The sequence below is a fragment of the Tachypleus tridentatus genome, chromosome 5 (assembly GCF_004210375.1).
Source record: "Tachypleus tridentatus isolate NWPU-2018 chromosome 5, ASM421037v1, whole genome shotgun sequence".
Taxonomy (NCBI): Eukaryota; Metazoa; Arthropoda; class Merostomata; order Xiphosura; family Limulidae; genus Tachypleus; species Tachypleus tridentatus.
The window spans coordinates 6,974,577-7,118,755 of record NC_134829.1 but is presented as its reverse complement, the minus strand read 5'-3'; the positions used below and the strand labels follow the sequence as shown (position 1 = coordinate 7,118,755).

At 35.6% G+C, this 144,179-nt stretch overlaps 3 protein-coding genes across 7 annotated transcripts; 2 read left to right on the top strand and 1 right to left on the bottom strand.

Moving 5' to 3' along the window:
• The first annotated feature begins 75,910 nt into the window (after positions 1-75,910).
• Positions 75,911-111,778, top strand: LOC143250430 (low density lipoprotein receptor adapter protein 1-B-like). Its single transcript, XM_076500908.1, has 7 exons — positions 75,911-76,004; positions 83,886-84,031; positions 96,192-96,304; positions 96,877-97,090; positions 103,320-103,460; positions 107,681-107,721; positions 109,854-111,778. The coding sequence occupies exons 1-7, from the start codon at positions 75,938-75,940 to the stop codon at positions 110,002-110,004; spliced, it is 873 nt and encodes a 290-aa protein (XP_076357023.1). The 5' UTR covers positions 75,911-75,937; the 3' UTR covers positions 110,005-111,778.
• LOC143250431 (brevican core protein-like) lies at positions 110,271-115,699 on the bottom strand. Of its 2 annotated transcripts, none has more exons than XM_076500909.1 (3): positions 115,395-115,699; positions 112,620-112,758; positions 110,271-112,293 (listed from the first exon to the last, which is right to left on the bottom strand). In XM_076500909.1, the coding sequence occupies exons 1-3, from the start codon at positions 115,683-115,685 to the stop codon at positions 111,938-111,940; spliced, it is 786 nt and encodes a 261-aa protein (XP_076357024.1). In that variant the 5' UTR covers positions 115,686-115,699; the 3' UTR covers positions 110,271-111,937. The 2 variants fall into 2 exon arrangements, with proteins under 2 accessions (XP_076357024.1, XP_076357025.1); XM_076500910.1 differs by having other exon boundaries at positions 112,620-112,731.
• A 14,543-nt stretch (positions 115,700-130,242) lies between these two features.
• LOC143250429 (akirin-2-like) lies at positions 130,243-141,037 on the top strand. Of its 4 annotated transcripts, none has more exons than XM_076500905.1 (5): positions 130,243-130,359; positions 133,860-134,093; positions 137,210-137,467; positions 138,264-138,369; positions 140,584-141,037. In XM_076500905.1, exons 1-4 carry the CDS (start codon positions 130,290-130,292, stop codon positions 138,341-138,343), a joined length of 642 nt encoding a protein of 213 aa, XP_076357020.1. In that variant the 5' UTR covers positions 130,243-130,289; the 3' UTR covers positions 138,344-138,369; positions 140,584-141,037. The 4 variants fall into 4 exon arrangements, with proteins under 4 accessions (XP_076357020.1, XP_076357019.1, XP_076357021.1 ...); XM_076500904.1 differs by having other exon boundaries at positions 130,250-130,359; positions 138,264-138,335; XM_076500906.1 differs by having other exon boundaries at positions 130,275-130,347; positions 138,264-138,335.
• Positions 141,038-144,179: the final 3,142 nt, after the last annotated feature.

Sequence of the window (144,179 nt, the reverse complement as noted above, 5' to 3'; positions counted from 1 at the left end):
ACTAATTCTACTTAGTCTGTTGTACGTACAGTGATCTCTGATTTCTGTGTCAAGATAATTGTTAATTAAAAAGCTTCCTATCAACGTTTTGAAACCTTAATTAGCGGTTAGTTCATTGTTAGTAAAAATAACAAAGAATTGAATCACTCATTTCGTTCAAATCTTCACAAGTCTTATTAATAAGATGTAGCATGATATAATTTAAACAAATTAATATATATACAACGTAAAGAACAATAGTAGCATGATACCATAATAACAAAATAAATTAATATATACACAACGTAAAGAACAATAGTAGCATGATACCATAATAACAAAATAAATTAATATATACACAACGTAAAGAACAATAGTAGCATGATACCATAATAACAAAATAAATTAATATATACACAACGTAAAGAACAATAGAAGAATGATACTATAATAACAAAATAAATTAATATATACACAACGTAAAGAACAATAGTAGCATGATACCATAATAACAAAATAAATTAATATATACACAACGTAAAGAACAATAGTAGCATGATACCATAATAACAAAATAAATTAATATATACACAACGTAAAGAACAATAGTAGCATGATACCATAATAACAAAATAAATTAATATATACACAACGTAAAGAACAATAGTAGCATGATACCATAATAACAAAATAAATTAATATATACACAACCTAAAGAACAATAGTAGCATGATACCATAATAACAAAATAAATTAATATATACACAACGTAAAGAACAATAGTAGCATGATACCATAATAACAAAATAAATTAATATATACACAACGTAAAGAACAATAGAAGAATGATACCATAATAACAAAATAAATTAATATATACACAACGTAAAGAACAATAGTAGCATGATACCATAATAACAAAATAAATTAATATATACACAACGTAAAGAACAATAGTAGCATGATACCATAATAACAAAATAAATTAATATATACACAACGTAAAGAACAATAGTAGCATGATACCATAATAACAAAATAAATTAATATATACACAACGTAAAGAACAATAGCAGCATGATACCATAATAACAAAATAATTTAATATATACACAACGTAAAGAACAATAGTAGCATGATACTATGTAAACTAAATACATTAATATATACACAACGTAAAGAACAACAGTAGCATGATACTATGTAAACTAAATACATTAATATATACACAACGTAAAGAACAACAGTAGCATGATACTATAATAACAAAATTAATTAATATATACACAACGTAAAGAACAATAGTAGCATGATACCATAATAACAAAATAAATTAATATACACAACGTAAAGAACAATAGTAGCATGATACCATAATAACAAAATAAATTAATATATACACAACGTAAAGAACAATAGCATAATGATACAATGTAAACAAAATAAATTAATATGCACAACGTAAAGAACAATAGCATAATAATACAATGTAAACAAAATAAATTAATATGCACAATGAAAGAACAATACAATTAAATAAATAATCTAGTCTTTACCAAATGAGTGATAAGGTGATGTTTTATTAAATGTGAAAATACAAATATATAAGTACTGGCATTGGAAAAACATGTGAACAAATAAATACTCTGGGTATCTTGGCAAAAAAAAAAAAAAAAAAAAGATTTATTTAGCACTGGTGTGTATTAAACATTTTCTCTTCAAAGCTTGATAAAATCCAAAGGGAGGAAAATTACATAGGTAGGAACAGGATATAAAAGACGTCGAGGATCCAAATGGGACAACAAATAACAGACAGAGACACGATCCACAAAGGACAGAATCGAAATGGAAGAAGGACCCAGATAGTGGTCTATATCCAGAAAGACAACGGATCTAAATTGCCAAACAGCCCATAGTAGGCCTAACATAGAAAGGATGAAAAAGTAGAGAGGACCAAGTTTGGGACAAGATATTTAGAATAAAATGGTCTAGAGAGGTAATCAATGAAACTGGAACAATTCCTTTGTAAAATTTAGTTGTTATTGATGCATTTCTTTTTTTCCAGGATTTGAGACCAGTTGTATCCTACTGAGAAGTAAGTTTTTAACAGAAGTTTTGCTTCCGAAAAGTTTTTTTAGAATCAAACGTATTGAGTATCGTCATTGAGTCATTTCAGAAAGCAATAAGTGTAATGTTGTAACTCTAACATATTTTCCTTTACTGGCTTTAATAGGAAGAGCAAATAATATTACTTCAGGTGAATTTTTTTATTTATTTGTATATGACTGCAAACAAGGTCGCTAAAACGTTTAACGCCAAAAATGACAAAACTTAAGAACTAATTTAGTCTGTACATAAGTACCATTTTCCTGTTTGAAAACTTAACGTTCACGTTTTCATTGTACATGAACAAATACTTCGTTCGCGATCAAGCTGGAATCCAATTTACTTTCGAAATGTATCCAAGTTTTAGGCCCGGAATAAACGTCTATCAGGAGACCCTGCTATGCTTGACTGAGTTAATCGACATTTTTCGAGTTGTGGCAAGACCTACAGTCTTAAGTTAATACACAGTATACTTTGTCAAATGAATTGCTAAATCTGAGTTAATTTACAATATGCTTTGTCACAAAAACTACCAAGCCTAACTGAGTTGATCGACAGCACCTCTTTCAGTCGTTGCATAATGCCAAATTACTTAGATTAATGCGCATGCCTCTTACGGGTTCTCGTAACGGCTAATTCATACAGTATCAATTACTTTACCCTGTAAAGTTTACAGGGTTCGTATAACAGTTAATTCATAAACTGGCAGTTACTTTACAGGATTCGAGTAACGGTTAATTTACAGAGTGCCAATTAGTTTACAGGGTTCACGTAACGGTTTATTCATGGAGTCGGTTACTTTACATAATAACTATTGTTTTACAAGGTTACTGAGACAGTTAACTTAGCGAGTGGCAGTTAGGTACCTTGAGAAGAACTGAAACTTTAAAAATTAATTACTTTATAGAGTAACATTTATATTGCAGTGATAGCTATCTAACAGAATGACAGTTGTTTTGCAAAGTGACAGTTACCTTGTAGGGAGTGTTACGTATTATAATTTATATCGGACAAGTCTTCGACTTTGTGTTACGTACTACTATTTCAAGTAACTGAGAATTTTAACTTAGAAGTTAATATGTATCAAACTTATGATATTTACCAACAAGATTGAGACACACAATTTTCGTTTTTAACATAAATATATTTTAATATACAAACAGAAAACACTACAATTTATGATAACGATTATTATTAATAGTTATTATAAACGATGGTATATATACAAGAGCTTTACAAACTATACTAAGTTTTATATCTGGTCTAGAACAGAATATTTTATCGATGGTCGAGGTTCACGACGAGCAAATTAATTCTAAGTTGATAATTTTAACGCTGCCCTTTCTTGGCCTAATACTGTGAGCGTGATATAGTTCGATTACACTATGTAACACAAATTTTGTTCCAGGATAGTATGTGTTATTTCTTATTTGCTTATGTTGTAAAAGTACAAAAAATGGCCATTGTTCCCTTCAAACTTTGCTTTTGTGACCTGGATAATGAAATTTACAGATTACCCTATTTTCTATGTCAATACGGGCAAATTTGCACATTTTTATTTACACAAGGTCTGGATGAAATAACATATGCATCAAGATTTACATGCATTTATACTAAAGTTATGCAAAAATGAACAAAAATGTTTAGAAGTGAGTAGTTTTCCGAGATTTGCGACTGTAATGTAAATCACTTTCACGTATCAGCCCCCAAATGTAGTCTCCCATCATGTTTTCGTTATACGCTCCTTAGTAGCGGCGTTCGAAGTCCAGTATATCTTGGTGGAAGCGCTCGCCTTGCTCCTCTGAGTATGCTCCCATGTTCCCCTTGAATTTATCAAGATGAGCGTCAAGGATATTGCCGTAGTTCTTCACCAGATCCTCAACCAGTCCACATAATTTTTGGCCTTGTGATTGCCCAAGAAGCCCCAAACAACTGCGACAAAGCTGCCCCAAGTTTTTTTTTTCCTACTAAGCTTCTTGGGGAATTCTGTGCAGTCCAGGATCTTTATTTGTGTGTCCAACGAAGACACTAGCTTTGACCTTTACCTTAGACAGCTTAGGGAAGAAGTCTCAAAGGTACTCGAAGGCTGTAGACTCCTTATCAAGAGCTGTGACAAATTGTTCCATAAGACCCAATTTTATGTGCAATGGTGGGAACAACACCTTCTGGAGGTCCACACTTGGCACTGTGCCTCCCCACAGAGAACTCGGTCCGTTGTGGCCAGTGCTTCCTGTTGTAGTGCACTGCGGTGTCCCTGCTGTCCCAAAGGCAAAGATAACAGAGAAACTTGGTAAACCCTCCTTGGAGACCCATCAGGAATGCCACCATTTTGAAGTATCCGATAACCTCCCAGCCATACTCATCATACTTCAAGGTTTCTAGCAAGGTCTTGATGCTGGTGTATTTCTCTTTGAGGTGAACCGAATTTTAAAAAGTCTAAAATTTGTATAATATAAAATCTTACTATTCAAGCAAGCAAAAATTATCCGACTTACCTTCTGGAGTTTTTAAATTATCCGACTTACCTTCTAAAGTTTTTAAGTTATCCGACTTACCTTCTAAAGTTTTTAAATTATTCGACTTACCTTCTAGAGTTTTTTGCAGATAAAATGAGGTTTGTCTTGATCCCCGACATATGCCTTGTAGGCTTCACACATTTTAGCAGATGCTGTCACAGAGTACTTTTTCGCTTTTGTCTTGATAAATTGACCACATACATAGCAGAATGTGTCTGGAGAATGCTTGAAGCTTCTTGATGCCATCTCTGATAAAATCAGATATGTCTCTGTGCTCACTTATAGGCAGCTAGAACTAATTTGAAGTGGTGAATGGTGAGCCCCTGTATACATATTACTATTGAAAGATTTAGAAAATTCTAAAAGGTTCTTGAAAATTCTCGCAAGTTCGAGAAAAGTCTCTATCAGCTACTTAGCACTGAACCTTCCTGGAATGTTCTGTAAAATGGGTAAATTTCAAAATTTTATTACCCAGATCACAAAAGCAAAATTTAAAGAGAAAAATAGGTCTTTTCCATTTACTTTAGGGATAAGCAATTGGCAAATAACATTTCCTGCCAAGGAACAAGAAAAAGTAAAAATTTTGTTACATAGTGCTGTTTGGACTTCAGTTGGTTAGGGCACAGCACCTCATTTACAACAGATTTTAAAGTTATTTTTTATGTGGTTATCTTAATAGACCTCGTTAAACTGACGAAATTTCGCTAGATATTCACAAAATGAATCATTTTCAAGTGTTGAAACTAGTCATTAATCAATAATTTAAATAGATAAAAACGAGAGTCCCTTATCTATGAAATCCTGGTTGCAACACGTGCACCAAAGAAGTTTTATGAATGTTGTTGTTTACATTAACTAGGACTGTATCTGAATAACCCTGAAAGTGTTTTATTTATTTAACAACTATTCTATATTACACGAACTTTATTTATTACTTGCTTATAACTGAGAACTATGCTGTTTTATAGCATCAAACAGATAGTGAACCAATATATTAAGAAGACTCAGTTGTTTATTTTAGTAAGTTCTACATGTTTGAAATGGGGTTTGAATATTAATACGATTTGTCTGGCTGTCTATCCAGTTTTCTATTTATTCACCCAAATTCAATTATTTATTACCTTACACCAGTGGTTCTCAACCTTTTCTGACTTGCGGCACACTTGGAAATCCTTAACGATTTTTTCAGGTACACGTTATAAGGTAAGCGTTAAAAGCCTTAGAACGAAAATCACGGTCAAAGCAAGCGATAATAATGTCATTGTGCATCACGTTTAGATACACATAACACAAAAGAGTTAACTTAAAAAGCTTTAGAAGAAAATCACGACCAAAGCTTTGTTTACTTGTTTTGAATTTCGCGCAAAGCTACTCGAGGGCTATCTGCGCTAGCCGTCCCTAATTTAGCAGTGTAAGATTAGAGGGAAGGCAGCTAGTCATCACCACCCACCGCCAACTCTTGGGCTACTCTTTTACCAACGAATAGTGGGATTGACCGTAACATTATAACGCCTCTACGGCTGAAAGGTTGAGGATGTTTGGTGCGACCGGGATTCGAACTCGCGACCCTCGGATTACGAGTCGAACGCCTTAACACACTTGGCCATGCCGGGTCCGGCCAAAGCCAGCGATATTAATTAGACTTGCTTTGGCCGTGAGTGTAGTTCTAAGGCTTTTTAACGATTTTGTGGTACAGCAGAAAAATCAAAACTTTTTATTTTTACATATGTTTTCAATGTGACGCTTGTGCCTGCTTCCGAGAGCAAATCAAATTGAAGCGAGGCTCTAACGTAGACAAACAAGTTCGCATTTCATCGTCGACTGTAAGAAGCCTCTCTCTGGCTTTAGTTTCAGTCAATGCTGAAAATTCAATTTCGCAAAACCACGAAGATGCAAATAAAAGCAGAACTTTAAATGCTCTTGAACTGATTGCAGGATATGAATTTTTAATGGAGATCCAAAACTCATCCAAGCTCTTTTCGGGAAACAATGACTGATAAAATTTGTCGTTTCGTAAATCAATGAGCTGTTCTTCCTCCTCAGTTGTAAGATTTGTTGTCTCGTTGATTCCGAATGGATAGATCACCCAGTTATATTCGTCGACAACAAGTGACGGGAAGTAATGTTTTAGTGCGGACTGTAGATCGCTTAATGTATTCAAAATTTGAGGACATTTGTTCACAGAAGGAAAACAATCAAGGACTCCTTTCGAGATCTTATTCTTCCACAGCGTCAACTTTTCATCGAAGGCCTTCAGTTTGGACGTTGCAGTAATAATATTTTCAGATGGTCCATAAGTTCACAGAATTTGTCAAACAAGTCGGAGAGAAATTGAACCTTCAGCCACCTGATCTTATCATGAAAAGAAAATTCAAAACCTGCCACCTCAACCTCCAAGAAAGAAATTACTTTAGTTTTTAGTTGGACAAGACGCTTTAACACCTTTTCCTTCGAAAGCTGAAGTTTGATACCGTAGCTTTTTGTAGTCTGAATCCATCGCCTCACAGAGGAGAGAGAAAAGTCGAGATTGAAGTGGTCGAGACTTGATGAAATTCACCACTTGAATAACTTGATTCATAACAGACTGAAATATTTCGGCAAAGATTTGGAGGCGAGCGCCCCCTGTGAATCATGCAGTGAACAATCCTAATGTTTGGATTTTGTTGGTGCACCAGAGTGACGAATCCCTTCTTTTTTCCTTACATTGAAGGACAGCCATCGGTGCAAACGCTGACACAGTTATTCCAATGTAATTTGAAGAGCAAAATGTTTTCATTCACTAACTCGAAAATGTCTTGGCCTTTTACTGTACTTTTTAAATCTTTGCAAAATAAGTATTCGTTTAAGATATGTTTATCTTTCATGAATCGAGCAAAAGCCAGAATTTGAGCTTTTCCACTAACGTCAGTGGATTCATCAACTTGAAGAAACCATAGCAGAGACAATTCATCTTCAAACGCTTCGAAGTGTTCGCAAACTTGATCCTTCAAATCTGAAGGCAAGTCTACAATTCTGTGCGAAATTGTGTCATTGGACAGTGGAACTTGCTTAATCTTTTTAGCGGCATACGTTCCAAGCATAGTTTCAACGATGATTGCTAACGCTGGCGCAATGACTGATTCGGCCTTCGTATGCGCTTTCTTGCGTTTTGCCAACAATTGAGCAACCTTATAACTTGCAATCAATCCTTTTTCGGGCAGCTTCATGTAGTTTACAAGCTTCCTTGATTGTTCATGTTGTTGAGCCGCGAGATTCTTGAAGTATTCTTTTGGTTTATCCTTCACAGCTGAATGTTTTGTTTCCAAGTGTCTCTTCAGTTTGCTAGGAACATGCGCCTCGTTCGATAAAGCTGCATTGCAGAGTAGGTAGAATGGTAACTGAGAATGTTTCGAATCCAAAGCGATAAAATCGTATTTGATGTATTCGTTTTTGTACTTTCGTTTGATTCCTTGCTTTTAATTCAACACATTCTCCTTTGCAGCACCAGACTTACTTAAATATTTTTCCATAGATAAATGATAAAGCTAATTCATACACGACAAGCACGAAGTTCTGCAGTTGATATAAAATTCCTAACTACAACGTAGTAGCTGTAGCTTACCGCAGAATGAGAATGTATTCCAGAAAGCAGTTTGATTGTTTGATGCATCATTTATGACGGGGCCCGGCATGGCCTAGCGCGTAAGGCGTGCGACTCGTAATCCGAGGGTCGCGGGTTTGCGCCCGCGTCGCGCTAAACATGCTCGCCCCCCAGCCGTGGGGGTGTATAATGTTACGGTCAATCCTACTATTCGTTGGTAAAGAGTAGCCCAAGAGTTGGCGGTGGGTGGTGATGACTAGCTGCCTTCCCTCTAGTCTTACACTGCTAAATTAGGGACGGCTAGCACAGATAGCCCTCGAGTAGCTTTGTGCGAAATTCCCAAACAAACAAACAAACAAAAAATCATTTATGACGTACGAAGCGCTTGTTGCACTACAATTAAACTAACAGTCGAACCGTTGCAGTCGAGAATGAAATTTAAGTATGAACTTCTCACTGCTCGAGTTCAATAAAAAATCATCGAATGTTTTGAAAGGTTTCAGAGAGTTTCTATAGTAGCGTTTATTAACTGATGTGTTCAACTTGCTTGTAAAATCCCAAGAAAGTTGAATGTGTTTCCAAAACACTTCGGCACACCTGCCAATCTCTCGCGGCACACAGGTTGAGAATCACTGCCTTACACATTTCTGGACTCATTACGCACGAGATCACATGTATTGATCAGCAGCTAATGACTGTTGTTTTGTTAAGAAGGGACTAGCTTAATGTTTATTTACGTACAGGTTTAACGTGGCAGGAAACACAAAACCGAAAAAATTATCATTCTTTTATGTTTTAAAACTCACAACTTCTATTTGTTGAATATTTAAATTCAAATATATTTTTTTCAATTATATATAAATCGTGATTCGCGAAATGTCAAAATATGAATGCGACGAGTCTTATCACATAAGCCCTGCGACAAGAAATGATAAATACCGACACTATTAGTGTTACCACATGATTTCCATATCAGTGGTTAGTGTGAAACTAAAAAGTGTAGGCCTAACACATAATATCTACATCATATCAATAACTAGCCGGAACCCAAAAATACAACACTTTTAAGAGGATTAGGCCTAAAATGTAATACTTCAGAAACTAGTCTGTAACTACAACTGTAACATTATAAACAAGACAAGGCCAAAGACAGATGCATAAATTCTAGATTGATAGCTAATTCGCAACTAGAAATGTCGGATTTTGAACAAAAATAAGCGTAGGACATAAGTTTTACAACAAATTCAAGCCTCCGACAGTAAAATATTAAGCACGTTATTTTATAAAGATTGTAAATGTGTAAAGGTTACGTGACAACCACAGGTGAAATAAAGTCGCAGATAGCTTTAGACGTTTTGTTGGTTTCTGATGCTAGTGAAAAGTTATTGCTTTGTTACGATATGTAGAAGCGTTTTCAAATACAAAATATCTATAAACTGAGATTATAAAGATGAGTTCAAGTTGAGGATTTAAGATTTCTAAGAGGTGATATCCCATGTACTTTATGATGTTTCAAAACAAAGAAATATGAATCAGTTTGAGTCCCAGAACTATCGAAAAAGAGACGTGCACTAAATCCTAACCGAGTGACTTAATAAATGCTCTTTCATTTTATCTTCAATACGTTCTAATCAATATATTGATCTCTCTATGTATATTTTATATACCACACTCAGTTTCCTGTCTTCCCCTATCCTTCCACTTGCAAATACATAAATATCTGTGGACAAGCACAAGGTTGATAAAGAATGTGATTCCAGCTCTCTATCACTTTATCTTTTCCTTCTAAGTTATCTATCTTTATTCGCACCGATAAGACAAGGTAGTAACTTTAAATACAGTGTGTCCTCACACCATACGTGAAACATCAGATAAACATGAGAAAAACACGCGGCTGTCTGTCGTTCTCCCATTCTAAATATTCTTTAGTGATACTGAAAACCATCTTACGCTCAAAACCACTTCTCATACAACCATTGTACTGAGAATTTTATTTTTAACGAGACAGTAATTTTAGCTTATATAATACAAACACACAGTTTGTTTGTTTGGAATTAAGCACAAAGCTACATAATGGGATGTCTGTCCTCTGCCAACCATGGGTATCAAAACCCGGTTTCTAGCAGCGTAATGGCGCAGACTACCGCTCTGCCACTTTGGAACCAAACACATAGTTAGTTGACGGACACGCGCACAAACTTTGTAAACCTGGATAGCTTTGGTTATTGATAAATATAATGACAATGCTAAGGTTGTTCTTAGGATATTTATTGTGTTGATATTATTACTCTACAGTTCTAGTCATGCTATGGTTGTTCTTAGGATATTTACTGTGCTGATATTATTACTATACAGTTCTAACAATGCTATGGTTGTTCTTAGGATATTTACTGTGCTGATATTATTACTATACAGTTCTAACAATGCTAAGGTTGTTCTTAGGATATTTACTGTGTTGATATTATTACTCTACAGTTCTAACAATGCTAATGTTGTTCTTAGGATATTTACTGTGTTGATATTATTACTCTACAGTTCTAGTCATGCTAAAGTTGTTCTTAGGATATTTACTGTGCTGATATTATTACTCTACAGTTCTAACAATGTTAAGGTTGTTCTTAGGATATTTACTGTGTTGATATTATTACTCTACAGTTCTAACAATGCTAAGGTTGTTCTTAGGATATTTACTGTGTTGATATTATTACTCTACAGTTCTAGTCATGCTAAAGTTGTTCTTAGGATATTTACTGTGCTGATATTATTACTCTACAGTTCTAGCAATGCTAAGGTTGTTCTTAGGATATTTACAGTGTTGATATTATTACTCTACAGTTCTAACAAGGCTAAGGTTGTTCTTAGGATATTTACTGTGTTTATATTATTACTCTACAGTTCTAGTCATGCTAAGGTTGTTCTTAGGATATTTACTGTGCTGATATTATTACTATACAGTTCTAACAATGCTAAGGTTGTTCTTAGGATATTTACTGTGTTGATATTATTACTCTACAGTTCTAGTCATGCTAAGGTTGTTCTTAGGATATTTACTGTGCTGATATTATTACTATACAGTTCTAACAATGCTGAAATTGTTCTTAGGATATTTTCTGTGTTGATATTATTACTCTACAGTTCCAACAATGCTAAGGTTTTTCTTAGGATATTTACTGTGCTGATATTATTACTCTACAGTTCTAGCAATGCTAAGGTTGTTCTTAGGATATTTACAGTGTTGATATTATTACTCTACAGTTCTAACAAGGCTAAGGTTGTTCTTAGGATATTTACTGTGTTTATATTATTACTCTACAGTTCTAGTCATGCTAAGGTTGTTCTTAGGATATTTACTGTGCTGATATTATTACTCTTCAGTTCTAACAATGCTAAGGTTGTTCTTAGGATATTTACTGTGCTGATATTATTACTATACAGTTCTAACAATGCTAAAGTTGTTCTTAGGATATTTACTGTGCTGATATTATTACTCTACAGTTCTAACAATGCTAAGGTTGTTCTTAGAATATTTACTGTGTTGATATTATTACTCTACAGTTCTAACAATGCTAAGGTTGTTCTTAGGATATTTACTGTGTTTATATTATTACTCTACAGTTCTAGTCATGCTAAGGTTGTTCTTAGGATATTTATTGTGTTGATATTATTACTCTACAGTTCTAATCATGCTATGGTTGTTCTTAGGATATTTACTGTGCTGATATTATTACTATACAGTTCTAACAATGCTATGGTTGTTCTTAGGATATTTACTGTGCTGATATCATTACTATACAGTTCTAACAATGCTAAGGTTGTTCTTAGGATATTTACTGTGTTGATATTATTACTCTACAGTTCTAACAATGCTAAGGTTGTTCTTAGGATATTTACTGTGTTGATATTATTACTCTACAGTTCTAGTCATGCTAAGGTTGTTCTTAGGATATTTACTGTGCTGATATTATTACTCTACAGTTCTAACAATGCTAAGGTTGTTCTTAGGATATTTACTGTGTTGATATTATTACTCTACAGTTCTAGTCATGCTAAGGTTGTTCTTAGGATATTTACTGTGCTGATATTATTACTATACAGTTCTAACAATGCTGAGGTTGTTCTTAGGATATTTTCTGTGTTGATATTATTACTCTACAGTTCTAACAATGCTAAGGTTTTTCTTAGGATATTTACTGTGCTGATATTATTACTCTACAGTTCTAACAATGCTGAGGTTGTTCTTAGGATATTTACTGTGTTGATATTATTACTCTACAGTTCTAACAATGCTAAGGTTGTTCTTAGGATATTTACTGTGTTGATATTATTACTCTACAGTTCTAGTCATGCTAAAGTTGTTCTTAGGATATTTACTGTGCTGATATTATTACTCTACAGTTCTAGCAATGCTAAGGTTGTTCTTAGGATATTTACAGTGTTGATATTATTACTCTACAGTTCTAACAAGGCTAAGGTTGTTCTTAGGATATTTACTGTGTTTATATTATTACTCTACAGTTCTAGTCATGCTAAGGTTGTTCTTAGGATATTTACTGTGCTGATATTATTACTATACAGTTCTAACAATGCTAAGGTTGTTCTTAGGATATTTACTGTGTTGATATTATTACTCTACAGTTCTAGTCATGCTAAGGTTGTTCTTAGGATATTTACTGTGCTGATATTATTACTATACAGTTCTAACAATGCTGAGGTTGTTCTTAGGATATTTTCTGTGTTGATATTATTACTCTACAGTTCTAACAATGCTAAGGTTTTTCTTAGGATATTTACTGTGCTGATATTATTACTCTACAGTTCTAGCAATGCTAAGGTTATTCTTAGGATATTTACAGTGTTGATATTATTACTCTACAGTTCTAACAAGGCTAAGGTTGTTCTTAGGATATTTACTGTGTTTATATTATTACTCTACAGTTCTAGTCATGCTAAGGTTGTTCTTAGGATATTTACTGTGCTGATATTATTACTCTTCAGTTCTAACAATGCTAAGGTTGTTCTTAGGATATTTACTGTGCTGATATTATTACTATACAGTTCTAACAATGCTAAAGTTGTTCTTAGGATATTTACTGTGCTGATATTATTACTCTACAGTTCTAACAATGCTAAGGTTGTTCTTAGAATATTTACTGTGTTGATATTATTACTCTACAGTTCTAACAATGCTAAGGTTGTTCTTAGGATATTTACTGTGTTTATATTATTACTCTACAGTTCTAGTCATGCTAAGGTTGTTCTTAGGATATTGATTGTGTTGATATTATTACTCTACAGTTCTAGTCATGCTATGGTTGTTCTTAGGATATTTACTGTGCTGATATTATTACTATACAGTTCTAACAATGCTATGGTTGTTCTTAGGATATTTACTGTGCTGATATTATTACTATACAGTTCTAACAATGCTAAGGTTGTTCTTAGGATATTTACTGTGTTGATATTATTACTCTACAGTTCTAACAATGCTAAGGTTGTTCTTAGGATATTTACTGTGTTGATATTATTACTCTACAGTTCTAGTCATGCTAAAGTTGTTCTTAGGATATTTACTGTGCTGATATTATTACTCTACAGTTCTAACAATGTTAAGGTTGTTATTAGGATATTTACTGTGTTGATATTATTACTCTACAGTTCTAACAATGCTAAGGTTGTTCTTAGGATATTTACTGTGTTGATATTATTACTCTACAGTTCTAGTTATGCTAAAGTGGTTCTTAGGATATTTACTGTGCTGATATTATTACTCTACAGTTCTAGCAATGCTAAGGTTGTTCTTAGGATATTTACAGTGTTGATATTATTACTCTACAGTTCTAACAAGGCTAAGGTTGTTCTTAGGATATTTACTGTGTTTATATTATTACTCTACAGTTCTAGTCATGCTAAGGTTGTTCTTAGGATATTTACTGTGCTGATATTACTACTCTACAGTTCTAACAATGCTAAGGTTGTTCTTAGAATATTTTCTGTGTTGATATTATTACTCTACAGTTCTAACAATGCTAAGGTTGTTCTTAGGATATTTACTGTGTTTATATTATTACTCTACAGTTCTAGTCATGCTAAGGTTGTTCTTAGGATATTTATTGTGTTGATATTATTACTCTACAGTTCTAGTCATGCTATGGTTGTTCTTAGGATATTTACTGTGCTGATATTATTACTATACAGTTCTAACAATGCTATGGTTGTTCTTAGGATATTTACTGTGCTGATATTATTACTATACAGTTCTAACAATGCTAAGGTTGTTCTTAGGATATTTACTGTGTTGATATTATTACTCTACAGTTCTAACAATGCTAAGGTTGTTCTTAGGATATTTACTGTGTTGATATTATTACTCTACAGTTCTAGTCATGCTAAGGTTGATCTTAGGATATTTACTGTGCTGATATTATTACTATACAGTTCTAACAATGCTGAGGTTGTTCTTAGGATATTTTCTGTGTTGATATTATTACTCTACAGTTCTAACAATGCTAAGGTTTTTCTTAGGATATTTTCTGTGCTGATATTATTACTCTTCAGTTCTAGTCATGCTAAGGTTGTTCTTAGGATATTTACTGTGCTGATATTATTACTATACAGTTCTAACAATGCTAAAGTTGTTCTTAGGATATTTACTGTGCTGATATTATTACTCTACAGTTCTAACAATGCTAAGGTTGTTCTTAGAATATTTACTGTGTTGATATTATTACTCTACAGTTCTAACAATGCTAAGGTTGTTCTTAGGATATTTACTGTGTTTATATTATTACTCTACAGTTCTAGTCATGCTAAGGTTGTTCTTAGGATATTTACTGTGCTGATATTATTACTATACAGTTCTAACAATGCTAAGGTTGTTCTTAGGATATTTACTGTGTTGATATTATTACTCTACAGTTCTAGTCAATATAAGGTTGTTCTTAGGATATTTACTGTGTTGATATTATTACCGTAAAGTTCTAATCATGCTAAGGTTGTTCTTAAGATATTTACTGTGTTGATATAGTTGCGGTATATTAATATAGTATATCTCTCTTCATTATAATATTGTTTTTGTGATATTTACTTTATTGTATTAACATTATTAGGTTAGAGTTCTAGTCATGCTAAGGTTGTTTTTAGGATATTTATTTTATCGTTTTTATATTATTAGGGTATAATTCTAGTCATGCTAAAGTGTTTGTAGAAGATTTATCGTATTAATATTATTAAGATACAATTTCAGTCATGTAAAGGTTGTGTTTAGGATATTTACTTTATTGTATTGATATTATTAGAGTAAACTTCTAGTCATAATAAGATTTAAGTTTTATTTTATGAAAATGAAATAATTATCCCTAATGATTATATTTTAGACTAGATTTAAGAGATTGACAGTTAAATTGAGATTAAATTATATACAACAATACTACAAACTCAATACTTACCTTTTTTAAAAATTATTCTTTGATTTGTAATTGAATTTTAAAGTAATTTTATTTGTCTCTACTGTTTGGGGTTAATATACTAAAATGTTTTTAATATGTTTCACTCATGAAAAATATTTATAAAAAGTTTCTTTTCTGATATAAATATCGCTAAAATTATAAAAAAACAGAAGTAACCATTTATCTATGAAACACCATCTGTTGTCTATTTTGACAAATAAAAATCGGTTTTCAGGATTTTAGTTTGTTATTATGGCGAGTAGAGTGTATAGTTTCACCCCACAATCAGAACAAAGTGTTAACAACTGTCGTGATCTATTGTCGAGAGCTCCTCACCTTCATCCGTTCGCTCAGCGGCAATGCTGAAGTTCCATAACGCTAAACTTCGGGTTTCGAAAGCCGTGGTGAGCACACTACATACCGTCTGGCTTTGTTATGTTATAAATATTATACAATGTAAGATGTAACCTCTGCCATGTTTCCTAACAATAAATATTTCCATATCCGAAAATGTTTGATTAACTTAGTGTATTATCTCACAGAATGTATTTATCTCTGAATAGGATATCTTATCGACATGTACAAAAACAACAGGAGGTAACACAACTAAAAAAAAAAAATCACTAACCACCAACACCACTAGATGGCACAAGGAGTTTTGTTTGTTTTTTTATATTTCGCGCAAAGCTACACGAAGGCTATCTGTGTTAGCCCTCTATAATTTAGCAGTGTAAGACTAGTGAGAAGTCACCACCCACCGCCAAATTTTAGGCTACTCCTTTACCAACGAATAGTGGGATTGACCGTCACATTATAACGCCTCCAAGGCTGAAAGGGAGAGCATGTTTGGTGCGATAGGAATTCGAACCCGCGACCTTCAGGTTACGAGTCGAACGCCTTAACCCACCTGGGTATGCCGGGACATAGGCACAAATACAAAGTGTGAAAACCAGTGACGATTTATATAAGTATCATGATAAACAATCAACCGTGCCAAACTGTACTGGTAAAACAACCACAGGAATCAGTTTGGACGGTTGTTTGGCGTTCTGTGGCACAAAGCAGCCAAACAACCGGTAAACAAATTAATATTAAAGTAAAATTATTAAACATGAATCATATTAAAACAAAGAACATTTTTGATTTAAAAACTTAGATAGCGTCAAAAAGGCCAATGTGGTCCTTAAAAAACTAAAAACATTTGTAAGCTGAACAGTGTTTTATTCTCCAGTGCACCTTTTCAGCGTCAGGAGTAAACCTACAGACAAAACATGTTTAAAATGGTGCCGTCGTTGAGAGTCGTAACAACGGCATGACACTATGACGTGGCTTATTTTGATCTGAATGTTACACAAACAACACATTGGTGCATCAGTTCCAGATACAAACTACACACTGGTACATCAGTTCCAGATACAAACTATACACTGGTGCATCAGTTCCAGATACAAACTACACATTGGTGCATCAGTTCCAGATACAAACTACACACTGGTACATCAGTTCCAGATACAAACTACACACTGGTGCATCAGTTTCAGATAAAATAAAATGATGAGTTAAAAAACTGTGACCAATGCGTAGTCTAGTTAGAACAACTTCCTCCTTCAGATCCTTACGGAAACAAGACGGTCAAAGTTCAATACATGGTTTTATTTGGAAAAGCTTGTTTTCATTGCTCACTCCAGGTCGACTGCCAGCTGGCACGGAGCCGAGCCTTGAACACAGAATCATAGTCCATGTATGGGACAGGCACAGCGGTGATAGTGCCAGAGCAGATAGATTTAGCTGCCGTGTCGGCGAGCTCGTTCCCTTGAATACCAACGTGGCCCGGTATCCAGAAGAACTAGATAGAAGTAGATGTTAAAGAGAAATGGGACAGTCTGTTTTGAATATCACCAAGAACAGGGTGTGAACTAACGTGATGCGAGTCAGTATAAATAGTGCAATTTAAGTACTGCTTAGCTTCTATGTGATCCAGGGCAGGAAAAATGGCGTACAGTTCAGCAGTGAACACAAAAGCTGTAGGAGGGATTCTGTGCACAACCACTGAACCACATCAAACCATAGCAGAGCCCACAGAGTTACCTGATTTCGAACTATCTGTATAAATAGGAATGGAAGGATGGTTCGAAAGATGTTCAGCAAATAACAGACAGTATTTCCAATCAGGAGTATCTGCTTTTCTCAGATGATTCAAAGTAAGGTCATAGATGGTAATAAGCTACGGTGCAACGGGCTGACCAGTGGACAGAGCAATGTCAACCAAGGACAGACCCAATTTATCCAAATGTGCGTGGTGACAACGGCCAAAAGGAGCAATGGAAGATCGTCTGTTCTGAAAAAGCGTGGCCAACTGAGGAAGGAAAACACAACCCCGGGTTGTTATGGTGTAAGGAAGGAAGTTTCGAAGCATATAGTAAAGACGGATGTTGTAGTGTAAGGAAGGAAGTTTCGAAGCATATAGTAAAGACGGATGTTGTGGTGTAAGGAAGGAAGTTTCGAAGCATATAGTAAAGACGGATGTTGTGGTGTAAGGAAGGAAGTTTCGAAGCATATAGTAAAGACGGAGGAGATGTACAGAAGGTTCATGAGACTCTGTGTATTAGCTCTGAACTGGAGATGTGCAGAAAGACCCAGTGTAGAGCCGAAATCCTTGATGATGAATGAAGTCCAGCATCTTCAAGGCCAAGGTCCTGGGAGAGCCATAGAACAGAGGCCCATAGTCCAGTTTAGAACGAATGAGAGCACAACATGCCTTCAGCTTAGAGGTGGAAGAGAGGACACGAAGGATGTTCAGTGCTCTAGTGCACCTGATTTGTAGCTGCATGAAGATCAGCTTACAATCAAAGATAGACCCCAAGAACTTTGACTTGGAAGAACCACAGGAAGAACAACTTCACTGACATGAAATTCAGGATCAAAGTGAATACCCCATTGGCGGTAAACGTGCATGCAAACAGTTTTAGAGGGAGAAAAGGTAAAACGACTGACACGAGATGTGGAAGTCGTCGGCAGAGAGCCAGTTTGCAACAGCAAGAGGGAGTTGTACTGAAAAGTGTAACACTCAAGACACAGCCCTAAGGGACTCCATGTTCCTGTAGGAAAGAATGGGAAAGTGTTGAACCTACATAAACTTGGAATCGCTTGCCCATTAAAAACAATTTAATAAAAATGGGCAAATGAACACATAACCCATATAAGTGGAGGTCTTGCAAAATGCCATACCTCCACGTAGCATCATAAGCCTTTTCAAGGTCAAATAATACTGACACAAAATGTTGTCGCTTGAGAATGGCTTCTGTGATCGATGTTTAAAGTCGAATCATGTGGTACATAGTGGAGCGATATCAACAGAACCCACACTGGGTGGGCGAGAAGAGGTTGTCTGATTCGAGGAACCAAACAAGACGAGCATTAACCATCCTCTATAAGGTCTTACAGAGACAGCTCGTCAAAGCATTTGGACGGCAGTTTGAAAGAATCTTGGGATCCTTTTCAAGCTTAGAGAAAGGTAGGACAATACTCTGGTGTCATGCATTAGGTAAAACATTCTCTTGCCAGACCCGGTTAAAAACAACCAGAAGAACAGCAAGACAGAGATGGCGCAGCATTTCATAGAGTATATCATTGGGTCCAACCGCTGTACTGCTAGACCGATGAAGAGCCAGCTTGAGTTTCATTTGTGTGAACAGAAATTAGAAGTACATCTGTGTAAAATAACATAATAGTCTACACCAACAAACAGTATAAATAAAAACATTACAGAATAGCCTATAACGGCCAATGGTGGAAATTGTACAGAATAATCTACAACACTGTTTGTTTGTTTGTAGTTAAGCTGTCTCTGTTCTTCCTACCACTAGCATTGAACCCCAATTTTTAGTGTTGTAAGTCCAAAGACATACCGTTGTGCCAGTAGAGGGCCTAAAACACCAAATGGTAAAATAGTAACTGCAAAATAACCTGGAACACCCAACGGTACAAGTAAAAACCAATATCGTAAAGATAATTGAAAAATGTAAGAAAAGGCGGTGACAAGTGACGAATGTGAGAAATTACATAAACCAGCATTAGCTAAAAACAATAATACGATTCTATTCAAAAATTAGTGATAAAAAACTACACCAACATTAATCATGATATTTATACTATCTTATTAGAGTCAATGTGATACATTCAGTGACTGACGAATCCGAAGTTATTGAACAATGACTAATTATTTAGTGAGTGTATGAATTCATTTTCAGAAAAGTTCTTCATAGTTCAGCGTAAAAAAGTGTGAGATTTATTGTATCATCTCTGTTGCTGAAGCGATTAATTAGGAAATTATGTAAGTAAGTTAATTTATGGGTTAGGAGTTTTACTAGTCTCGAAATACAGTGAAACCCCTCAGAACGGTCACCCCTTGAAAGCGGTCATTCAATCACAGTCCCTCTTTTTGTTTACGTAATCCCTAATTACGTACAGTGGAACTCCTCTCATCAGGCCAGTTTGTCTCAGTCCTGAAGGTGGCTGCTTTAGAGGGGTTCCATTGAATTTGTTCAAACGTTATTTATGAAGTTAGCCCTACAAGTTAACATAGCTTGTAGCAAACGTAATTAATTCTAGTTACGCTAACACGACAGATCACGTTTGTCTGTTGTTATATTTTGTGTTCTTAAGCACAAAGCTATACAATGGACTATTTGTACTGTGTCCACCATGTATTTCTGCAGCCAGTGAGTTAAGTACAAGATAATTTGCTTTTATTTATATGTGAACGATACATCAAGAAAAGTGATTTTTGGTTCTAATACCGTTTGTGTAATTTTGGAATTAAATAATGTTACAGTCTAATGTCTGTTTTATATCGTATACTGTATACGCTAAGATTAAATACATCTGAGAAACAAGGGCTTACAGAATAAAATCCGTTACTGAGCAGAAGGGATACACATTTGTCAGTTGTGTTTCTGAACAATTTTTTTCAATTATCGAACATGATTGTGTACAGCCCGTCGATGCAACAGCTTAAACGAATGTAACTATTTTGACCAAATTCTGCATCTCAGCACACAGAATACCACGTAAATTAATTACGTCCTTCATATAATAATATTGTTCTAACCATACTGTCACAGTTATAAGATTGAAAAACCACATGGTACTTGGTTAGTTGATAAAATAATTCACGAGCAAAATCACTTAAAAAAACCAACTACACTGCTAAAACAAGTTCAGAAAGAACGACCAGCCTCAATAATAAAATATTAAGAAGGAAAAAATTGAAACCTATGACAATACCCAGTTCAAGCCAAGTTCTGTCAATAATACAGCACTTTGATTTTCTAATAGCTACTGTGAGCTACTTAATAAGAAGTAGTAATTATCTGAACTTGAGGGTGGTATATTTATATTAGTTTACACGTTTGGTTTAAACAAAGTTTTATAAATAACATTAATTTGTGGTTTCTTTACTTTATTAATGCGTCTCTAATGGAAATGTTCTTCCTTCGCAGAATTCCGTGTTTCTAAATATAGTATCGTTGTTCATCCTGCCATTCAAGAGAAGATTTAGCAACAGACGTCACACGTGCCTACGTGCTTGTAGAATGTTCAGTCTCTCGCGCACATCCGCATCCTCCGCCCCCGCGTATCTTTACGGCTATAACCACTGATGCTATCAATCAATATTTTTGGTATAAAAATATCTGCACTTCGTCCTCCGTAGGGACTCGAATCTCAGATTTTTATCAATGAGAAAAAAAAAACATTTATCAAAATATTCTACTGGGTTTCCTATATTTTCTTTTTACAGCCAACTTTCTTTGAATATCTCAAACTATAGTGATGACTCTTATCTTTCTCTATGAATAAATCACTGTAGTGATTACTGTTATCTTTTTCTATGAATAAATCAACTGTCATTTACGAACGTAGAATACTTACTGTTATTCTTTATGAACGTGGAATACTTACATACTGTTATTCTTTATGAATGTAGAATACTTACTGTTATTCTTTATTAATGTATGTAATAACGTATGTGAGTGTTTTTTATCAATGTTTCTCTATGTGTGTGTTGTTTTTTTTTTCTTATAGCAAAGCCACATAGGGCTATCTGCTCAGACCACCGAGGGGAATCGAACCCCTGATTTTAGCGTTGTAAATCCGGAGACATACCGCTGTACTAGCGGGGGGCGTTTCTCTATGAATAATTGTAACTGTCGTTACTAATGTAAACTGTTTAAGTGCTGTTTTAACAATGTGGAATACTAGCCATATAAACGATTTATATTGAATAGGAGTTTTGATATAAATTCAATTGGAAATAAATATTAATTATACTAAAATATTTTTTTCTAGTGTGAAAATCTATACTCGTTTTATAATCAGAATAACATATTCTATCTATCCCACATCTCTGCTGTAGTCTACTGTGGCGACATCTCTTATTTTACAAAATACATTTCCACAAAAAGGTTTGAAGAAACAATTTTGTTATTGGTTAGGGACTTTCACACATGCCTTTATAGAAACCTTGTTTAATGGATCGTTTTGGGTTGACCTTGTTTATTACAACGTGTCACTTTTGTGTGAATGGCCTAAATAACTACTGAAGACAGATATATTATTTATTGTGCTGTTTCAACTTCCTTCGGTACTCTCTGGAACGTAATCCATCCTATTCCGTTATAAAAATATGTATAATACTTCAAGACATACTGTATATACTTCTTATGCACGTACAACAGAATGTTTTTATGACAGTAGGTGTGATGTCATTGTTAATAACTTCCATAACACCACTTTTTTCTGGCCGTCCAACACATGTTGCGGAGGCCACTGTTACCATAATTTCCAAATCCTGATAGTTCTAAACTCTCCAGAAGTTTTAAGCTCTCCCTATTAATCCATTTTAGTAAAAGATATTTGCACCACCTGGACACAAGGTGTACCAACAGAAATGGTTCTTAAACTCTACTGTTTCCAGTTGAGTAATCCTTAATTTAATTATCTGTTCAGTACTTTTTCGAACACACTGAAAGATGATTTATAAAAGTGACAAGTAGTAGTTTAAGTCTCTCAAGTCGTCGTTACTTTAAAAGTGTGATGTTTTTATGTAATCAACTATTCAAATGAAAGCCTTTTCGGAAGAATTTGTCACCTTATATATCGTAATCGGCCTTTAGTGTGAAACAACAAACAATGGGTTATAAATCTGTTGCTAATAGGTGTGGCCACTGCTCGCGGTTTGTCTGTCTTCTGTCTGCTTTTCTCACACAGTTTGATAAAAAAATTGGATTAACGTGGAAGAGTGTTTTAGAGCGATTAGCAGTTTGTCCTGTGGTACAACGTATGTTTTTATGTAAACACTAAGCCTAACTTCATGTCACAAGGAAACAATGTATGTTCTCATTTAAGTCCTAGGAACTTACTGTGTAATACCGCTATTAAACGTTTAACCACTGATATATTTTTATAGATGATACAACAACAACGAGGATTGGGAGGTCACAACTAGAAACACATCAACAGAAAACAGAGATTCAATGACTTCGGAAACATAAGATAGGTTTAAAAGGATCGAAACAACATTGTATATTACCTTGAGGAAGTACCAAAGGCAAAACGTTGTTCAATTTCTGTTTAATTATATGTATATGTCTACAGTGTAAAGGTAATTTTTTCTAAACTTTTCTAGCTTTGTTAATACGTGTTAGTCCACAACAAGTGTAATCAAGAACATTCTAACTGTATTAATACTTAGTTAGTATTCAAATTCACACCAAATGTACGTAAACGAAAACTTTTCACCTCTGTGACAGTTTGTATAAGCATGAGAAAATTAATAATTCAACGGTGAGGCACGACTTTACCTCGGGGTATGACAATCCATAGTTTCTATTGTAACAAACCTTCTTGTTAGTTACTATTCTAACATACTACCTTGTTAGCTTCTATTGTAACAAACTATGTTACTGTGTTGTGTAACAACAAATGTCCCTATTTCAACATTAATATTACTGTTTTGTGTAACAACAAATGTCTTTATTACAATATAAATATTAATGTCTTGTGTAACAACAAATGTCTTTATTACAATATAAATATTAATGTCTTGTGTAACAACAAATGTCCTTATTTCAATATTAATATTATTGTCTTTTGTAACAGCAAATATCCTTATTTCAATATTAATATAACTGTCTTGTGCCACAACAAATGTCCTTATTTCAACATTAATATTACTGTTTTGTGTAACAACAAAATGTCCTTATTTCAACATTAATATTACTGTCTTGTATAACGATAAATATCCTTATTTCAATATTAATATTACTGTCTTGTGTAACGACAAATGTCCTTATTTCAATATTAATATTACTGTCTTGTATAACAACGAATGTCCTTATTTCAACATTAATATTAATGTCTTGTGTAACAACAGATGTTTATATTTCAATATTAATATTACTGTCTTGTATAACAACAAATATCCTTATTTCAACATTAATATTACTGTCTTGTGTAACGACAAATGTCCTTATTTCAATATTAATATTACTGTCTTGTGTAATGAAAATGTCCTTATTTCAATATTAATATTACTGTCTTGTATAACAATAAATATCCTTATTTCAACATTAATATTACTGTCTTGTATAACAACGAATGTCCTTATTTCAACATTAATATTAATGTCTTGTGTAACAACAGATCTTTATATTTCAATATTAATATTACTGTCTTGTATAACAACAAATATCCTTATTTCAACATTAATATTACTGTCTTGTGTAACGACAAATGTCCTTATTTCAATATTAATATTACTGTCTTGTGTAATGAAAATGTCCTTATTTCAATATTAATATTATTGTTTTGTGTAACAACAAATATCCTTATTTCAATATTAATATTATTGTTTTTGTAACAGCAAATATCCTTATTTCAATATTAATATTACTGTCTGTATAACAACAAATGTCCTTATTTCAACTTTAATATCAATGTCTTGTGTAACAACAGATGTTTATATTTCAATATTAATATTACTGTCTTGTATAACAACAAATATCCTTATTTCAACATTAATATTACTGTCTTGTGTAACGACAAATGTCCTTATTTCAACATTAATATCAATGTCTTGTGTAACAACAGATGTTTATATTTCAATATTAATATTACTGTCTTGTATAACAACAAATATCCTTATTTCAACATTAATATTACTGTCTTGTGTAACGACAAATGTCCTTATTTCAATATTAATATTACTGTCTTGTATAACAACAAATGTCCTTATTTCAACATTAATATTAATGTCTTGTATAACAACAAATATCCTTATTTCAACATTAATATTACTGTCTTGTGTAACGACAAATGTCCTTATTTCAATATTAATATTACTGTCTTGTATAACAACAAATGTCCTTATTTCAACATTAATATTAATGTCTTGTGTAACAACAGATGTTTATATTTCAATATTAATATTACTGTCTTGTATAACAACAAATGTCCTTATTTCAACATTAATATTAATGTCTTGTGTAACAACAGATGTTTATATTTCAATATTAATATTACTGTCTTGTATAACAACAAATATCCTTATTTCAACATTAATATTACTGTCTTGTGTAACGACAAATGTCCTTATTTCAACATTAATATCAATGTCTTGTGTAACAACAGATGTTTATATTTCAATATTAATATTACTGTCTTGTATAACAACAAATATCCTTATTTCAACATTAATATTACTGTCTTGTGTAACGACAAATGTCCTTATTTCAATATTAATATTATTGTTTTTGTAACAACAAATATCCTTATTTCAATATTAATATAACTGTCTTGCGTGACAACAAATGTTTATATTTCAGTATTAATATTATTGTCTTTTGTAACAGCAAATATCCTTATTTCAATATTAATATTACTGTTTTATATAACAACAAATGTCCTTATTTCAATATTAATATTACTGTCTTGTGTAACAACATATGTCCTTATTTCAATATTAATATTACTGTTTTATATAACAACAAATGTCCTTATTTCAATATTAATATTACTGTCTTGTTTAACAATAATTGTCCTTAATTTGTATTTCGTACTGTGAAATATTCTGTATATGTTATCTTATCAGAAACGCCTTAAGTGTGAAGAAAATTGGGACCTGAAGTAATGAAATCTGCCAATGTGATAGTTACTGTTATAACAAGGCAAGCAGTTTTACAGAAATATGCACACATTAGTTATGTATGCAGCATTTTGTGGGTAACTAAGGGCCTAACGTGGTGTAAATAAAATACTGGTTCGGCTATATGATCAGCGAACGTTTGTCAATGTTATAGGTGTAACTATCAGGTTGGCCGCCAGTTTTGATTTTATTCCTTAAGTCTCGAACTGGATCATTATTTTTTGTAGTTGTTTTCACCAAGTAATATGTTAAACAATATTATAACAGTTTTTCTTCGTATGAAGGTCGCAGTGTCTTTTTTGTTTCTTTGTTTCTTATGATGTAAGTAAATACTGCTAGGAAAATCAAAACACACTTCCTAAAGAAGTAGTGTAACAAGTCATAAAGACATCCGATGAGCCACAGATGTGTTCTTGTGATAAATAGAAGACCAATATTATGAGAAACAGCAACATATTTTTAAAAAGAAAAATATTAAATAATGTATAACGAATGTGCTATATATTCATGAAATAGTTTTGACATTTTGTACTGGTTTAATGTTTTAAATATATTTCTGAAATGTTGGATTTCTAACTGACTATATGACCTAATGTCTTTACCAAGAAACGTCCAACAAATGTTGACTGTTTACTTTTACAGAAAAAAGAAATAACATAACAATTGGCAATCGAAGTAATGATTGGTTACCCCAAGAAACAATGACATTGTCCTTCGTTGATTTGATAAGTAATAATTTGTTACCCCGTGAAACAATGAGATTGTCCTATATTGATTTGATAAGTAATGATTGGATACCCCGTGAATCAATGACACTTTTTTCTGGTGATTTCATAAGTAATTATTGGTTAACCCGTGAAACAATGACATTCTTCTCTATTCCTTTGATAAGTAATAATTTGTTACCATGTGAAACAATGAGATTGTCCTATATTGATTTGATAAGTAATGATTGGATACCCCGTGAAACAATAACATTGTCCTCTGTTGCTTTGATAAGTAATGATTGGTTACCCCTGAAACAATGACATTGTTCTTTGTTGCTTTGATAATTATTGATTGGTTACCCCTGAAACAATGACATTGTTCTCTGTTGATTTGATAAGTAATGATTGGTTACCCTGTAAAACAATGACATTGTTTTCTCTTCCTTTGATAAGTAATGATTGGTTACCCCGTGAACAATGACATTGTCCTTTCTTGATTTGACAAGTAATGATTGGTTACCCCTGAAAGAATGACGATGTCCTCTGTTGATTTGATAAGTAATGATTGGTTACCTCTGAAACAATGACATTGTTCTCTGTTGATTTGATGATTAATGATACGTCACCCCTGAAACAATGACATTGTCCTCTGTTGCTTTGATAAGTAATGATTGGTTATTCTGTGAGCAATGACATTCTCCTCTGTTTCTTTGATAAGTAATGATTGATTACCCGTAAAACAATGACATTGATCTCTGTTGCTTTGATAAGTAATGATTGGTTACCCCGTGAAACAATGACTTTGACCTCTGTTGATTTGATAACCAATGATTGGATGCCCCTGAAACAATGACATTCTCCTCTGTTGCTTTGATAAGTAATGATTGGTTACCCCGTGAAACAATGACATTATCCTATATTGATTTGATAAGTAATGATTGGTTACCCCGTGAAACAATGACAATGTCCTCTGTTGCTTTGATAAGTAATGATTCATTACACCGTAAAACAATGACATTGTTCTCTGTTGCTTTGATAAGTAATGATTGGTTACCCCGTGAAACAATGACATTGTCCTATATTGATTTGATAAGTAATAATTGGTTACCCTGTGAAACAATGACATTGCCCTCTGTTGCTTTCTTAAGTAATGATTAGTTACCCCGTGAATCAGTGACATTGTCCTCTGCTGATTTGATAAATAATGATGGGTTACCCCGTGAAACAATAACATTTTTCTCTATTCCTTTGATATGTAATAATTTGTTATCCCGTTAAACAATGACATTGATCTCTGTTGCTTTGATAAGTTATGATTGGTTACCCCGTGAAACAATGACTTTGATCTCTGTTGATTTGATAAGTAATGATTGGTTACCCCGTGAAACAATGACATTGTCCTCTGTTGATTTGATAAGTAATGATTGGTTACCCCGTGAAACAATGACATTGTCCTCTGTTGCTTTGATAAGTAATGATTGGTTACCCTGTGAAACAATGACATTGTCCTCTGTTGCTTTGATAAGTAATGATTGGTTACCCCGTGAAACAATGACATTGTCCTCTGTTGCTTTGATAAGTAATGATTGGTTACCCCGTGAAACAATGACATTGTTCTCTGTTCCTTTGATAAGTAATGATTGGTTACCCCGTGAAACAATGACATTGATATCTGTTGCTTTGATAAGTAATGATTGGTTACCCCGTGAAACAATGACATTGTCCTCTCTTGATTTGATAAGTAATGATTGGTTACCCCGTGAAACAATGACATTGTCCTCTGTTGCTATGATAAGTAATGATTGATTAACCCGTAAAACAATTACAATAATCTCTGTTGCTTTGATAAGTAATGATTGGTTACCCCGTGAAACAATGACATTGACCTCTGTTGATTTGATATGCAATGATTGGATACCACTGAAACAATGACAATGTCCTCTGTTGCTTTGATAAGTAATGACTGGTTACCCAAAAACAATGACATTGTCCTCTGTTCCTTTGATAAGTAATGATTGGTTACCCGTGAACAATGACATTGTCCTCTGTTGCTTTGATAAGTAATGATTGGTTACCCCGTGAAACAATGACATTGTTCTCTGTTGCTTTGATAAGTAATGATTGATTACCCCGTGAAAAAATGACATTGTCCCATATTGATTTGATAAGTAATGATTGGTTACCCCGTGAAACAATGACATTGTTTTCTGTTGCTTTAATAAATAATGATTGGTTACCCCGTGAACAATGACATTGTTCTCTGTTGCTTTGATAAGTAATGATTGGTTACCCCGTGAAACAATGACATTGTTTTATATTGATTTGATAAGTAATGATTGGTTACCCCGTGAAACAATGACATTGTCCTCTGTTGCTTTGATAAGTAATGATTGGATACCCCTGAAACAATGACATTGTCTCTGTTCCTTTGATAAGTAATGATTGGTTACCCCGTGAACAAAGACATTGTCCTCTGTTGCTTTGATAGTAATGATTGGTTACCCCGTGAAACAATGACATTGTCCTATATTGATTTGATAAGTAATGATTGGTTACCCCGTGAAACAATGACATTGTCCTCTATTGCTTTGATAATTAATGATTGATTTCTCCATAAAACAATGACATTGTTCTCTGTTGCTTTGATAAGTAATATCTGGTTACCACGTAAAACAATGACATTGTCCTCTGTTGCTTTGATAACTAATGATTGGTTATTCTGTGAACAATGACATTGTCCTCTGTTGCTTTGATAAGTAATGATTGATTACCCGTAAGTAAACAATGACATTGTCCTCTGTTGCTTTGATAAGTAATGACTGGTTACCACGTAAAACAATGACATTGTCCTCTGTTGATTTGATAAGTAATGATTTATTACCCCTGAAACAATGACATTGTTTTCTGTTGCTTTGATAAGTAATGATTGGTTACCCCGTGAAACAATGACATTGTCCTCTGTTGCTTTGATAAGTAATGATTGGTTACCCCGTGAAACAATGACATTGTCCTCTGTTGATTTGATAAGTAATGATTGGTTACCCGTGAAACAATGACATTGTCCTCTGTTGCTTTGATAAGTAATGATTGGTTACCCCGTGAAACAATGACATTGTCCTCTGTTGCTTTGATAAGTAATGATTGGTTACCCGTGAAACAATGACATTGTCCTCTGTTGCTTTGATAAGTAATATCTGGTTACCACGTAAAACAATGACATTGTCCTCTGTTGCTTTGATAAGTAATATCTGGTTACCACGTAAAACAATGACATTCTCCTCTGTTGCTTTGATAAGTAATGGTTACCCCGTGAAACAATGACTTTGACCTCTGTTGCTTTAATAAGTAATGATTGGTTACCCCGTAAACAATGACATTGTCCTCTGTTGTTTGATAAGTAATGATTGGTTACCCCGTGAAACAATGACATTGTCCTCTGTTGCTTTGATAAGTAATGATTGGTTACCCGTGAAACAATGACATTGTCCTCTGTTGATTTGATAAGTAATGATTGGTTACCCCGTGAAACAATGACATTGTCCTCTGTTGCTTTGATAAGTAATGATTGGTTACCATGTGAAACAATGACATTGTTTTGTATTGATTTGATAAGTAATGATTGGTTACCCCGTGAAACAATGACATTGTCTCTGTTCCTTTGATAAGTAATGATTGGTTACCCCGTGAAACAATGACATTGTCCTCTGTTGCTTTGATAAGTAATGATTGGTTACCCCGTGAAACAATGACATTGTCCTCTGTTGATTTGATAAGTAATGATTGGTTACCCATTGTCCTCTGTGAAACAATGACATTGTCCTCTGTTGCTTTGATAAGTAATGATTGGTTACCCCGTGAAACAATGACATTGTCCTCTGTTGCTTTGATAAGTAATGATTGGTTACCCCGTGAAACAATGACATTGTCCTCTGTTGATTTGATAAGTAATGATTGGTTACCCCAATGACATTGTCCTCTGTTGAATAAGTAATGATTGGTTACCCCGTGAAACAATGACATTGTCCTCTGTTGCTTTGATAAGTAATGATTGGTTACCCCGTGAAACAATGACATTGTCCTCTGTTGCTTTGATAAGTAATGATTGGTTACCCCGTGAAACAATGACATTGTCCTCTGTTGCTTTGATAAGTAATGATTGGTTACCCCGTGAAACAATGACATTGTCCTCTGTTGCTTTGATAAGTAATGATTGGTTACCCGTGAAACAATGACATTGTCCTCTGTTGCTTTGATAAGTAATGATTGGTTACCCCGTGAAACAATGACATTGTCCTCTGTTGCTTTGATAAGTAATGATTGGTTACCCCGTGAAACAATGACATTGTCCTCTGTTGCTTTGATAAGTAATGATTGGTTACCCCGTGAAACAATGACATTGTCCTCTGTTGCTTTGATAAGTAATGATTGGTTACCCCGTGAAACAATGACATTGTCCTCTTGTTGATTTGATAAGTAATGATTGGTTACCCCGTGAAACAATGACATTGTCCTCTGTTGCTTTGATAAGTAATGATTGGTTACCCCGTGAAACAATGACATTGTCCTCTGTTGATTTGATAAGTAATGATTGGTTACCCCGTGAAACAATGACATTGTTGCTTTGATAAGTAATGATTGGTTACCCCGTCAATGACATTGCTTTGATAAGTAATGATTGGTTACCCCGTGAACAATGACATTGTCCTCTGTTGATTTGATAAGTAATGATTGGTTACCCCCGTGAAACAATGACATTGTCCTCTGTTGCTTTGATAAGTAATGATTGGTTACCCGTGAAACAATGACAATGACATTGTTACCTCAATGACATTGTTCTGTTGCTTTGATAAGTAATGATTGGTTACCCCGTGAAACAATGACATTGTCCTCTGTTGATTTGATAAGTAATGATTGGTTACCCCGTGAAACAATGACATTGTCCTCTGTTGCTTTGATAAGTAATGATTGGTTACCCGTGAAACAATGACATTGTCCTCTGTTGCTTTGATAAGTAATGATTGGTTACCCCGTGAAAAATGACATTGTCCTCTGTTGCTTTGATAAGTAATGATTGGTTACCCCGTGAACAATGACATTGTCCTCTGTTGATTTGATAAGTAATGATTGGTTACCCCGTGAAACAATGACATTGTCCTCTGTTGCTTTGATAAGTAATGATTGGTTACCCGTGAAACAATGACATTGTCCTCTGTTGCTTTGATAAGTAATGATTGGTTACCCCGTGAAACAATGACATTGTCCTCTGTTGATTTGATAAGTAATGATTGGTTACCCCGTGAAACAATGACATTGTCCTCTGTTGATTTGATAAGTAATGATTGGTTACCCCGTGAAACAATGACATTGTCCTCTGTTGCTTTGATAAGTAATGATTGGTTACCCCGTGAACAATGACATTGTCCTCTGTTGCTTTTGATAAGTAATGATTGGTTACCCCGTGAAACAATGACATTGTCCTCTGTTGCTTTGATAAGTAATGATTGGTTACCCGTGAAACAATGACATTGTCCTCTGTTGCTTTGATAAGTAATGATTGGTTACCCCGTGAAACAATGACATTGTCCTCTGTTGCTTTGATAAGTAATGATTGGTTACCCGTGAAACAATGACATTGTCCTCTGTTGATTTGATAAGTAATGATTGGTTACCCGTGAAACAATGACATTGTCCTTTGATGTTGATTTGATAAGTAATGATTGGTTACCCCGTGAAACAATGACATTGTCCTCTGTTGCTTTGATAAGTAATGATTGGTTACCCCGTGAAACAATGACATTGTCCTCTGTTGCTTTGATAAGTAATGATTGGTTACCCCGTGAAACAATGACATTGTCCTCTGTTGCTTTGATAAGTAATGATTGGTTACCCTGTTGCGTGAAACAATGACATTGTCCTCTGTTGATTTGATAAGTAATGATTGGTTACCCCGTGAAACAATGACATTGTCCTCTGTTGCTTTGATAAGTAATGATTGGTTACCCCGTGAAACAATGACATTGTCCTCTGTTGCTTTGATAAGTAATGATTGGTTACCCGTGAAACAATGACATTGTCCTCTGTTGCTTTGATAAGTAATGATTGGTTACCCCGTGAAACAATGACATTGTCCTCTGTTGCTTTGATAAGTAATGATTGGTTACCCCGTGAAACAATGACATTGTCCTCTGTTGCTTTGATAAGTAATGATTGGTTACCCCGTGAAACAATGACATTGTCCTCTGTTGCTTTGATAAGTAATGATTGGTTACCCCGTGAAACAATGACATTGTCCTCTGTTGCTTTGATAAGTAATGATTGGTTACCCCGTGAAACAATGACATTGTCCTCTGTTGCTTTGATAAGTAATGATTGGTTACCCCGTGAAACAATGACATTGTCCTCTGTTGCTTTGATAAGTAATGATTGGTTACCCCGTGAAACAATGACATTGTCCTCTGTTGCTTTGATAAGTAATGATTGGTTACCCCGTGAAACAATGACATTGTCCTCTGTTGCTTTGATAAGTAATGATTGGTTACCCCGTGAAACAATGACATTGTCCTCTGTTGCTTTGATAAGTAATGATTGGTTACCCCGTGATAAGTTTGGATTGGTTACCCCGTGAAACAATGACATTGTCCTCTGTTGCTTTGATAAGTAATATCTGGTTACCACGTAAAACAATGACATTCTCCTCTGTTGCTTTGATAAGTAATGGTTACCCCGTGAAACAATGACTTTGACCTCTGTTGCTTTAATAAGTAATGATTGGTTACCCCGTGAACAATGACATTGTCCTCTGTTGCTTTGATAAGTTGGTTACCCCTGAAACAATGACATTGTCCTCTGATTAATGATTACCCCGTGAAACAATGACATTGTCCTCTGTTGCTTTGATAAGTAATGATTGGTTACCCCGTGAAACAATGACATTGTCCTCTGTTGCTTTGATAAGTAATGATTGGTTACCCCAATGTGAAACAATGACATTGTCCTCTGTTGCTTTGATAAGTAATGATTGGTTACCCCGTGAAACAATGACATTGTCCTCTGTTGCTTTGATAAGTAATGATTGGTTACCCCGTGAAACAATGACATTGTCCTCTGTTGATTTGATAAGTAATGATTGGTTACCCCGTGAAACAATGACATTGTCCTCTGTTGCTTTGATAAGTAATGATTGGTTACCCCGTGAAACAATGACATTGTCCTCTGTTGTCCTTTGATAAGTAATGATTGGTTACCCCGTGAAACAATGACATTGTCCTCTGTTGCTTTGATAAGTAATGATTGGTTACCCCGTGAAACAATGACATTGTCCTCTGTTGCTTTGATAAGTAATGATTGGTTACCCGTGAAACAATGACATTGTCCTCTGTTGATTTGATAAGTAATGATTGGTTACCCGTGAAACAATGACATTGTCCTCTGTTGCTTTGATAAGTAATGATTGGTTACCCCGTGAAACAATGACATTGTCCTCTGTTGCTTTGATAAGTAATGATTGGTTACCCCGTGAAACAATGACATTGTCCTCTGTTGCTTTGATAAGTAATGATTGGTTACCCCGTGAAACAATGACATTGTCCTCTGTTGCTTTGATAAGTAATGATTGGTTACCCCGTGAAACAATGACATTGTCCTCTGTTGCTTTGATAAGTAATGATTGGTTACCCGTGAAACAATGACATTGTCCTCTGTTGATTTGATAAGTAATGATTGGTTACCCCGTGAAACAATGACATTGTCCTCTGTTGCTTTGATAAGTAATGATTGGTTACCCCGTGAAACAATGACATTGTCCTCTGTTGCTTTGATAAGTAATGATTGGTTACCCCGTGAAACAATGACATTGTCCTCTGTTGCTTTGATAAGTAATGATTGGTTACCCGTGAAACAATGACATTGTCCTCTGTTGCTTTGATAAGTAATGATTGGTTACCCCGTGAAACAATGACATTGTCCTCTGTTGATTTGATAAGTAATGATTGGTTACCCCGTGAAACAATGACATTGTCCTCTGTTGCTTTGATAAGTAATGATTGGTTACCCCGTGAAACAATGACATTGTCCTCTGTTGCTTTGATAAGTAATGATTGGTTACCCCGTGAAACAATGACATTGTCCTCTGTTGCTTTGATAAGTAATGATTGGTTACCCCGTGAAACAATGACATTGTCCTCTGTTGCTTTGATAAGTAATGATTGGTTACCCCGTGAAACAATGACATTGTCCTCTGTTGCTTTGATAAGTAATGATTGGTTACCCGTGAAACAATGACATTGTCCTCTGTTGCTTTGATAAGTAATGATTGGTTACCCCGTGAAACAATGACATTGTCCTCTGTTGCTTTGATAAGTAATGATTGGTTACCCCGTGAAACAATGACATTGTCCTCTGTTGCTTTGATAAGTAATGATTGGTTACCCCGTGAAACAATGACATTGTCCTCTGTTGCTTTGATAAGTAATGATTGGTTACCCGTGAAACAATGACATTGTCCTCTGTTGCTTTGATAAGTAATGATTGGTTACCCCGTGAAACAATGACATTGTCCTCTGTTGCTTTGATAAGTAATGATTGGTTACCCCGTGAAACAATGACATTGTCCTCTGTTGCTTTGATAAGTAATGATTGGTTACCCCGTGAAACAATGACATTGTCCTCTGTTGCTTTGATAAGTAATGATTGGTTACCCCGTGAAACAATGACATTGTCCTCTGTTGCTTTGATAAGTAATGATTGGTTACCCCGTGAAACAATGACATTGTCCTCTGTTGCTTTGATAAGTAATGATTGGTTACCCCGTGAAACAATGACATTGTCCTCTGTTGCTTTGATAAGTAATGATTGGTTACCCCGTGAAACAATGACATTGTCCTCTGTTGCTTTGATAAGTAATGATTGGTTACCTCTGTTGACTTTGATAAGTAATGATTGGTTACCCCGTGAAACAATGACATTGTCCTCTGTTGCTTTGATAAGTAATGATTGGTTACCCCGTGAAACAATGACATTGTCCTCTGTTGCTTTGATAAGTAATGATTGGTTACCCCGTGAAACAATGACATTGTCCTCTGTTGCTTTGATAAGTAATGATTGGTTACCCCGTGAAACAATGACATTGTCCTCTGTTGCTTTGATAAGTAATGATTGGTTACCCCGTGAAACAATGACATTGTCCTCTGTTGCTTTGATAAGTAATGATTGGTTACCCCGTGAAACAATGACATTGTCCTCTGTTGCTTTGATAAGTAATGATTGGTTACCCCGTGAAACAATGACATTGTTCTCTGTTGCTTTGATAAGTAATGATTGATTACCGCGTAAAACAATGACATTGTCCCATATTGATTTGATAAGTAATGATTGGGTACCCCCTGAAACAATGACATTGTTCTCTGTTGCTTTGATAAGTAATGATTGGTTACCCCGTGAAACAATGACATTGTCCTCTGTTGCTTTGATAAGTAATGATTGGTTACCCCGTGAAACAATGACATTGTCCTCTGTTGCTTTGATAAGTAATGATTGGTTACCCCGTGAAACAATGACATTGTCCTCTGTTGCTTTGATAAGTAATGATTGGTTACCCCGTGAAACAATGACATTGTCCTCTGTTGCTTTAATAAGTTATGATTTATTACCCCTGAAACAATGATATTGTCCTCTGTTGCTTTGATAAGTAATATCTGGTTACCACGTAAAACAATGACATTCTCCTCTGTTGCTTTGATAAGTGATGGTTACCCCGTGAAACAATGACTTTGACCTCTGTTGCTTTAATAAGTAATGATTGGTTACCCCGTGAAACAATGACATTGTCCTCTGTTGCTTTGATAAGTAATGATTGGTTACCCGTGAAACAATGACATTGTCCTCTGTTGATTTGATAAGTAATGATTGGTTACCCCGTGAAACAATGACATTGTCTCTGTTCCTTTGATAAGTAATGTTTGGTTACCCCGTGAACAAAGACATTGTCCTCTGTTGCTTTGATAGTAATGATTGGTTACCCCGTGAAACAATGACATTGTCCTCTGTTGCTTTGATAAGTAATGATTGGTTACCCGTGAAACAATGACATTGTCCTCTGTTGCTTTGATAAGTAATGATTGGTTACCCCGTGAAACAATGACATTGTCCTCTGTTGCTTTGATAAGTAATGATTGGTTACCCCGTGAAACAATGACATTGTCCTCTGTTGCTTTGATAAGTAATGATTGGTTACCCGTGAAACAATGACATTGTCCTCTGTTGCTTTGATAAGTAATGATTGGTTACCCCGTGAAACAATGACATTGTCCTCTGTTGCTTTGATAAGTAATGATTGGTTACCCCGTGAAACAATGACATTGTCCTCTGTTGCTTTGATAAGTAATGATTGGTTACCCCGTGAAACAATGACATTGTCCTCTGTTGCTTTGATAAGTAATGATTGGTTACCCCGTGAAACAATGACATTGTCCTCTGTTGCTTTGATAAGTAATGATTGGTTACCCCGTGAAACAATGACATTGTCCTCTGTTGCTTTGATAAGTAATGATTGGTTACCCCGTGAAACAATGACATTGTCCTCTGTTGATTTGATAAGTAATGATTGGTTACCCCAATGTTGAAACAATGACATTGTCCTCTGTTGCTTTGATAAGTAATGATTGGTTACCCCGTGAAACAATGACATTGTCCTCTGTTGATTTGATAAGTAATGATTGGTTACCCCGTGAAACAATGACATTGTCCTCTGTTGATTTGATAAGTAATGATTGGTTACCCCGTGAAACAATGACATTGTCCTCTGTTGCTTTGATAAGTAATGATTGGTTACCCCGTGAAACAATGACATTGTCCTCTGTTGCTTTGATAAGTAATGATTGGTTACCCCGTGAAACAATGACATTGTCCTCTGTTGCTTTGATAAGTAATGATTGGTTACCCCGTGAAACAATGACATTGTCCTCTGTTGCTTTGATAAGTAATGATTGGTTACCCCGTGAAACAATGACATTGTCCTCTGTTGCTTTGATAAGTAATGATTGGTTACCCCGTGAAACAATGACATTGTCCTCTGTTGCTTTGATAAGTAATGATTGGTTACCCCGTGAAACAATGACATTGTCCTCTGTTGATTTGATAAGTAATGATTGGTTACCCGTGAAACAATGACATTGTCCTCTGTTGCTTTGATAAGTAATGATTGGTTACCCCGTGAAACAATGACATTGTCCTCTGTTGCTTTGATAAGTAATGATTGGTTACCCCGTGAAACAATGACATTGTCCTCTGTTGCTTTGATAAGTAATGATTGGTTACCCCGTGAAACAATGACATTGTCCTCTGTTGCTTTGATAAGTAATGATTGGTTACCCGTGAAACAATGACATTGTCCTCTGTTGCTTTGATAAGTAATGATTGGTTACCCGTGAAACAATGACATTGTCCTCTGTTGCTTTGATAAGTAATGATTGGTTACCCCGTGAAACCATTGTCCTCTGTGAACCCCGTGAAACAATGACATTGTCCTCTGTTGCTTTGATAAGTAATGATTGGTTACCCCGTGAAACAATGACATTGTCCTCTGTTGCTTTGATAAGTAATGATTGGTTACCCCGTGAAACAATGACATTGTCCTCTGTTGCTTTGATAAGTAATGATTGGTTACCCCGTGAAACAATGACATTGTCCTCGTTGAAAGTAATGATTGGTTACCAAACAATGACATTGTCCTCTGTTGCTTTGATAAGTAATGATTGGTTACCCCGTGAAACAATGACATTGTCCTCTGTTGCTTTGATAAGTAATGTTGGTTACCCCGTGAAACAATGACATTGTCCTCTGTTTTGATAAGTAATGATTGGTTACCCCGTGAAACAATGACATTGTCCTCTGTTGATTTGATAAGTAATGATTGGTTACCCCGTGAAACAATGACATTGTCCTCTGTTGATTTGATAAGTAATGATTGGTTACCCCGTGAAACAATGACATTGTCCTCTGTTGCTTTGATAAGTAATGATTGGTTACCCCGTGAAACAATGACATTGTCCTCTGTTGCTTTGATAAGTAATGATTGGTTACCCCGTGAAACAATGACATTGTCCTCTGTTGCTTTGATAAGTAATGATTGGTTACCCCGTGAAACAATGACATTGTCCTCTGTTGCTTTGATAAGTAATGATTGGTTACCCCGTGAAACAATGACATTGTCCTCTGTTGCTTTGATAAGTAATGATTGGTTACCCCGTGAAACAATGACATTGTCCTCTGTTGCTTTGATAAGTAATGATTGGTTACCCCAATGTGAAACAATGACATTGTCCTCTGTTGCTTTGATAAGTAATGATTGGTTACCCCGTGAAACAATGACATTGTCCTCTGTTGATTTGATAAGTAATGATTGGTTACCCCGTGAAACAATGACATTGTCCTCTGTTGCTTTGATAAGTAATGATTGGTTACCCCGTGAAACAATGACATTGTCCTCTGTTGATTTGATAAGTAATGATTGGTTACCCCGTGAAACAATGACATTGTCCTCTGTTGCTTTGATAAGTAATGATTGGTTACCCCGTGAAACAATGACATTGTCCTCTGTTGCTTTGATAAGTAATGATTGGTTACCCCGTGAAACAATGACATTGTCCTCTGTTGCTTTGATAAGTAATGATTGGTTACCCCGTGAAACAATGACATTGTCCTCTGTTGCTTTGATAAGTAATGATTGGTTACCCCGTGAAACAATGACATTGTCCTCTGTTGCTTTGATAAGTAATGATTGGTTACCCGTTGACATTGTCCTCTGTTGCTTTGATAAGTAATGATTGGTTACCCCGTGAAACAATGACATTGTCCTCTGTTGATTTGATAAGTAATGATTGGTTACCCCGTGAAACAATGACATTGTCCTCTGTTGCTTTGATAAGTAATGATTGGTTACCCCGTGAAACAATGACATTGTCCTCTGTTGCTTTGATAAGTAATGATTGGTTACCCCGTGAAACAATGACATTGTCCTCTGTTGCTTTGATAAGTAATGATTGGTTACCCCGTGAAACAATGACATTGTCCTCTGTTGCTTTGATAAGTAATGATTGGTTACCCCGTGAAACAATGACATTGTCCTCTGTTGATTTGATAAGTAATGATTGGTTACCCGTGAAACAATGACATTGTCCTCTGTTGCTTTGATAAGTAATGATTGGTTACCCCGTGAAACAATGACATTGTCCTCTGTTGCTTTGATAAGTAATGATTGGTTACCCCGTGAAACAATGACATTGTCCTCTGTTGATTTGATAAGTAATGATTGGTTACCCCGTGAAACAATGACATTGTCCTCTGTTGCTTTGATAAGTAATGATTGGTTACCCCGTGAAACAATGACATTGTCCTCTGTTGCTTTGATAAGTAATGATTGGTTACCCCGTGAAACAATGACATTGTCCTCTGTTGCTTTGATAAGTAATGATTGGTTACCCCGTGAAACAATGACATTGTCCTCTGTTGCTTTGATAAGTAATGATTGGTTACCCCGTGAAACAATGACATTGTCCTCTGTTGCTTTGATAAGTAATGATTGGTTACCCCGTGAAACAATGACATTGTCCTCTGTTGATTTGATAAGTAATGATTGGTTACCCCGTGAAACAATGACATTGTCCTCTGTTGCTTTGATAAGTAATGATTGGTTACCCCGTGAAACAATGACATTGTCCTCTGTTGCTTTGATAAGTAATGATTGGTTACCCGTGAAACAATGTGAAACAATGACATTGTCCTCTGTTGATTTGATAAGTAATGATTGGTTACCCCAATGTGAAACAATGACATTGTCCTCTGTTGCTTTGATAAGTAATGATTGGTTACCCCGTGAAACAATGACATTGTCCTCTGTTGCTTTGATAAGTAATGATTGGTTACCCCGTGAAACAATGACATTGTCCTCTGTTGCTTTGATAAGTAATGATTGGTTACCCCGTGAAACAATGACATTGTCCTCTGTTGCTTTGATAAGTAATGATTGGTTACCCCGTGAAACAATGACATTGTCCTCTGTTGCTTTGATAAGTAATGATTGGTTACCCCGTGAAACAATGACATTGTCCTCTGTTGCTTTGATAAGTAATGATTGGTTACCCCGTGAAACAATGACATTGTCCTCTGTTGCTTTGATAAGTAATGATTGGTTACCCCGTGAAACAATGACATTGTCCTCTGTTGATTTGATAAGTAATGATTGGTTACCCCGTGAAACAATGACATTGTCCTCTGTTGCTTTGATAAGTAATGATTGGTTACCCCGTGAAACAATGACATTGTCCTCTGTTGATTTGATAAGTAATGATTGGTTACCCCGTGAAACAATGACATTGTCCTCTGTTGCTTTGATAAGTAATGATTGGTTACCCCGTGAAACAATGACATTGTCCTCTGTTGCTTTGATAAGTAATGATTGGTTACCCCGTGAAACAATGACATTGTCCTCTGTTGATTTGATAAGTAATGATTGGTTACCCCGTGAAACAATGACATTGTCCTCTGTTGCTTTGATAAGTAATGATTGGTTACCCCGTGAAACAATGACATTGTCCTCTGTTGCTTTGATAAGTAATGATTGGTTACCCCGTGAAACAATGACATTGTCCTCTGTTGCTTTGATAAGTAATGATTGGTTACCCCGTGAAACAATGACATTGTCCTCTGTTGCTTTGATAAGTAATGATTGGTTACCCCGTGAAACAATGACATTGTCCTCTGTTGCTTTGATAAGTAATGATTGGTTACCCCGAAACAATGACATTGTCCTCTGTTGCTTTGATAAGTAATGATTGGTTACCCCGTGAAACAATGACATTGTCCTCTGTTGCTTTGATAAGTAATGATTGGTTACCCGTGAAACAATGACATTGTCCTCTGTTGCTTTGATAAGTAATGATTGGTTACCCCGTGAAACAATGACATTGTCCTCTGTTGATTTGATAAGTAATGATTGGTTACCCCGTGAAACAATGACATTGTCCTCTGTTGCTTTGATAAGTAATGATTGGTTACCCCGTGAAACAATGACATTGTCCTCTGTTGCTTTGATAAGTAATGATTGGTTACCCCGTGAAACAATGACATTGTCCTCTGTTGCTTTGATAAGTAATGATTGGTTACCCCGTGAAACAATGACATTGTCCTCTGTTGCTTTGATAAGTAATGATTGGTTACCCCGTGAAACAATGACATTGTCCTCTGTTGCTTTGATAAGTAATGATTGGTTACCAATGACATTGTCCTCTGTGCTTTGATAACAACCCCGTGACATTGTTGTCCTCTGTTGATTTGATAAGTAATGATTGGTTACCCCGTGAAACAATGACATTGTCCTCTGTTGCTTTGATAAGTAATGATTGGTTACCCGTGAAACAATGACATTGTCCTCTGTTGATTTGATAAGTAATGATTGGTTACCCGTGAACAATGACATTGTCCTCTGTTGATTTGATAAGCAATGATTGGATACCCCTGAAACAATGACATTGTCCTCTGTTGCTTTAATAAATAATGATTGGTTACCCCGTGAACAATGACATTGTCCTCTGTTGCTTTGATAAGTAATGATTTATTACCCCTGAAACAATGACATTGTTTTCTGTTGCTTTGATAAGTAATGATTGGTTACTCCGTGAACAATGACATTCTCCTCTGTTGCTTTGATAAGTAATGATTGATTACCCCGTAAAACAATGACATTGATCTCTGTTCCTTTGATAAGTAATGATTGGTTACCCGTGAACAATGACATTGTCCTCTGTTTCTTTGATAAGTAATGATTGGTTACCCCGTGAAACAATGACATTGTCCTATATTGATTTGATAAGTAATGATTGGTTACCCCGTGAAACAATGACATTGTCCCATATTGATTTGATAAGTAATGATTGGGTACCCCGTGAAACAATGACATTGTCCTCTGTTGCTTTAATAAATAATGATTGGTTACCCCGTGAACAATGACATTGTCCTCTGTTGCTTTGATAAGTAATGATTGGTTACCCCGTGAAACAATGACATTGTTTTATATTGATTTGATAAGTAATGATTGGTTACCCCGTGAAACAATGACATTGTCCTCTGTTGATTTGATAAGTAATGATTGGATACCCCTGAAACAATGACATTGTCCTCTGTTGCTTTGATAAGTAATGATTGGTTACCCCGTGAAACAATGACATTGTCCTATATTGATTTGATAAGTAATGATTGGTTACCCCGTGAAACAATGACATTGTCCTCTGTTGCTTTGATAATTAATGATTGATTACCCGGTAAAACAATGACATTGACCTCTGTTGATTTGATAAGTAATGATTGGATACCACTGAGACAATTACAATGTTCTCTGTTGCTTTGATAAGTAATGATTGGTTACCCCGTGAAACAATGACATTGTCCTCTTTTGATTTGATAAGTAATGATTGGTTACCCCGTGAAACAATGACATTGTCCTATATTGATTTGATAAGTAATGATTGGTTACCCCGTGAAACAATGACATTGTCCCATATTGATTTGATAAGTAATGATTGGTTACCCGTGAAACAATGACATTGTCCTCTGTTGCTTTAATAAATAATGATTGGTTACCCCGTGAACAATGACATTGTCCTCTGTTGCTTTGATAAGTAATGATTGGTTACCCTGTGAAACAATGACATTGTTTTATATTGATTTGATAAGTAATGATTGGTTACCCCGTGAAACAATGACATTGTTCTCTGTTGCTTTGATAAGTAATGATTGGTTACCCCGTGAAACAATGACATTGTCCTATATTGATTTGATAAGTAATGATTGGTTACCCTGTGAAACAATGACATTGTCCTCTGTTGCTTTGATAAGTAATGATTAGTTACCCCGTGAAACAATGACATTGTCCTCTGTTGCTTTGATAAGTAATGATTGGTTACCCCGTGAACAATGACATTGTCCTCTGTTGCTTTGATAAGTAATGATTGGTTACCCCGTGAAACAATGACATTGTCCCATATTGATTTGATAAGTAATGATTGGTTACCCCGTGAAACAATGACATTGTCCTCTGTTGCTTTAATAAATAATGATTGGTTTCCCCGTGAACAATGACATTGTCCTATATTGATTTGATAAGTAATGATTGGTTACCCCGTGAAACAATGACATTGTTCCATATTGATTTGATAAGTAATGATTGGTTACCCTGAAACAATGACATTGTCCTCTGTTGCTTTGATAAGTAATGATTGGTTATCCCGTGAAACAATGACATTGTCTCTGTTCCTTTGATAAGTAATGATTGGTTACCCCGTGAACAAAGACATTGTCCTCTGTTGCTTTGATAAGTAATGATTGGTTACCCCGTGAAACAATGACATTGTCCTATATTGATTTGATAAGTAATGATTGGTTACCCGTGAAACAATGACATTGTTTTGTATTGATTTGATAAGTAATGATTGGTTACCCCGTGAAACAATGACATTGTCCTCTGTTGCTTTGATAAGTAATGATTGGTTACCCGTGAAACAATGACATTGTCCTCTATTGATTTGATAAGTAATGATTGGTTACCCCGTGAAACAATGACATTGTCCTCTGTTGCTTTGATAAGTAATGATTGGTTACCCCGTGAAACAATGACATTGTTCTCTGTTGCTTTGATAAGTAATGATTGGTTACATCGTGAAACAATGACATTGTCCTCTGTTGATTTGATAAATAATGATTGGTTACCCCGTGAAACAATGACATTGTCCTCTGTTGCTTTGATAAGTAATGATTGGTTACCCGTGAACAATGACATTGTCCTCTGTTGCTTTGATAAGTAATGATTGATTACCCGTAAAACAATGACATTGTCTCTGTTGCTTTGATAAGTAATGATTGGTTACCCCGTGAACAATGACATTGTCCTCTGTTGCTTTGATAAGTAATGATTGGTTACCCGTGAAACAATGACATTGTCCTATATTGATTTGATAAGTAATGATTGGTTACCCCGTGAAACAATGACATTGTCCCTATTGATTTGATAAGTAATGATTGGTTACCCCGTGAAACAATGACATTGTCCTCTGTTGCTTTGATAAGTAATGATTGGTTACCCCGTGAACAATGACATTGTCCTCTGTTGCTTTGATAAGTAATGATTGGTTACCCCGTGAAACAATGACATTGTTTTATATTGATTTGATAAGTAATGATTGGTTACCCCGTGAAACAATGACATTGTCTCTGTTCCTTTGATAAGTAATGATTGGTTACCCCGTGAACAAAGACATTGTCCTCTGTTGCTTTGATAAGTAATGATTGGTTACCCCGTAAAACAATGACATTGTCCTCTGTTGATTTGATAAGTAATGATTGGTTACCCCGTGAAACAATGACATTGTCCTCTGTTGCTTTGATAAGTAATGATTGGTTACCCCGTAAAACAATGACATTGTCCTCTGTTGATTTGATAAGTAATGATTGGTTACCCCGTGAAACAATGACATTGTCCTCTGTTGCTTTGATAAGTAATGATTGGTTACCCCGTGAAACAATGACATTGTCCTCTGTTGCTTTGATAAGTAATGATTGGTTACCCCGTGAAACAATGACATTGTCCTCTGTTGCTTTGATAAGTAATGATTGGTTACCCCGTGAAACAATGACATTGTCCTCTGTTGCTTTGATAAGTAATGATTGGTTACCCCGTGAAACAATGACATTGTCCTCTGTTGATTTGATAAGTAATGATTGGTTACCCCGTGAAACAATGACATTGTCCTCTGTTGCTTTGATAAGTAATGATTGGTTACCCCGTGAAACAATGACATTGTCCTCTGTTGCTTTGATAAGTAATGATTGGTTACCCCGTGAAACAATGACATTGTCCTCTGTTGATTTGATAAGTAATGATTGGTTACCCCGTGAAACAATGACATTGTCCTCTGTTGCTTTGATAAGTAATGATTGGTTACCCCGTGAAACAATGACATTGTCCTCTGTTGCTTTGATAAGTAATGATTGGTTACCCCGTGAAACAATGACATTGTCCTCTGTTGCTTTGATAAGTAATGATTGGTTACCCCGTGAAACAATGACATTGTCCTCTGTTGCTTTGATAAGTAATGATTGGTTACCCCGTGAAACAATGACATTGTCCTCTGTTGCTTTGATAAGTAATGATTGGTTACCCCGTGAAACAATGACATTGTCCTCTGTTGCTTTGATAAGTAATGATTGGTTACCCCGTGAAACAATGACATTGTCCTCTGTTGCTTTGATAAGTAATGATTGGTTACCCCGTGAAACAATGACATTGTCCTCTGTTGCTTTGATAAGTAATGATTGGTTACCCCGTGAAACAATGACATTGTCCTCTGTTGCTTTGATAAGTAATGATTGGTTACCCCGTGAAACAATGACATTGTCCTCTGTTGCTTTGATAAGTAATGATTGGTTACCCCGTGAAACAATGACATTGTCCTCTGTTGATTTGATAAGTAATGATTGGTTACCCCGTGAAACAATGACATTGTCCTCTGTTGCTTTGATAAGTAATGATTGGTTACCCCGTGAAACAATGACATTGTCCTCTGTTGCTTTGATAAGTAATGATTGGTTACCCCGTGAAACAATGACATTGTCCTCTGTTGATTTGATAAGTAATGATTGGTTACCCCGTGAAACAATGACATTGTCCTCTGTTGCTTTGATAAGTAATGATTGGTTACCCCGTGAAACAATGACATTGTCCTCTGTTGCTTTGATAAGTAATGATTGGTTACCCCGTGAAACAATGACATTGTCCTCTGTTGCTTTGATAAGTAATGATTGGTTACCCCGTGAATGACATTGTCCTCTGTTGCTTTGATAAGTAATGATTGGTTACCCCGTGAAACAATGACATTGTCCTCTGTTGATTTGATAAGTAATGATTGGTTACCCCGTGAAACAATGACATTGTCCTCTGTTGCTTTGATAAGTAATGATTGGTTACCCCGTGAAACAATGACATTGTCCTTGTTGCTTTGATAAGTAATGATTGGTTACCCCGTGAAACAATGACATTGTCCTCTGTTGCTTTGATAAGTAATGATTGGTTACCCCGTGAAACAATGACATTGTCCTCTGTTGCTTTGATAAGTAATGATTGGTTACCCCGTGAAACAATGACATTGTCCTCTGTTGCTTTGATAAGTAATGATTGGTTACCCCGTGAAACAATGACATTGTCCTCTGTTGCTTTGATAAGTAATGATTGGTTACCCCGTGAAACAATGACATTGTCCTCTGTTGCTTTGATAAGTAATGATTGGTTACCCGTGAAACAATGACATTGTCCTCTGTTGCTTTGATAAGTAATGATTGGTTACCCCGTGAAACAATGACATTGTCCTCTGTTGCTTTGATAAGTAATGATTGGTTACCCCGTGAAACAATGACATTGTCCTCTGTTGCTTTGATAAGTAATGATTGGTTACCCCGTGAAACAATGACATTGTCCTCTGTTGCTTTGATAAGTAATGATTGGTTACCCCGTGAAACAATGACATTGTCCTCTGTTGCTTTGATAAGTAATGATTGGTTACCCCGTGAAACAATGACATTGTCCTCTGTTGATTTGATAAGTAATGATTGGTTACCCCGTGAAACAATGACATTGTCCTCTGTTGCTTTGATAAGTAATGATTGGTTACCCCGTGAAACAATGACATTGTCCTCTGTTGCTTTGATAAGTAATGATTGGTTACCCATTGTCCTCTGTTGCGTGAAACAATGACATTGTCCTCTGTTGCTTTGATAAGTAATGATTGGTTACCCCGTGAAACAATGACATTGTCCTCTGTTGCTTTGATAAGTAATGATTGGTTACCCCGTGAAACAATGACATTGTCCTCTGTTGATTTGATAAGTAATGATTGGTTACCCCGTGAAACAATGACATTGTCCTCTGTTGCTTTGATAAGTAATGATTGGTTACCCCGTGAAACAATGACATTGTCCTCTGTTGCTTTGATAAGTAATGGTTACCACGTGAAACAATGACTTTGACCTCTGATGCTTTAATAAGTAATGATTGGTTACCCCGTGAAACAATGACATTGTCCTCTGTTGCTTTGATAAGTAATGATTGGTTACCCCGTGAAACAATGACATTGATTGGTTACCTCTGTTGTTCTTTGATAAGTAATGATTGGTTACCCCGTGAAACAATGACATTGTCCTCTGTTGCTTTGATAAGTAATGATTGGTTACCCGTGAAACAATGACATTGTCCTCTGTTGCTTTGATAAGTAATGATTGGTTACCCCGTGAAACAATGACATTGTCCTCTGTTGATTTGATAAGTAATGATTGGTTACCCGTGAAACAATGACATTGTTTTCTGTTGATTTGATAAGTAATGATTGGTTACCCCGTGAAACAATGACATTGTCTCTGTTCCTTTGATAAGTAATGATTGGTTACCCCGTGAACAAAGACATTGTCCTCTGTTGCTTTGATAGTAATGATTGGTTACCCCGTGTAACAATGACATTGTCCTCTGTTGCTTTGATAAGTAATGATTGGTTACCCCGGGAAACAATGACATTGTCCTCTGTTGCTTTGATAAGTAATGATTGGTTACCCCGTGAAACAATGACATTGTCCTCTGTTGCTTTGATAAGTAATGATTGGTTACCCCGTGAAACAATGACATTGTCCTCTGTTGCTTTGATAAGTAATGATTGGTTACCCCGGGAAACAATGACATTGTCCTCTGTTGCTTTGATAAGTAATGATTGGTTACCCGTAAAACAATGACATTGTCCTCTGTTGATTTGATAAGTAATGATTGGTTACCCCGTGAACAATGACATTGTCCTCTGTTGATTTGATAAGCAATGATTGGATACCCCTGAAACAATGACATTGTCCTCTGTTGCTTTAATAAATAATGATTGGTTACCCCGTGAACAATGACATTGTCCTCTGTTGCTTTGATAAGTTATGATTTATTACCCCTGAAACAATGACATTGTTTTCTGTTGCATTGATAAGTAATGATTGGTTACTCCGTGAACAATGACATTCTCCTCTGTTGCTTTGATAAGTAATGATTGATTACCCCGTAAAACAATGACATTGATCTCTGTTCCTTTGATAAGTAATGATTGGTTTACCCGTGAACAATGACATTGTCCTCTGTTTCTTTGATAAGTAATGATTGGTTACCCCGTGAAACAATGACATTGTCCTATATTGATTTAAAAAGTAATGATTGGTTACCCCGTGAAACAATGACATTGTCCCATATTGATTTGATAAGTAATGATTGGGTACCCCGTGAAACAATGACATTGTCCTCTGTTGCTTTAATAAATAATGATTGGTTACCCCGTGAACAATGACATTGTCCTCTGTTGCTTTGATAAGTAATGATTGGTTACCCCGTGAAATAATGACATTGTTTTATATTGATTTGATAAGTAATGATTGGTTACCCCGTGAAACAATGACTTTGACGTCTGTTGATTTGATAACCAATGATTGGATGCCCCTGAAACAAAGACATTGTCCTCTGTTGCTTTGATAGTAATGATTGGTTACCCCGTGAAACAATGACATTGTCCTATATTGATTTGATAAGTAATGATTGGTTACCCCGGGAAACAATGACATTGTCCTCTGTTGCTTTGATAATTAATGATTGATTACCCCGTTAAACAATGACATTGACCTCTGTTGATTTGATGAGCAATGATTGGATACCACTGAGACAATTACAATGTCCTCTGTTGCTTTGATAAGTAATGATTGGTTGCCCCGTGAAACAATGACATTGTCCTCTTTTGATTTGATAAGTAATGATTGGTTACCCCGTGAAACAATGACATTGTCCTATATTGATTTCATAAGTAATGATTGGTTACCCCGTGAAACAATGACATTGTCCCATATTGATTTGATAAGTAATGATTGGGTACCCCGTGAAACAATGACATTGTCCTCTGTTGCTTTAATAAATAATGATTGGTTACCCCGTGAACAATGACATTGTCCTCTGTTGCTTTGATAAGTAATGATTGGTTACCCCGTGAAACAATGACATTGTTTTATATTGATTTGATAAGTATTGATTGGTTACCCCGTGAAACAATGACATTGTTCTCTGTTGCTTTGATAAGTAATGATTGGTTACCCCGTGAAACAATGACATTGTCCTATATTGATTTGATAAGTAATGATTGGTTACCCTGTGAAACAATGACATTGCCCTCTGTTGCTTTCTTAAGAAATGATTAGTTACCCCGTGAATCAGTGACATTGTCCTCTGTTGCTTTAATAAATAATGATTGGTTACCCCGTGAACAATGACATTGTCCTCTGTTGCTTTGATAAGTAATGATTGGTTACCCCGTGAAACAATGACATTGTCCCATATTGATTTGATAAGTAATGATTGGTTACCCCGTGAAACAATGACATTGTCCTCTGTTGCTTTAATAAATAATGATTGGTTTCCCCGTGAACAATGACATTGTCCTATATTGATTTGATAAGTAATGATTGGTTACCCGTGAAACAATGACATTGTTCCATATTGATTTGATAAGTAATGACTGATTACACCTTAATACAATGACATTGTCCTTTGTTGCTTTGATAATTAATGATTGCTTATCCCGTGAAACAATGACATTGTTCTCTGTTGCTTTAATAAGTAATGATTGGTTACCCCGTGAACAATGACATTGTCCTCTGTTGCTTTGATAAGTAATGATTGGTTACCCCGTGAAACAATGACATTGTCCTATATTGATTTGATAAGTAATGATTGGTTACCCCGTGAAACAATGACATTGTCCTATATTGATTTGATAAGTAATGATTGGTTACCCCGTGAAACAATGACATTGTCCTCTGTTGCTTTGATGAGTAATGATTGGTTTTCCCGTGAAACAATGACATTGTTTTATATTGATTTGATAAGTAATGATTGGTTACCCCGTGAAACAATCACATTGTCCTTTTTTGCTTTGATAATTAATGATTGCTTATCCCGTGAAACAATGACATTGTTCTCTGTTGCTTTAATAAGTAATTATTGGTTACATCGTGAAACAGTGACATTGTCCTCTGCTGATTTGATAAATAATTATTGGTTACACCGTGAATCAATGACATTGTCCTCTGTTGCTTTGATAAGTAATGATTGGTTACTACGTGAACAATGACATTCTCCTCTGTTGCTTTGATAAGTAATGATTGATTACCCCGTAAAACAATGACATTGATCTCTGTTCCTTTGATAAGTAATGATTGGTTACCCCGTGAAACAATGACATTGTCCTCTGTTGATTTGATAAGTAATGATTGGTTACCCCGTGAAACAATGACATTGTCCTCTGTTGATTTGATAAGTAATGATTGGTTACCCCGTGAAACAATGACATTGTCCTATATTGATTTGATAAGTAATGATTGGTTACCCCGTGAAACAATGACATTGTCCTCTGTTGCTTTGATAAGTAATGATTGGTTACCCCGTGAAACAATGACATTGTCCTCTGTTGCTTTGATAAGTAATGATTGGTTACCCCGTGAACAATGACATTGTCCTCTGTTGCTTTGATAAGTAATGATTGGTTACCCCGTGAAACAATGACATTGTCCTCTGTTGCTTTGATAAGTAATGATTGGTTACCCGTGAACAATGACATTGTCCTCTGTTGCTTTGATAAGTAATGATTGGTTACCCCGTGAAACAATGACATTGTCCTCTGTTGCTTTGATAAGTAATGATTGGTTACCCCTGAAACAATGACATTGTCCTTTGTTGATTTGATAAGTAATGATTGGTTACCCCGTGAAACAATGACATTGTCCTCTGTTGATTTGATAAGTAATGATTGGTTACCCCGTGAAACAATGACATTGTCCTCTGTTGCTTTGATAAGTAATGATTGGTTACCCCGTGAAACAATGACATTGTCCTCTATTGATTTGATAAGTAATGATTGGTTACCCCGTGAAACAATGACATTGTCCTCTGTTGATTTGATAAGTAATGATTGGTTACCCCGTGAAACAATGACATTGTCCTCTGTTGCTTTGATAAGTAATGATTGGTTACCCCGTGAAACAATGACATTGTCCTCTGTTGCTTTGATAAGTAATGATTTATTACCCCTGAAACAATGACATTGTCCTCTGTTGCTTTGATAAGTAATATCTGGTTACCACGTAAAACAATGACATTCTCCTCTGTTGCTTTGATAAGTAATGGTTACCCCGTGAAACAATGACATTGTCCTCTGTTGATTTGATAAGTAATGATTGGTTACCCCGTGAAACAATGACATTGTCCTATATTGATTTGATAAGTAATGATTGGTTACCCCGTGAAACAATGACATTGTCCCATATTGATTTGATAAGTAATGATTGGTTACCCCGTGAAACAATGACATTGTCCTCTGTTGCTTTAATAAATAATGATTGGTTACCCCGTGAACAATGACATTGTCCTCTGTTGCTTTGATAAGTAATGATTGGTTACCCCGTGAAACAATGACATTGTTTTATATTGATTTGATAAGTAATGATTGGTTACCCCGTGAAACAATGACATTGACGTCTGTTGATTTGATAACCAATGATTGGATGCCCCTGAAACAATGACATTGTTTTCTGTTGCTTTGATAAGTAATGATTGGTTACCCCGTGAAACAATGACATTGTCCTATATTGATTTGATAAGTAATGACTGGTTACCCCGTGAAACAATGACAATGTCCTCTGTTGCTTTGATAAGTAATGATTGGTTATTCTGTGAACAATGACATTCTCCTCTGTTGATTTGATAAGTAATGATTGGTTACCCCGTAAAACAATGACATTGTCCTCTGTTGCTCTGATAAGTAATGATCGGTTACCCCTGTACAATGACATTGTCCTCTGTTGCTTTGATAAGTAATGATTGGTTACCCCGTAAAACAATGACATTGTCCTCTGTTGCTTTGATAAGTAATGATTGGTTACCCCGTAAAACAATGACATTGTCCTCTGTTGCTTTGATAAGTAATGATTGGTTACCCCGTGAAACAATGACATTGTCCTCTGTTGATTTGATAAGTAATGATTGGTTACCCTGAAACAATGACATTGTCCTCTGTTGCTTTGATAAGTAATGATTGGTTACCCCGTGAAACAATGACATTGTCCTCTGTTGCTTTGATAAGTAATGATTGGTTACCCCGTAAAACAATGACATTGTCCTCTGTTGATTTGATAAGTAATGATTGGTTACCCCTGAAACAATGACATTGTCCTCTGTTGATTTGATAAGTAATGATTGGTTACCCCGTGAACAATGACATTGTCCTCTGTTGCTTTGATAAGTAATGATTGGTTACCCCGTGAAACAATGACATTGTACTCTGTTGCTTTGATAAGTAATGATTGGTTACCCCGTGAAACAATGACATTGTCCTCTGTTGCTTTGATAAGTAATGGTTACCCCGTGAAACAATGACATTGTCCTCTGTTGCTTTGATAAGTAATGATTGGTTACCCCGTGAAACAATGACATTGTCCTCTGTTGATTTGATAAGTAATGATTGGTTACCCCGTGAAACAATGACATTGTCCTATATTGATTTGATAAGTAATGATTGGTTACCCTGTGAAACAATGACATTGTCCTCTGTTGCTTTGATAAGTAATGATTGGTTACCCCGTGAATCAATGACATTGTCCTCTGTTGCTTTAATAAATAATGATTGGTTACCCCGTGAACAATGACATTGTCCTCTGTTGCTTTGATAAGTAATGATTGGTTACCCCGTGAAACAATGACATTGTCCCATATTGATTTGATAAGTAATGATTGGTTACCCCGTGAAACAATGACATTGTCCTCTGTTGCTTTGATAAGTAATGATTGGTTACCCCGTGAACAATGACATTGTCCTATATTGATTTGATAAGTAATGATTGGTTACCCCGAAACAATGACATTGTTCCATATTGATTTGATAAGTAATGATTGGTTACCCCGTGAACAATGACATTGTCCTCTGTTGCTTTGATAAGTAATGATTGGTTACCCGTGAACAATGACATTGTCCTCTGTTGCTTTGATAAGTAATGACTGGTTACCACGTAAAACAATGACATTGTCCTCTGTTGATTTGATAAGTAATGATTGGTTACCCCGTGAACAATGACATTGTCCTCTGTTGCTTTGATAAGTAATGATTGGTTACCCCGTGAAACAATGACATTGTCCTCTGTTGCTTTGATAAGTAATGATTGGTTACCCCGTGAAACAATGACATTGTCCTCTGTTGATTTGATAAGTAATGATTGGTTACCCCTGAAACAATGACATTGTCCTCTGTTGCTTTGATAAGTAATGATTGGTTACCCTGTGAAACAATGACATTGTCCTCTGTTGCTTTGATAAGTAATGATTGGTTACCCCGTGAAACAATGACATTGTCCTCTGTTGATTTGATAAGTAATGATTGGTTACCCATGAAACAATGACATTGTCCTCTGTTGCTTTGATAAGTAATGATTGGTTACCCCGTGAAACAATGACATTGTCCTCTGTTGCTTTGATAAGTAATGATTGGTTACCCCGTGAACAAATGACATTGTCCTCTGTTGCCCCGTTGACATTGTCCTCTGTTGCTTTAATAAATAATGATTGGTTACCCCGTGAAACAATGACATTGTCCTCTGTTGCTTTGATAAGTAATGATTGGTTACCCCGTGAACAATGACATTGTCCTCTGTTGCTTTGATAAGTAATGATTGATTACCCCGTAAAACAATGACATTGTTCTCTGTTGCTTTGATAAGTAATGATTGGTTACCCCGTGAAACAATGACATTGTCCTCTGTTGATTTGATAAGTAATGATTGGTTACCCCGTGAAACAATGACATTGTCCTCTGTTGCTTTGATAAGTAATGATTGGTTACCCCGTGAAACAATGACATTGTCCTCTGTTGATTTGATAAGTAATGATTGGTTACCCCGTGAAACAATGACATTGTCCTCTGTTGATTTGATAAGTAATGATTGGTTACCCCGTGAAACAATGACATTGTCCTCTGTTGCTTTGATAAGTAATGATTGGTTACCCCGTGAAACAATGACATTGTCCTCTGTTGATTTGATAAGTTATGATTTATTACCCCTGAAACAATGACATTGTCCTCTGTTGCTTTGATAAGTAATGATTGGTTACCCCGTGAAACAATGACATTGTTCTCTGTTGCTTTGATAAGTAATGGTTACCACGTGAAACAATGACATTGTCCCATATTGATTTGATAAGTAATGATTGGTTACCCCGTGAAACAATGACATTGTCCTCTGTTGCTTTGATAAGTAATGATTGGTTACCCCGTGAAACAATGACATTGTCCTCTGTTGCTTTGATAAGTAATGATTGGTTACCCCTGAAACAATGACATTGTCCTCTGTTGCTTTGATAAGTAATGATTGGTTACCCCGTGAAACAATGACATTGTCCTCTGTTGCTTTGATAAGTAATGATTGGTTACCCCGTGAAACAATGACATTGTCCTATGTTGATTTGATAAGTAATGATTGGTTACCCCGTGAAACAATGACATTGTCCTCTGTTGCTTTGATAAGTAATGATTGGTTACCCCGTGAAACAATGACATTGTCCTCTGTTGCTTTGATAAGTAATGATTGGTTACCCCGTGAAACAATGACATTGTCCTCTGTTGCTTTGATAAGTAATGATTGGTTACCCCGTGAAACAATGACATTGTCCTCTGTTGATTTGATAATTAATGATTGATTACCCGGTAAAACAATGACATTGACCTCTGTTGATTTGATAAGTAATGATTGGTTACCCCGTGAACAATGACATTGTCCTCTGTTGATTTGATAAGCAATGATTGGATACCCCTGAAACAATGACATTGTCCTCTGTTGCTTTAATAAATAATGATTGGTTACCCCGTGAACAATGACATTGTCCTCTGTTGCTTTGATAAGTTATGATTTATTACCCCTGAAACAATGACATTGTTTTCTGTTGCATTGATAAGTAATGATTGGTTACTCCGTGAACAATGACATTCTCCTCTGTTGCTTTGATAAGTAATGATTGATTACCCCGTAAAACAATGACATTGATCTCTGTTCCTTTGATAAGTAATGATTGGTTTACCCGTGAACAATGACATTGTCCTCTGTTTCTTTGATAAGTAATGATTGGTTACCCCGTGAAACAATGACATTGTCCTATATTGATTTGATAAGTAATGATTGGTTACCCCGTGAAACAATGACATTGTCCCATATTGATTTGATAAGTAATGATTGGTTACCCCGTGAAACAATGACATTGTCCTCTGTTGCTTTAATAAATAATGATTGGTTACCCCGTGAACAATGACATTGTCCTCTGTTGCTTTGATAAGTAATGATTGGTTACCCCGTGAAATAATGACATTGTTTTATATTGATTTGATAAGTAATGATTGGTTACCCCGTGAAACAATGACTTTGACGTCTGTTGATTTGATAACCAATGATTGGATGCCCCTGAAACAAAGACATTGTCCTCTGTTGCTTTGATAGTAATGATTGGTTACCCCGTGAAACAATGACATTGTCCTATATTGATTTGATAAGTAATGATTGGTTACCCCGGGAAACAATGACATTGTCCTCTGTTGCTTTGATAAGTAATGATTGATTACCCCGTAAAACAATGACATTGTCCTCTGTTGATTTGATAAGTAATGATTGGATACCCCTGAAACAATGACATTGTCCTCTGTTGCTTTGATAAGTAATGATTGGTTACCCCGTGAAACAATGACATTGTCCTCTGTTGATTTGATAAGTAATGATTGGTTACCCCGTGAAACAATGACATTGTCCTATATTGATTTGATAAGTAATGATTGGTTACCCCGTGAAACAATGACATTGTCCCATATTGATTTGATAAGTAATGATTGGTTACCCCGTGAAACAATGACATTGTCCTCTGTTGCTTTAATAAATAATGATTGGTTACCCCGTGAACAATGACATTGTCCTCTGTTGCTTTGATAAGTAATGATTGGTTACCCCGTGAAACAATGACATTGTTTTATATTGATTTGATAAGTAATGATTGGTTACCCCGTGAAACAATGACATTGTTCTCTGTTGCTTTGATAAGTAATGATTGGTTACCCCGTGAAACAATGACATTGTCCTATATTGATTTGATAAGTAATGATTGGTTACCCTGTGAAACAATGACATTGTCCTCTGTTGCTTTGATAAGTAATGATTGGTTACCCCGTGAAACAATGACATTGTCCTCTGTTGCTTTGATAAGTAATGATTGGTTACCCCGTGAACAATGACATTGTCCTCTGTTGCTTTGATAAGTAATGATTGGTTACCCCGTGAAACAATGACATTGTCCCATATTGATTTGATAAGTAATGATTGGTTACCCCGTGAAACAATGACATTGTCCTCTGTTGCTTTAATAAATAATGATTGGTTTCCCCGTGAACAATGACATTGTCCTATATTGATTTGATAAGTAATGATTGGTTACCCCGTGAAACAATGACATTGTTCCATATTGATTTGATAAGTAATGATTGATTACACCTGAAACAATGACATTGTCCTCTGTTGCTTTGATAAGTAATGGTTATCCCGTGAAACAATGACATTGTCCTCTGTTGCTTTGATAAGTAATGATTGGTTACCCCGTGAACAATGACATTGTCCTCTGTTGCTTTGATAAGTAATGATTGGTTACCCCGTGAAACAATGACATTGTCCTATATTGATTTGATAAGTAATGATTGGTTACCCCGTGAAACAATGACATTGTCCTATATTGATTTGATAAGTAATGATTGGTTACCCCGTGAAACAATGACATTGTCCTCTGTTGCTTTGATAAGTAATGATTGGTTACCCCGTGAAACAATGACATTGTCCTCTGTTGCTTTGATAAGTAATGATTGGTTACCCGTGAACAATGACATTGTCCTCTGTTGCTTTGATAAGTAATGATTGGTTACCCCGTGAAACAATGACATTGTCCTCTGTTGCTTTGATAAGTAATGATTGGTTACCCGTGAAACAATGACATTGTCCTCTGTTGCTTTGATAAGTAATGATTGGTTACCCGTGAAACAATGACATTGTCCTCTGTTGCTTTGATAAGTAATGATTGGTTACCCCGTGAAACAATGACATTGTCCTCTGTTGCTTTGATAAGTAATGATTGGTTACCCGTGAAACAATGACATTGTCCTCTGTTGATTTGATAAGTAATGATTGGTTACCCCGGGAAACAATGACATTGTCCTCTGTTGCTTTGATAAGTAATGATTGGTTACCCCGTGAAACAATGACATTGTCCTCTGTTGATTTGATAAGTAATGATTGGTTACCCCGTGAAACAATGACATTGTCCTATATTGATTTGATAAGTAATGATTGGATACCCCGTGAAACAATGACATTGTCCTCTGTTGCTTTGATAAGTAATGATTGGTTACCCCGTGAATCAATGACATTGTCCTCTGTTGCTTTGATAAGTAATGATTGTTTACCCCGTGAAACAATGACATTGTCCTTTGTTGCTTTGATAATTAATGATTGGTTATCCCGTGAAACAATGACATTGTTCTCTGTTGCTTTAATAAGTAATGATTGGTTACCCCTGAAACAATGACATTGTCCTCTGTTGATTTGATAAGTAATGATTGGTTACCCCGTGAAACAATGACATTGTCCTATATTGATTTGATAAGTAATGATTGGTTACCCCGTGAAACAATGACATTGTCCCATATTGATTTGATAAGTAATGATTGGGTACCCCGTGAAACAATGACATTGTCCTCTGTTGCTTTAATAAATAATGATTGGTTACCCCGTGAACAATGACATTGTCCTCTGTTGCTTTGATAAGTAATGATTGGTTACCCCGTGAAATAATGACATTGTTTTATATTGATTTGATAAGTAATGATTTGTTACCCCGTGAAACAATGACTTTGACGTCTGTTGATTTGATAACCAATGATTGGATGCCCCTGAAACAATGACATTGTTTTCTGTTGCTTTGATAAGTAATGATTGGTTACCCCGTGAAACAATGACATTGTCCTATATTGATTTGATAAGTAATGACAATGTCCTCTGTTGCTTTGATAAGTAATGATTGGTTATTCTGTGAACAATGACATTGTCCTCTGTTGCTTTGATAAGTAATGATTGGTTACCCTGTGAAACAATGACATTGTCCTCTGTTGCTTTGATAAGTAATGATTGGTTACCCCTGTACAATGACATTGTCCTCTGTTGCTCTGATAAGTAATGATCGGTTACCCCGTAAAACAATGACATTGTCCTCAGTTGCTTTGATAAGTAATGATCGGTTACCCCGTAAAACAATGACATTGTCCTCTGTTGCTTTGATAAGTAATGATCGGTTACCCCGTAAAACAATGACATTGTCCTCTGTTGCTTTGATATGTAATGATTGGTTACCCCTGAAACAATGACATTGTCCTCTGTTGCTTTGATAAGTAATGATTGGTTACCCCGTGAAACAATGACATTGTCCTCTGTTGCTTTGATAAGTAATGATTGGTTATCCCGTGAAACAATGACATTGTCCTCTGTTGCTTTGATAAGTAATGATTTGTTACCACTGAAACAATTACATTGTCTTCTGTTGATTTGATATGTAATGATTGGTTACCCCTGTACAATGACATTGTTTTCAGTTGCTTTGATAAGTAATGATTGGTTACCCCGTGAAACAATGACATTTTCCTCTGTTACTTTGATAAGTAATGATTGGTTACTTTTGAAACAATGACATTGTTTTCTGTTGCTTTGATAAATGATTGGTTACCCCGTGAATCAATGACATTGTCCTCTGTTGAATTGATAAGTAATGATTGGTTACCCCGTGAAACAATGACATTGTCCTCTTTTGATTTGATAAGTAATGATTGGTTACCCCGTGAAACAATGACATTGTCCTATATTGATTTCATAAGTAATGATTGGTTACCCTGTGAAACAATGACATTGCCCTCTGTTGCTTTCTTAAGAAATGATTAGTTACCCCGTGAATCAGTGACATTGTCCTCTGTTGCTTTAATAAATAATGATTGGTTACCCCGTGAACAATGACATTGTCCTCTGTTGCTTTGATAAGTAATGATTGGTTACCCCGTGAAACAATGACATTGTCCCATATTGATTTGATAAGTAATGATTGGGTACCCCGTGAAACAATGACATTGTCCTCTGTTGCTTTTATAAATAATGATTGGTTACCCCGTGAACAATGACATTGTCCTATATTGATTTGAAAAGTAATGATTGGTTACCCCGTGAAACAATGACATTGTTCCATATTGATTTTATAAGTAATGATTGGTTACCCCGTGAACAATGACATTGTCCTCTGTTGCTTTGATAAGTAATGATTGGTTACTCCGTGAACAATGACATTCTACTCTGTTGCTTTGATGAATAATGATTGGTTTCCCCGTGAAACAATGACATTGTTTTATATTGATTTGATAAGTAATGATTGGTTACCCCGTGAACAATGACATTGTCCTTTGTTGCTTTGATAAGTAATGATTGGTTACCCCGTGAAACAATGACATTGTCCTCTGTTGCTTTGATAAGTAATGATTAGTTACGCCGTGAATCAATGACATTGTCCTCTGTTGATTTGATAAGTAATGATTGGTAACCCCTGAAACAATGACATTGTTCTTTGTTGCTTTGATAATTAATGATTGGTTATCCTGTGAAACAATGACATTGTTCTCTGTTGCTTTAATATGTAATAATTGGTTACCCCTGAAACAATGACATTGTCCTCTGTTGATTTGATAAGTAATGATTGGTTACCCATGAAACAATGACATTGTCCTTTGTTGCTTTGATAAGTAATGATTTATTACCCTTGAAACAATGACATTGTTTTCTGTTGCTTTAATAAATAATGATTGGTTACGCCGTGAACAATGACATTGTCCTCTGTTGCTTTGATAAGTAATGATTTATTACCCCTGAAACAATGACATTGTCCTCTGTTGCTTTGATAAGTAATGATTGGTTACTCCGTGAACAATGACATTGTCCTCTGTTGCTTTGATAAGTAATGATTGATTACACCGTAAAACAATGACATTGTTCTTTGTTGCTTTGATAAGTAATGATTGGTTACCCCGTGAAACAATGACATTGACCTTCGTTGATTTGATAAGTAATGATTGGATACCCCGTGAAAAAATGACATTGCCCTCTGTTGCTTTGATAAGTAATGATTGGTTACCCCGTGAAACAATGACATTGACCTTCGTTGATTTGATAAGTAATAATTTGTTACCCCGTGAAACAATGACATTGTCCTATATTGATTTGATAAGTAATGATTGGATACCCCGTGAAACAATGACATTGCCCTCTGTTGCTTTGATATGTAATGATTAGTTACCCCGTGAATCAACGACATTGTCCCATGTTGATTTGATAAGTAATGATTGTTTACCCCTGAAACAATGACATTGTCCTTTGTTGCTTTGATAATTAATGATTGGTTATCCCGTGAAACAATGACATTGTTCTCTGTTGCTTTAATAAGTCATGATTAGTTACCACTGAAACAATGACATTGTCCTCTGTTGATTTGATTAGTAATGATTGGTTACCCCTGTACAATGACATTGTCCTCTGTTGCTCTGATAAGTAATTATCGGTTACCCCTGTACAATGACATTGTCCTCTGTTGCTCTGATAAGTAATTATCGGTTACATCTTAAATAATGGCATTGTCCTCAGTTGCTTTGATAAGTAATGATCGGTTACCCCGTAAAACAATGACATTGTCCTCTGTTGCTTTGATATGTAATAATTGGTTACCCCTGAAACAATGACATTGTCCTCTGTTGATTTGATAAGTAATGATTGGTTACCCCTGAAACAATGACATTGTCCTTTGTTGCTTTGATAAGTAATGATTGATTACCCCGTAAAACAATGACATTGATCTCTGTTGCTTTGATATGTAATGGTTACCCCGTGAAACAATGACTTTGACCTCTGTTGATTTGATAAGCAACGATTGGATACTCCTGAAACAATGACATTGTCCTCTGTTGGTTTAATAAATAATGATTGGTTACACCGTGAACAATGACATTGTGCTATGTTGTTTTGATAAGTAATGATTTATTACTCTTGAAACAATGACATTGTTTTCTGTTGCTTTGATAAGTAATGACTGGTTACCACGTAAAACAATGACATTGTCCTCTGTTGCTTTAATAAATAATGATTGGTTACGCCGTGAACAATGACATTGTCCTCTGTTGCTTTGATAAGTAATGATTTATTACCCCTGAAACAATGACATTGTCCTCTGTTGCTTTGATAAGTAATGATTGGTTACTCCGTGAACAATGACATTGTCCTCTGTTGGTTTGATAAGTAATGATTGATTACACCGTAAAACAATGACATTGTTCTTTGTTGCTTTGATAAGTAATGATTGGTTACCCCGTGAAACAATGACATTGACCTTCGTTGATTTGATAAGTAATAATTTGTTACCCCGTGAAACAATGACATTGTCCTATATTGATTTGATAAGTAATGATTGGATGCCCCGTGAAACAATGACATTGCCCTCTGTTGCTTTGATAAGTAATGATTGGTTACCCCGTGAAACAATGACATTGACCTTCGTTGATTTGATAAGTAATAATTTGTTACCCCGTGAAACAATGACATTGTCCTATATTGATTTGATAAGTAATGATTGGATACCCCGTGAAACAATGACATTGCTTTCTGTTGCTTTGATATGTAATGATTAGTTACCCCGTGAATCAACGACATTGTCCTCTGTTTATTTGATAAGTAATGATTGTTTACCCCTGAAACAATGACATTGTCCTTTGTTGCTTTGATAATTAATGATTGGTTATCCCGTGAAACAATGACATTGTTCTCTGTTGCTTTAATAAGTAATGATTGGTTACCCCTGAAACAATGACATTGTCCTCTGTTGATTTGATAAGTAATGATTGGTTACCCCGTGAAACAATGACTTTGACGTCTGTTGATTTGATAACCAATGATTGGATGCCTCTGAAACAATGACATTGTCCTCTGTTGCTTTGATAAGTAATGATTGATTACCCCGTAAAACAATGACATTGTTCTCTGTTGCTTTGATCAGTAATGATTGGTTACCCCGTGAAACAATGACATTGCCCTCTGTTGATTTGAAAAGCAATGATTGGTTACCCCGTGAATCAATGACATTGTCCTCTGTTGATTTGATAAGTAATGATTGGATACCCCTGAAACAATGACATTGTCCTCTGTCGCTTTGATAAGTAATGATTGGTTACCCCGTGAACAACGACATTGTTCTCTGTTGCTTTGATAAGTAATGATTAATTACCCCGTAACACAGTGACATTGTCCTCTGTTGATTTGATTAGTAATGATTGGTTACCCCTGTACAATGACATTGTCCTCTGTTGCTCTGATAAGTAATTATCGGTTACCCCTGTACAATGACATTGTCCTCTGTTGCTCTGATAAGTAATTATCGGTTACATCTTAAATAATGGCATTGTCCTCAGTTGCTTTGATAAGTAATGATCGGTTACCCCGTAAAACAATGACATTGTCCTCTGTTGCTTTGATATGTAATGATTGGTTACCCCTGAAACAATGACATTGTCCTTTGTTGATTTGATAAGTAATGATTGGTTACCTCTGAAACAATGACATTGTCCTCAGTTGCTTTGATAAGTAATGATTGGTTATCCCGTGAAACAATGACATTGTCGTTTGTTGCTTTGATAAGTAATTATTTGTTACCCCGTGAATCAATGACATTGTCCTCTGTTGATTTGATAAGTAATGATTAGTTACCACTGAAACAATGACATTGTCCTCTGTTGATTTGATATGTAATGATTGGTTACCCCTGTACAATGACATTGTCCTCTGTTGCTTTGATAAGTAATGATCGGTTACCTCTGAAACAATGGCATTGTTTTCAGTTGCTTTGATAAGTAATGATTGGTTACCCCGTGAAACAATGACATTTTCCTCTGTTACTTTGATAAGTAATGATTGGTTACTTTTGAAACAATGACATTTTGTAATACTAGAGGGGGTTAAAAATTTCCCATATACTTCTGTACTAAGTACATAATGTAAAGGGACAGCGGTCAAACCAGTCTAACACTTCTCTACTATCTTAATTTTGTAATACTATAGGGGGTTTCAAAATTCCCCAGATACTTCTGTACTAAGTACATATTGTAAAGGGACAGCAGTCAAACCAGTCCAACACTTCTATACTATCTTAATTTTGTAATACTACAAGGGATTTCAAAATTCCCCAGATACTTCTCTACTAAGTGCATTATATAAAGGGACAGCGGTCAAACTAGTCCAACACTTCTATACTATCTTAATTTTGTAATACTAGAGGGGGGTTAAAAATTTCCCATATACTTCTGTACTAAGTACATAATGTAAAGGGACAGCGGTCAAACCAGTCCAACACTTCTACACTATCTTAATTTTGTAATACTACAGGGGATTTCAAAATTCCCTAGATACTTCTGTACTAAATACATAATGTAAAGGGACAGCGGTCAAACCAGTCTAACACTTCTCTTCTATCTTAATTTTGTAATACTACAGGGGGTTTCAAAATTCCCCAGATACTTCTGTACTAAGTACATAATGTAAAGGGACAGCGGTCAAACCATATCGGCTTTACTGCAACAGATAAACGTAGATCAAAGTTTTTAAATATTGTAAATACATGTATGTGTTGTAATATAAACAAACAATCTCTAGTGAAAAGAAAAAGTATGCTAATAAAACTATAGACCACAACAATGTTTCAAACAACACTTAGATTTTTCTAAATCTACAAATTTAAATGATTTTTTAAATTGAGTCGAGTTTTTCATATGTTGTTAACATTCATTCAGAAACTAATTTTAACTACACTCATCAACCAAGAATCTCTTTCTGTTGTATCGTTAACGAGTTGTTTTAAATTAATGAAAACAAATCAACATTTAATGATATATCGATTACAAAATAATTTACATTCATATTTACCGTTTCTACAAGTTTAACTACTTGTATATTGCAATACATTAATGTAGGCTTGGTTTAAAATAACGTGCAAACATCTAACAATATAATGGATGTCATTAAAATCAACCATAACACAACAAAAACGATGGTTAACAGTGGCTGAAACCAATTTATTAATCGGGTGCAAACACTCTACCCCTTCATGAAACAACATGACAGTTTATCTACCTTCTTCAGTATCGAACATCAGCTGCTAATCAACTCGCACCATACAACTAAATCTTTCATCAGGTCACTGAATCACTACATCACAGATTCCTTTAGCTAACATACAATCATAAAATTAAAATGGTGCTCACATCATCACATATACATAGATTTCATACAAACATTTGTTACAATTCCGGAATTATTCCTTAATATTTCTTTATATTCCAGCAACCAGGAGATTCTCTATACCAAGTTATTATTGCTTTTCTTGGGGAAGGTTTTCTACAATAGAAATCAGATTGATCGTCAGCTAACATTTTTATCACTTAAAGATACTTAAGATGCCACCATATTTAAGATTGTTTGTTTGTTTGTTTTGGAATTTCGCACAAAGCTACTCGAGAGCTATCTGTGCTAGCCGTCCCTAATTTAGCAGTATAAGACTAGAGGGAAGGCAGCTAGTCATCACCACCCACCGCCAACTCTTGGGCTACTCTTTTACCAACGAAAAGTGGGATTTACCGTCACATTATAACGCCCCCACGGCTGGGAGGGCGAGCATGTTTTGCGCGACTCGGGCGCGAACCCGCGACCCTCAGATTACGAAGCGCACGCCTTAACGCGCTAGGCCATGCCAGGCCCCATATTTAAGATATTTAAGATAGCCACCATATTTAGATGACCACCATATTTAAGATGACCACCACATTTAGATGACCACCATATTTAAGATGACCACCATAAAATTTTAGTTTTGTTGGTTTTCTTCTTTTCCAGTGTTTATATGATGATAAAACCTATCTATAAAGATAATGGTACAATCCAGCTAAATTGTACAACTTAAATCCAATATGGCGTTCAATATGATTTTATTGATCCCGGCAGAGTATTATATAGATAACAACACTTACATTACACATGACACAGTATTATAGAAGTAACAACCTACTCACATTACACATGACACAGTAGTAAAAAAGTAACAACCTACTCACATTACACATGATACAGTATTATAGAAGTAACAATCTACTTACACTGGATTCTGTAACAGCCACTGTGGTGTGTTTCTTAATTGAGTTATGTAGCAGCCATTTTGGGGTGTTTATTAATTGGACTCTGTAGCAGCAACTGTGGTATGTTTAGTAACTGGATTCTTTAATAGTTACTGTGGTGTATGAATTAATCGGGTTCTGTAGCAACCATTGTGGTATGTTTATTAATTGGGTTCTCTAACAGCTACTGTGGTGTGTGAATTAATAGGGTTCTGCAGCAGCCACTGTGGCGTGTTTATTAATTGGGTTCTGTAGCAGCCATTTTGGTGTGTTTATTAATTGGGTTCTCTAACAGCTACTGTGGTGTGTGAATTAATAGGGTTCTGCAGCAGCCACTGTGGCGTGTTTATTAATTGGGTTCTGTAGCAACCATTTTGGTGTGTTTATTAATTGGGTTCTGTAGCAGCCACTGTGGTGTGTTTATTAACTGAGTTCTGCAGCAGCCACTGTGGCGTGTTTATTAACTGAGTTCTGTAGCAGCCATTTTGGTGTATTTATTAATTGGGTTCTGTAGCAGCCACTGTGGTGTGTTTATTAACTGAGTTCTGCAGCAGCCATTTTGGTGTGTTTATTAACTGAGTTCTGTAGCAGCCATTTTGGTGTGTTTATTAATTGGGTTCTGTAGCAGCTATTATGGTATGTTTGTTAACAGGGTTCTTACGTATGCTGCAGTTGTGATATAATGGTTCTAAAATAACTGCATACCCTGTCATACCGACGACACAAGCACAGCAGACTTGAACAAGTCCCTTTGGTGTTTTATGAGCAATATAATAACCTCAAGACTGTAACTGGTACAGACAATCCGAAAAGCACCAGGATTTCTCTACAATTGTGCTCTTTCAACCCATACTCTGTTGAACATAATGAAGGTGGTCTAACAATAATGCTTCTCTCAAGTCTATTTGGTGATGTGTGTGTCTCACAAGCAGCTCGAAGGCTTCTGATGTAGGTGGAAGCGAGAGTAATTTGAAGGACTTTGATTGACTGCATCCCATAATATACTGATAAATATTGAATATTGCATCAGACATGGTTCTACCTCATTTACTTCTGTAGCAGACTGTGATGCACTAAATCATGGTCTCCATATTTATTTCGGTATTTTCTGTTGGTAGTGGGACAATACCTCTCAGTAGCGTCTTCACTGCTGGTACTTTATCAACACACCATAAACTGATCTTACAGTATCACAGCCAATTTCTGGATGTGAAGGGAATATATGTTGCCCTGTATCCACATTCTTCTGTGGCACCAATATGAGTGACTTTCCTCAGTGACTTGTTGGTACCATAAGTATTTCACTGACAGTGTTCATTATTTGGTAAAAGGGCGACAATAATAAAGACGTGCGTTATCACATACAGTAGAAATGGTGTTGCAGCCCTCTGTGGTTGCAGATATCATTTAACTGACACACATACAGTAAGAATGGTGTTGCAGCCCTCTGTGGCTGCAGATATCACTTAACTGACACACATACAGTAAGAATGGTGTTGCAGCCCTCTGTGGCTGCAGATATCAATTAACTGACACACATACGGTAGGAATGGTGTTGCAGTCCTCTGTGGTTGCAGATATCACTTAACTGACACACATACAGTAAGAATGGTGTTGCAGCCCTCTGTGGCTGCAGATATCACTTAACTGACACACATACAGTAAGAATGGTGTTGCAGCCCTCTGTGGCTGCAGATATCTATTAACTGGTACACATACGGTAGGAATGGTGTTGCAGTCCTCTGTGGTTGCAGATATCACTTAACTGACACACATACAGTAAGAATGGTGTTGCAGCTTTCTGTGGCTGCAGATATCACTTAACTGACACACATACAGTAAGAATGGTGCTGCAGCCCTCTGTGGTTGCAGATATCACTTAACTGACACACATACAGTAAGAATGGTGTTGCAGCCCTCTGTGGCTGCAGATATCAATTAACTGACGCACATACGGTAGGAATGGTGTTGCAGTCCTCTGTGGTTGCAGATATCACTTAACTGACACACATACACTAAGAATGGTGTTGCAGCCCTCTGTGGCTGCAGATATCAATTAACTGACACACATACAGTAGGAATGGTTTTGCAGCTCTCTGCAAGATATCCCTTAACTGAAAACAATGACATCTTTCTCTTCATGCCTGTTAGCCATATCAGTTCTTTTGGTATGTATTGTCATGTGTAATTTATCAAAAATGGTGTCAGGAACTGTGAAGACAAGTCCATTGTTACAGGAAAGAATTATTCACCTCCTGGTACAGATGGCATCAATAATTTGCACTTGTTGTCAGTGCTAGTCAGAGATATAGATTGTAGTGGAAGCACAGATTGCACAATAAGGTGATGGCAGTCACCAGTAATGGATATTCTTCCTCTACAAGTGTATCCTTTAGGGATGAATTATCTATCAAGGACGAGATCCAAATCTCTCTGTTTCTCGTCTAGTATGTACCTATGATGCTCGTACATTTACCAAATCAAGAAGAGTGCCGGGTATTACCCAATGGATAGCTCAAAGTATTATACAACAAGCAAGCGACACCATAGTAGTGTTTTCTCAAAGTTTCGGATAATTGATCCACTTAAAGAAAGTTCTTAGAGTTTTGATTCTGAAGAGGCTGGGCACATGCTGCTGTCGTATAAAAACAAATATGTGGAAACTGGAGCTAAGTTTATTATCTCAATTGTTGTATTGAATACGACTTCTGTGTCAAACGTTGTGGTTGCTCCCAGTGTAGTTTGCATCTTTTTTTTTTTTTGTAGTTATGGTTACTACAGAACTGCTTATTTTATCATGGAATCTCCTAAGTAATCTGTTTTCATAGGCTTCCATACAGACCAAACCAATTTGTACAGTATCCTGTACATTTGTACATTCATCAGCCAGTTTTCCAGACACAATGTCTGGGTCTAAGAGACTTATGCACTGCTCTATCGTTTCTCGTAACTTCTTTCAGACGAGTCAGCTCTGATACGTGCCTTTTGTTCCTCTTTGTGATGGGCCGGGTGCTCAGCCACATCATTTCCCATATATGTTATGTAATAGGCAACTTTACAGCAGACATGCAGGCTCAGAGCCAATCAGGTAGTAGCATCATCATTCAAAATAATGCCAGTCAAGTGCCCTAGACTATGGCTATAATGCATTAATGTTTTCCTATAAAACTACCAGACCAAATGAAATTGGATGTACTAGGAGCATTTCTCATTTGTGTGCTCGCCTTTCAGAAAAGACAACTGCACTCTGCTAGGAGGGATTAACCCGAGGGAGTACAAACCATAATTTACATTAGCTCAAGTAAAGAAATGTAACGCATGACTCACAGCCTATAAATGAGGTGGCCAGCAACATTTTTGTTCTGCATTAATGAAGGCCATAATTATGAGAGTGGGACGTAAGAAGCAGTATACCCATAACTTCGTTATGTCACTTCTGTTGTACATATTTGTCAGCACTGTGTTCAGCTCCTCATAAGTATTAATACTGGCAATATATTTTCGGAGCAATTCTTCAGTGAGCAGCCTAAACTCTCACATTCTATTGGTACTTCTTCCCAGATAACATATTCTCTACACCACTAAAAGTATGTTTAAGGTTGTCACTGTCCATCGTGAGTTTATGTAGTCCATAAAAGCTCATTATAGCATGCAGTTTTCCCAAACGTAAGTAAATGTTACTGAGCATAAATATATGTTATCCACTATGACTCTCTAAATCTGTTGATATGCTGTTATAACCACAAACCTGCTGTCTGCAAGTAGAATTTAGCTTCTGGGCCTCAACTATTGTGGTTTTCACTGTTCATGGACTGAGGGGACTTCATATCCAGTAGAAATCTAAATCTAGTGGTAGTGACTGATCTCACTGTGTGATTTTGACCATGGGCTACCTTTACCAGATACCACCATATTCACCTGCCTTATCATTACTCAGAACTGATGTAAAGATCTACATCCAACTCCCTTGTTCTGCAAAGACTGATAGTCTGATGTCTGAAAATGCTACCACGTTCTCTCATTTCTACAGAGGGAAAGTTCACTCACATCAGGATTCTTAGGGCCATTATATTTTTGGATTGGTACTGGTACAATAATCGGCTAACTCATTTTACTTGTGCAAATGTCATATAGACAATCAGCCTGATATTCATGGAAACTAAAACTCGGAGTACACCGACACACTAACATGTCCAGTGCATGCGTGGATTTTAAACCATTCCGTTATGAAATACTGGCATTATAATTACCAATTACAATCTTAATCAGTCCATTCTTGACATCAAAAAGTCCGTACCTACTACAGTCCTTTTACAACACGACAGGCTGTGGACGTTTTAAAGCACAACACGCCACTAAGAAGTCACAAATGGTGGGGATGAGATATATCTCTTTGAATTAACATCTAACGTAGTTTGTAGCTTCGTGTGTAGTTGAATTGGTGAGCTTGTTTCCAATTATATATTTAGCGAGAGTATTATCCAGCTTTGGACTAAAAGGTAACGGCGAGGACAATAGTGTCTCACTGCACTAACCATGAGCAACAACTTCATCAATTCTGATATTGTGATTTGATCTATTCTAATCAACAACTTTTGACAACCTGCTTGGCTACTGTCTTGACGATAACACAGAAGATATCGATTTGCTCCACTAAACTGACCAGTTGGGAAACACGAGATATGAACACCAGTATACTAGTTAAACTTTCACATGACAGAAGTAAGATGTGGTTACTAAAGACATTTGATACTTCCTCAACAAGAATGTAGTGGTGTCTGTGTCTGATGTAGTTGTCTCTGTCTGATGTAGTGGTGTCTGTGTCTGATCTAGTGGTCTATGTCTGATGTAGTGGTGTCTGTGTCTGATGTAGTGGTGTGTGTGTCTGATGTAGTGGTGTCTATGTCTGATGTAGTGGTCTGTGTCTGATGTAGTGGTGTCTGATATAGTGGTCTATGTCTGATGTAGTGGTGTCTGTGTCTTATGTAGTGGTGTCTGTGTCTGATGTAGTGGTCTGTGTCTAATGTAGTGGTCTGTATCTGATGTAGTTGTCTGTGTCTAATATAGCGGTATCTGTGTCTCACGTAGTGGTGTCTATGTCTGATGTAGTGGTGTCTGTGTCTGATATAGTGGTGTCTGTGTCTGATGAAGTGGTATATGTCTAATGTAGTTGTCTGTGTGTGATGTAGTGGCCTGTGTCTGATGTAGTGGTCTGTGTGTGATGTAGTTGTGTGTGTCTGATGTAATGGTCTGTATCTGATGTAATGGTCTGTATCTGATGTAATGGTCCGTATCTGATGTAGTGGTGTCTGTGTCTGATGTAGTGGTTCGTATCTGATGTAGTGGTGTCTGTGTCTGATGTAGTGGTCCGTCTCTGATGTAGTGGTGTCTGTGTCTGATGTAGTAATCTGTGTCTAATGTAGTGGTCTGTATCTGATGTAGTTGTCTGTGTCTAATATAGCGGTATCTGTGTCTAATGTAGTGGTCTATGTCTGATTTAGTAGTGTCTATGTCTGATTTAGTAGTGTCTGTGTCTGATGTAGTGGTGTCTGTGTCTGATGTAGTGGTCTGTGTCTGATGTAGTGGTGTCTGTGTCTTATGTAGTGGTGTCTGTGTCTGATGTAGTGGTCTGTGTCTAATGTAGTGGTCTGTATCTGATGTAGTTGTCTGTGTCTAATATAGCGGTATCTGTGTCTCACGTAGTGGTGTCTATGTCTGATGTAGTGGTGTCTGTGTCTGATATAGTGGTGTCTGTGTCTGATGAAGTGGTATATGTCTAATGTAGTTGTCTGTGTGTGATGTAGTGGCCTGTGTCTGATGTAGTGGTCTGTGTGTGATGAAGTTGTGTGTGTCTGATGTAATGGTCTGTATCTGATGTAATGGTCTGTATCTGATGTAATGGTCCGTATCTGATGTAGTGGTGTCTGTGTCTGATGTAGTGGTTCGTATCTGATGTAGTGGTGTCTGTGTCTGATGTAGTGGTCCGTCTCTGATGTAGTGGTGTCTGTGTCTGATGTAGTAATCTGTGTCTAATGTAGTGGTCTGTATCTGATGTAGTTGTCTGTGTCTAATATAGCGGTATCTGTGTCTAATGTAGTGGTCTATGTCTGATTTAGTAGTGTCTATGTCTGATTTAGTAGTGTCTGTGTCTGATGTAGTGGTGTCTGTGTCTGATGTAGTGGTCTGTGTCTGATGCAGTGGTGTCTGTGTCTGATGTAGTGGTGTGTGTCTGATGTAGTGGTCTGTGTCTGAAGTAGTGGTCTGTTCTGAAGTAGTGGTGTATGCCTGATGTAGTGGTCTGTGTCTGATGTAGTGGTGCCTGATATAGTGGTCTATGTCTGATGTAGTGGTGTCTGTATCTGATGTAGTTGTCTGTGTCTAATATAGCGGTATCTGTGTCTAATGTAGTAGTGTGTGTCTGATGTAGTGGTCTGTGTCTGAAGTAGTGATCTGTGTCTGAATTAGTGGTCTGTGTCTGATGTAGTGGTTTATGTCTGAAGTAGTGGTCTGTGTCTGATGTAGTGGTGTCTGTGTCTGATGTAGTAGTCTACGTCTGATTCAGTGGTGTCTGTATCTGATATAGTGGTGTCTGTGTCTGATGTAGTGGTGTTTGTGTCTGATGTAGTGGTCTGTGTGTGATGTAATGGCCTGTGTCTGATGTAGTGGCCTATGTCTGATGTAGTGGTGTGTGTCTGATGTAGTGGTCTGTGTCTGAAGTAGTGGTCTGTGTCTGAAGTAGTAGTCTGTGTCTGATGTAGTGGTGTGTGTCTGATGTAGTGGCCTGTGTCTGATGTAGTGGTCTATTTCTGATGTAGTAGTGTCTATGTCTGATGTAGTTGTCTGTGTCTGATGTAGTGGTCTGTTTCTAATGTAGTGTTCTGTATCTGATGTAGTAGTGTCTATGTCTGATGTAGTTGTCTGTGTCTGATGTAGTGGTCTGTTTCTAATGTAGTGTTCTGTATCTGATGTAATGGTCTGTATCTGATGTAGTTGTCTGTGTCTGACGTTGTGGTGTCTATGTCTAATGTAGTTGTCTGTGTGTGATGTAGTGGCCTGTGTCTGATGTAGTGCTCTGTGTGTGATGTAGTGGCCTGTGTCTGATGTAGTGGTCTGTATCTAATGTAGTGGTTTGTGTCTGATTCTCTACTGTGAATGATTTCACTAAATGCTATACCGTTACTTTCTGGTGTCTTGGTTGTTTGAGGATTTTCAACTGCTTTTGACGACATAAATGCTGGCTTGAAATCCTTGTGGTAACGGACATCAGCAGCATGGGGTTTACTAAATGTCCCATAGTTCTACTTGTGAAGACCGTTTATCTTTTCCTTTGTTGCATATAGTTAGTATGGATTTTTCGTGAACTTCTTATCTGAATATTCAATGTAACAATGGCTAATGTGACGTGAATATACAATGTAACAATATGTAACAATATACAATGTAACAATGTACAATGTAACAATATGTAACAATATACAATGTAACAATGTGTAACAATGTACAATGTAACAATATGTAACAATATACAATGTAACAATGGCTATTGTGACGTGAACTACTTGGAATATTAGAATCCTTGGCTTCATTGTATTCATGATCACAAAATATAATCTGAATTTTAAAACGAAATTCAAACATATTGATAGTCAGTCTGGTTTTCTCGGGGGGTGTTCACTGACTGATTGATTTTTGATTGAATAAACTGGTTAATTTTATACTTAAAGCAGTGTGTTGATACATAGTCCCTGTGATAGGAGATCTTATAATGTTCATTCACAACAGCCACGGCTTCCAAATCAATTGGCAGCTTATCACCACGTTAATGAATAGCCTTTTGTATGGATTTTATGCGATTTGCCTCCAGTCAATGACAATTCGTCATTAACTGTCTTGGTGTACTTGTTAAAACGCTTTAAATAACAACCGTGTATTGTAGAATATTTTAACTTATTAGGTTGCTTGGTATAGAATGACATCTGGAAAAGGAAAGAAACATCTGCTGTACAGCTGCGCGTAATGAACATATATTACTATCGTTGATATTATAATATATGTCATTTGAATCATATAACTTTATTCATATGCTTTACAAATCTCCCAGACTCCGATCTATGTTGTGACCATAAAAACATTGAAAAAGAGACATTACATAAAATATCGAGCTAAATCTAACGAACATATGTGGTTTCTTTTCCGTAGAGGCCAAGTTAGACGCCATCTTGAATATCTCGAAATGTTGAAAGATGTCAGCTAGGCATTACTCTACTAGTGTTTTATCTATCCATACCAGTCGTTTTAAAATATATAATTTTCTCTACAAGTGGGTTTCCTCGTCATCACTAATCAGCTGGGCATTGTTCAGTTTATGATTGTACACAACTCCGCCTACCCAAATCAATAATAACCTGGTTTGAGTGTATGTTTAAAAGTTAAGTAACAAATACCCACTTGGCTGCTGGACTATTCGGCTGATGATAGATGAAAGTTGTGTTGAGACATTCACAGGGTCTCTCTACTACTGCTGAATGTGAAAGTGTAAAGACAGGAACGTCAATAAACAAAAAAATGTCCCCGTGTTTTCTAAACCCTCTGAATATCTTAATTTTGTACGTACGTTGTTTTCAATAATTACTTGTATTATCGGATTGGCATGGCCAGGTGGTTAAGGCATTCGACTCGCAGTCTGAGGGTCGCGTGTTCGAATCCCTGTCACACGAAACATGCTTGCTCTTTCAGCCGTGAAGGTGTTATAAAGCTACGGTCAATCCCACAATTCGTTGGTAAAAGAGTAAGTAGCCTAAGAGTTGGCGGTGGGTGGTGATGACTAGCTGCCTTCACTCTAGTCTTACACTGCAAAATTAGGGACGGCTAGCGCAGATAGCCCTCGTGTAGTTTTGCACGAAATTCAAAACTTTTATTATTTTTTGTTCTGAGAACATAAAATGGGATAATATTTTAGGCATTTAGTTGAAAAAGTAAACAAGAAAAAAAGTGTGAAGATATAGCCCTAGATTTTAAAGTATAGTAGATATCTGCATGAAAATGAACCCAGGCTTGCAATTGATTTGCCAAATGTTATTCCTAAACCGCGTGTCACATGCTTACGTAAAGAAGATAGTTGTTTATCTACAGCAGAACAACTGCTGGAACAAAAAAATGTGTGGCCGGACTTCCGTTTTCATAGTTGTAGTTGTGTACGTCAAATAACGAATGAGTAGCTTATATGCAACATCTTTTCTGTGGTTCACTTACAATAATGTAGTTTTTCATTTTTTCCCATGACCTAACAATTTTATTTATGAAAGAAATAACATAAACAGTCTGTTGTTAACTTTTGCCGCAAAAGTACGTAATTTGTTAATTTAGTCGCATTGCAACAAAACTAACTTCAGAAATAAAAAAACTTTACTTGTGATACTTTTCAAAATAAAATTAAAAATGAAGCTTAAGTAATACTGTTATGTTTTCAAACAAATATTTAAACGTATTTTACTGTAATCTGTGTTAATATAATAATAATTTATTTAGCCCTGACCGTTTGTTATTGTTATTTTTTTAGTAACAATGGGCTATCTATGCTCTGCCCCCACGGGTATCGAAACCCGGTTGTTAGTGTTATAAGTCCGCAGATATTCAGCTGAGCCACTGGGGCGTTTTGAATTTTGAATTCCTTACGTTCATAATGTTATTATCAGTATTTGTTATTGGACTTTAAAACTACCTCAAAGAGATAGTTCTTAAACCTGACAAATTCACGAGAAAGTGTTAGCATACTTTTAATATATTGTCAATGATATATATATGTATTTAATAAACAGGTCCAAAATAACGTTTCAAGTCCTGAATTCATGCAGAAATAATGAAAAGCAATTTGACATTTTCAAGTGCAATTAATGATATAATATTCGTTAGGTGGCGATACCATATAAGCATAACAGCATGGCATCATTTTTGAAGGCTGTGAGAAAGAGCCCCGCAAATTTATTTGGACGTTCAAAGCATAAAAGTATGTATTTCTAGTTGTATAAATTATTATTTTATTTTTATGTAATTTGTAGGTTAATCAGCCTAATAACACACTGTGAAACTAATGGTTAATTATTTATTTTTATAGAATGTGTAGCGTAAGGTATGAATTTAGGGTGGAGGCTTGTAGTAGCACTATCGTTTGAGGAAAGAGAAGTGATTGACCGTTAACAATGGGTATGAATATTCACACCGTATTGATACGATTGCATAGACTAAATCTATTTTTTACATTTTGCTAATTAGTAATAAATTAGTAATTTATAAGAAAGCTTGAGAAGTCGTTACAAAATTCTTGCATTAGAACCTGCATTTATATGAAAAACAAAGACATTGAAACTTCTGTGTTGAGTTTGTAAGTTTTTATTAACTCCTAAATGTAATTAAGTAACTCTAAAGAACTGAAATCTTAATATTTTAACATGTTAATGGTAATCACATTTTATGCCCCAAAGTTGTTGCTACTAACACTTAATAACTTCATCTTATAACTATGCAGTATGACAGATTTTCACTTTGTTATATTTTTAAAACCTACATTATTACTGGACATATTTTCACTATATGATATATAATAATGAACACACAAGTCCAAAATTTGTTTATTTCGAAGTCTAACATCAAGGAAGGTCCAGTTTAATCTACCCTTTGATCAGTGTGTGTTATACCAGTTTCTTCTTTACGCATATTCAATGTATAGGGTTTTTTTTCATATAGTGACTACAAGGTATATTCACACAAATAGAATATTTGATATAGTTATATCCCCATATTGTTCATTAAGTACGTAACTGAAAGTTTTACTTTCTGTTCATATCTTAAAGAAGTTGTTACTGTTTGTAAATGACAGTTGTTAATGATATTAAGATTTTAGGGTAACTGACTATATGAAAGATGCTATAAACTTACATGGATACTTAGGTGATTTGATTAATTGTGTTAATATGCAGCAAATTATGTTTGACTAACAAAAATTTAAGGTGATGTGTGTGGGTTGTAACATATGTTTAACTATCAAAAATGTAAGGTGATGTGTGTGGGTTGTAACATATGTTTAACTATCCAAAACATAAGGTGATGTGTGCGGGTTGTAACATATGTTTAACTATCCAAAACATAAGGTGATGTGTGCGGGTTGTAACATATGTTTAACTATCCAAAACATAAGGTGATGCATTAAATACTGTGGTTGAGAAAAATATATTGGTGTCGTGGTGAAAATCCACTTAACAAAACAGTGTATTGTAGCTAGCAGTAGGGATAATAGTATTTTGAGTAGTAAGTGTAGAAATAATAAAGAAAGGATAGTATTGTTTCACAGATTAGGTACTTGTGATACTGTTTCACAGATTATATTACTTGTAATGTCTCACTTAGAGTACTGTGTACAGTTTTATACTCCCTTCATCAAGGAGGACATGGAATTGTTGGAGAAGGTTCAAAGAAGTCTTGGATATTGGGATTGTACTATGAGGAGACTAAGTTGTCTGACCTTGTGGGATTGTACTGTGAGGAGACTAAGTTCTCTGACCTTGTGGGATTGTACTGTGAGGAGACTAAGTTCTCTGACCTTGTGGGATTGTACTGTGAGGAAACTAAGTTGTCTGACCTTGTGGGATTGTACCGTGAGGAGACTAAGTTGTCTGACCTTGTGGGATTGTACCGTGAGGAGACAAAGTTGTTTAACCTTTTGGGATTGTACTGTGAGGAGACTAAGTTGTCTGACCTTGTGGGATTGTACTGTGATTGTATGTTTGACTAACAAAAATTTAAGATGATGTGTGTGGGTTGTAACATATGTTTAACTATCAAAAATGTAAGGTGATGCATTAAATACTGTGGTTGAGAAAAATATATTGGTGTTGTGGTGAAAATCCACTTAACTAAACAGTGTATTGTAGCTAACAGTAGGGATAATAGTATTTTGAGTAGTACGTGTAGAAATAATAAAGAAAGGATAGTATTGTTTCACAGATTAGGTACTTGTAATACTGTTTCACAGATTATATTACTTGTAATGTCTCACTTAGAGTACTGTGTACAGTTTTATACTCCCTTCATCAAAGAGGACATGGAATTGTTGGAGAAGGTTCAAAGAAGTCTTGGATAGTGGGATTGTACCGTGAGGAGACTAAGTTGTCTGACCTTGTGGGATTGTACTGTGAGGAGACTAAGTTGTCTGACCTTGTGGGATTGTACTGTGAGGAGACTAAGTTGTCTGACCTTGTGGGATTGTACCGTGAGGAGACTAAGTTGTCTGACCTTGTGGGATTGTACCGTGAGGAGACTAAGTTGTCTGACCTTGTGGGATTGTACCGTGAGGAGACTAAGTTGTCTGACCTTGTGGGATTGTACTGTGAAGAAACTAAGTTGTCTAACCTTGTGGGATTGTACCGTGAGGAGACTAAGTTGTCTGACCTTGTGGGATTGTACTGTGAAGAAACTAAGTTGTCTAACCTTGTGGGATTGTACCGTGACGAAACTAAGTTGTCTAACCTTGTGGGATTATACTGTGAGGAGACTAAGTTGTCTAACCTTGTTTTCTCTGGAGAGGAGAAGTGCCAGTGTTTAAGATTATTAGGAGTATTGATAATATAAATACATCAAACTTTACTGTGTAAACAACAGGACAAGGAAAGATAAATTCAAATTTTGCCAACATAGGAGTTGTTTGCAGTTTAGACAGTATTACTTTAAAATGGGTTGAATGAGTTTTGGAATGATCTGCCTTCAAGGGTGGTAAATTTAACTGATTTAATAGATTAATACGTGAGTAGCAAGAGGTAGTTATAGTTGGGAACTAGAAAGGACATCCTTGAAAGGATTGAATTGTATGTATACTATATGGTTTGGAACACTATCTTGACACTGTTCTTTCCCTCTGAGATGTGCTTCTCTTCTGTACCACTTTTATCTTCTCCACATTTCACAGTAGGGTGAAGAGTATACCTGGTTCATAATTGGCATGTTTCCTCTCATCTGATCTTTGGATTTGACTCTCTCATTTACAGGGGGTATCATTTGGATACTTTCATGGGTTACTACTATCATACCCTCATGCCAGTTCCATCTACTTATCAATGTGGGATTCTACCTAATCTTTCTGAGTGGACATCAGTACCGTATTGAAAGTTATAATAATTTTACTGAAAATATTTCTTACAGATTCTTCCTTCTTCTCACCATTCATTCCCACTTTTATCCAGTGTTTACATCGTTTACCAAACTACAAAGTGATGGTTTTGTAGATGAGTATGGAGGGAGTCACACATGTTCCGTGAGAATGTCATGCTTATATTGGTGGAGAAGTGGTGCACAATGATTTGCATAAGAAACTTGTTGGAATAAATAGGAAAGAACAGAAAGCTTGTGGTATACATATAGAAAATATGTTCATATAGAGGGCAGCACTGAGATTTGCTAAGTTTTTGGGGAGAGGAAAGTACCTATTGGAAATAAATTTTCAGCATAGGAAAATTACAACTTGCCCATCATTGGTTAGGCAACATCTGGATTATTGTGTTCAGTCTTACGCTGCTTACCTTTAAAAAAAAAAATGAAAGGATTCAGAGGATGGTATGCAAGATGGAAAGGTCATATGAAGATATGTTGAGACATATGAAGTTTTTTTTTCTCTTGAAAAAAGTCAGAAGAGATCTTATTGAGGTGTTTAAGATTGTAAAAGGAATTCATAGTGTTAAAGCACCATTGTTTTCTTGATGTTGAAAGTGGTGAGACAAAGACTAGAAGTTGTGTTAAGACAACCTTATTTTTTTAAGAATAGTTTCATAAATGGGTTCCTTTCATATGTTGTTGATGCAGTTAATTTAGGTGTTTAACAAAAAATACTTTGATAAACTTTTAGTGATAAGTGCTGGTTTTAAGTGTTTTAATTTAGTTTAGATCATAGGATGGCTCATGTGGACCATAAAATCCCTTGTTCTCTTCAGATTAATTCTATGTTTATATTTTGTAAAAATCTCTGCTTTTTTTATCAGTTGCCATTTGTGCTTATAACTTAGTACATTAACTTTATCAACTTTTAATTCAGCATGCTCTCTGTATAAACTGTAATTTAGAACACTCACTATCAACTTATCTTAGCACCTTGTATTAGCTTGGAACAATGACTCTATCATCTTCCAATATTAATCCTATCAACTTTTATCTTGATGCATTATACTGACTCAGCAGACTTACTGTATCAACTGTAGAACATTGACTCTATCAACCTATCTTAGTACCTTTTATTAGCTTGGAACAATGACTATAATCTTCCAATATTAATCTATCAACTTTTATCTTGATGCATTGTACTGACTCAGCAGACTTACTGTATCAACTGTAGAACATTGACTGTAACAACTTATCTTAGCACCTTGTATTAGCTTGGAACAATGACTCTATCATCTTCAAATATTAATCCTATCAACTTTTATCTTAATGCATTGTACTGACTTAGCAGACTTACCATATCAACTGTAGAACATTGACTGTAACAATTTATCTTAGCACCTTGTATTAGCTTGGAACAATGACTCTATCATCTTCCAATATTAATCCTATCAACTTTTATCTTAATGCATCGTACTGACTTAGCAGACTTACTGTATCAACTGTAGAACATTGACTCTAACAACTTAGCATATTGACCCTAGTATAGTTTAATGTGCTTTAAATGGATGTGTGGTATATTTGGAAAATAATTTTCAAATTGTACATTCACTTTCATGAATGAGTTGGAGCTCGACCAATGTTCATGTCCTTTTTTATCCATACAAGAACAAAATGACATTGTTGGTATTTCTACCAAAGTTTTAAACCTTATTGTCAGGTTCAAACATAAAGAGTTGGGTAAAGAAGGTTTTTGATTTTCAATGGACACTTAAGTTAAAAGAACAAATTTGTCTTTGTTTGATACCTGGTTGTTGTTTAGTTATTTTTCCAATCATTTTACCTTCACGTTTTCAGTTTCACAGTTTTTTGCTTCCATAACTTGGATATTCCACTTTTTTATCTTGTATAATTTATTCATACAATGTTGATGTTTATTTGTACATCTTTTGTAGAGGAATATTTCGGATAAATACAAAAAAAATAAATGTGTTTCCATTCAATACTTCAGTTTTCCTTAAGTTCAACATTCTGCACAATCAACCAAAACCTGTATTTAGTCTCCCAGACTTAAAGCTATTAGAAAGAACTCTTAAGGATTATAGGGGTTTGAACTTAGATACACTAGTTTTGGAAAGTGTATTTAAAGTTTAGCAACAGTAAATGAATGCAGTGCATTAGATTACTTAAGTTATTTAGTATGAAGAGAGTATTTTTGTATCTAAAGTTAGATACACCCATGTGAGTTGTATTAATGAATTGTAATGTACATAATATCAAGCTAAATGAAAAACTTGAGTAATATTTGTTTGAAGTAATCTACCAATCACAGTAGTGGTATTGATTTTTAATTACTTACTACGAAAGATGGAACATCTTAAATATTATCATATAAAAATATTTTTAGAAAAGTAATGGCTAAACCATGCCTCAACAAATCCCAGTTGCCAGGTCACCTTGAAGAACCTAATATTTTCTCCTATTTTATACATCCTAAATATAACTCCAATACGGATCATTTCCAGTCTCTTCAAAGTCCAGAACTGCTGTCACATTCCTTGATTCCTAAATCAAACTTTAAATTTTAATGGCAGATTCATGTTTTTTCAAGAATGAATTGCAATGGTTCTGCATTACTAATTTCTGCCATTTTGTTTTTATTTCTCTCATTTCAAGTAATCAGTGCATATGTTTAAACTTGGATGTAGTTGTTGATTCATTTGATTGTGAGCATCTACTTGTTACTATAAAAGTAAATAAACATATATTTCCTGGTACAAACAGTAGTGAAGATTGGTTATGCACACTAGACTCCCGAGTTTTTAGGCTTAGTCCTAGACCTAAAAACGTTTAAATCTTGGTCTATACAGATGTCTAGAAAATAATCATCTTAAATTCCCAGATAAAAGGACATCTGTATATAGTTTGAATTTGTGTTTTGCGATAGCTAGTCAGGCTATTAAAGTTTACCATCTGTTGCAGTGATATAATCAGGTTTATTTCATGGAAAAAAATAGCTAATAATAAAGTAAACTGACCACTTATATTTCTTGCAAATATATTTTTATAAAAGAAAGTTGTGGAAGAGATTAAATGTTTTCATTAACCAGAATACTGTAGAAAAGATTCATTATAATCCAACTATAAATTATGGTAAAAAAATTTGTTGTTAAAACTAAAATGAACAATAATGCTTTCAAGTAAATGTTTATAATAAAACAAAATGAAAAACTTCGTACTGGAGATTAGAATTATGAAAACAGTAGACTAAAAGTGTATGTTAAGTTTGATAGAAGACACACAGCCTGTCAGATGTTTATAATAAAACAAAATGAAAAACTTCGTACTGGAGATTAGAATTATGAAAACAGTAGACTAAAAGTGTATGTTAAGTTTGATAGAAGACACACAGCCTGTCAGATGTTTATAATAAAACAAAATGAAAAACTTCGTACTGGAGATTAGAATTATGAAAACAGTAGACTAAAAGTCTATGTTAAGTTTGATAGAAGACACACAGTCTGTCAGATGTTTATAGTTCAAAATAGCAAGTTCTAAGTGTTTTAGTAATTGTTTAAATATATATAATATGTAAATATGATTAAAATTTTAATATTGAAATACACATAAATAGTATGGATGCCAAAATATGATAATCTCTTTGTCATGGTTCATGTAGTTATCATTACATAATTGCCTAAAACTCCATTCTACTAAAGTTTTCAATAGCCAATTAGATTACTGGAATTTCTAAGGCTCCTGGTTTCAGCCTAGTGAATCATCTATACTTTCAAGCCCTAAAATGATCCAATGGAAAGTGTTTTTATGTTAATTCTTTGATTACACTTAGTATTTGTTTGGTTAAGAAAAACATATTAGCAACTATGGCATTTTTGATTGTAGATGCACTGACCTGGGTTCCTGTTTCCTGAATTTAACTTCACTGATAATAATTTTAATATACATGTACCAAACCATCAAATAAAAATTACAAAAAAGTGATGGTAGGTGTTTAAACCACCCTAATGTTTTGAATAGTGCTTGGAGTTATTCTTAATGTTTTGGGTGGTGTTTTTTTTTAACGGTAATTACTTTTATGTTGATTTTTATCAGTAGGTCTAATGTTTTGTTGTGCATTATTAAAGAACCCTAATATTTGGTGGTATTTTAAAATTATTCCTACTGTTTTTAAGATTACAAAAAAGTGAATTGATATGTTTTTACAATGTGCTTGTTAATAAGCTTCTATTATAACACAATATATTTTGATAAGTTCCTCTTACTGTAAAATACTTAAGCTAAACTTATTATAAGAGCACTGTTAACTGAATAACAGACTTTTAATCAGTAAAGTATCAAAACAAGGTTTTAGTGTTATTTCATTTCTTTGTTGCTTGTTTTTTCTACTTTGAACAGATTAAAAGAATAGCTGACTAGAAACAATACAATTAAAAACTTAGATATATTAAAATTGTGTTCAAAATTATAAGGAAAAATTTTCTGACTTACATCAAGTGTTTTAAGTTATTATACAACATTAATAGTATTACATTACTTAAATTATGGGTTTTTAAAAAAACTAAATAATTTAAAGAAAATTGTTATAATGCCTGTCATCCAATCTTTTTGCTAAGGAAACTATTTCCCAAATAGATAACTCCAAAATACTAGTACAATAAGAAAGTTACGTAACTTTGATTTACTGCTGTAGTGTGAAAGTGTTGTAATCTGTGTCCTTAATTATCAGAACTTCCAGAAGAATGGGGTGATGGAGTCCGACAGACCGTGTTTGACGGAATCACCTTTTATATCAAATATTTGGGAAGCATGCTCGTAGAAGATGCAACAGGAGAAGCATCTACAGCTGAAGCCATTAAGACAATTATAAATATGGTATGCAGCTTTTGGTGTAAAGTGTTTAGGTAATCTAGTAGTTTTAAAACTAGGGCTGTTTTTGTAAAAAGGTTTACCTTTTCCTCCATTGTGGTTTTACTTAAGTCTGTACAGGAAACATCAAAATACTTTCAAGATATTTTGTAATTATTTAGGTAGAGATTTTTTATCATTTCAAAGCAATTTATAAGATAATTTACAAAATAATGTAACATTAAATTATAAAGTTTTCCAAAAACATACATCTGTCACACTACAGCTACAACTTGACTGTTAGGGTTTTGCTCTCTGCCCATCTAATTTCTTCTTACTTCCTCCAGTTTCTCATGTTCCACTTAATTGCCTTTGGCAGTATTTGTTTCATGACACTCCATCTACATCATTGTGGCCTATTTTTTTTATTCATATAATTTTATCACTTTTTCTTAACAGAGCTTACACCAAGAGGTTTCTCTGTGTTGTGATTGTTAGGAGATACTCCATTTTTTGTTACCAGTTTATTTTCATAAAAAACAAATATTCTTTGTGACAAGCCAATGTACGGTATGAATTCCTGGATTGTTATTTCTGGAATGAAGACAAATTGTGTTTCTTCTATCCCACTTCATATATCTAGCTTCACTCACTGGTTGAGACTGTCAGTGAGGTGGAGACATTTCTGGTTCTGTGGTGGTTCTCAAGGGGAATGTGAAACTTCAGTTGAGGACAATCCTCAACATTCTGAAGAGAACTGAATTTACTTTTCAGTCCCTCTGTGAGACAGTGGTGAGTTTCTGGACTCGTAGTGCTGGGGTGCAAGATTCATTTGATTCCCTGTGGTGGATGCAGCAGATGACCCATCCTTGCTTTACTGTAACAAAACAGTTCTACTTGAGAATAAGCTGCCTTTATTTTCTTCTGTTGGTTCTTTGAATGTCTGAAGTTGTGGTTCCTGGTTTCTTTTGAGCCAACGTCTTACTTGCTGGCTAAAAGCCTTGAAGTGAATAATTGGTTTTCTCTCTTTTCACTAATATTGTGGTTCTTGCAAGGAGGTTTACTGCTTAATTACATGAAGGGACGGTTATCTGTTTGTGGCAGTTATCAGAAGTATAGGATTTAGTCCATCACTGCCAGATAGAAGCATATTCAGACTCTCATAGAATACATATGCTCCTACAAACTGGGCTCTACAGTAAATTGTATAGTTATCAATTCAGGTTAACAGAAACTCTTTGTACTTACAGTTTTACGTCCAACTCATCTCTGGACCCATTGCTATCGTGTGCATTACTTCAGTGGTCAGCTTCTATATTTATCCCTCTTTTTGTTGGTGTCATGCTTTCATTTGCTTTTGACTGTTGTAGTTCCATTCTTTACTTCTTAGTCTATTGTATCCCCAGAATATATTCTGTCCATATACAAGGATTTTGTTTCTCAGTCAGAATGCCACCAGTGGTATTGGTGAATATTACATGCCCTTGGGGCCTGTGAGAGGTGGGGTGACTCTTCAAGAATTTTTGGATGTGTGGTAAACTTTAATTCCATGGACACTACAAGTTCTTGAGTCATGATTGGTAATTCAGTTCACATCTTCACCACCATTTTCCACCAAAACGGTAGAGTTTGATGTTGTATACACGTCCTTGGATTTCTAGGGCTATCAAAATTTGGTTGGTGTAGAGGTAGAGAGAGTCATCAATTATTTGGAGAGTTTATTCCCATCAATTTGTTGGGTCTAACGATGAAGGAGATTGGTGTTCAGCTATTCTTGTTAGACAAGACAGTAATACTATAATTGAAATAAGGACATCTGTTGTTAAATAAGACAGTAATACTAACATTGAAAACAGTTATTACTCAACTGCCAGGGTTTCTTTCTCTGCCCATCTGAGCATTGTTGCATTGGTCTGAAACTTTTCACTTACTCCAGTCTTTTATAACCCAGATAATTACCATCTGCAACATTTCTCATGATACTGTCCATCTATATCAGTGTACTCTCTACTCTGGTGCGGTAAAAAACAAACTATTCAGATTTTTCTGCATTACAATTGACAGCCGATACTTTGTGTTTCTTTTTATCATGTAGTTCATTTTGAAAAGAAAACTTTTATATTTTTTATTTGAGAAGCTTATATACAGCATGAATTCTCAGAATACTATTTCCCATATGGAGACAAATTAGGTCTCTCTTATACCACCTCATATCTATTTTTGCTCAACAGTTTGGGGAGGGATCACTCTTGACTACTACTCTGAACAAGCTTATTGTAGTGAGATGGAGGCATATATATTCAGTTTGGTGTTCCTCCATGGGGCTCCAAGGCTACCATTGATGTGTCAGTCAGCTTCTTGTAGTGAGATGGAGACATATATTCAGTTTGGTGTTCATCCATAGGGCTCCAAAGCTGTCATTGATGTGTCAGCGAGCTTATTGTAGTGAGTGAGATGGAGGCATATATATTCAGTTTGGTGTTCCTCCATGGGACTCCGATGCTGCCATTCATGTGTCGGTGAGCTTATTGTAGTGGGTGAGATGGAGGCATATATATTCAGTTTGGTGTTCCTCCATGAGGCTCCAAGGCTGCCATTGATGTGTCAGTGAGCTTATTCTAGTGAGATGGAGGCATATATATTCAGTTTGGTGTTCCTCCATGGGGCTCCGAGGCTGTCATTGATGTGACAGTGAGCTTATTTTACTGAGTGAGATGCAGGCATATATATTCAGTTTGGTGCTCCTCCATAGGGTTTTGAGGCTGTCATTGATTTGTCAGTGAGCTTATTGTAGTGAGTGAGATGGAAGCATATATTCAGTTTGGTGTTCCTCCATGGGGCTCCAAAGCTGTCATTGATGTGTCAGTGAGCTTATTGTAGTGAGTGAGATGGAAGCATATATTCAGTTTGGTGTTCCTCTATGGGGCTCCGAGGATATCATTGATGTGTCATTGAGCTTATTCTAGTGAGATGGAGGCATATATATTCAGTTTGGTGTTCCTCCATGGGGCTCTGAGGCTGTCATTGATGTGTCAGTGAGCTTATTGTAGTGAGTGAGATGGAGGCATATATTCAGTTTGGTGTTCCTCCATGGGGCTCCGAAGCTGTCATTGATGGGTCTGTGAGCTTATTGTAATGAGTGAGATGGAGGCATTTATTCAGTTTGGTGTTCCTCCATGGGACTCCGAGGCTGCCATTCATGTGTCAGTGAGTTTATTGTAGTAAGGTGAGGCATACATAGTCAGTTTGGTGTTCCTCCATGAAGCTTCGAGGGTGCCCATGATGAGTCGGCGAGCTTATTGTAGTGAGTGAGATGGAGGAATATATTCAGTTAGGTGTTTTTCCATGGGGCTCCGATGCTGCCATTGATGTGTCATTGAGCTTACTGTAGTGAGATGGAGGCATATATATTCAGTTTGGTGTTCCTCCATGAGGCTCCGAGGCTGCGATTGATGTGTCAGTGAGTTTATTGTAGTAAGGTGAGGCATACATAGTCAGTTTGGTGTTCCTCCATGAAGCTTCGAGGGTGCCCTTGATGAGTCGGGGAGCTTATTGTAGTGAGTGAGATGGAGGCATATATATTCAGTTTGGTGTTCCTCCATGAGACTTCGAGGCTGCCATTGATGTGTCAGTGAGCTTATTGTAGTGAGTGAGATGGAGGCATATATTCAGTTTGGTGTTCCTCCATGAAGCTTCGAGGCTGCCCTTGATGTGTCGGTGAGCTTATTTTACTGAGTGAGATGGAAGCATATATATTCAGTTTGGTGTTCCTCCATGAGGCTCCGAAGCTCCCATTGATGTGTCATTGAGCTTACTGTAGTGAGATGGAGGCATATATATTCAGTTTGGTGTTCTTCCACAAGGCTCCGATGCTGCCATTGATGTGTCAGTGAGCTTATTGTAGTAAGATGAGGCATACATATTCAGTTTGGTGTTTCTCCATGGGGCTCCAAAGCTGTCATTGATGTGTCAGCGAGCTTATTGTAGTGAGTGAGATGGAAGCATATATATTCAGATTGGTGTTCCTCCATGAAACTTCGAGGCTGTCATTGATGTGTCAGTGAGCTTATTGTAGTCAGTGAGATGGAGGCATATATTCAGTTTGGTGTTCCTCCATGGGGCTCCAAGGCTGTCATTGATGTGTCAGTGAGCTTATTGTAGTGAGTGAGATGAAGGCATATATTCAGTGTGGTGTTCCTCCATGGGGCTCCAAAGCTGTCATTGATGTGTCAGTGAGCTTATTGTAGTGAGTGAGATGGAGGCATATATTCAGTTTGGTGTTCCTCCATGGGGCTCCAAAGCTGTCATTGACGTGTCAGTGAGCTTATTGTAGTGAGTGCGATGGAGGCATTTATATTCAGTTTGGTGTTCCTCCATGAGGCTTCGAGGCTGCCATTGATGTGTGGGTGAGCTTATTGTAGTGAGTGAGATGGAAGCATATATATTCAGTTTGGTGTTCCTCCATGAGGCTCCGAAGCTCCCATTGATGTGTCATTGAGCTTACTGTAGTGAGATGGAGGCATATATATTCAGTTTGGTGTTCTTCCACAAGGCTCCGATGCTGCCATTGATGTGTCAGTGAGCTTATTGTAGTAAGATGAGGCATACATATTCAGTTTGGTGTTTCTCCATGGGGCTCCAAAGCTGTCATTGATGTGTCAGCGAGCTTATTGTAGTGAGTGAGATGGAGGCATATATATTCAGATTGGTGTTCCTCCATGGCGCTCCGAGGCTGTCATTGATGTGTCAGTGAGCTTATTGTAGTGAGCGAGATGGAGGCATATATTCAGTTTGGTGTTCCTCCATGGGGCTCCAAAGCTGTCATTGATGTGTCAGTGAGCTTATTGTAGTGAGTGAGATGGAGGCATATATTCAGTTTGGTGTTCCTCCATGGGGCTCTAAAGCTGTCATTGACGTGTCAGTGAGCTTATTGTAGTGAGTGCGATGGAGGCATTTATATTCAGTTTGGTGTTCCTCCATGAGGCTTCGAGGCTGCCATTGATGTGTGGGTGAGCTTATTGTAGTGAGTGAGGTGGAAGCATATATATTCAGTTTGGTGTTCCTCCATGGCGCTCCGATGCTGCCATTGATGTGTGGGTGAGCTTATTGTAGTGAGTGAGATGGAGGCATATATATTCAGTTTGGTGTTCCTCCATGGGGCTTTGAGGCTGCCATTGATGTGTCAGGGAGCTTATTGTAGTAAGATGAGGCATACATATTCAGTTTGGTGTTCCTACATGGGGCTACGAGGCTGTCATTGATGTGTCAGTGAGCTTATTGTAGTAAGATGAGGCATACATATTCAGTTTGGTGTTCCTCCATGGGGCTCCAAAGCTGTCATTTTTGTGTCAGTGAGCTTATTGTAGTGAGTGAGATGGAGGCATATATATTCAGTTTGGTGTTCCTCCATGAGACTTCGAGGCTGTCATTGATGTGTCAGTGAGCTTATTGTAGTGAGTGAGATGGAGGCATATATTCAGTTTGGTGTTCCTCCACAAGGCTCCGATGCTGCCATTGATGTGTCGGTGAGCTTATTGTAGTGAGTGAGATGGAGGCATATATTCAGTTTGGTGTTCCTCCATGAAGCTTTGAGGGTGCCCTTGATGTGTCGGTTATCTTATTTTACTGAGTGAGATGGAGGCATATATTCAGTTTGGCGTTCCTCCACAAGGCTTTAAAGCTGCCATTGATGTGTCGGTGAGCTTATTGTAGTGCGTGAGATGGAGGCATATATTCAGTTTGATGTTCCTCCATGAGGCTCCGAGGCTGCCCTTGATGTGTCAGTGAGCTTATTGTAGTGAGTGAGATGGAGGCATATATAGTTTGATGTTCCTTCTTGGGGCTCCACTGATGACAATGCTAGACATTATAGAAACAATATATATTAGCTTTTTTTAACTTTTATTATTCTGTTTGATTTTAAGGATAAACTTTTGGATATGCTGCCTTTGGCTTGTTTTCTTCAGTTGGCCCATTGGGTTTGTCATGTTTTGGTTTTTCATCCAGTGATTTTGAACCTTCACCTTCATTGAAGGTTGAAAGGTGGGGAGGTAATACATAGTTTTCTCTCCAGATTTACTGCTTGCTTACTATACAATGTGAACAAATTTCTAATAATAGTACTGAATAGTAAATGGAGGTTTGTTTTTTTCCCGCCATGCTTCATGTTGTGATATTTTGAGGATTTGTCTATCAAAGGGAGAGAAGTGAAAAAGCATACAGATACATCTTTAAATCATAACTTTGGTGATAATGAAATAAATGAGCTGTAATATTCATTTTAAAAAGCATTTAAGAAAACTAGTTAGTTTCAGACTGGTAACCTGCCAAATTCTCTTCCATTTTGTGGAAATACTTCTACTCTGGTTTTTCAATAGGACAACACCTTTATGCTACTTTATGGCACCGTTCTCGATAAGTCACAGTGCTATAATTAGATGGTCTAGCCTGCACAAGTATGCAATATCAGCAGATTTTCCCTGCTTACAAGCCAAAATTTAATAATTGTAGAGTCCCAAATAAGTATCATACAGGATGGAAAAGTGCCTGAAAACAAATAATTGTACAGTTATTTAGAACTCTATAGTATGTGGAGGAACAGCTGTGCCTTATCCAACACATTATTACAACTATGTGATCTATCCTACCACTGCCTGGTGGGAGAAGCTGCCTTATCCAACACATTATTAGAACTATGTGATCTAGCCTACCACTGCCTGGTGGAACAAGCTGCCTTATCCAACACGTTATCAGAACTATGTGATTGAGCCTACCACTGCCTAGTGGAAACATTTTATGACTCTGAAAAAATACACCTGCTCCTAAAAATTATGGGTTCTATAGTGGATTTTATGATTAACTTAAATAGATCTGTACCCTCTAGTGGAACAGAGGTAACTCTGGGGACTTGCAACTCTTAAAGTTGTTTTCTGGAAACTAAGCTTTGTTGGAAGACCTAAAATCACCAAGTCTGTTGATGATGAACTGGTCCCATTGTTAGTATTTATGTTATTTCAATTAGCAACTTCTATATTCACCCTTGTTGTAGTAGGCTTTCATGGGCTCCTTCAAGGAGTTATAGTCTCTACCTCTGATATCAGCCTCTCTGTCCATTGCTACCCATAATAGATTATATCCATATCTAGGGATTTAACTGCTTGGTTGGAATGCTGAAAGCAATGTTGGTGATTATTTTATGTCTTCAGGATCTTGATTCTGAGAATTTCTGTACACTTTGTAAACCTTAATTCCATGGTCACTGCAGGTTCTTGAGTCATGATTAGTCATCCAGTTCACATCTTCACCAATATCTACTCAACCTGTAGGGTTTCTACTTCTTGCAGATCTTTGGATTTAGGAACTAAGTTCAAAGTTTCATTGGTCTGGGGGTAGAGTGTTTCATGCCAGTTATTCCAATGTTTTGTTTCCATCAGTTTGTTTGGCCCCAAAAGACAGGATATTGGTCTCCACTCATCAGGTTTTTTTGTTTCTTGTCTATACCAATTTGAAGGTTCACAAGTGATTCATTCCTGACTTTTAGTTAGCTTTTTTTCTTACTAGAGTTGTGGATGTTTAAGTTCAGTGTAGTCAGCTCCTACCTGCACATTGTTGGAATTCTGTCATTATTGATTTTCTGAACAAGGGTCAGGTACTGCAGTTCAGAGTTTTTAACCTTTTGACCAGTGTTGGCACCTCTCGGATTCTTTCAAATTGTATGAGCCTTCTCAGCTCCATTCCCTAGTCCTATGTGCACACCATTTCATGAACAACTAGTTACTGCTGACAACATCTCTTCAATTGTCTTAACATCACACATGAATTCTACTTTAAGAAACCACCGAGACAAGCTTCAGTTTCAGAGTTGGGACTTCTATTCTTGCTCCAACTCAGTTTTTCAATCTAGGTTTTTTTTTCATCGTGTATTTCAGTTAGATTCAGCCGACATCCATCTGACTACACACTATGGAACAGGAAGCTTGACTCTTATCTTTCCATCTCCCTCTTAATGGATGGTTCTTTGAGGAATGTGGAAATCACCTGAATCCCTAATGCCTCTGGGACACACACACAAGATATTTTCATTGATCTTTTTTGTAACCAAGGGATAATAAACATTGATTTACTGTTTTCCTATTTCCTTCATTCAGGATCCTTTTTTGACCTTGCAGCGAATCTTAGATCAGGACGATACTAAGATATGGGTTTCTGTGCAGCCACTGGCTTAGAGATCCATCTCAACAGTTAGGAATTTCTAAGATCTACACAAAGATGCTTTGTGGCCTGGGTTTATTAAAGGGTAAATCACCAGGATTCACTTTGAAAATTCTACAGTGGGGTCTTGCATTTCCCATCAAGGGGTAATTGATCCAGAGTTCCTCGTTTTTAATGTTGGATATTCTTTCTCAGGATCACTCTTATCATTTCACCATACTAGCCTAGCTTGCCATGTTCCACAGGTGATGAGTGTGGTAGCAAATCAGTTGTTTTGACCCAAACAGATTCTCTCAACAGAATAGATGCAGCATCACATGGTTTTCTGTTAGATTGATTGTCATTTTGAAACCCTTATTAGTGGGTTGGCTATTCTTTGAAACACTCGATTGTTGACAATTTGGTCTTTGATACCTCACCCTCGGACTTTGGCAGTGGGTACATTTTTTTGGAACAGGATTACAACTGTAGACCTTTCCTCCAATGTGTATGTTATCCAGGTTACTAAATATGATTTGTTCGATCTTATGGTCAGGTCCTTTTGATTGCATCTGTTTGCCAGTTACACCTGGTTTCTGCTTCTGTAGTACCTTCAGGAGTGCTAACATCTTCCATTTCCTCTTTGCCCATTTCTGTGGAAACTTACATGATCTGATATGGTACAATTAGCTATCCAGAAGCTCAAGCTTCAAGCACAGAGACTATTCAGTCCTTCACATAACATTGGGATCTAATTTTCGATGGTATCTTGTGTTGTCATTGATTTGTCCCACAATGGATATTTATTAAAAGAAGTGACACACTTATTAGCAAGTACCTATTGAGAGGAGATTGAACCCACTGCAATCACAAAAACCAGCCATAACCTTTTACCTTGCTCTTTGGTTAGGATTTTTGCATCTTTCATAGTTGTTTTGTATAAGGTGACCTTATGACCTATACTATCCAATATTTTACAGTATTCTCTGGTTTCCTAGTTTCACTTTGAGACCTTTATTCTAAACTACTGTCCCAGTTATCTTATGTGCTCTTTCCCAACACTCCTTGTGACCATAGCGTCATGTACTATGTATCTCCTTTCTATGATGGTTTATTTTTCATTGCTGCTGCCCTACACCTTGATGTAGATGTCTGTTCATGGTGAGGGGATCTCACAGACAAGGTTCTGTCTTTTTCAGTTTACCTACTCTGGTATTTGATTGTCCACCCAAGTGTTTGCTGTGCATAGTGACCCATGAAGGAGAGGATCTTGGTTGTTAAGGGGTCAAACACCCCAACATGCTACTTTGGCCTTGGATTTCTGTAGATGGAAGCTTTGAGGTGGCTGCATAGGTTCACTCGGCAGTATTGGATGTTCTTAACAGGTGTTGTGGACTCTGTAGTGATGCTGGTGTTTGGATATTATGTCTATGAAACCCTGGCATTGCTGTTAATCCTTTTGCTTTCAGCTCTGCAGCACATCCCCATGTATGGCTTCATAGCAAATAGAGTCAATGGACACCAAACTTTTGTCCTTGTCATGACTTCTTGCCCACTCACTGCTAAGATTAAACAACCCTTGATTGGTAAGTAACCATGCTTAGAAGACTCTAATGCTCAGTCCTGAGGTACAGTTGGTAATGTACCTCTTCCTCATTTTACTATCTGAAAAGATCCTTGGGCAGATGCTGCAGCTTTTTATTCAGAAGGGATTAGTAGGGCTTGTTGACTGTCCCTAGTCTTTTTGGCCATCAAGACTTGGACCAAGAGGTTGCCACTTTCCTTTTGGGAGGTGGATTTTTCTAATTACAATTCCCTGTTCACCATGGTGGAACTGCAGATCTCTTTTCATCAATCTCGAAGAAAATCGGTCGGATCTGACAATATTCATTTGAAATGCTGCCACCATTTATTTCCTGCCTCTCTTTAAATCCTTCTGGTTGTTTTCAATTGGATTTGACTGGGAGATGTCTTTCCTGATGCTTGGCACCAGGCTTATATGCTACTCTTTACTAAACTTGGAAAGGATCCCAAAATCCAAACATGTTCTTCTTGTAGTGCCAGAAGTGAAATTATTGGAACTTGTATTTGGTTGCAAGTTAACTTGCAACAACAGGTTAACTTTTATTCCACACATCAAGCAGTTTTGTGTCATGTGTACAAGGGCACTGAACATCTTCACATCCTCTCTTCCACATCTTGGGGAGCTGATCAATATTTTATGGTAAAAGATCTTTTGTGCCCTCCTAAGATCAAAACTTGATTGTAGATCTTTGATCTACGGTTCATCATCCAGACCTTTTGCACTTAAAGTGTTGGACCCTCAGAGGCTCTGACTGTGCATGAGGGCATTTCTCACATTGCCAGTCCAAAGTATGAACCACTACTACCTCTTAAAGTTTGCAACTCTACCTGCAGTATACTGCTAAACTTAGTTCCTTGGTAGGCTGTTCTATTCAGTAAAAGAGTCTTTTATTCTATCTTTTGACCTCCACATCCAGGCTTACATGACTGACGTCTGGCATTGGACAACTTTTCCAAGTTTAGTGTTTGGCCCATTCCTCAGTGACATGTTAACATTTCCACATGTGATTTTTGTCTGAGTCATGTGATGAAGGTGGATACTTTAAACTGCAAGAACCACCTTCTCTTTTCTGAACATTTCTTGAACTATTGATCTCTTAACTGTTTATATGGATGGTTTAATGTCACGTGCCTCTTTTGGCTCTGCTATAGATTGTCATGGCTCAGTGGTTACTCACAGGCTCCCTTTTACAGTTTCTTTGTTCACTGCTGAGTTTTATGCCATCTCTCTTGCTCTGGATCATGTAGCAGTCAACCAGTATTTTGACTATACTGTTTACACAGACTCTCTTAGATATCTGCAGGCCCTGGAATCACTTCATGTGATTTCTTACCTTCTTATTGACATTTTGATGTGCCTGGCCAATTTTTTTTATGATCTGTTTGTATCTGGTTTTCCTTGATACCAGGTCAAATCTGCATTCAGAGGAACAAGCTAAGTCTATCTTCTCTGGTGTAGGGACTGTTCTGTACATGGACCATAGTCCTGTGATTGAGGATTAGCTTCATGCCAGGAAGTTGTCTCAACATGGCTGAAAGAAGTTACTTGAAGATCCATTGCTTGGGGCCTGGACAGTAGTTATGATAAATTGTATCATTCCACTCCCAGTACATGAATTAATTTCTAGGTACACTTTCTGTGTGGATAATATCCTCGCTAGTGTTTTCACCTTATCAGTGTGTGATTTTAAACCAGTTTTAAACCATACTATTCCAGGTAGGTTTGGAATTTAATTTTTTCATAATTTGAAAATGTATTTTTAATATTACCTCTTTTCATGTTATCCTCCCCTTCCTTACTACTAAGAGCTGGTATTAGAGACTTGGGATTGGGTCAGTCTTGAGAAAATAACATTATCTGAACGAGATGATAAATATACAGTACCATGATAGAGGATGCACTGACGTAGATGGAGAATGTCATGGGGCAAATATTGACAAGGAAGTTGAATGTGGTATGAAAGACAGGAGCAAGTGAGAAAAATCAGACCAATCTTTGGATGAATAGATAAAGAATCCTTGGTGATCAAGTAACACCTGTAGTGAGATAGGTGTTATCGGAAATAAATTTCAATTTAAGTAGACGTTAATTTTCAGTGCTATCTACTAAACATTAAAAAACTCAATCCAGCTCTCTGGTGGACTAAATGATCCTTTGTCCTTTCATGTTATTAAAATACATCATAAGGGTCAATTTATACACAATGAATTTAATTGTTAAGGTATAACACTGACTGGGTACATGTTGAAGAGGAAACACTTCACAAGAATATTTCCTTGTGGAATATTTTAGTCTGTTTTCAGTTTAGTTGTTTTCTTTATGTTTAAAAATGTAAATTTTAAGCTATTTTTTGTAGAGTAAAATACAATTTCAAGTGGTTCAACATTTCAATTTTTTCCTTTATCCTGGAAGGCCAAATGTAGTGGTAAAAAACTTCAAAGAGTTGCCATGACAATCAGCCCAAAAGGAATCCAAACTGTTGACCTCAGTTCTGGTGAAAGTCATCTGGATGTGTCTGTTTATAGGTAAAGTGGAAATTTTATAGCAATTTCTATATTTATGTATTACCTGTTTACCAGTTGTAAAAGAAAGTTGATGCATAGAGTTCCTAACACTTAAACAGTTGCTTCAAGTTGAACAAATGATTTTGACAGAAACCTTATGATTATGTAATACAGTTAAACTGTTACAATGGAGTCTGAGATTTTATGCTCTTGCTGACATAAAATTAGAAAAATTCCTTTTACATGGACAAGGATGTCTAGTACATCTGTATGGATGAAACAACACTCATCGTACTGTGTATTTTAGATAAGCTATAAATTTTTTACTGGAAGAAAGCCACAATGATTGTTTATTTTTGAGTGGGGAAAAAAGTTTTCTACTGTTGAGGGATATAACAAAGAATGAATTTGACCTTAAGTCACCCAGCTGGTGAAGCTGAAAGATATATTATTGGTTATGAATGTTTAGTGTCTGTTTCTAGCAGTGTTTATAGTAAACAGTGAATTTTCACATACAAGTGTTTATATACCAGTGTTGTAAGTTTCATTACACAAACATCTGTTTATATCCATGCTGTTTTTATTTCTTGCAGGATATCATTCTGCTCAGCTGACTCAAGTTACGAACGTGTCGTGTCCTTCATTGCTACAAACAAAAATGAAACTTTGGAATGTCATGCCTTTCTGTGTACCAAACGAAAGATAGCTGAAGCTGTTGCTCTCACAATTTCACAGTCTTTCAACATAGCCTTCGATTTATGGGAAAGAGCCAAAGAAGAAAGGAGCAATCACAGCATGTCGTCTCAAGTTTGTTTTCACTTTTAATAAAAATACCAAATGAATCTCTTCTTATTTTGATGACAAATGTTTTAATTTGTCATAATTGTTCTCAAAATTGTTAGGGAATATTGGAGCTTCTGAGTTTGTACCTCCTGTTGCTCAGTGTTGCCCTCTATACATGCAAATTGTTTTGCTAGCTTGAGACTTGAAATTTGCACTTATCCACATTTTAGTATCATTCTGTTGTATCCTCACATGTAAATAAGCATACAACCTGAGAATGCCCCACTCTCCTGATTCATGTTACTTTCTCCACACTGTTCAGGAACACCCCACTCTCCTGATGCATGTTACTTTCTCCACACTGTTCAGGAACATCCCACTCTCCTGATGCATGTTACTTTCTTTACACTGTTCAGGAACACCCCACTCTCCTGATTCATGTTACTTTCTCTGCACTGTTCAGGAACACCCCACTCTCCTGATTCATGTTACTTTCTCTGCACTGTTCAGGAACACCCCACTCTCCTGATTCATGTTACTTTCTCCACACTGTTCAGGAACACCCCACTCTCCTGATTCATGTTACTTTCTCCACACTGTTCAGGAACACCCCACTCTCCTGATTCATGTTACTTTCTTTACACTGTTCAGGAACACTCCACTCTCCTGATGCATGTTACTTCCTCCACACTGTTCAGGAACATCCCACTCTCCTGATTCATGTTGCTTCATTTACACTGTTCAATATTTTAATTACACTTTGAATTGAAGTAAACTTAAGTATTTTTTTTATTTGCTATTTAATTAATCTCTGTTGAACCATGAATTTGTATTTATGTTGCAACTACTACTGCTACTCATTTCTCAAGCTAAAGATTCTACATTTTTGGCTGAATGGATCTCTGCCATAGTTTGAACACAACGCGAGTCAGTTGGCTTCTCCCAAACCTGAACAGTATTTTTCCATTTCTGGAAGAAACTGGACATAGATAGTTTTTTCAATCACCATCCTATCTTGTGTGTCACTTGTAGATACTGTCAATCCTCACTGGAGCTTACAGGTATTTTACTTTCTTTTTAATGTGTGGCACCATGCACTTTCCCCACTACATCCAACTCCTTCATCAGAATATCTTGTTTTTATGCCCCTTCTCAAATATCAGGGTCTATGTTGACCAGATCAGGCACCATTACATACAGGATCTGGTATGCCTTGTCCTGCTATATTTTTGGTTATTTTTGTTTTGGCCTTCCCCAAGAATTTGAAGTGTTTGATGCAAGTATGAGGAAGACTAACCCGCAGTTGTCAGTTGGGTTCCCCAGACTTAATTTTTCAGACTCTGGCTAACACTAATTCCAATTCTTAGGAACTTGTCTACCATGTACCTCCAGGTTGCAGTTATGTGACAATACTCTGAGGAGGACTGCACCTCACATTTTTCATGTTAATGCATTTAGCATTTTCTGTCTTTGCCATCCACACATTGCTCCTCTGATGAATCCCTTGGGTATGGGTGCATTCTTATTTCAGGCGTGTCTACCCATTTTCCTTCTGGATAAATTCTGTGAGACACCATTTTTATACAGACAGCATTTATCCGTTTTTTCTTTGGTTTCTCAGCCTTTATCTGCTCTTTCTTCCACTTGTGTTCCTGTCCAACTCCTCAGCTTTCACCTGTTCCTATCTTCAGTGTTTGAATGGTGAGTCATTGTGTTTTTCATTACAAAAATGTATGCAATTAACATCATGGGTGAGTACCCAATGGATTCTGGTCCTGATTTGTTCATTCCCAATCCTTCAGTAGTTGTCCAAAGGACTCATCAATGATTTTGTCCCCTTTCCTCCCTCTCAGAATCCCATAAAATGCCAGCACTTCTCTGGAGTGATACACCTTTTTTGTACAAGGACAGTATAGAAGTAGTTAATCTAACCTATCTAGGTTTCTACTCAAGATTGTTTGTAGTTCTCATAAAAGACTCGGGACTAGCATCCAGTGCCAGATATTTCTTGCCTCAACCATTTCACAGACCTTCCCTGTGTGATCTCACTCTACTATTCATTTCACTTCTGTGAATTACCAAGGTAAATATCTCAAAGCTTACCTCCTCTTGACTTACAGGCCAAATGGTATTTTCAATTTGTTCATGGTTTTTTTTTTCATACTCTTTTTGCTGACCACTGCCTTATTTGTTTTGTTTGGTGGTCAGGGTTTTTGCTTAACTACTTGATACTTTGGGCTTATACTTCAATCATTATATAGACAACTGGCTTCTGTTTACACCATCAGATCATATTGCACATAAACACAAACAGTTGCATCTGAGGAAAGCAGCTAATGCTGGTTGGATCATCAAGGTAGAGAAGCCCTTCCTTCTACTATGCATATCTTATCCACTTTTCAACTCGTATCTCAGTCAGGCTCAACCTTTTCTTCATCTATGAATGGTGGAATTTTTAGCTACTAAGGCTTTTTAACTCAACCGTTCGAACTGCAAGTTAAATTCCTTAACTTTTGGAGATGTGAGCTTGTATACCCTTAAGGTGTAGTTACATTCACACCCTTCAACGGATAAGGTACAATCAGTGAAACCTTGCTAGGGATCTCGTTACTGTTTCCTATGTCAGTTTCTAATTCTATATCCTATGTACCTTTTGCCCCAATACATTATTTGGTTTGGAACCTTTCATCATACCATCACCTGAATGTTAACTGTACTGGATGTGTTCCAACCTGTTTCCACCCAGTTCTGTAACATGTTTTAACTCACTGGGCTAAGACAATACCTAATACAGAAGTGGCATGATCTTCTATCAACACTGATTGTACTCAGCAGATGGTCTTTAGATACTTTCTTAGTCGTGTGATCTTCTCTCAGCACTTTTCGTACTCAGCGGACGGTCTTTAGATACTTTCTTAGTCGTGTGATCTTCTCTCAACATTAGTCGTACTCAAGTGACGGTCTTTAGATACTTTCTTAGTCATGTGATCTTCTCTCAACATTAGTCATACTCAGCGTACGGTATTTAGATACTTTCTTAGTCATGTGATCTTCTCTTAACATTAGTTGTACTCAAGTGACGGTCTTTAGATACTTTCTTAGTCATGTGATCTTCTCTCATCATTAGTCGTACTCAGCGGACGGTATTTAGATACCTTCTAAAGAATAAAACTTGCACTCATCTCTTCAATGTAGTATTCTAACTATTTACATCAGAAGTTAATATTTTTCAGTGTGGATACTTACATTCACTTCATCCCCACTTGAGATGCCTAATCTTGAAATGAAGGTTTAGCTGAATAATATAGTGGAAATAACACGTATCAGGAAAGTGTCGTACTATGCTTACTTGCTTACAGTAGAAACAAATGTTACGTAGGTGGGAGTTTCAAAGCTACTGGTGAACCAAAAACGTGTGTATATAGAGGTCAGTACTGAACAGGAGAAGCATTTGTGAAAGGTAAGTACGAATTACAAACATAATTTCAATGTAAGGAAATTTTCACTTTGGAAAAATTAAATAAGTCATTCAAAGAATAAAATTATAGCTATGTAAAAATCTTTAAAAAAGTAGCACAAAAGTTAAAAATTAGTTTTGAGATAAATGTAACAGTTAAAGAACATTTATCCAACTAAAAAATACAATTACAGTAATATCATATTTATAAATTGTGTAAAAACAGATCTTCAAGTATTTGGATATTCTGCCAAACCTACAAAACATGTTTAAAATGTATTATTTTTCTAACAAAAATTTCTTATGTAGAATAAGATACTTTTGAAATGAAACTGTTCTTTCTCAAAGTGAAACTTTTCTTATCTATCCAATGACATTGTATGGATTTATAATGAAACAATAGCCTTGTTCATGTTGAATGTAAGAATCACTTTTCTAAAAAATGTGTGCTTATTTAGATTCTACAAAGAAACTACTTGTTTACAATGTAATCATAATTTTCTACAGTATAATGATTCTTTTATATAATGTAATTATGCTTTTCCACAGTATATCTTATTGGTTACTTTAGGTTATTATTAAATACTATAAAGTATCTTATTAACCTCTATTGGATAGTCAGCATGGTTTCATTAAGAGCAAAGAAAGTCTTACCTTGCAAATCTTTTGACATTCTTTGTAATGGTTCCTGTTTATCTAGACAAGGATAAAGGTATAGATTTTGTGTATCTGGATTTTCTGAATGTATGTACAAAAGTTTTGAAAGGAAACTGAGTTATTAAATTGTATAAAAGAATGGCTAGATGTAAGAAAGTAGAGGGTTGTTACAAAGGGAGTTCAGTCAAACTGGGTTAATGCTACAAGTGGGCTACTTCAGGGCTCAGTCATAAGGGTTTTATTTGCATCAATGACACAGATGAAGAAATGGTCAATAAATTTACAGATGGTTTTGGGTGCTGCTGGCTGTGAAGAGGATACTGCTGATTCTCAAAAATCATTAATTCATTTATTTGCCAAACTCAGTAAATGTAGTAAGTGTAAGAAGATGCATATGGGTTGTCATAATTTGTATTGGAATAATCTTAACAGTGTTATGAAAGAAAGGGACCTTGGTGTAATGGTTAATCAGTCTCTAAGCCATCCACGCAGTGGACTGTTGCTAGTGGTCGTGATTTAGGTTGTATCTACAGATATATTGGATACGGGTCTGAAAAGGGTGTATTTTCATCACATAGGTCACTGGTTAGGCAACATTTGGAGTATTATGTTCAGTCTTGGGCATGTTACCTTAAGAAAGACATGGAATTGTTAGAAAGTGTTCATGGAAGGCTTACAAGAGTGTTGTCTGGGATGGATGGATTGTCATGTGAGGAGAGGCTGGAATCTCAAATTGTTTCTCTGACTGAAGTGTTTAAGATTGTAAATAGAAGTAGTGGTGTTGATGCATCGTCCATTTTCCTAGTAAACAGTGAGGACAGTTAGGACTAATGTAAATAAATGTAGATTTTGACAGGAGTCATCTTCACTTAAAACAGTTTTATTTTACTAACATGGTGGTTAGCTTTTGGAAAAAGTTGCCCTCAGCTGTTATGGAAGCAGTAAATTAGAGAGAGCTAAATAAGTATATAAATAATAATGGCTGGCTCTAAGAGTTGTTGTTGTTTATTTATTGATAGCATTAATTTAGCTTATAGGATGAAACAGCTGAGATGGACCAGTATATTCTGTATTGTCCCAAAACATATTTAACTATGTTATTAACCCTTTTCATTGAGTTGAGTAAAATTCAGTCTGCTTGTAACCACAAATGTATTCATTATAGTAATACACTATGGTTTTTGTGTGCATATATTTACAAATTTTGTAGATTATTGGTAAACATTACAAGGTTTTCATACACAAAATGTCAGGTTTTTTAAGTGTTAAGGTTTTTAAATTCAAGACTTGCTCATAAAATTTATTTCTTTCAGAATGTTGATGGTTCAACATACAGAGAAATTTTTATTTTAGGATTCCAAATACTTTTATGCATAAGAAAGTTTTCAAAGTTCACATGACATCTTTATAACTTCCAGATATTGAGTTAGAATCTCTGTATGTATCTAGTAGATTTGACTGATCTTGTAACCACTATAAAATATGAAGAATAAATTATGATGTTTTTTTAATGACTACAAATTATAACATTATACATTTATTACATTAACCTTTCAGCCATGCCTGGCTAACACTGAAGAAGTTACAATGATGAGACATCTTACACTCATGTTTCCATATTTAAGCATGTAAAACTGATGTTTCAATTTTATACTTTGTCAAAGTTTTATACTTTGGCATTACAAATATCTCATTTTAACCAGTGCTATATTCAGCATCCCACATGACAACTGAAATCTGTATTTAGGTGTGTTAGTTTAATATTTACTTTTAGAATTAAGAAATTAATTAATGTATAATATTAATGTTTGAATTATAGTCTACAATTTGATTCCAAACTTACTGACATTAGTTCAATAATGTCTTAAATACAAGTGCAACAAAATGGCTTTTGATCACTATGGAAAGAGTGAACATCTGTTGTTATCATGAATTATTAACTTCTGTCATTATTATTGGTTTATAAAGTATCTTGTTATTGTAAGTACCATGAAATTGTTATACATAATTTTAATAAAATTGTATATCTTATTTTACTCATTCTTGTTAAAATTCTATTTCTGACTGAAACATTTCAAAGAAAATAGAATAATGTATGATATCTTTGATGTATGGTAATGTTGTCTCTTCTGTTGGCAGGAGCACATCAGTAGCAGCGATTCCAAATCTGAAGACTTCACTTCAGGATATAAAAGTAATTCCTCCTCTGAATTAGAAAACCACACGACTCTCATTGATTTTACTACAGAGGAATCTGCTTCCACAACTGTTAGAAAATTGGTAGGTCCTTAACATGCCACATCTATATGTTGTGTACCAACTCACTGTACATAGCAATTAACGTTTGTGTCTTCACTTTCCAGATGTCTCATAAAATGGTCAATTTTGCTATTTTTCACAATAAACTATTGTTGGTACACTCACCATTATATTATACAGTTTATTACTGTGTTCATACTTTTCATTCATAGTTGGTGTTACCAGTGTGTTATACAGTTAATTACCGTGTTCATACTTGTCATCTATAGTTGATGTTACCCATGTGTTATGCAGTTAATTACTGTGTTCATACTTGTCATTCATAGTTGGTGTTACCAGTGTGTTATACAGTTAATTACTGTGTTCATACTTGTCATCTATAGTTGATGTTGCCAGTGTGTTATGCAGTTGATTACTCTGTTTAAGCTCGTCGCCATAGTTGGTGTTACCTGTGTGTTATGCAGTTGATTACTCTGTTTATGTTCGTCGCCATAGTTGGTGTTGCCAATGTGTTATGCAGTTGATTACTCTGTTTATGTTCGTCGCCATAGTTGGTGTTGCCAATGTGTTATGCAGTTGATTACTCTGTTTATGCTCGTCGTCCATAGTTGGTGTTACCTGTGTTATGCAGTTGATTACTCTGTTTATGCTTGTCGTCCATAGTTGGTGTTACCTGTGTGTTATGCAGTTGATTTCTTTGTTGATGCTCATCATCCATAGTTGGTGTTGCCAATGTGTTATGCAGTTGATTACTCTGTTTATGCTCGTCGTCCATAGTTGGTGTTACCCATGTGTTATGCAGTTGATTACTCTGTTTATACTCGTCGTCCATAGTTGGTGTTGCCAATGTGTTATGCAGTTGATTACTCTGTTTATGCTCGTCGTCCATAGTTGGTGTTGCCAGTGTGTTATGCAGTTGATTACTCTGTTTATGCTCACGTCGTCCATAGTTGTTGTTACCTGTGTGTTATGCAGTTGATTACTGTGTTTATACTGTCGTCCATAGTTGGTGTTACCTGTGTGTTATGCAGTTGATTACTCTGTTTATGCTCGTCATCCATAGTTGGTGTTGCCAATGTGTTATGCAGTTGATTACTCTGTTTATACTTGTCGTCCATAGTTGGTGTTACCTGTGTGTTATGCAGTTGATTACTCTGTTTATACTCGTCGTCCATAGTTGGTGTTGCCAATGTGTTATGCAGTTGATTACTCTGTTTATGCTCGTCGTCCATAGTTGGTGTTACCTGTGTGTTATGCAGTTGATTACTCTGTTTATACTCGTCGTCCATAGTTGGTGTTGCCAATGTGTTATGCAGTTGATTACTCTGTTTATACTCGTCGTCCATAGTTGGTGTTACCTGTGTGTTATGCAGTTGATTACTCTGTTTATGCTCGTCGTCCATAGTTGGTGTTACCTGTGTGTTATGCAGTTGATTACTCTGTTTATACTCGTCGTCCATAGTTGGTGTTGCCAATGTGTTATGCAGTTGATTACTCTGTTTATACTCGTCGTCCATAGTTGGTGTTACCTGTGTGTTATGCAGTTGATTACTCTGTTTATGCTCGTCATCCATAGTTGGTGTTACCTGTGTGTTATGCAGTTAATTACTCTGTTTATACTCGTCGTCCATAGTTGGTGTTACCTGTGTGTTATGCAGTTGATTACTCTGTTTATGCTCGTCATCCATAGTTGGTGTTGCCAACGTGTTATGCAGTTGATTACTCTGTTTATGCTCGTCGTCAATAGTTGGTGTTACCTGTGTGTTATGCAGTTGATTACTCTGTTTATACTCGTCGTCCATAGTTGGTGTTGCCAATGTGTTATGCAGTTGATTACTCTGTTTATGTTCGTCGCCATAGTTGGTGTTGCCAATGTGTTATGCAGTTGATTACTATGTTTATGCTCGTCGTCCATAGTTGGTGTTACCTGTGTTATGCAGTTGATTACTCTGTTTATGCTTGTCGTCCATAGTTGGTGTTACCTGTGTGTTATGCAGTTGATTTCTTTGTTGATGCTCGTCGTCCATAGTTGGTGTTGCCCATGTGTTATGCAGTTGATTACTCTGTTTATGTTCGTCGCCATAGTTGGTGTTGCCAATGTGTTATGCAGTTGATTACTCTGTTTATGCTCGTCGTCCATAGTTGGTGTTACCTGTGTGTTATGCAGTTGATTTCTTTGTTGATGCTCATCATCCATAGTTGGTGTTGCCAATGTGTTATGCAGTTGATTACTCTGTTTATGCTCGTCGTCCATAGTTGGTGTTACCCATGTGTTATGCAGTTGATTACTCTGTTTATACTCGTCGTCCATAGTTGGTGTTGCCAATGTGTTATGCAGTTGATTACTCTGTTTATGCTCGTCGTCCATAGTTGGTGTTGCCAGTGTGTTATGCAGTTGATTACTCTGTTTATGCTCGTCGTCCATAGTTGTTGTTACCTGTGTGTTATGCAGTTGATTACTCTGTTTATACTCGTCGTCCATAGTTGGTGTTACCTGTGTGTTATGCAGTTGATTACTCTGTTTATGCTCGTCATCCATAGTTGGTGTTGCCAATGTGTTATGCAGTTGATTACTCTGTTTATACTCGTCGTCCATAGTTGGTGTTACCTGTGTGTTATGCAGTTGATTACTCTGTTTATACTCGTCGTCCATAGTTGGTGTTGCCAATGTGTTATGCAGTTGATTACTCTGTTTATGCTCGTCGTCCATAGTTGGTGTTACCTGTGTGTTATGCAGTTGATTACTCTGTTTATACTCGTCGTCCATAGTTGGTGTTGCCAATGTGTTATGCAGTTGATTACTCTGTTTATACTCGTCGTCCATAGTTGGTGTTACCTGTGTGTTATGCAGTTGATTACTCTGTTTATGCTCGTCGTCCATAGTTGGTGTTACCTGTGTGTTATGCAGTTGATTACTCTGTTTATACTGTCGTCCATAGTTGGTGTTGCCAATGTGTTATGCAGTTGATTACTCTGTTTATACTCGTCGTCCATAGTTGGTGTTACCTGTGTGTTATGCAGTTGATTACTCTGTTTATACTCGTCGTCCATAGTTGGTGTTACCTGTGTGTTATGCAGTTGATTACTCTGTTTATGCTCGTCGTCCATAGTTGGTGTTACCTGTGTGTTATGCAGTTGATTACTCTGTTTATACTCGTCGTCCATAGTTGGTGTTGCCTGTGTGTTATGCAGTTGATTACTCTGTTTATGCTCGTCATCCATAGTTGGTGTTGCCAGTGTATTACTTTATTATTCAAAAGGTTATATTCAAGTGGTTTAATGTATTATTATGGGTTATGCATCATATTGTAAAATTGTTCTTTTTACACTGTTTTACTGTTCTGATAAAATAGAAATATCCATACAACACTTTCAGGAATATGTTGTGACATTAGTTCTATATTAGCCTTATTGATAATATAAAACAGTGATATCTTACACAACTTAATAATTTGGAATATTTTATCTTACTTGTATAAGATCAAATAAACTCATTTTTATTTAAAGCTGGCATCTTTTTGAACCATTTTACTGCATAGTTTGGTTATATCTAAGTAAACATTTTATACACACTGCATGTCCAAGTTGGAGTTTACCACAGTTACCAAAAACGTCTGCCACTACTGCAGCATGGGGTAATATCCCCCTTTGCTTGAAACAATCACAAAATTTGCATGTGTACTGTCACATGTCTTCTGTGTTGTGAATATTTAGGCACCTCATTAAAAAAACTGCTTTGTAGGAACATGTGTAGATTCTGTATGAAAACAGTTTCTTTATATCCTGTTATCTAATTAACATATTTTCTAATGATTTTGACCTCTTGATGTCCTAGGTTTACCTTTGTTTATGCCATTTACTGGACATTACTTTCTCTAACTTTTCTCAATTGTTTGTTTAAATCCATTATTTTTCACTATCCAGTATAGTTTTTGAAGAATATTATCATGAGATATAGAAAACAGTTTCTTTCAACATTAAAATAGTAAAAGGGTCATATCCGTGTTTTTATTTTTGGTGGATAATATTCACCTTTCAAGAAACAGCTTGAAGACTAATTACCCAGTGAAAGAGTTAAGATGGTTGTTTTTAATAAAATCCATAAATATTAGTTAAGGGTGACTACAGTGAATGTATTTGTATTAATCCTATGAGTCGGGTAATTTGAAACAGCTGTAAACATTTAAAAAGCTAAAACCATGAAGTTTGTTTGATATTTTTTTTATCAAAATGTATTTTAGGGATTTGATGGAGATGTTGACCTGGATGACAGTTTCTCAAGGTAAGTGTAGTTTTTGAATCAATTTTGGACAAATTCATCAATTGTTTCAAATGTTAATAAAAACAGTGACTTCTGTGAACAACATGCTAAACACATTGCGTTATGAACAGGACTGACAGTTTTCCCACCTTCTGTTGCTTGGACTGTAATAATCCAAACCATCACAATTTCTCAGTGAGTGTGACCAAGTGGACTTCACTTACCAAATTTCAGGGTAATTCTTGAAGAAATATATAAAATATAACACTTCCAATTCTCATTAACTTTCCATTTTCTCTTCAACCAGAAGTATAGAAACCATATGAGAGAAAACCATATTTAACTTTTTTTTCCCAAACTGGGTACACTGGCAGATATTTTCAACCTACAACTAGGGTCTCATTTCATGTTAATATGAGCAAGTTATTCAAACCTCACATTTTATAAAAAATTTTGTTCACTTCTACATACAATTATCACATGTTCTATCAGTCAAGTGTTTTTATTACAGTTACACCCAAGGGTAAAAGTGGACCAGTTTTGTCATTCAGATTAAAGACAACTGATTTAGACCAGCAGAAGAGTAAGGTGAAAGGACGTGTAGAGATACGCAAGTATCGGTTAGGCCAAGCAAACTAGGTTATCAGTTTCTTGGAATTAAGGTGAAAGGACGTGTAGAGATATACGAGTATCGGTTAGGCCAAGCAAACTAGGTTATCAGTTTCTTGGAATTAAGGTGAAAGGACGTGTAGAGATACACGAGTATCGGTTAGGCCAAGCAAACTAGGTTATCAGTTTCTTGGAATTAAGGTGAAAGGACGTGTAGAGATATAAGAGTATCGGTTAGGCCAAGCAAACTAGGTTATCAGTTTCTTGGAATTAAGGTGAAAGGACGTGTAGAGATACACGAGTATTGGTTAGGCCAAGCAAACTGGGTTATCAGTTTCTAGGAATTAAGGTGAAAGGACGTGTAGAGATACACGAGTATCGGTTAGGCCAAGCAAACTAGGTTATCAGTTTCTTGGAATTAAGGTGAAAGGACGTGTAGAGATATACGAGTATCAGTTAGGCCAAGCAAACTACGTTATCAGTTTCTAGCTCAAGTTTTCAAAGAATCACTCAGGTAGATGTTATTACTCCTTATTCATTGCCAGATTTGCTAAATTTCATGAAATTATTCTGGTTACAGAGAGTTCAACATCGTATGATATTGACTTAACCAATTAGGAAACATAATAATGTTGTAACAGCTGTAACCAAGTGTGTGAGGGTGAAGATAAGAAACCATTAATCTAGATTCTATTATTATGAGGTTATTGACACTGTTTTAGTGAGGAAAAACTGCTACCATATATTTAAAGAACCTGATTGGTTCTGTAAGGTAAAGTTTTATTTTGAATAAGAGGGTTGTGATCCTGCTACTGTTGAAAGTTACTGTCTTGCTCACTGTGAGTTGTTAGTATGTATTGACAAAGAGTCCCAGTGTCTAATCCAAAACACCTTGGGTGTCAATGAATGATGCAGCTGATTTAAAGTAATGAAATCAGAATGGGAGCTACACTTGTATCAGTGATAACAATCTTACATCACTTAGCTAGGTTGGATATTTAGTTTTACTCACCGTCGTACTGTATGTTAAACAAAATCCTCAGCCTGGCTAACTCATGAATAAACATTTATTGGAAACTCATTATCTGTGTTATAAGTGTAGCTACCAGTTTGGCCACCAATGTTGAGTTTATTCCTTTTAAAGTTCACACTTTACGTTTTTGGCCACACGTGTTTTTGATTAGCCAACAGTATATTAAATAGCTCTTAGGGAAGCATGGGTCCCAGAACATTATAAATATCAAACTGTACACAGCCGACAAGTAGTTTTTAAACAAATATAATAGCAAAAATAATTGTTATTACTTCTATAGTTGGAATAATTGAAATAGTAATAATCAGAAAGTGTAATAAAGTTAATTATATCATAAGATTTAAATAAACTAGTAAAGTATTTTTAAAAATTGTTTTAAAAATACAGCTGTTAGTTCTTAAAGTCAGTGGCATGTACAAGTTTTCTGTAAATAGTTTTTAACATTACTACATGTCTCAACATGTTTTCTCTGTCTTAAATTTTTTAAAATTAATTTATGTATTTTCTCTAGATTGGCAGAATCACGCACACATCCAATGTTTTCAACAAACTTTAAACCTGAAGAAATTATCAAACTTACTAATTTTGTACAGAATGCAGAAAAGTCTTCAGAGAAAGAATGTTTTCTGAATGATCATAGTGATGAACTCCTCAGTCTGTAATACCTGTTGTTGAATCGTGTGCTTGACACGGTAATGTAAGCCAGGGGTGATCTCATCCACTAGGTGGTCTAAAATCGCTGTAAAAACTACAGTTGAACCACAAGGATTAAACTGTATCCTACAACAGTTACCACCAGAATGTTTTCATACTCAACCTGTTAAGAAGTTGTTACTATATATTTTTCTGCCTAGAAAGACTTATTTATATATATTAGATGAACTAACCAGGTTTTCCATTTTCACAGACTTATCACTGTTAACTACACTAGTTTTTTTTTTAGTTTTTTTTACATTGTTTCTGTTGTTGCACCTCTGGTCTGTTTCCATGGAATGGTTTTAATCACGTGGCCTTCATGAAAGTTGGATTTATTCAAAGAAGTAATATAGACAGTAAATGTACTTACCCTGGTGCTCATGTACATTGTCTTTCCTGAGTTGTTAATAAATGTGCAATATTGTGTAAATAAGGCTTACTGTGTTCACCATTCCACACACCAGTATAGACCGTTAAAAATAGGCTTACGTTTGGTTTGTACTCATGTACAACTCTGTCACCTTTAACACACAAATGTCTGCATAAAGTTGTCCATCAGTAATTTCTAAAGTTTTCAGTTCCTTACAGTATCAAGTTTCTCATTGTGAGAGGTTAGTATTAATGATACAGTTCACTTACCTTTATAAAAACATACTGTAAGGTCACCTCACTCTTTCCATGTACATTTTATAGAATAATTAGATACGAGAACCAGACTTGGGATTTTATATCAAAACTGTACCTCAGTTTAACAACAGTTTTAAATTCTGTTTATCTATGTTGTACAAGTATATTGAAATTTTCTAGATCTGTTTAACAGTATTTCTCTGTTCAACAACTACATCAGTCCAGTTCCTTTAAAGATATTTTTGTTTAACATCTTCAATCCAATTACAGTATTGCTGTATTCTTTAACAACTATATCATCTGTGTTACTGTAACTGGATAATCTAGTTTGATATAACAATATTTGTATTTTGTTCAGCAACTGTTTCATCTGTGTTATTGTAACTGGATCATCTAGAACATGATTTAAACAATCAGTGTCATTTGTGGCCTGTACTGAAACAAGAAGGGCCTGATGAGGTATCACAACATTTAATTTTTCTGCGAAGTAAAATAATTGTCCTTAAGAGAAAAAACTCTTTACACTGTGAACATCTTTATTTTCACAAATTAAAACAATGGTCAATCTGTATTATTCACTAAAGTTATAGAAAATTCTCAAGTGTATGGTCTGTATTGCACAAGCTCAAATGTCTAGAAACTTTCTTCACGTTTATAAACGTAACCAACGCCATACGTTAAGAGACAGCATATATTATTGGTTTGTTATAGTTGGTATGCTGTAAATATCAAAACTTGTAACTGCAATTGATGCTTATTAATATAAAACTTCAGATATTTGATCAGGAACGTTTATAAATTTTGATAATTTGAAGTCGCTTAACTTCAGTGCATTAACACTGGACACGAAGATGTTATATACCTTAAATTGTAAAAAACTCGCATGTGATCAGCGAAGAACTAGCTAGCTCCCCATTAAGTGAATTGTACCTATTTCATCTAAAAATTAATTTGTGAAACCTCAATAGGATATCAAGTACGTTCCCGGATCAGATAGAAGCCTCAATATTGTTTGTAGGTTTCTAAAACATTTGTAAGTAAATCATTATTTGTAATAACTATTATTAATTGTATTATTATTTTTATATTAAATTTACTTGTGTTACAAAGAAACTTCTGTGTATCAATCTTGTTGGCAAATATAAATAATTTGATCACATGTCGACATTTTATCCATGGTGAATATTTACTGAACTGTGATGATAAAGAGGAAATTATTAATTTTAATATCAGAAACGTAATGTTCGTGGATATCTCATTTAGTAAGGTGTATTAATAAATAACAATTTCACATATGTAATGAAGATTTTCTGAACACCAGATGTCATTCCAGTTCATGTTGTAATTTACCCACATATGGGCACAGTCTCCATCAGTTCTCGGCTCCCCTGTGTGCCAGGAAGTAAATCCATTTTCATACTGCCATACACCATTTACTTTATGGACATCAACCCACGTGTTGGAAGCAGGCGAAATCAAAGTCTTAAGAAAGTTGTGGGTAGCAAAATCTGGAACTCGAGCTAAACGGGCGCCATCTAGAGCACAGGCAGAAACGGCCTGTGACTCAGTTTTACTGACTCGATAGTGCTTGAAGAAGGAACCACCATAAAACGAATATCCTGCTGGAGCTATGGAAACACAAAAGAACTTTTGGTCTATTTACACAACACTTTGTGTGTCATCAGGTAAATGTATCATAATATGGACTGTATTAAACACCTTTACAAGACCAGTATAAATCAAATAATTAACATCAGGAGAAGGTGAATATTAATTTAAAATTAATGATTAACTGGGAACTATGTTAACAGTTGATAAATAAATACATATCAAAACAATAAAGTATCCATTACTGACTGATTTAAATAGGTGTTTCTCTTACGTGTATCCTGCAGATTCAGTCATACATAAGTTTGAAATACAAAAAGAGAAACCGTATTTAAGTTTCACTTACGTGTCTCACATCTCCTTCCTGTGAACCCAACCAGACAATTGCAGCTGTTCAAACCCGCAGAGTTGTTCTGGCAGGTACCTCCATTAGTACATAAATCCTCTTCACAGCCAAACTTCAACATAATAAGAATCCTCAAGAACTGTCAACAACTGAGTGTTTACTAATACTGTTATATTCACCAAACTTTAACAAAACAAGAACCGTTGAGTGTTTGCAAGTACTGTGTCACATCCACCAAACTTTAACAAAACAAGAATAGTCAACACTAGAGTGTTTCCTAGTACTGTGTTACATTCACCAAAACGTTAACAAAATTACAACCATCAACCATTTAGTGTTTACTAGTACTGTATTACATTCACCAAACATTACAAAAATAAGAACCATCAACACTAATGTTTACTAGTACTGTGTTACTTTTATCAAACTTAAAGAAATAAGAACTGTCAACAACTGAATGTTTACTAGTACTGTGTCACATCCACCAAACTTTAACAAAACAAGAACAGTCGACAGTTGAATGTTTACTAGTACTGTATTACATTAAACAAACTTTAACAAAACAAGAACAGTCGACAGTTGAATATTTACTAGTACTGTGTTACATTACACAAACTTTAACAAAACAAGAACAGTCAACAGTTAAGTGTTTATTAGTATTGTGTTACATTAAACAAACTTTACAAAACAAGAACCGTCAACCTTTGAGTGTTTACTGGTGCTGTATTACATTCACTAAACTTTAATAAAACTAGAATCGTCAACAATTCGGTGTTTACTAGTACTGTGTCACATTTAACAAAACAGAAACCGTCAACAATGAAGAGTTTACTAGTATCCTGTTACATTCAACAAACTAACAAAAGAACAATCAACAATTGAGTGTTTACTAGTAATGTGTTGCATTCAACAAAACAAGAATCGTAAACAATTAAGTGTTTACTAGTACTGTGTTACATTAAACAAACTTTAACGAAACAATAACCAACAACAATTGAGTGTTACTAATATTGTTACATTCACCAAACTTTAACAAAACAAGAACAGTCAACAATTGAATGTTTATTAGTACTATAAATAATTACAGATCCGTGTGTAGGTAAAAACACTAGCTATAAATAAACACAGTTCAGTATGTAAGTAGAAAGTCTAGCTATAAATAAACACATTTCAGTGTATAAATAGAAACACTAGCTATAAATATACACAATTCAGTGTGTAAGTATAAAAACTAGTTATAAATAAACACTGTTCCATGTGGAAGTTTAAACACTAGCTATAAATAAACACAGTTTAGTGTGTAAGTGTAAACTTTAGCTTTAAGTAAACATTCTTCATTATTTATCGACAATGAAAAAATTCATGTTGCTTTACTTCTGTACAAACGTTTAACTACCAGAACTCGTTACACATCACTAGTCGATAACGATGGGATTTCTATTTTCCTGTACGAACAACTAATAATTAGAGTAGAACTAAAGTTGTAAAAATACAAGAGCTTCAGTTGTACAGGTACTATAGCAACAGTTGTAAAAATACTAGAGCTTCAGTTGTGAAGAGACGAGATCTACAATTTTAAAGAGACTAGAGCTACAGTTGTAAAGTTACTAGAATTAGATATGTATAGATAATAGAGATACAGTTGTAAACAGACCACAGCTAGAATTTTAAAGAAATTTCAGGTAGAGTTGTAAAGATACTAAAAACACAATTGTAAAGATACTAGAGCTACAGTTGTAAACAGACAAGGGCTAGAGTTGTAAAGAAACTAGAGCTACAGTAGTAAAGAAACAAGAGCTGGTGTAATGAAACTTGTGCTTGAGTTTTAAAGAGACTTGAACTAGAGTTTTAAAGATACTAGAAGTACAGTTGTAAAGATAAAAGAGCTACAATAGTAAAGATACTCCAGCTTCAGTAGTAAAGATTATAGAGCTACAGTTCTAAAGATGCAATAGTTTCAGTTGTAAAGAGACTAGAACAATCGTTGTAAAGGTAATAGAATTACAGTGGTAAAGATATTAGAGCTTCAGTTTTAAAGAGACTAGGGCTAGAGTTGTAAAGAAACTAGAATTATAGTTGTAAAGATGCTAGAGCTACAGTAGTAAAGTGACTAGAGCTATAGTAGTTTAAAGTCTAGAGCAACAGTTCTAAAGCTGGTAGTGCTTTAGTTGTAAAGAGACTAGAGGAAGAGTTGTAAAGATAATAGAATTACAGTTGTTACGATGTTAGAGCAACGGTTGTAAAGAGACTAGAGGAAGAGTTGTAAAGATAATAGAATTACAGTTGTTACGATGTTAGAGCAACGGTTGTAAAGATAATAGAATTACAGTTGTTACGATGTTAGAGCAACGGTTGTAAAGATGCTAGAGGAAGAGTTGTAAAGATAATAGAATTACAGTTGTAAAGATGCTAGAGGAAGAGTTGTAAAGATAATAGAATTTCAGTTGTAAAGAAAATAGAGCTGGAGTTGTAAAGAGGCTAGAGCTGGAGTTGTAAAGAAACTTGAGCTGGAGTTGTAAAGAAACTTGAGCTTGAGTTGTAAATAGACTAGAGCTGGAGTTGTAAAGAAACTTGAGCTGGAGTTGTAGATAAACTAGAGCTGGAGTTGTAAAGAAACTTGAGCTGGAGTTGTAAAGAAACTTCAGCTTGAGTTGTAGAGACTAGAGCTAGAGTTGTATAGAGACTAATGCTAAATTAGTAAAGATACTAGAATTACAGATGTAAAGATTCAAGAGCTACAGTTGTAAAGAGGCTTGTGCCACAGTTGATATTTACCTTCTTCGCCCACACACTGTATTCTGCATTCGTCACAAGAAGGTCTTCTGATATGATTTGTAGAAGCTGACAGCTGTCATACGTTTTGCTATAGGTTAGCCCTTGGCACTGGTCATTGTTCAAGCAAAGACCACTACACTGAGAAAGACTGGACACTTTATATTGTCCTTCAAGATGACCACTTGTAGCTTTTTTTGAATGACCAAATTTTACGAAGTGTCGGACATGTAAGCTCTGTGAACTGAAAGTTAGATGCAGTAACAAAAGACAAACAGTACTGCGGAAGAACATTGTTTCTTGTGTGTTTGAATGACAAGCATAGGTCTCAGTATCAGAAAACGTGCCTGAAACTGCAAGTGAAAACATCCAGATGTGGAGTCACTCATTAATAATGAATAAGCCAGTTACCGATACCAAGATATCACATTAATTATTAGTAAATGAGCAAGATGTGATTAATTACCTCGGCCTGCGAATTTATTCTTCATCAAATAATAACGGTTTGTTTTGTTTCTTTTGAATTTCACTCAAAGCTACTCGAGGGCTATCTTTGCTAGCCGTCCGTAATTTAGCAGTGTAAGACTAGAGGGAAGGCAGCTAGTCATCACACCCACCGCCAACTCTTGGACTACTCTTTTACCAACAAATAGTGGGATTGACCGTCACATTATAACGCCCCCACGGCTGAAAGGGGCGAGCATGTTTGACACGACGGGGATGCAAACCTCAGATTACGACTCGCACGCCTTAACACGCTTGGTCATTTCAGGCCACCTCCATAATTCATCTTTGAAGAACTCTAGCGTTCACTTCTATCTGTCACAAAATGATTTTTTATGAATCTGGAAGAAAACTCTAACACAGATAAAATAGTTTGTTTATATTACAATAAATATTTATTTTTATAATTATGCTTGTTGACAAACATACAAACAAAAGAAAATGACAGAATGTCATCATTCATTCTGGTTTTTGTCGTATCTACGTCTTTAGTGTCAAAACTGTGTGTTATGGTCTTTCTCTTACCATTGTGTCTGGAGCACCTCATTTCAATGACCAGCTGTCATGCTGGACATTTCATTCCCTGCTATCATTTCTCCTTGTTATTTGCTGACGAAATTTTCAGGTAAATAATAAGTTTTCATGCTCCTATCACAACCCAACTTTTGGAATTTATAAACACGTTATCATAAGTTTCGTTATAGCCATATTTTTAACAGTGTTTTCATAAGTTTGGTTTATAACCATATTTTCACAGCGTTTCATAAGTTTGGCTTGTACCCATGTTTTTTGCAGTGTTTTCATAAGTTTGGTTATAACCATGTTTTCACAGTGTTTTATAAGTTTGGTTTATAACCATGTTTTCACAGTGTTTCATAAGTTTGGCTTGTACCCATGTTTTTGGCAGTGTTTTCATAAGTTTGGTTTATAACCATATTTTTACAGCGTTTCATAAGTTTGGCTTGTACCCATGTTTTTGACAGTGTTTTCATAAGTTTGATTTATAACCATATTTTCACAGCGTTTCATAAGTTTGGCTTGTACCCATGTTTTTGACAGTGTTTTCATAAGTTTGGTTTAACAGTTAAAACCATCTGTTCTTACGATAGAGTCATGGGGAGTTATCACACAGTTAAAACCTTCTATTCTCACAATAGAGTCACGGGTTTTGTTTCACTGTTTCCCCTGTATCTATTGTTCTTGATTATATAAAAGTTCCTTTGTTTTGAATTTCGTGAAAATCTAAACAATGATTATCTGCCCTAGTAATTTTGAGTTCAGTAATCAGTGTAATAAGAAGCTGGTCACTACTCTTCACCCCTTACTCTTGGGCCACTCTTTTAACCAACAGATAGTGAGATTGACTGTCATATCATAACGTCCCCATGGCTGAAAGGTTGAAAGTTTTAGTGTGACAGAGATTCGAACCTGCGACTTTCATACATCGCGTAGCCATGCTTAGCCATTTGATATGAAATAAAATATTCTTGATCTACATAGGTGACAAATGATTGGACATGCCGACATCTGGCAAATTTCACTAAGGTATCTATCACACCCAGAAGTTGTTCAATATATTTTTTAATATTCTATATCTTTTAATAATCAAAAAGTAATTTAGATTTCATATTTTTAGACATGCAATACCCTCATTAAGTAGACAGTGATGAAGAAGGTTTGTGTTTTTTCGTGACTTATTCATCTGGTCGGAGTTTATGAGTTTAGTTACTCCAGAAATAGAAATTACTAACCTAAAGGCGTGTCTAGCTTTATTTACGTACGTCAGATGTCGCTTGATTGCTACAAAACATGAAAGCATAAAAAAATATCGGTTAATGTATAAACACAGTCGAAAATGTTTGATGTTTACACCAATAATATACAGAGCGTTGGATACACATGTATATTGTTGGATAAACATGTATAATGCGCTTGTATATAGCAACCTGTGAATTCTGGAGCTGGATCAGTCAATTTTGAATTTGTTCAAGGCCACAAAATATTCCCTTTAATGTGAATGAGTTATAGGAGTGGCAGTCAGTCCATTGACATGTAGGATGCCGCTGCATGCAAGAACTTTAAGAAAAGGGACGGCGGCGGATACTCTTAGTAAATTTCCTTTAAATACCAGTAGACATAGTACATTTTATTGTCACATGGAGAAGTCTGAAGTGTATAAGGCATAATTAAAGATATAGCTGATATAAGATATATCTAAAGATATGATAGACACGTGGTATAATACAATTAAAGGTATGATTAACATGATGTATTATTGAAGATGTGATTGACATAAGGTATAGCTAAAAATATAATTCACATAAGGTATAATTAAATATGTTACTGACATAAAGTGTAATTATAGATCTGATTGACATAAAGTATAATTAAAAATATGATTACCATAATGTTAATTAAAGATATGATTTACGTAAGATATAATTAAAGATTTGATTGACATAAGGTTAATTAAAGATATGACTGACATTAGGTATACTTGAAGACATGATTGATTTAAGGTATAATTAAAGACATAGATGACCTAAAGTATAATTGAACATATGATTGGTATAAGGTATAGTTAAAGATATGATCCACATGATGTATACTTAAAGATATCATTGCCATAAGATATAATTATATATATGATTGACATAAGTATATATACCCCCACTAGTACAGCCATAAGTCTACGGATTTACAACGTTACAATTCCCCTAATGTAGATAACCTAATGTGGCTTTGCTAAGAGAAAACACACCAACACACACACAGACATAAGGTATAATTAAAGATATGATTGACATAAGATATAAATTTATAAGCAAGTGACATTCGTCAGCATTCCTTAAAAACATGTTAATACTAGAAAAATATAATATAGACAATTTGGCAAAAACTTGAATTTTTAATGTAATAAGCAAAACAAAAAGTTTGGTATTTTCAGGTAATATTAATTTTTGCACGAGTGTTATACAAATCCATTGTTAATTGCTGGATCGACCAGAAACTTCGACCGTGATATGAATTTGTTGTCTTCACTAAATCTTCTGTGTGAAAAACAAAGTTGATTCAGTTGTTGTTATAACTGAGCATAAAAACGTGTGTACTTGAACTAAGAAGTTATAACTGAGCATAAAAACGTGTGTACTTGAACTAAGAAGTTATAACTGAGCATAAAAACGTGTGTACTTGAACTAAGAAGTTATAACTGAGCATCAAAACGCGTGTACTTGAACTAAGAAGTTATGTTAGTCCAACTAACAATGACAAATTACAACACCCATTACAAGTAACAACAACAAATTACAACATTCATTACAAGTAACAACAACAAATTACAACGTCCAGTCCAACTAACAATAACAAATTACAAAGTCCAATCCAAGTAACAACAACAAATTACAACATCCATTACAAGTAACAACAACAAATTACAACGTCCAGTCCAACTAACAATGACAAATTACAACGTCCAGTTCAAGTAACAACAACAAATTACAACATCCAGTCCACCTCCAATAACAAGCCCCCCAGTGGCTCAGCGGTATGTCTGTGGACTTACAACGCTAAAATCCGGGTTTCGATAACCGTGGTGGGCAGAGCACAGATAGCCCATTGTGTAGCTTTGTGCTTAATTCAAAACAACAACAACCACAATAACAAATTACTTTATTTTGTCCTTTTACAACAAGCTTGAACTCTCGTACACTGCCGTAGTCTTACGTTAATTAACGATAAATCAAGTAGTCTTACGTTAACTAACGGTAAATCAAGTAGTCTTACGTTACAAAAGACGTTAACTAACAGTAAATCAAGTAGTCTTACGTTACAAAAGACGTTAACTAACGGTAAATCAAGTAGTCTTACGTTACAAAAGACGTTAACTAACAGTAAATCAAGTAGTCTTACGTTACAAAAGACGTTAACTAACGGTAAATCAAGTAGTCTTACGTTACAAAAGACGTTAACTAACGGTAAGTCAAGTAGTCTTACGTTACAAAAGACGTTACCTGACAGTAAATCAAGTAGTCTTACGTTACAAAAGACGTTAACTAACGGTAAGTCAAGTAGTCTTACGTTACAAAAGACGTTACCTGACAGTAAATCAAGTAGTCTTACGTTACAAAAGACGTTACCTGACAGTAAATCAAGTAGTCTTACGTTACAAAAGACGTTAACTAACGGTAAATCAAGTCAACTTATTTGTATAAAGTAATCGCGAGAGCACTGACTGATTCAATCTCTACCTTAAAATAAAACATCTCCACTTCACAACTATCTCGTACGGTTAGTATGATCACCTATAGTATTCCTAGTATGACAGATGTACTAACCTCCACCGTACTATGATCATAGTACGTCTAGTATGATCAGATGTCCCGACCTCCACCTATAGTATTCCTAGTATGACAGATGTACTAACTTCCACCCATAGTACGTCTAGTATGATCAGATGTACCGACCTATAGTATACCAGATGTCCCGACCCCCACCCGTAATACGCCTGATATGACAGGTGTCCTGACTTCCTCCACCCATAGTACGTCTAGTATGATCAGATTTACCGACCTATAGTATACCTAGTATTACCAGATGTCCCGACCCCCACCCGTAATACGCCTGATATGACAGGTGTCCTGACTTCCTCCCCACATAGTATTCCTAGTATGACAGATGTACCGACCTATAGTATGACCAGATGTCCCGACCTCCACCCATAGTACGTCTAGTATGATCAGAAGTACCGACCTATACTATACCTAGTATGATCAGATGTACCGACCTATAGTATACCTAGTATGACCAGATGTCCCGACCTTCACCCGTAATACGCCTGATATGACAGGTGTCCTGACTTCCTCCACACATAGTATTCCTGGTATGATCAAATGTACCGACCTATAGTATACCTAGTATGACCAGATGTCCCGACCCCCACCCGTAATACGCCTGATATGACAGGTGTCCTGACTTCCTCCACCCATAGTACGTCTAGTATGATCAGATGTACCGACCTATACTATACCTAGTATGACCAGATGTCCCGACCCCACCCGATACGCCTGATATGACAGGTGTCCTGACCTAGTATTCCTGGTATGATCAGATGTACCGACCTATAGTATACCTAGTATGACCAGATGTCCCGACCCCCACCCGTAATACGCCTGATATGAGAGGTGTCCTGACTTCCTCCACCCATAGTACGTCTAGTATGATCAGATGTACCGACCTATACTATACCTGGTATGACCAGATGTCCCGACCCCCACCCGTAATACGCCTGATATGACAGGTGTCCTGACTTCCTCCACACATAGTATTCCTGGTATGATCAGATCTACCGACCTATAGTATACCTAGTATGACCAGATGTCCCGACCCCCACCCGTAATACGCCTGATATGAGAGGTGTCCTGACTTCCTCCACCCATAGTACGTCTAGTATGATCAGATGTACCGATCTATAGTATACCTAGTATGACCACATGTCCCGGCCCCCACCCGTAATACGCCTGATATGACAGGTGTCCTGACTTCCTCCGCACATAGTATTCCTGGTATGATCATATGTACCGATCTATAGTATACCTAGTATGACCAGATGTCCCGACCCCCACCCGTAATACGCCTGATATGACAGGTGTCCTGACTTCCTCCACCCATAGTACTTCTAGTATGATCAGATGTACCGACCTATACTATACCTAGTATGACCAGATGTCCCGACCCCCACCCGTAATACGCCTGATATGACAGGTGTCCTGACTTCCTCCACACATAGTATTCCTGGTATGATCAGATGTACCGACCTATAGTATACCTAGTATGACCAGATGTCCCGACCCCCACCCGTAATACGCCTGATATGAGAGGTGTCCTGACTTCCTCCACCCATAGTACGTCTAGTATGATCAGATGTACCGACCTATACTATACCTAGTATGATCAGATGTACCGACCTATAGTATACCTAGTATGACCAGATGTCCCGACCCCCACCCGTAATACGCCTGATATGACAAGTGTCCTGACTTCCTCCGCACATAGTATTCCTGGTATGATCATATGTACCGATCTATAGTATACCTAGTATGACCAGATGTCCCGACCCCCACCCGTACTACGCCTGATATGACAGGTGTCCTGACTTCCTAAACACATTGTATACCTGGTATGATCAGATGTACCGACCTATAGTATATCTAGTATGACCAGATGTCCCGACCCCCACCCGTAATACGCCTGATATGACAGGTGTCCTAGCTTCCTCCACACATAGTATTCCTGGTATGTTCCGATTTCGGCAGGACTGTCCCGTTTTCGAGCTGCTTTTTCTGCTCTTCCCCAGAAATTTTAAAGAACGCGATAATGTCCCACATTGTCAAAATGAATACCAGACTGCACATGAGATTTGTCTTGTCCTCGTACAATATATTTAATTTTCAGTTGTAAACGTTCAAACTCGGTGTGAACCTGGTCACTTTAATTATACCCGAATCTAACACCATATAGCTAAGTGGACTGATCAACTAAGGAACCCAGCTGGACTAACAGAGGCAGAAAATAAGTGGACTCAAACGTCTTTTGAGCGCAGACAGCCAAATAAACGCCAAACAAATTCCTTTGTGAACCAATCAAAATTAAGATTTCTCTTGAAGCGTGCCGTATTCATAGAATAATTATATTCTTGATAAAATTATTTATAGTAGCATTTTATAATATACAGTGAAGCCACTGCACTTTGGTAAACATTATGATTCAATAATAGTTTTTGTGTCAAGTTAATCCGCATCTGAAGTGTAACCTAATACTGTTGTTAGTCGATGTACTAAACATATGACAAAACGTGTATAAACAATAAAACCTGTAAAATATTTGTTGAATTAATAATTTAAAGAAGTTTGTTTTTATTTAAAATGTTGGTGATTTAACAGAAGAACGCTTAATTCAAAAACGATATAACTTTAAAAATAACCGATGTTTTTATTTTCACATTTTATACACTTGGCTCCAGACTAGATTATCTATTACTCACTACATTTATAGAATTTTACACACTTGGCTCCAGACTAGATTATCTATCACTCACTACACTTATAGAATTTTACACACTTGGCTCCAGACTAGATTATCTATCACTCACTACACTTACAGAATTTTACACACTTGGCTCCAGACTAGATTATCTATCACTCACTACACTTATAGAATTTTACACACTTGGCTCCAGACTAGATTATCTATCACTCACTACACTTACAGAATTGTACACACTTGGCTCCAGACTAGGTTATCTATCACTCACTACATTTATAGAATTGTACACACTTGGCTCCAGACTAGATTATCTATCACTCACTACACTTATAGAATTTTACACACTTGGCTCCAGACTAGATTATCTATCACTCACTGCACTAATAGAATTTTACACACTTGGCTTCAGACTAGATTATCTATCACTCACTGCACTTATAGAATTTTACACACTTGGCTCCACACTAGATTATCTATCACTCACTACACTTATAGAATTTTACACACTTGGCTCCAGACTAGATTATCTATCACTCACTACACTTATAGAATTTTACACACTTGGTTCCAGACTAGATTATCTATCACTCACTACACTTATAGAATTTTACACACTTGGTTCCAGACTAGATTATCTATCACTCACTACACTTATAGAATTTTACACACTTGGTTCCAGACTAGATTATCTATCACTCACTACACTTATAGAATTTTACACACTTGGCTCCAGACTAGATTATCTATCACTCACTACACTTATAGAATTTTACACACTTGGCTCCAGACTAGATTATCTATCACTCACTGCACTTATAGAATTTTACACACTTGGCTCCACACTAGATTATCTATCACTCACTACACTTATAGAATTTTACACACTTGGCTCCAGACTAGATTATCTATCACTCACTACACTTATAGAATTTTACACACTTGGCTCCAGACTAGATTATGTATCACTCACTACACTTATAGAATTTTACACACTTGGCTCCAGACTAGATTATCTATCACTCACTACACTTATAGAATTTTACACACTTGGCTCCAGACTAGTTTATCTATCACTCACTACACTTATAGAATTTTACACACTTGGCTCCAGACTAGATTATCTATCACTGTTTTACTCTTCAGACTAGATTATCTATCACTCACTACACTTATAGAATTTTACACACTTGGCTCCAGACTAGATTATCTATCACTCACTGCACTTATAGAATTTTACACACTTGGCTCCAGACTAGATTATCTATCACTCACTACACTTATAGAATTTTACACACTTGGCTCCAGACTAGATTATCTATCACTCACTACACTTATAGAATTTTACACACTTGGCTCTATCAGACTAGATTATGGCTCCATAGATTATCTATCACTCACTCACTACACTTATAGAGTTTTACACTACACTTGTCTCCAGACTAGATTATCTATCACTCACTACACTTATAGAATTTTACACACTTGTCTCCAGACTAGATTATCTATCACTCACTACACTTATAGAATTTTACACACTTGTCTCCAGACTAGATTATCTATTACTCACTACACTTATAGAATTTTACACACTTGGCTCCAGACTAGTTTATCTATCACTCACTACACTTATAGAATTTTACACACTTGTCTCCAGACTAGATTATCTATTACTCACTACACTTATAGAATTTTACACACTTGGCTCCAGACTAGTTTATCTATCACTCACTACACTTATAGAATTTTACACACTTGGCTCCAGACTAGATTATCTATCACTCACTACACTTATAGAATTTTGCGGCACCCCCTCCCTCACGGCCCTCTATCACCCCGGTCACTGAGATCGTAACAGGCAGGCGCTAATCGAACTATTACATCTGGACAAACTCATTTTGGCTTTTATAATTCCTTCTCTTTTGAGAACTCAAGCGTGATATATATTAATATATATATATCGATTAGATTTGGTATTACTGTCGATCTCCGGTTGATTTTTGTTTGTTTGAATTTCGCGCAAAGCTACACGATGGCTATGTTCGCAAACCGTCCTTAAATTAACAGTGTAGGGCTACAAGGAAGACAGCTAGTAATCACCACCCACCGCCAGCTCTTGAGTTACTCTTTTACCAACGAATAATATGATTGACCGTCACATTAGAATTCCCCCCACGGCTGAAAGGGTGAGCATGTTTGATGTGACGAGGATTCGAATTTGTGACCCTCGGATTACGAGTCGAGTGCCTTAACCACTTGGCCATGTTGGACCTTCCCCAGTGGCACAGCTATATGTCTGCGGATGTACATCACTATAAACCAGTTAGAGCACAGATAGTCCATCATGTAATCTCGTGCTAAATTGAAAATAGACAATACTACCGTCATCATAAATACACGTGTCTCCCTTCAGCCATAAAATTACGACATTAACGTGGGTGGCCATTATTCATTAATGTAATATATCTTTGCCACGCAATCTCAACAAGACAAATTTTGACAGCAGAGAAATCGTAAAAAACACAGAAAAATAAAAATCTGTCTATATCACTGCTTTGGACCTACAAAAAATGTATCTTTGTGCCAAATCTCATTTAAGTTGATTGATATACACGTCATCAGATCACGAAAACCCCAAGTTGTGCTTCCCTTGCTGAAACACTGGGGACAAAAACATAAAAAAATTAAATTGTTTATATATCTCGGTTTTGCACCTGGAAAGAATATCAACTTTGTAACAAATTCCGTGTAAACTGGTTGAAACAAGACAAATTATTTGACCAAAACCCTTAAACTAATGGAATTATTCAATTTTTGATCTCCCTAAAAGTGTCATATTTCACATTTTTCCATGTATGTGTGAGAAACACGTAAAAAGATAACATTGTATCAAATTCCATGTAAATTATTCGAAAATGCCAGAATAAATGTTAAAATTAAGCTTGTGGCATCTTGACTATTAAAAATGATTAAACATGGACAAGTCCGCCATTTTTGTTTATCGATGTGTGAGACCTTTAGAAAACTAATTTTGTACAAAATCTCATATAAATTTGTTAACATATTACCAGTAATTGACCAAAACCCACAAAATTATGTTTTTTGTGTGCTCTAACTCGATTAAAAAGAATCAAAATGGGCAAATCCAGCTTTTTACTCAATGTGGGGCACCACATGGCCAGGTGGTTAGGGCACTCGACTCATAATCTGAGGGTTGCGGATTCTAATCTCCATAACTCCAAACATACTCGCCCTTTTCAGCCGCGGGGGGCGTTATAATGTTACGGTCAATCCCACTATTCGTTTGTAAAAGAGTAATCCAAGAGTTGGCGTTAGGTGGTGATGACTAGATGCCTTCCCTATATTCTTACGCTGCTAAATTAGGGACGGCTAGTGCAGATAGCCCTCGTGTAGCTTTGCACGAAATTCAAAACAAGACAAATAAATACTTCAATGTGTCAGGTGCATCAGGTTTTGTATTTACGCCATTTTCCTTCTTGATTGCAGTAAATATGTGTGTGTTACGATTTACGCTATCTCTTTAACTACTTCGACTGCACCACGGAAGCTCTGTACTTATTACCTATACTAAACTTTTTCTGTCTCTTATTCATTCATAATCTAAGGGTTGCGGGTTTGAATCCCCGTTGCACCAAACCTGCTCACCATTTCAGCCGGGGGGGGCGTTATAATGTGACGGTAAATCTCACTATTCGTTGGTAAAGGAGTAACCCAAGAGTTGGTGGTGGGTGGTGATGACTAGCTAGCTGCCTTCCCTATAGTCTTAGACTGCTAAATTTGGGACGGGTAGCGCAGATAGCCCTCGTGCAGCTTTGCGCAAATTTCAAAATAAACTAAACAAACCGCGCCTCTTATTCTTTTTGTTTTTAGTTTTTCCTGGCTCTCACCATTGTCTAATCTTTGTTTAAAATTTCCCTGAGTTAATAGCCGTAACAGACAAGCCAGCTCCTATCTTATTTAAATGTAAACCAATCATTTCAAGAAAAATGATTTAGTCTAGTTATACGTTTTTATAGTTTCAAAAAGTAATATAGACAATTTTTTATGTTTCTGTATTTTTAATAATTTCTAAAGATTGGTAATGTTGGGATTGCATGTCGCATTCGCCTGCAAGTATTGGTTTATGGTTATACGTTTGTTAGACATCAGTATACCTGAATATTGTTTACCTAAAATAGTGACACATTATATATGTTAAAAACAACATGGAGGGATAATCATACGCAAGGCTATTCCCAACACAACGAAACTCTGTACCACTTTGGGTATCAATATGTCTGAATATGTTAACAAAGTGTGTCAAGCATTCCAAGTTCTGATTTAGCCATTTCTTCGGACAACAAAGTAGGGCTAACTTTGAAAAGTTGTTTATTTATTTGATGAGTCTGAAACCTTACATATATATCTTCATTTACTTTAACCTACCTAGGATTTTATGTATAATAATTGTAAAGCTACACATTGAATTATACACCTTTTGTCCACCGTGGAATCAAACTTTGGATTTTATTGTTATAAATGCGTAGGCTTATAATGCTAAGTACTGGATTTAGTTATCTGTGATTGGTGGAGCACAAATGGCGTTTGTATGGCGTTGTGCATAATAACGAACAAACAAAGCAACACTTAACGCTGACCCACCAATAGACATGAATAACAGAGTCACAAAAAATTAAATTGGTGTTATTTACATTACAAAAAATAAATAAAACCGCGCTTATTTTCGCTTTGTTTCCTCCATCCTTACAACAATAAGTGGAACACTAAAGTAAAATTATGTGGATTAGCTTTATGTTTTGAGAAAAGCTAAACGAGAATTATCTGCCCTAGTTACCTCTAATTTAACAGTGAAAGACCACAAGAAAGACAGCTAGTGGTCACTACTCTCCATCTACTCGTGCACTTCTCTTTTACTAATAAATAGTGGTATTGAACATAACGTGGGAGGTGGGAATACGCGTCCCTCAAATTGTGAATCTAATCACCTGGCCATGCAGATACTCAAAGGTATTAACACAAATTATCTTTACTATTGTGCTATTGCTCTTTGAACATAACTTTATAAGGTGGGAGGTGGGAATACGCGTCCCTCAGATTGTGAATCTAATCACCTGACCATGCAGATACTCAAAGGTATTAACACAAATTATCTTTACTATTGTGCTATTGCTCTTTTGTTCCTTAACCAGTGGCGGATTTCAGGTTGTGTGGACCAAGGGGTTAATAATTTTGTGGGCTCTGCACCTCACGTAATTTTACATAGAATAAAATTATCAACAGACCCCATTAAGACCATGTTTCCTAGAAATAACTTCCCTCTAGCCCATACCATAATACCCCACTGTCCTTACCTCTCATTTCTTATCTGTGTTATTACACGTAGCACTCGATAAAAACAAGATAACCACATATTAATATAACAGAACTATCAATACCTTAGTAAATAATGCGGTTGATATAAATACAGGGTCACAATAAAGTCTTTGTGCAGTTTTAAATTTTCATAACCTCAGTTCTATACATGGTAAAATTAACCTGCAAAAAGGATTAATGAAAAGCTTATTACATTTTTACATACATCTATTCTTGAGAGTTTAATTTTCAGCATGTCCATCATCATCATTACGTATACAAACCGTGATGCGATTCCGAAGTTCTACAAATACGTTTTGCAGTTGAATGTTTGTAATATCCCGAATCACATCGGTTGTTTTAGTCCGAAGGTCATCTAAAGAGGGAAGTTTTCTTGAATAAACACTAGTTTTTACATGTCCTCATAAAATGAAATCCAATTGGCTCAAATCTGGTGATCGTGATGGCCAGGGGTGTGGTCAATCTCTTCCAATCAATCCATCTGTTAGGAAAAATTTTATTTAGAAACTGACAACTCTGAAAACAAAGTGACAAGGTGCACCATCTTGTGAAACTACTTGATTTCAGTTCTAATCATGTAAGTTCAGGAATAAAGTAATTTTGCAGCATTTGTAAATAACGCTCACCATTAACAACCAGTCCTTCAAAAAAAAATGGATCAATCATGCGGTCTTTTCCTAATGGACACCAGACATTGATCTTAGGATAAATCTTTCTTGTGTTTCTCAAATTCATGTGGCTTTTCAGTGTCCCATATGCGGCAGTTATGTCTGTTGACTTTACTACTAATGTGAAATGTTACTTCGTCAGAAAACATTAAATGGTCCAAAAATGAGGCATTACTGATAAATTTTTCATTAAATTGATGACAGAAAGTCAGTCGTGCGTGATAATCGTCTTCTAGCAACATTTGGCGGACTTGAATTTTGTAAGCTTTCATGTGAAGTTTTGTTCTGAGAATTTTGCGCACTGTTGAGTCTGGAATACCCAGCTCCAAAGATCCCCGCTTTACTGATTTCCGTGGACTTTAAATAAAGGTTTGTTCTATAACTACTACATTTTCCTCACTTACACTTGGCCTTCCAGATCGTGACTTATCATTGAGAGAACCTATTTATTTGAACATATTTATCCAGTTAGTTATGGAATTCCTATGTGGTGCATCTTTATTATAATTGGTTCTAAATCTTCTTTGGACCGCGATGACAGATTTTACATCGGCTAACAACGGGACACAGTACACTTTCTTTTCTGTTGATACCGTGGGTCAATTCTATTTCTGCAAACAAAATAATGAACAAATTAATAAAATAAAAATAACAACCAATTTATTGCTAGATCATGATAAAATAAATGCATCACACTTCTCAGTGCTCTTTGGCCCGACATGGCCAGGTGGGTTAAGGCGTTCGACTCGTAGTCTGAGGGTCACAGGTTCGAATTCTCGTCGCACCAAACATGCTCGCCCTTTCAGCCGCTAGGGCGTTATAATGGTACGGTTAATCCCAGTATTCGTTTGTAAAAGAGTGGCCCAAGAGTTGGCGGTGGGTGGTGATGATTAGCTAGCTATCTTCCCTCTTGTCTTACATTGCTAAATTAGGGACGGCTAGCGTAGATATCCCTCGCGTAGCTTTGCGCGAAATTTTATCATGTATAGAACTGAAGTTATGAAAATTAAAAACTGCACAAGACGTTAGAATGACCCTGTATATACGACTAACTAGGAACGGGGAATGCCATAAAAGTTTATGATAATTAAAATAAATTGCATCATCATTTCTTAGTTTTTATCGATATTTAATGATTATTTGACGACAAACCATATCATAAATATTCGCATTATGATTACAGTTTGGTTCTTTTAGCTTAAAACTGCATGACAGGATATGGATATTCTATCCTGTGGACCAACAGTAAGTTTACTGACTTATAACAGTATAATTTGGAGTTCAGATACACATGGTGGGCAGAAAGCATATATCCTATTACATAGTTTTACGATCCTGTGACAGAAAGGGTAAGATATTTGGTGAGTTTAACGGGCGTCATTTTCTTTGTATTATTAACTATATATCAGTCAGGAAAAAAAAGTAATGTAATATAAGCAGTAAAATAAATGGCTTATTGTTTATGTTAGACAGATAAAACATCAAATTTAAAATTAGTATTTATGGTTGATCAAATAGTTTAATTATAATTTAAACAATGAAATCAGATAGTTTGTAGCAGTTAAGTTTTATTTATGTGTATGTATTACAAATTTTATTACTGTCATCTATAACTTATGAAAACGATGAGCGCGTGCGCTGTTCGTTTATGCTTATTCTAACTGAGAGCGTTAAGTATGGTATGCAATCTAAACTGTAGTCTTAAGCGTGTTTGGACGTTGTTCGTTGATAGTCTGAAAATACGCTGGTAAAATTTGTGTACTTTTTATTTATTTTATTTCAAATTTTTATAAATTTTTTATTTATGTTTAAGGCAACAGTTACGAATAAATTTTTCGTTTATTTTAAAACCAAAATTTAAGAAATAAAAATAAATTAGATTTGAATGGCTTGTTACGTTAGGCTTAGGAAGCAACTCTTCTTACTGGGAGTGTATTTACTTGTTTTAAGATTTTGTGAAACTATAATTACGGACTGCTTCAGTACTTGTCCAAAAATTTAAGAAGCTTTAAAAAAAACAGTGTTATGTGTTTTATTGAAAGTATCTAAGGTTATTTTGGGCTCGTGGCGAGTTATTTATTCACTTTCAATACTCAAATGCAACAAAGACAGAATATTATTTGTATTTAACGACAAACGTTATTTAGTATTAATCTAAATTGCATCTATGAAAAATGAGATTGTGAAGCTTTACAAATAATTATTATTATTAATAGAGTTTTGAAAGCTTAAAGTTAATGTTAGTTGGGTTTACTGAAACAGTATGTTAGCACTATAATTTTTATAACATTTAAAATTAAGTACAGAATATTTAATTTTATATGGTAGAGGTCTTAGTACAACACCAGCCAAACATCAATAACCATAAATGTGTATATATATTTTTTCTCTAAATTAATATTAATATATTTCATCATGTAGTTTGTGCACTTTCTACAACCCAGACTTCATTGTTTTTATTTTTCCAGACTATCTAAGTTTAACAGATCCTTATTGTTGAAGTTTAACTTTATCACTGATTTATGCTACTATCTATTAACCTAATAAATTTGAATAACTTGACAGTTAATAGTACCATACAATTGTGGCTCAATAATCTATATTATTCATACAATAAACACAAGTCCAAAGGAGAACTGTAAAACAGGACATGAACATGAAAGTTATTTCTTTCCCATCATTGTTACATACACTATACAGAATGTACTCAAGTTTCATATAATACTTCTCACTGTGAAACAGTACAGTCATTTTTCTTTTATTAAGACTTTTAATTACACCTTGAACTATTAAGTCTAGTTCTGCCCTTTAGATATCTTTAACTATTGTAATGTTTCATTGTATAAAACTTATTGTACTTTCACCAGTTTCATAAAAGAAAAATAGCCAATTCTAACATTATTATGTATTATTTATATGTCAATACAATATGTGTATTTTCATTCTCAGTAAAATAGTCATGTATTGGTGAATATTGTAGACTAGTCTAAGAATTAAACCAAAGTGTACTGTAATTTATAGATATTACATCTTGTTAGGTATTGAATTACCTGGAAAATTGTGGAAAAAATTATTTTTTCTGAGTGTCTTACAATTCTACACTATTTACTGGTTGTGTGTATTATTACTATATAATGTGGGATTCCAGAATATGTGAGCTTTTGCTATATTCATCATCAGTGGTTGATTATATTATTGTATAAGTATGATTCCTGTATTCTGACAAAGTTATGGATTGCTATAATAATAACATTCCATGGTTGATGAGCAAGCTTCATATAGGCCTTCATTTTTAACAAAATGTTTTTTTTTTCTAAATGTATACATATCAAAATATAGCTATCCACCTCTGTTGGGAACTTTGTATTTGTTCATAATTAAATACTATGGATTACTTGAGACTACCTTCTATTTCAGTAGGAAAATTGAGTACCTTGTTGATGCTAGATAAAACTCTACTGTATGATAAATGTCATCGTAACCGAACAATTTTGACACGTGTTCCAGGGTGGTTTACTCTGTCTAGTTTTATCCACGTGTGTGTTTGTTGCTACCTGGGATTTGTACAAGTTTACCAAATGATACTGATATATTCTGAGCATTTTGAGGAATTACTATACTAGCTGAAAACCCCAAATACTTACAGGGCCATTGATAGTAAATTGCTACAGAATGAGTTACTCTTGTGATCATTACAATTCATACTTGAACCATTGATTAGTCTTGTTATGAGATAGTCACACTATTGCTAGCGTATAGGTTAGGTCATGCAAGCAGCATTATTTATTGTGCTGTTGGAAGAGGTTACTAGGAGTGAACTGTCATCATATAAAGCCAGGTTAAGATCTCTCTCTGAAGTTTTTTCTCATAAAAAAGACTTGGAGAGGATTTCAGGTTGCTAAGGAAATTTATTGTGTAATTATTTTTGTATCTGATGGACTAGAGGATACATACAAACTTTGGCAGGTTAAGAGCTTCAGTTAAGACAGTTTTCTTCTTCTACCAGGATAGCTGATCTTTGGAAAGGGTTGTCTTGAGATATTGTACACACAATAAATTTAAGTGGGTTAATGAAAAGATTTGATAGACATTGAATGATAAGGGCTGGATTTTTTTTATTTCTTTAATTTTAGGATGGAATGACAGGTTCTTTGTTGTCCTTATGTCATGAAGATCATTGTTGGATATGTGTGGTTGTGATTTAGCACAGTTGTTGGGAGTTCTTCAGTAATTATAAGAATGAGAGATCTAATGGTGATATGATAACTGATGCACAGGGCCAATTGAGTACTGTCTTCTTTTATTATGTATTAAACATTTCATTATTATAAATATAGTGATATATAAATAGCACATCATGGAATCAGAAACTAAAAGTTCCTTCCAAATATACCTGACATTATGTCCTATAAACCAAATGATAAATTTGTTTTCTGTAACTTTGTAACATTTCAATTTTTCTCTAAGTATGGTGTCATGTTATTTAGAATAGACATGTTAGTCTATGAATTGATTGTTTAATATTTTCACATTTTTCTATGTTGGCTTTAAAGGTTAGCTGCTTACAGTCAAACCTGTTTTCAGTAAAATATTATGGATGAATTGGAATTTGTATTTAATAAACTAGTTTCTTAAGCTTGTTAAACTTCATGAAGTACTATTGGGATTATGGCTGAAAATACCTGACAAAATTTGTTCTAATCTTTTTAAGTAGAAATGTGAGAAAACTATTTAATTGTCTATACTGATGGCTAGGTTCAGTTTGAGGTTTTCTATAAGTACATAGTTGTCTATTGTTGAGTTGATATTAACCATTACAGCATTTGATTAGTTGCTCAGTGTTAATTTTTTCCATTATAAGGTTCCATACACTGTTTGGGTAGTTTCCACACTTCTGAATTTCAAATTATTATGGCGTGTGTTACCTTGAAGAGGCCGTACGAGTGGGATCCGATCTTAAGTCCGAGAAATAGCAAAGCTCCTAAGAGAAGAAGGTGTATACCATTAACAAGTTCAACAGCTCTACCAAAAACAGCAACGTTTGGTGAAACACAGTTGTCACCATTTGAAGAGGCAACTCCAACTCTTTCTTCAGGTAATTCTACAGGAAGATTAGGCCTAAATCCTACATCATAACTGTGGTTAAATTGTACATGATTAAATGCTTTCATTGACGTATGATAGTAAAAGTGTTAACTACAGATATGTTGTAAGTTTTAAACCAAGATACTGATATGGTTTCAACATTGAGACTTTAAAACACAATCAAATACAACATTGTGTCTTGTTAAGAACTGGGGGATTGATTGATTGGTAATGGATTAACATAGCATGATAAAATTGTTTAATGTCACAACAATAACTAATCAGTTCAAGTAATTTCAATTATTCCACTTATTAAAGTTTTGTATAATAATAGTGAAATCGGTTATTGAGTCTATGGTTTAATTGGCTAAGATATTCTTTTGTTCACCCATTTCTAACCATCATTGTGCCATGAAAATAATTTAATTAAAATTATTTTCCCATTATTATTGTTGTAAGTTACTCCATCTAAGTTATTGAAATATTTCCATTATGATTTTGTTATTTTTTGATTAATTCAGATTTCTTGACTTCAGATGACAGTTGATACCACAGTCATAACCTTATTGAACTAGTGTTTCAGTTATCCAAGTCTAATGAGAGTAATTCTTTAGTTGACCACAGTATATTGAGCTCAATGTACTAATGTTTTTCATGTGCCTTCAGAAAATGTAGCAAGTGATTTTTAGTAAACTATTTCTACAGAATGTTTGTGGCTTTCTGAACAATATGCTGAGTGAGTGAAACATGTTTTTCATGCTAGAAATATAAATTTCATTTTAGAGTTTTCATATTTCATCTGATAACATCCACAAATTTATAAGTGAATATCAAAAGATTTTTGTATATTTTATTTCATTTTTATGATTTCGCTGCTGTACTTTATACCCGCTGAACGAGTAAACCTTGGTTTCGCTGCTGTACTCTGGATCAGTAATCCATGCATGAAAAGCAATAAACCACAGCAAAAACCCATTATCTGTTTCCCGTACAGCTGATCTAAACAACATGCAGTGTTTGAAGGAGTGTTTGAGCTGATGTTTTATGTTTTGTTAGACTGCTAACAAGTTTGTAATTACACATAAAATAATTCTAGTTCTTACTTTGTATTGGATAGGTTTTTAACTTGAGCAAAAAATTTACCTTCTATTAATCTAAGTTTCAGAAGTGTGGGTACTTTGATAAAATACATGTAGTTTACATCTATCTATCTTAGAGTAAAATATATACATCTGTCACTAGAATAGAATATCCCTAAAATATTGAATATAACTGGCTTTCTAATATAGTTGTAAGCAAGTTAAAGGTGTTATTATAGTGCATACTTTCCAAGAGACATTAGTGTGTTGTGTGGCCAAAAGAACATTGGGACACGCTGTTTGTATTAACAGGAGTGATATTTGAGCAGTTTTTCACCTTCCGTGTCAGTGGTAATCCAAATTATTGTATATATTCTGTAGACATGTCCTACATAACTCTTACTTAACATACCAGATTGTAAGTCATACCTGTCTGTAATTCTGATTGAATTTCTTACTTTCCACCAACAATGAGTATGGAAACATTATTTTTCAAACTTAATACACTGTTAGATCTTTTTAACCTATAATTAGGAGTTTCATTTGGTGTAAATATAAACCACTTGAGCAAAGTTGTTCAACAAAAAACTAATCAGGTTTGAGAAATTTTTGCCTGTGCACAAAGCCGTAAGCTATTGGACTAATATTTTTACTACAGCTTCACATATGAGTAAAAGTGAACAGTTGTTTCATTGTCATTTAGACTACATATGGTTGATTTAAGAGTAATAAAACTGTAAGGTGAAAGGACATGCAGATACACAAGTTTTAATTAGATCAAAGCAGTGTCTAAGTCAAATATTTAAAATTATATGGATGGACAGCTATTACTCATCATCAACTTTTAAGCACAAGTTTGTTAAATTTTATAAATTATCCTAATTAAAGATAAAAATGGTTAGTGCCATGTGATGTTAACTTAAGCAGTTAGGTTGATATGGCTGTAATGAGGGTGATGACAAGAACCTGTTAATCTGAATTCCATGGCATTAGTATAAAAGAAGCTATTAATATTATTTTAGAGAGGAAAATTATATCTATGTATTTCAAAGAATCTGGTTGTTCCTGTAAAGTTTTGGTCTGTTTCAAATAATAGGTTTGTGATTGAGTGTCTTTGTTTTTTGTTGGTGTGTATGGACGAGAATCTTTATCCAAACAAAAACACCTTAGGTGTGAATATAAGGATTCAGTATGAGACTTGAAGTAAATCATAACTGGTGGTCAAACAGGTAGCTACACTTATAGTATTGATAACAATTTTATATTCTATTCATTGATTAGAAACCTGGACCACATTTGTTGTTGAACTGGTGTAAACATCTGATTGATGCTATCATTAAATATTGTGACATCAATAAATTATGGAAATTTAATAATAAAAACTTAAAATATATTCTTTGTTATAATTCAAAAAGTAGAAGACATCATTAGTAAATCATGTGAACTAAAACCTTAAGTCTGAAATTTGCCTTTTGTTACAACTTGAATAGTTGCAGAAAGCATCGTGAATAAAGAATACAAACTGGAACCATTTAAGGTTAAAACCTGCCTTTTCACTAGTGGCAGTAGGTAGTTTGGACCAATTGTATTATTTCTGGTTGGAAATTTAAAACTTAGATGATAATAGAATAAGAGTCCTCTAGCTAAAAGGGAAACATGTTTTCTGGCACTAAGAATTAAAACCCTGACCATAGAACCATGAGGCAGAACAAATCTAATTAATTGTAAATGATGATGAGAAATAGTAATTACAACATTTGTTTTAATAAAACTGACTTTCATTATATAATGTTTCTACTGACATGAATTCATATAATTTCTGGACATAGGCAATCAAGAACACATTAAAAGGCAATGAATTGTTAAAAACTTGTATTTTCAGTAATAAATAACAATTGTACAAGTTTAATTTTAGTTAGATTTTGTTTTAAAAGAACTTGTATGATAATGTAGTTTGTAAAGTAAGAATGTTCTTTAACACAATATAAAACATGCATGTTTTAACTTAATTAGCCAATATGTAACAGTTTGGCATGTTCCTGTTTAGAACAAATTGTTTCAAACATTCGAGATGAGATGAAGAAACTTCAGCACAGGAAACAGCTCCATTTTTCACATTCCGAAAGTCAGGTGTCAGAGTCTCAGTTCCCCGATATGTCCATAAGTTATGGTTCCACGTCCAACCACAAGGACCAACCTTTATTTACCTTCCGTCAGGTTGGTATTATCTGCGAGAGACTCTTAGCAGACAGAGAACATCACATTAGAGAGCAGTATGATCGTGTCATGACCACAAAACTTGCAGGTAAAAAGGGGTTAGGGTCAACACCTATTTAAGAAATGATTAGAGTTGTATAATTACAACATTTAGCTACTCAGTTAATCAAGAGAATCCTTAATCAGTTCTCCCATGGCTCTGTGATTGTGTGAATACTTATAAATACCTGTTTTGATTGTATTAATGATGTAATAAATGACTATAACTAATTAACTGTATTACCTAGCTTTGTAGAACTGTTTGTATTCATAAAGGATTTCAGATCTTGGTTTGTGAAAATCTGGTACAGAAATGTTGAATACATGTTTTATTGAAATTGTAACTTCACTGTATAAGTTATTGGTTGAGCGATACTTGGAGTACTGTATTCAGTCTTGGGCTCCAAACATTCAGAATAGTTCCTTGGATGAAAAGGTTCCCATACTAGGACAGATTAACATCTCAAGTTGTTTATCTTGAAAACAAAAAGTGATTTGATTGAAGCATTAAAGATTGTTCATACTTGTTAAAAATAGCAGAACTATTCAGCTAAGAAAGTACTATCTTTATAACAGATTGTTAGCCTTTGGAAGGGGTTATGTTGAGAAGTTGTGTATACAACAAAGTGGATAAAAGTTTAAGGAAATGTTTGATGAATATTTGAATCTTGAGGGCTAGCTTTCAATGTAGCTTAGTAAGTTATCGTTGTTTACTGGTGATTGTAACATTGATACTTTATACATTGTACTATTATTCATTTCCAATTTAACAGCTGCTTTATTTTGTATTGAAAATTTCCCATCAGTTTATTGATAATGTTTCAATATCCTTCTACTTCCTCCAGAACAGTACGACACTTTTGTGAAGTTTACTTATGATCAGATACAGAAGAAATTTGAGAGTGGAGTACCTAGTTGTAAGTAACAGTGGTCTAACTACTACTGTTCCCAGTTAAGTCAGAATTAGTTATAGTACATTTGACTACTATAAGTCTTCAGATCCAGCAAGAGTAATAGGAAATAGTTTCTTTATGAATATAATAAATAAATGTTCTAACAAATGTGGATTATCCTCCATTCCAGGACAATGTTGTATACCAACACAATGGAGCGATCTTGGAATGGGACAGTCTTGTACCACATTATGGAATGAATCTGTTAACACACCACACATACGTAATTAATGTTACATAGCTGGTCCCTTGTTCTTGACTACAGAATTTATAGTTTCACCTTACCATCATGTCTTTCATACTCATTACAGACAAACTAGTGTAGTAAACCTTCCTCTGTACCAGTTGTTAACCTTCCTCTGTTTGTTAACCTCTGTTGTGCTAAATCTTCTGAGAACAGTTTTGATGCACTTGGTATAATAAACACAAGTTCATGTACACATTAAGTATTTGTACTATAACGTTTGATACAACGTGTATCTTCACAAAATTTGGTAGACTTTTGATAAAGATTACAAGTATTTTGTATATTTTAAAAAATCAGATTTTTAATTAAATACTTTTAGTAGAGATTTGTTCATAAAAATAATCAATTTGAGTACTAGTCTGAGTGCAAAGTGATTTCATGTTATGATTAGAAACCAATCTTTCAAACTCTAAAACCTAAATATATTTCAAATGTTTATTTCACCAAAACTTTATTTTCTATACGTTGTGTGGGGTTTGTTGCTTAACCAATCTTGTACCCATCATGTGTAAATTAGGAAATATAAATTGTTTCTTGTACTAAAATGATTATGTAACACAGATGTTTAGTTTAAATAGCTTAAGCCTCGAATGCTGTATATGAACGTTTTCTTTATTATTATATTGACCTTCAAGTCATGCTTACTTAACATTACATAGCTTGGATTGATGGCAGTGCATGTGCACTAATTTTGTTATGTATCCAGTAATATAAAACTGACCTTTTGGTCTTGCCTGTTTTAGTGGACTAGTATTTTGTAATGTACAGTCACATTTCAATTATTATACATTGTGTATCACTACTATTTAGAAATAAATTGAAATTGTGTTTCTTACAATATAGAACAATAGAACAAGAATCAAACAATTATCACTTCTTGCTACAACCTCTGTTGTAACTGGACACAAGTTGCTAAGCCTTTTAAAATGTTGCACATTGAGGATTTTTTTTTTTTTTTGGGGGGTATCTGATATCGTAAAGCCCACTACTTTATTAACCTCACTTCGTAACTAAGATTTATTTAGATTTTAAAAATATGAACATTTGAGCAGGTTAAAGACAACTTATCCCACTGACATCTTGGATTAAAAGGCCATTGTAATTTTTAAACAGTGCTACACTTAACATACCATGTGACTCACTAATATATTGGGTTGAGGAATAATTCGTGAGCGTTTTTTCAAGTTAAAAAAATATTCATAAATGAAATGCTTTCGCAAAATATTTTGTCATTTGGTAGATAATTTTTTGCTCTAATAGATGGTGTGTTTGATTTTCATATGTCTTTAATTTTTGCTTTCATTTTCAGCTCATTAAATGGACTGTCAAGTGGACAAAATTGAGCATTTTCGACACCATCTGCTTTTCGCAATTAATTTCGTGCAATTTCGTTTAAAACAATGCATACTATATACCTAGGTATTACATGAAATAAAGTATCATAATAAATGTTTTGGGTGTAATGTGTTCATGCATTGAAGTATTGTATAGTCTTGCATGTAATGCTTGAATGAAATTATTTAAAAACACTCACGAATTATTCCTCAACCTAATATATATATATTTATTTTAATATTTACTTTTAAATTAAGAAATTAACTAATATACAATATTAATGTTTGAATGCAAATCAACAAACATGATGACATGACCTTTGAACCCTGACCTGTTCTGAAAAAGTTAAATGGTTTTAAAAACATTTGTTGTAATATAGAAACAACAGCTTAACATATATAATCATTCACAACTGTGTGTTAATTTCATATGGTGTAACTCTTAAAGTAATTTAAAATGTTTTCACTTGTATCTGATATGTACGTACACACAGATAGGCAGAAATGAGATGATTGTTGATATAATTAGTTGATGTGTATTTTACCTGTAGAGTTGTTTTTGTTTCAACTGTTCACTTTTAATAATGTAACAGGCTCTACGTTTCAATAAGATATCTTTGTTTTTTTCCAGACTTATCTTAACCATGGCTGGTTAGTAAGTGATAAGGTTTACTGACCAAACAGAAGACTTGTGCCATTATGCGATGAAGAAAGACTTCATGAAACCTGTGTGTATTGATAGCTAAGCAAGGGTTCTATTAAATCATACAAAAATTGTACTTTATGCACTTCTGACTTGCAAAGAGGAAAGTTTCGTATTTTCTAGTACACTAAGTTTTAAGGTGTTGATATTTGTGTAGATATGTATGAGATGAATATACTCAAGAAACATAATTTATTTCATGGTTAACTGGTATTAAAGACAACTTCCTGTTTTCAAGCTAGCTGTTCAGAGAAACTTGTAATAAATGTGTACATAGCTTGTAACAAACAAACTTGAACGGTAACCCACTTCTTTATTGTGAAACAAACAGATTTTATTGTCTGTATTTCAACAAAATTACCAATAAAAATGTATACTTTTACCTTGTATCAACTCTTAAATAAAAAATAAACTTCAATAACTGATACTTAAATATAAGTGAACCATTTATGCAGCATAAAGAATGTTTTAAGTCATAAAGATGGAATTTCTTTGAAACCTTTCACATCTGTGCAACTTGGTTATTAATCTTCACGTTTAAAATTTATTAAAAAGGACTACACATAAGTACTTCGACTGTTGCATTTGTTGTTTTTGTCTTTCACTAAAAATATCACTGCAACATAATGAATCTTTGTAGAATGGATGGCAACAGCCTGTTGTGGAGATAAAAAATTGCTGTCCATTCTACAAACTTTCATCATGAATACTCTGCTTAAACAATCTATCAAAGAATCATTACAACATATACTCTTCAAAAAAAGAAACGCAAAAGGGATATTTTTTATTTTAAAGAGAAATATATGTAATAACATTACAAGCTCAGAGTATGTGATGTTACATGTGTTAAGGTACTGATTGTCAGACCAAAATGACAATAAAAGTTGTGCACTTTGAAAATGGAGGAAAACATTGGATGTTTCGCCAAAACGTATGCGTGTCCAATAAATTTGTTTGAGAGAACTGCATGTTTTGCAAGTGCAACATGTGCAAAATCCCTATAAAAGTGACGGGTTCTCGGTTTCCATAGCTCAGTGTTAAGCCACCGACACGCAATACAGTTATGCCAAGACTGACTGAAGCACAACGCAACAATGCCATTTGTTGCTTGGAAGCAGGCGAATCTCGATCAGATGTTGCCAGAGCTGTGAATGTCCACCCAAGCACCGTCACAAGGCTATGGAATCGTCACCAACAACATGGATCAACTTGTGGCCGTCCACGATCTGGCAGACCTCGTGTGACCACACCCACCCAAGATCGCTACATCCGGTTACGTCACCTTCGGGATAGGACCACTACTGCGACGTCTACTGCCTCAACCATACCAGGGCTGCGTAGGATTTCCGATCAGACCGTACGCAACCGTCGACGAGATTCTTAGGCCCCATGTGCAACCCATCATGGTGAACGTCAACGATGCTTTTCAACATGACAACGCCCATCCTCACACAGCCTGGCTCACCACTATCTTCTTGAGACACCACAACATCAACGTTCTTCCCTGGCCCTCCAGATCACCAGATTTAAACCCCATCAAACATCTTTGGGACGAGTTGGACCGCCGTCTGTGACGGCGACAACCGCAGACTCTACCTCAGCTTGCAGCAGCTTTACAGGCTGAGTGGACAGCCATTCCACAGGATGTGATTCGTCATCTCATCACTTCCATGGGCAGGAGATGCCAAGCAGTTATTGATGCTCACAGGGGGCATACTCGTTATTGACGTTGAGTGAGGTTAAACTGCAACTAGTGAGTGTGGTCTTAGCCTTTGCAGACTTTGGATGTTCAGCAGTGAATGTGCAAAGTTTCACACGTCATACAGAACTACCTGGAATAAACTTGTTAACAATACAAGGTCTGTTAAAGAAAATACGCAGAATGACGTCATAAAACAAAATGTACTTTATTTAGAAGTTACAGGTCTGGGACCCCTTCAAAGTACTCTCCTCCCCAATGCACACACTTATCCCAATGGTGTTTCCACTTGTTGAAACAGTCCTGGTATGCTTCTTTTGTAATGTCCTCCAGCTCCTTCGTCGCATTTGCCTTAATCTCGGGAATCGTCTCAAATCTTCTTCCTTTCAAAGGTCTTTTGAGTTTAGGGAACAAAAAAAAATCGCAAGGAGCAAGGTCAGGTGAGTAGGGGGGGGGGGGAAGAACAGTGATCGAGTGTTTGGCCAAAAACTCAAGAGTTCTGCGTGGCACAAATTTCGCAGCAACGAGGTGCATCTTCAATTTTTCTATCAAAATCTCATAACAAGATCAAACTGATATCCCACACTCTTCAGCAAGCTCCCTGACAGTCGATTTGCCCGCACCAGGGTGTTGATTTTGTCGACGTGTGGGTCGTCCAGGATGCTCATCATCTTCAATGGACTGTCGACCATCCTTAAAACGTTCATGCCACTTGAAACATGCTGTACGCTTCATAGCAACATCACCATAAGCCGTGTTAAGCATAGCAAAAGTTTCAGTCGCAGATTTTCCAAGTTTAACACAAAATTTGACAGCAAGTCGTTGCTCCTTCAGGTCATTCATTCTGAAATCCGCCAAACGAAAAAATCACACTTCACTTAAAACCGCATAGCTAATACACAAATGAAGATATCTGCAATCAGGAAATGGCGTCGTGATCAGCTGATCTCTTGTGAACTTGAGACACCAAGCCGATTCCCCTGGAACCAACTGGAGCCGCGCAATTCAAACAGTCTGTATTTTTTGAACAGACCTCGTATGTCTCAAATTTTGCCTTTTGCGTTTCTTTTTTTGAAGAGTATATTTATGAAAGTGTTTGAAACTGATAATTCTTTTAGATTTCTCCACTAGACTGATCTTAAATTTTTAATAAACTTGTATGTCTAACACTTCATAGATTTTTTTAGTACACAAAAATTTTACTTTAACTGGGATTTGTCCATGTGTATGATAAGAATAAGTGATTTCCACATTAAGAGTAAAAAGTCTCCAATATATCATTGTATTTGCATAATTTATAAAATCTATGTAAATTTCAAACTTTGTTTTTCCTAACTTTATAAAAGGTTGGTCAATATGACTTACCTTGTAACCACCACAAATAAATCTACATACCCTTTTTTTTCCCTTTTTAGGACATCAAGTTGTAATGTGAAATGTTTACCCTAAATAGCTTTATTATACTCAATATTTATCTGTTGAATATCTCTCTGAACTCTAGTATTCACACTATTGCAAGTTAATGAATGTGCTGTTTCCTGCATGAAAAATATTTTTTATATTTTAGTTACTTTGATAAAAACCAATAATGAGTTACGTGGGTCACATTAATGTTTGCTGTTGATGATGCTTAATTCTAGTTTTTATACTGATTGTAGTACTGCACTACAATTTTTCATTTAAACAATGCCTCATTTTGTTTGGCTTTCTAACTGTGGACTAGTGCTGTTAAATTTTATATAAACTCATTGTGCATTTCCTGTGGGAATCGAGCTCGAACTGAGTGTGAAATTGACAATTCTCTTTACAACAACAATTTAATATA

What these genes read in the sequence shown, in the direction of transcription:
- LOC143250430 (XM_076500908.1), top strand. Translation starts at nt 75,938, where the DNA reads ATGGCATCATTTTTGAAGGCTGTGAGAAAGAGCCCCGCAAATTTATTT. An exon ending in CTGGATGTGTCTGTTTATAG is followed by an intron (nt 96,305 to 96,876) that starts GTAAAGTGGAAA and finishes TATTTCTTGCAG; the next exon opens with GATATCATTCTGCTCAGCTG. An exon ending in CCACAACTGTTAGAAAATTG is followed by an intron (nt 103,461 to 107,680) that starts GTAGGTCCTTAA and finishes AATGTATTTTAG; the next exon opens with GGATTTGATGGAGATGTTGA.
- LOC143250431 (XM_076500909.1), bottom strand. Translation starts at nt 115,685, where the DNA reads ATGTTCTTCCGCAGTACTGTTTGTCTTTTGTTACTGCATCTAACTTTC. An exon ending in ACAGTGTGTGGGCGAAGAAG is followed by an intron (nt 112,759 to 115,394) that starts GTAAATATCAAC and finishes AGTTGTTGACAG; the next exon opens with TTCTTGAGGATTCTTATTAT. An exon ending in AGGAAGGAGATGTGAGACAC is followed by an intron (nt 112,294 to 112,619) that starts GTAAGTGAAACT and finishes GTGTTTCCATAG; the next exon opens with CTCCAGCAGGATATTCGTTT.
- LOC143250429 (XM_076500904.1), top strand. Translation starts at nt 130,290, where the DNA reads ATGGTGGGCAGAAAGCATATATCCTATTACATAGTTTTACGATCCTGT. An exon ending in CAGAAAGGGTAAGATATTTG is followed by an intron (nt 130,360 to 133,859) that starts GTGAGTTTAACG and finishes TTCCATTATAAG; the next exon opens with GTTCCATACACTGTTTGGGT. An exon ending in AACTCCAACTCTTTCTTCAG is followed by an intron (nt 134,094 to 137,209) that starts GTAATTCTACAG and finishes GTTCCTGTTTAG; the next exon opens with AACAAATTGTTTCAAACATT.